At 35.2% G+C, this 121,896-nt stretch overlaps 1 protein-coding gene across 1 annotated transcript; it reads left to right on the top strand.

The window, feature by feature from the left end:
• Positions 1 to 41,733: 41,733 nt before the first annotated feature.
• On the top strand, positions 41,734 to 121,440 carry pde5 (sperm phosphodiesterase 5; the record flags this gene model as incomplete). The annotated part of the gene is given in 17 exon segments (NM_001033949.1): positions 41,734 to 41,825; positions 52,078 to 52,218; positions 61,446 to 61,535; positions 74,050 to 74,114; positions 75,118 to 75,181; positions 77,060 to 77,251; positions 83,675 to 83,818; positions 90,280 to 90,426; positions 92,132 to 92,239; positions 93,540 to 93,649; positions 94,229 to 94,316; positions 99,908 to 100,008; positions 102,387 to 102,464; positions 104,232 to 104,370; positions 104,700 to 104,783; positions 108,762 to 108,861; positions 120,831 to 121,440. Coding segments are annotated over 17 exon segments (1,988 nt in total), but the record flags the coding sequence as incomplete, so codon positions are not given.
• Positions 121,441 to 121,896: the final 456 nt, after the last annotated feature.

Here is a 121,896-nt window from a genome sequence, read left to right on the forward strand (position 1 = left end):
TCATCTGTTTGGAGTCAGAAAGGCATTAACTCATATACCATGTACTTTAACACAGAGTTAACACATTTCTGGCTCTGAACAGACTGTTATTTTTTTTATTATTTTATTTTTTACTATTATTGATTACTATTTACTAATCAATGAAGATAACAGATCATCTTAAAAACTTCTAAAATACAAGAAATAGTTTTCTACTTACGTATTTCCAAGTGCATCTAATTATGGAATGTCTAGAATGAAAAGTGAGCAGTTCATTGTTGTTTAACGTTGAATGCTTACACTTTTATACCTAGAAGAAGGAGTTATATTATAACACACTGGTGCACCTTTTACATTGGCTTCCCAAATACACAGGTTTTGACGGGATGATATTGACTGGTATTGAAAAAATAAAACAAAATGTTTCTGTTAATTGCTTGCGGGTCTTATTTCTGAATTAGAATACACGTAAAGCACTTGACATATCATCCCATCCACAAGGGACCTTTGACTAAATTCAATTTGTTACCAAAGTGCAGGATGCATTGAAGTGAAAATTGAAGTTGATTAAGGCAGATATACTCATCAATCAGTGTGACAGATCTGAATCATGTGAACTAAACCAACTCTATGCATGCTAGATATGTATATATATTTCAGGGGGGAAAGTGGGAGGGAGATGGGGGAATAACTTGAGAATGGGAGCAAGAGAAAGTTAGATGAAGGAGAGGGAAGGTTGGGGGGGGGGGGAGGGAGATGAAAGATTGAGGAGGGTTTAAATGTTGCACTAACTTCTTTTTTCAGACATGGAAAACTGTATATTTGTGTGATAGCTGTATCATGCACATACATGTATGACAATTAATGACATATGAACTCTCATATAGTGATGTATTATAGTAAAACATGCAGCTAAGGGATCAGGGTTGACTTGGCAGGTAGAAGTCATGTAGAAAGAGCATTGCACACCATTGAGATTTTCTTCGCAAATAAGTTGCTTTAAAAAAAAGAAAAATAAACCCTGCATTGATTTTAAGGGACTTTATACATGCTCCGTAAATCTCCGTGTATAAGACGCACTTTTTTTTAAAGTTTCGATTTTATGGCCCTCCACCTGGCGCTATGCCTGGCAATGTCTCCCAGCTCAGTTATCGGTGTGTTGACTCACCACTGGGAAACAACACTCAAATTTGTCTGTCATCTTAGTTTGAAAGTAATCTTTCTGTTTATAATAGTTTATAATAATATTTCCTCAAATTTTTTTTCTATACACACGGTGTACCACAAGGTTCGATCTATCCTAGGTACTCTACTGATTTTTAATTTACATTAATGATCTTACACATTCAACTGCACCTTGCAGTTAAATGAAAGTCCTTCCCGGGTTTTTTAACAAGGACCTGGCTTGCTGGCAAAAAGTCGGCAAAAAAACAACTATTTTTTTTTTTTTTTTTTTTTTCTTGGCCCAAAAATAGGGGTGCGTCTTATACACAGAGATTTACGGTATATGTTTGAGAAACTGTGAGAACTTACATGTATATGAGGATTGTGGTAGAAAGAAAGAGGGAGGGAGTGAGGGAGGGAGAGAGAGAGAGAAATGCATCAGTTAACTTAAACTTAAAGAGAAGTTCAATTGAAATTCGAATAATAGGTAAATTATACCTCTACAGATTACTGAGAACCTTAAGAAAATGAGTAAAGTACTTTTGAAGCCCTCACTATAATGTGAGGAATAAATTAAATGCAGTTTCGATACTCTTTTCAGAACCCTTTCCAGAACCCACTCGCAAATTGAAATGATAGCGATAAAACACATGCGATAGTGTGATATCATTCAATGTACTACCCTACAATCACACATTCGGGACAATGTTGGATGCCCATTGCAATTTTTAGATACTTGGGTTTATATAGTCGTTTGTATAGTCACCCCCAGTGGTGATATTTCCTTTATTTTGTCACTTTAAAGGTACTATGTCCCATTTGCAGGCCAAAAAAATGAAAAGGTTAGATTCCAACGGCATGTGAAAGACAATACTAATGTAGAGCTTCTCTCAAAACAAAAGGGCTTGAAAATGATTTCTAGTGGGGAAATAATGACGATTAGTTGTCGAATCGACTGAAGCGATTGCAATCGCTGTATAGTTGTACGTTTTGTGCTTCGCAAAGATTTAATCATTTTAATTTTGGCCATTTCAAGTAGTTGGTTGTTGATGTAGACAAATGCTCATGTACCTGTTACAGCTCTTTTAATGTATGTTATTACCAAAGAAAGAAAGATGTCAGTCAGTTACTCACTATTGTCTGACAGTGAAGTCTAGAAGGTAAACGAGTTTCCTTGCGTAATTTGAATATTAGGACAATGCTAATGTTTAAATTTCACAGATAGGACATACTACATGTCATGATGTACATACATGAAACATATTCATAATTCCTGCAAAGTTCTACAGAATGTGATGTTGGCTGCAAAAGGGACATATTATCTTTAAATGAGATACACCAAATAAGCAATACTTTCTACAAATGTTTGTTTGATCTGATCTTATTTTATTTTTTTGACATTTGAGCATAAAAATCAGAAAAATAATCACATATTTTTAGGGTATGTTAGCACGTACTTGTCTGATCTAGGAGTGCGAAGGACATTTTGCAAGCTGACCTAACAACTCCTCTGGAGCAAAATAAGTGGCAAATTTACATAAAAGGTACTCAGAGGTACTTCTTTCTTCTATCTTCTCAAAACTCAAATAAAGTATGTTTTTTGTCCGTATTGATATTTCCAGGGGATTTTGATGAAGGTACACTACATGTACAGTACGTAGGCTATGAATGGGTACGTCACCCAATGCAATTCAAGCGATTTACACACACACGTACACGGCATGCATATTGCGCACCATTGTCAATCAGTTCAGCTGAGTGGCCCATTGTACGTTATATGAAGTCACTAAAAATTCACCTGTATTACGATCGTTGATTTTTCGTCAACTTTAATCAACTTTTATAATTTTTTTAGCTCCAATTTACAAGTTAAACAAATGTGATATTCTTACTCAGTGTATAGTTTTCAATTGCAATGATACCAAATTCAGTCAAATTCAAACTCAACCTTCCCTTTTTAAGACTCTGATGATTTAATGGCCCAGATTCTTGAATTGAAGGAGTTTTAAAATCTTATTCCATCTTAAGCCATGGTTTAAACCTACACTGTCGACTTGAAAGTGAAGATAAGCGTGTGTTCATTAGACATGATGGCGAATTAAGCTATGCTCATGCAACTGTCATGAACAAATTATGATTGAATTTATACATCTTTATATTAGTTGTTTTAATTGAGTAACACAAATGAACTAATGACTTTAAGCAACATAGCATCCAACGAAAGCATCCATTTTTGCAACAAGTACTGTATGAAAAATTGCATGCTGCAAAGTTACACAGTGTGTACGCTGTGTGAGGTCATATGGACATTTACCGTATATACAACTGTATTCCTCATCAGCATACCCTGGGGTGAAATAGAATTACCTCTCCAGACACACACCAATTTGTCGAGTTTCGATAATGGACTGACGGATGGAGCTAGAGCAGAGCACACTCTCTATCTCTCTACACAGATAGATGACTAGTACATGTGGCAAAAGTACAATCACTGATAATGCCGGATTTGGTTTAACGGCCTGTATCTCATGCCTATACGTTATCTTACGCCTATACGTTATCTTACATTTTTTTAAAACACCATTCCTGTACAGTAACTGCATATGAATATTAGCTTTTTTTATGAATTTTGCTTTCCCCAGTCTACATGTACAGGTTCAGAAAATATATATGAAGCTATTGATATTGTGTTCAATTTATGTACATTGTAGATACAGAATCTAAAGTTTTACTGCTGTAATTTTTTTTTGCTGATTCAATGTATGGAGATATAAATTTACATGAAAACAAAATTGCTTTTTTTTCTAATTTGACTAACGATGATTATAGAGTTTTTTGAACGTCTGATCATTATTGTTACAATGTTTGTACGTTAATTAACAGGGGTGTTGATCATGGGTTAAAAGGCAGAACAGTGCACTCCCCTAATGATTACTGGTATGGGGTTAATGTACACGGTATGCATATATGTGCTGCCACAAACGTGAACATACAGTAGATCATGTCCTTGTGATGTATCCTTGAATTGAAGTTGGATGAAGAGTACTTTATAACGTGTGTATGGGAGAACTAGTTCATGTGTGACAGCTAGTGCAAGCAGATTCAAAGTGGATGCATCGACCTGCAAACGTATATGAGGATATTCTGTGGTTTTTTACTGTTCTATAACATTTGCTCAGTATTGCGAACAATGCTGAAAAGGCATTCACATTATATTGTATAAAACCATAATTGGAACCTTATGCTATCCTATCATTTGGAATTTGTATAGTTTAAAGATCTGTTTAACATATCTTTCTCATTTATTTATTTCTCTGGCCTGTTTTTCCCTTGTCACACCTTACGTTCAACTCCATTTATATTACTTTACACACTCATTAGTGTGCACAGGAATCACCAGGGCACACTTGTGGAGTGGAGGGGCAATAGAGTGGTTCACGTTTGCATTTATATTACCCTAGCTGTTTCACCATTTGTTGCCCTCTCACTTCTCTTGAACTAACGAGATGATTGGAAATATAAATTCAAAGAATAGCAACCAAAACAGATATACTGAACCTTTTTGTCTTACACTAATCATAAGAATGAACAGGGAGCTGAAATGGAACAATATTTTCAGAACCTAGAGAATAATGGCTACCATTTATATTGTCCAATTTCAGCTGTTTGTTCATTCTTGCGATTTACTAAATGAGTGCAAGACAAAAAGCTTCAGTTTATCTGTATCGTTGATATTCTTCACTTGAATTGTCAAATGCTTCGTCGTTCTATCCGTTATATCTGAGACAATTTTGCAAAATAACTTTTAACATACATGTATAGTATGCCAGAGGAAGGCTACTCATTGAATTCAAGTCAGTTTTTCCTGTAATAAATGACTTGCCTCCTTGTAACAGAAACATTCATCTGGAAGCAGTTTGCACGAAACATCATTTATTTTGTATAAATTCTCAGAAATTTGAAATAAAATATACAGTTAGCAGTACAATATTAGGTAGAATGAGAACAAAAAATGTTATGGCAATATGAAATCTCTTTTCATTCCAGTGTGAATACTATCATTTCTCTACCTAGTTGAGTAATCATTACATTTTTGTAAACAATTTTAAGCATTTATAATACATGTAATTTGTATGTTGCTTCACTTTCATTCCACAAGTTATTATCCCCTCGCCGACGAATTTGCAGACAAAGTCGGAGGGGATATAGTAACACTGCCATCCGTCCTTCCTTCATTCCGTGCTTCCATCCATCCGTCCGTCCGTAACAAATTTGGTTTCCGATCAATGTATGACAGATTTTAATGAAATTTGATATGAAGGTAAATGATATCAAAATACAGGCTAAGTTCGATTTTGGAGTACGTAGGTCAAAGGTCGTAGCTCATTAAATATGCGAAAAAATACACATCTGGTTTCCGATCGATAACTTCAGTAATGCTTGACGGATTTTAATGAAATTTGATATGAAGGTACATGATATCAAAATACAGGCTAAGTTCGATTTTGGAGTACGTAGGTCAAAGGTCATTAAATATGCGAAAAAATACACATCTGGTTCCGATCGATAACTTTAGTAATGTTTGACGGATTTTAATGAAATTTGATATGAAGGTACATGTACATGATATCAAAATACAGCCTAAGTTCAATCTCCGAGTATGTAGGTCAAAGTTCATAGCTCATTAAATATGTGAATCTGGTTTCCATTTGATAACTTGAACAATGTTTGACAAATTTTAATGAAATTTAATATGAAGGTACATGGTATCAAAATACATGTACAGCCTAAGTTTGATTTCTGAGTATGTAGGTCAAAGGTGAAAGGTCTTAGCTCATTAAATATGCAAAAACACCTAATTATATATGTGAAAATGTGGTTAACTTCCTTGCCTAGTAATATAATAGTATAGTCCAATGGAGGTACAGTAACTTGTTCTGACGTATAGGCCATTTGTACCCTGCGAGGGGATGCTACGCTTTGCGTTGACTTGTTTTTATTGTATTTTACATTAAAAAATGATTGTAATGCTGGCTCTTTAAGTTTTCATACATGAGAAATAATGATTCTTACTTAATACACTAATGAACAAATTTCTAAAAATATAGACTCAAGTACATCTAAATAATGAAGTACTTATAAATATAAAGAATGGCCAACATAGATGGCCATCAGATATTTAGGTAAGAGAAAGAGAGAGAGATAGAGAGAGAGAGAGAGAGAGAGAGAGAGAGAGAGAGACAAAAAAGATGTGGGTACAGGTTGTAAAGGCTAGAGCATTATGTTGTGTTCCAGTTGAATATCTCAAGTGCGATCTATGTACACACATGTGTGCATGATACAATCCAATTACATACACCCCTAATGCATTTGACACATTTCATTTATGGATAATGTCATCCCTGCATATTAAATCAAGTACACCATCAAAGTGTTCCATCATGCATGTGGCAGCTTCTCGATTCTCAGCCTATTTTTAATTTTAGTTTAAAGTATTCCTATACTTCCATTAGCGTACCTATCAGATTAATTAAATTTAATACGTAGAATGGGAATTATTTGCTGATTAGACATGTTTATTGTCACTGAATTTTACGTCAAAACATGATTTTTGTAATGTACAATTTTAATCAGGATTGCATCAGTTCATTTAAAACGTCCATAAAGAAACAGGGTATGTAAAGCCTACCGGTATATTGAAAGCATAGTGAATAATCTAGCCTACAAAGATCTATCAAATGTAGTAGAGATATATTGGACATAAGACCATGTTTTAAAAATATTCATGCATGTACCAGATGCGAAAAACTAGGAATACCTCACAAATAAGGTGTGAATTGTTATTGATAAGGACGTGCATGGCATTACTAGCCTGATCCATTAAGTGGAGTGTCAAACAAGTGACTTACCAGTTAATGTACATTGTGATTGACCCATCTTCATTCATTATCTGATTTGTTATGTGTTACCTCTATGTAGAAGAGATAAGCTTGCTAGGCTACAGCCTTTACAGGGTGATTATTATAGTCATCATATTGACACTCCTTACTCCCTAGCAATTTGTAAAAGAGATTAATTGAAGAAGATTACAAGAATAATCCAGTGAAATGTATTGATAAGGGAATTGTTTGATGGGGATGTTATGAGATAGCTGGTCATTTACTCTGCAGTTTTATTAGTTGTGTGCTAGTTTAACATAAAAAGAACGGCATGGCCGATTTGTTTACACATTTTATTGGGTTACATGCATGTAACTTTACAGGCTTCAGTTATAAGACTACAATTCATGCTCTTCCCCTCCTGATGCACTATTGAATTGAGATTTGACTTCTTCAGACTTGTATCTATAGGAATAGACCTGTTTTTAATCAGGATATTACATCATGAATAAAGAGTTGAGCTACTGGTAAAGATAGGCTTATTGAGAAAAACGTTATTCAGTCCATGACAAAATTTCTACCTAACAAACACATCACAACAAAACAGGGAAAATGTACTATTTCTTATTAATATTTTACATAAAGAAAAGTGTCCCATAGGGTTTTGCACTTGTTACCCATGAACCAGAGATTTGTAGACAATTATATAGGAACCAGTCCATTTTACAATGATTTCATTTGAATAGTGAGACTGCATTATATTGTATTATGTGGAATGTAGAGATGTATTATGCATCTTCTTTCAAGAAATCATATTAAGGAAAGACAAGTTGAAGATATTGTACATTGTTTACATACAGTAGATTTGATTTATCAAACATGATATTGTGTAATATGACATGTGAGTGTCATATACATTCTACAACTCAAATATTTACCATGGAGTGTTTACATTCTGCAAATTGCATTCTTTCCCAATCCAGTGTAGTGACCAATATATTCCTGAGCAGAGTATACTGTCTGTGCATGCATGAAGGAATCTTTCTACAGAGATTCATACACTTGTCATTCTCCTGTTCATAATCATTGAGACATGCCATGCCAGGGATGAAATCAAATTTGTGCATGGCGGTGATTTTTGACTACCACATGTCACATAAGCATTCGGTAATGATAATGCATACAGTGTCTAGGCTTCCCTCAATATTGCCATCTTCAGGAGACCATGGGAAACTGCATGGAGTTGACATTTTAGGCTCAAGAATATTGTCACCTTTAGAATATCATGATAAAATACAGTTTACATTTTAAAGCTTATCAGAATGTTCAATGTTGTTATCTTCTAAATTATATTGGAAAAGGTAGTTGACATTTTTTTTTTTAGCTCATCAGAATATTCATTGTTGTCATCTCCAGAGTCCTCACTGTATTGCAAAACAGAGTTTACATGTAAAATTGTCTTGGCTTCTCAGAATTTAAGTACAATATTGTTCTTGAGAATGCATGTATAAAGCAGAGTTTGCATTTTGATTGACTTTCAGAATTGTCAGTGTTTCCTAATTTAGAATATCTGGAAAGAGCAAATCTTACAGTTTCTTGGTTTCTTTGAATTGTTCAGTATCTAGAATGTCCTACTACAGTGGAGGTTACATGCACATTCTTTGGTTTCCCAGAAGGTTGTCATCTCCAGAAGATCGTGATAGAGCAGAGTCAAATTGTAATCTTCAGAATGTCTCCATACAACATATCTTAAATGCCATGTTTTCATCTGTGTGTAGAATGCTATCGTACAGTACTACATTTATTGGCTTACTTACTTCTCTCAATTTATTCATCTTCAGTATGACTTGATAAAGCACATCGTATGTACAAGCTCCTCAGAATGTCATAATATTCTGAACATTATGATAAAATGAAAATGACAATTTCTAGGCTTTTGTGAATACTTTCACCTTCAAAATGTCGTATTGAATCAGAGGATACTGGTTTGGCTACTCTTGAATGTTGTCATATTCAGATAAAGCAGATACATGTAGAGTAGCGTTTACAGATTTCTATAACAAGTTTTCAAAAAGCAATGCATATTGTTAAGCTTTTCACTCGGAATTTGTCATTGTCAGAATGTCTTGAACTCTTTATATAAATAAAAGCATGTTTTAATTTCATGGTTTCTCAGAATGTTGACATCTTCAGAAGATCTTGATAACACCAGCATAAATGGGCTACGTGTGAATGTTGTAAACTCCTTTAAACTAAAAGTAATTGTTTACATTATTAGGCTTCTGAACTTTATTTTTACCAGGAGCTACTCACAAAGTAGATCTACACTGTATCTAGTGTTCTACAGTACATGTTTGGATATCCAGATGTCTTGATCAAGTGTATTACATTTTTTGGCCAAATTTTGTCATCTTCAGAAGCTTTCGATCAGGCAGAGTTTACATTTTTAGGCTGTCCAAGATGGTTAATGTTGTCATCTTGGGAATGTTCAGCATTGCACACCTCCATGAAATTATTCAATATTCCTGTGTTTAACTTTGATCTGTTTATTACATTTTAAACTTGGCAATTGGGTGTAGCTGAAGGCCGTCCTGGATAGCTTGATATAAGAATGTAACAGCAGATACAATCCTTCTCTGCTCTGAGCTTATATTGATGTTTGGTAATTACTGTCTTCATACATGTACATGTTCTTGTGGATACTTGATCATAATACACTATGCAGATCAATTTTTGTTTGCATAGTATGAAGTTGTTTTGATCAACAAAATGTGAATAGTGCAATTTGCTGCACTTATTTTTGGAACCATGAGGTTTTGTACAGGTTTTATCTTGATGACATTCCTAAGATTTAGAAGGTTGACACAAATTCCCCATTTCATTTACCTACCAATCATTTAGAAATTGTACCTTTTAATTTGCAGACCATGTAATAGTAAGTTTTCATGGTATTTGTTGAAGCATTCAGTGTGAATGTTGTCATGAGAAGAACTCAAGAGGATTGAATTATGAATTAAAATATAAATCGATCTAGGTGTTGATTACCGGTATCATTAAGTGCAAATTCTTCTGTAGCATGCCTCAAACCATTATTAGCTGCTGGAGATGCTCGTGACCAAATTGTTCAATCTCTATTCACTGGGTTCCCCTTCATTACGTTTTGATGACACGTTCTCATATGAAGCCAATCACATAATGGTGATAAGTTATTAGATCCAGAATTGATATCAGATGAATAAATTGGATGACAGGTACTATTTCAAGCTAGAATAGACACAGACCTCACTTAAATGGCAAGTGCAATATAGATGTAGATTGATACAGTAGACCGTTCATTGTTCATTCACATTGAAATCCTGCTTGTAGCAATTTCTCTATTAAAATAAGAAAAATCCTACAAGTATGGTAGCTCAATACCTTTGGATTTGAGAGTCCTTTTGCTATGAAACCCACTGTCATAAACTAAAAAGACAACAGGAAAGTGCAAAGGACAATGGCATAGGGTAATAATCGGGAGCGCCAGGAGGGTCAAATCTGACTGACATGAGCGCTATACAAGAACCCACTATTATTATTATTATTATAGAAGGAAACGCTCTCATGCAAATATGCTTGTGGGTTATAAAAAGTCATCAGAAGAAAAAAGAAGGAAATTGAAGGACACCGTCCTTGTTGAGTGGTTTGCTTTCTGTTGTAGTTTGGCTTGTTTTATGCTTTGGATTGATTTCAATTGATTTCAGTAGGACCAGCAACTTCATGTGGAGGAGATCTCAGATAGGAGACTCAAGTGGTTAGAGCTTTTCATGAGTCAAGCAACAAAAAGATGAATGAGTGTCACTTGTATCAGAACATATGAACCATATACATGTATGCCTTTAATCATTATCTCAGAGCCATTCATGTAGGTGTAAGGAAAAAAATAAAATATTAATGTGTACCAGTTCAGGGATGATTCTTGCAAGAAATCAAAAGGCATTTCAGTATCAATCAAGCTTTTAGCATATTCTAGGTATTTGTAGATTCAGGGACTTCTTTAAGATTTCTATTGAATAGGAAAGTTTTATGATAACTTAGAAAAGATGGTATGTTCTTAAAATGTCTGGGCCTAGATGACATGAGATAGATACAAATACACACACTCCTAAGAATGATAGTCCTGAAATGTATGTGAAGATTTCAGGACCATCAGTCTTTAATATGAGACATGTAATGTATAACCAAGTTGTACTTGAAGATCATACTACGGTATTAGAATAAAAGCTCAAATTGACAAAGAAGTAGGTAAGGAGCAGTTTGGTTTTAGACCTCGAAGCAGTATAAGGGTAGCCATATGAGAATGATAACAGAAAGATACATCACATTTAACAAAGAGCTGTATGTACATGTACTGTATAAGCGTTATTTTTATTTTTATGAATTTTGCGTGCATATTAACGCATGCGAAAATATTGCCAACTCGTCATTCAGGAGCGCAAAAATATCAGCATAAAATTATGTGCTTATGTCCTCTCAATCGCCAGCGCCATTTGCCTGGCCACTGCCACTACTACGTACATGTACATTCCAACACTCACTTTAAGCAAGCGATACACAGCTTATTATGTAAACTTTGATAACTGGCGCTCTGCTGATGATATTGCAGAAAGTGAAGAACATCTGCAACAATTACTGGATGTTGTAAAAGTCAGAGTGAAGAGTTTGGCTCACATATGAATGTTAAGAAAAAGCAGGAAAAGACAGGAAAAGCCCTGACTCTGTTTGGAACTAGATGGCCATATCGTTAAAGCTGGTCAATAATTACACATATTGTACCGGGGACAAAACATCACTGATGATGCCAGATGAGAGGCAGTCTTCCAATGAGGATTGGTAGTGTGGAATAATGTTGCAATCAACCTCCAAACTGGGAGAAGATACCTTGATAGATGAATACACTATGTATGATACATGTTGTAAAAGGATCTCGCCATTTATTGTAATTACCAGTAAGATTAGTGTAATATATTAGAATTTTAAGTAGACTTCATGCTGTGAATGTTGATGATCAGTGAATATTGGATTTATTTGGGTCAAGATAAGTACTATGGCACACAATATGTAAAAGATATACTTTGTTATGACTCGTCCAATATTTCTACAAAGCTGCACAATATTTTCTTGTATTAACGTCAAGGCCATCCAATATTATATCAATATGCGTATCAATATCAAATATGTGCAGAAAGTTCCATTAAATCAAAACCTCAAACAAATAAACACACATATACATGTATATCATGTTTTATTCCATGAAAGTATCAAATGTTCTCAAAATCAATAAAGAATCCTGACTAATGCGGGAGTCTGTATCAATATTGATTAATATCCTCAATGTTAAGTGCTGATAGAAATGGGAAATTTCCAAAAGGAGAAGAGCTTAATCCCTCTTTTGCACATGCAGGTATGTTCCATTCCATGGAGGCAGTCAGTTGTAACATATGTCTGTGCAAATACTGGAATGGGAAGAAAGGAGCAATGTCGCTTGCTTTGTTTTTGATAAGAAGTGTTGAATAGAATAAAGATTTAGAAGTTTCAGCCTATTAAAACAGCCGGAGAACATGTTGATAATATAGAAAGTTGCAAAGTGACTCACTTTGTGGATGTTCTGCTTGACCAAGTATTCATGCATATAGTTTTACTCTATCATCTTTTTACCCTTCTCCATCATGACTGTTCAAGCATTGTTTGGTCTCATATAAATTGCATCAGATTATTTTGCAGGCCAGGTAGCGTGCAGCGCGATGGGCTAGTTATATGCGGTGAAGGAAATAAGGAATCGTCTTGCCTAGCTGTCTCCCCAAATGTAGTGGAAACTGATGGGGCTACTGGCTGTGACGCCAGGCTGAAATCATGTGCACGGTGGATTGAAATGATAAATCGCATGGCTACACTCTGAGGCACAGGCAATCGATTTTGATAAATGTGATTATGTACCAGGCTCCAAACCTTGGCTCGGCTTGGCTTCAGAGATGAGTAGATACATATTGCACTCTGCATGGCTTCTTCTTTTGTTGTTGTATTTTCTTAGGAGCATCTTGCTTTGTAAACATCTGAAAAGTGATTCTTGAATAATATATTGTTTTCTTGGTAGTGGAGATTGTTTGCTTCTGCCTTAATACCCAGACTTGTTTATGTACCGGTACATTTTTTCCTAGTGGATATTGATTGATTTTGTTTTACCAACAGCAACAATACTAGTAACAAATGCAAATATGAAAATGATTTTACAGCATATCATGTATACATGTATAAGATTCATACAGAAATCAAAGTCTTTTTTTTGTGTGGTCAGAAATGAAGCAAAAGGTACATTTTAATTGTTAGGAAATGAGATCAGAAAATGATGAATATGTATCACATGTACTTTATACAGTCGAGCTAAGTAGTCATTATATCCTACGGTAGAAGGCAATGCTCAACCACATTCATACAAAATACAAAATCATTAACAAAGTAAAAATGTTTTTCATAAAAATACAACACAAAAAGTAGGTTGGGATACATTTACACTTTTTTTGAATAGGTACAGTTACATTATGTCTATTATAAGCCCTTTAGAAGATTTTTGAAGATTTATTGGACCGTGCACTGCATCATCAGTTATGTGCATATTATCATGATGTCTTTAACATTTATGAGAAATTAATTGCTTCAGCTTGGAAAAATAATATAGGCCTGTAAGAAGAAAGTTGGATGTATTTATTTATGAGCTGAGTTAAAAAATAAATCTCAGTCCTGTTCTGTTTTCTTCCTGCTTTTTTTCTCTCGCATGAATGTCTAAATGCAATTGCATTGGTGGCCTTGACATTAAATGTCACATTGCTGCAGTGGCAAGTGTGATTTTTACTTATTAGGTACCTAATGTCTTGGAAAGATTTGGTGCTAAGGTTACATTACACACGCATGTAGCGGAATGGTGCAAGTTATCTGTATAATTGGGGGAAGATCGAGGGGGACTGTACAGTGGAGGCATTATAAAGTAGGAAAGGACTGATATGTATGCATGTGTATGGTTCCATATTATTAAATTGATGCAATGAAGGAAATTATTTTTGAAAAAAAGTGGAAAATATTTTGTTAAGATTGATTTTCTTTTGATTTGATTGAACACAAAAAACACACCTGAAAAAACATAACATTAGGGTGCGGTGGGTAGAGTATGAATTGCAAATGTATACTCTAAAAAACTTTATTTCAAAGCAAGTGCTTGAACCATAAAATTTGATAAACTACATGAATTTCATGCAACCCAATTTTGTGAATATTGTTGAGGCATTGTTGGTATTGGACTCGGGCAATAATGATTGCTTGTGCCCATGGGAGAGGTTATTATGAAAGACTCATTTTACCAACCATTGGCGAGTGTAAGTAGCCTTTGTGTCTATAGGTAGACAAAAGCGAAGCGAGAGTAATTGATGTCTATTGATAGTAGTTTTTATGAAGGACGTTTATCAGCAAGGTTGATGAAAAATGACTGTGTACCCTGTTATAATTGCCATGTTTGTAGGGACAATGCAGGCTTTTGATGATGTGATGCATGTCAAGCACAGAGCTCCCTGGATGGACTAGTTAATAATGCTATTCCTTGTCTATACACCGCTGTGTCTTGTGGGAATGCAATGGAAGACCCTGCGATTACTAATTCACTTAAAATTCACTTAAAATTCACGAAGTTCCATCATTCTTTGGTAGTCTAACTTTACATTTGTGTTGAAAGTGGGCATCGTGCAAGGTCCTTGATATAACCATGCTCTATACAAAGCATACATTAAATTGCTACATTTAAATTATCAGCCATGATCGCATTTGCATAATTTGTAATGTATACATGTATTTAGATGCAGACTGACTTTTAATATCAGGTGTACAGTAATAAAAAACAAAACAAACACAAAAGGAATGATAAGAAGAAGGAAAAAAAAGGAAGAAAAGTTTTCCTCATTTTAAGCCCTAGCTAATCAATTTGGATATCTTTAAATGTATTCATGCATATAGGTATAGATGTCTCTCTCTGAATCCCTCAGACTTTAGGTTAATACACTGGATTTATAATGTACCATCCATCCTTGTCAACTAGTCCGCGATGGAAAGGAAGGAATAACTCACTTCCATGAATGAGCGAGAACTAGAAAATACATCAATGATACAAAAATCCAGTTACATTCACCTCTATGTACCGTATATTATGAATGATAACTTCTTTATGGTAGAATCCACCTTGCAAACATTACATTTGATTTCCAGCAATTCTTGACAAGCATGAAGAGTAAGTTCGATTGAGAAACGTTTGAAGAATATGATAGTAAACTAGTCTTTTTAAGGGAATTTATTTGAAAACAAAAAATAATAATTAGTGTTTCCTACCTGTACATAACTTTATGATACTTTAGATACTAAAATGATCAGCAATACCTTTTTTTTTTATTAGTTATCCGATACAGGTACATACAGGTAGGAACATTGTCATATGTTCATGTTTGAATTAACACATCAGCAGTGAGCTCACTTTGCATGTATCTTGTAAAATGTAAGGAAGTTACAAATGAAACTTTCTTGTTTAAACTTGATTAGACCCTATTAAATTTGATGAAAAAAAAATTATCTTCACAACTTAGTAGATTTGAAATGGTGTTCTCTTTGGAGAAAATACATGTACATCTTTGCTTGAACAGGAGTTCCAGAGATTCACAATTACATTATGAAAAAAAATGAACTAGTATTCTTTCATCACTATCTTACTCTCTACCCCTCAGATCCTCCCCCACTTGACCTAATTCAATCAATTGTAGATAGCGAAGAAAAATATCACTTATTTATAAACCTGTTGTGATTGCTGTCTTCTAGGCCCGACAGTGGAGTAGTGGACGTTGCTATGGTTATGAAACGGCCTTTCTGTCTCATAGACTGATGTAGAAAGCTAATTAGGTGTAGAACAGTGCTAATGAACTTTGCACATCTGTTCAATTCATACAAATCCTTGTTGAGGACTTTCTTACAGCCTTTATCCTCATTGAGGACAGAAGGTTTTTCTTTCAAGGAGCTAGGTGACATCAATTTATATGACAGTTTGGGTGCATACATGTATGCAAACAAAAGACAATTTCAAACATTTTATAGGGAAATACTGTTACTACCTTCATAGCAAACCACTTGAAAAGAAAGCAGAAAAATCAGAGAAACAAACTAGTAAAAGTTATCACATGATGTACATGACTAATGGGAACTTCAAATTAGCTGAATTGGTAATGTCACTGTGATGTAGTGTCGGACAACTTTCCCATTTGGTTCGCCACAAAAAATGACTAAAATGTCATTTGTTCAGTTTGTATGACTCAGGGATGGTCTTTTCTTCTTAGAGGACCTGTAATAATATACTCTCCATAATATATTTTGAGTAGTACTCCAAAGGGTGAAGGCACTTGGGAGAAAAACAGAAACCAGTGATATTTCTGTACACAGTAAATGGGAGAGTTATTTGTCACTATGTTACAATCCACTGACAAATTTGCAAATGTGAAATTCGTATAAAACATGTAGCTGTAGAGATCTCATAATTTAAACATTGATAACTTTCTTATTATTAGTCCGATTTATTTCAAACTTTCACCTTTCTGCTTCAGTGATTGTTCTGCTTTCATTTAAATAAACTTATTTCAAGGGTTGAATTGCCCTTTAAATGAACATGTAGATTTTTGTATGTATATAGATTGGATGTATATATAGAAGTAAAGTTTTCCAGGTAAAAAAGTCCATGTAGGGTGGTTTCAACATCACTCTTTCTTGTCACAGAATAATAAAGTATCATATTCCAGAACACTGTCAGTACAAACGTATAAGGTACACATGTAGTGCAGTGCAGTGCAATATTTAATTAATTCCTGTGCCTTGACCCATTATGTATTTGCATGCATGAGTACTAGTAGAAAATAGAAATTCTATTTTCATATACACTGTACTAGAAAAAGGAGTGTGAAATGCACTCAAGCTAAAAGTAAGGCTACATACCTTTAAATGGGAAGAGGAATGAGGAATATTAATGATAATAATCCATTCTTGTATAGTGCACGTACAGCACCTGATACAATATCTCTATTTGCTTCCAAAAGATTTTGGAAATGATTAGCCCAGCATTATAAGGAATGACCCTACCTACTACACTGCATGACTGTAGGTACCCTTTTTACCTCACCTTCATAGAGTGTGGCATACGTAGATTATTGCCTTGTCAAAGGACATTTAGTGTCATGCCAAGGCTTGAACCCTAATGACATTTGGCTTCCCAGTCAAATGTTTAAACCATTAGACTGTGACCATTCTTACATCAATAAAATTTCATTTACTTAAAAGTTTTCTTGGCAATGCAAAATAGAGAGAGAGAGAGAGAGAGAGAGAGAGGAGAGGAGGAGGAGTCAGTATTGGAACTCCTTTTTTTTCTTAGTTTTTTTCCCCAAGGAGAGTGAAGATAACCACTGATATGCTTCTAATACTGCATTCATATTGGATTTCAAATGTCAAAATCAGATGAAACCACGTCGAGAGTTGGTTTAGTTTTGTGTGGGCAAGGCCAGACGGGACTGACCCACCTAAGTTTTGAGCAGGGATGGAGCATCAGTTTGGTCTTGATCTGGTCTCAGACCCACATCTGATGCCTGACGTGTCCTCAGTATAATTGTGGTATTTATATAGCAAACTCTAACCATTGATTAATGGTCCATTACATCCTGTTTACACATGCCTGTAAAATATTCAAAGGACTTAATTCTTTCAAGTGAGATCCTGCAAGCAAAGTGCTTTTACGATGGAGCTAAAGTCCATGGACAAATAAGATGCACTCCTCTTGAGTGAAGACTGCTAGGAAGTGGTTAATGATAATGGTGAGAGATGCATGGTGCCTTGTAAACTGGTAAATTACAGTTTGGAGTGAATTTAGGATGGATGATAAATTATAAAGACCATATCTAGATTGTGATGAGTTTTGTTCATATTTGTTTGAACTTCTCTAATCTTGATACATTATCACAACAAAATGATACTTGTATGCTTCATGGTTGATTTGAAGTTCACACTGCATGCTTTTTACATTTACATGTCAAAGTTCCTTATAACAACAATTATTCTTCGATATTTGTTTTTGATTCAGTACAATGTTTGGTCAAATCATTATTTTGGTATTGAAAGGACTATGACAGATACAATATCAAAATTGTTGCAGAAGCAAAATCATTTTGATTATATTCTTTGTTTATATATGTCAGTTAAACAGATGCCCACCAATCTAAATTTCTTATGCGCATTAGAATTGACCATTTTTTTCCAATTATACACTAGCACTCTCCTTCACTCTGCATCTTGAAAGACAAATTGCTGCTGACACATCTCTTTGGCACATTTTAATACCCCTCTCTTGCTCTCACTTGCCAAGTCCAGTTTTCCCTTGCATTAATTTCTTTTTCACTTGGAGCTACTGCATTTCAGCGATCTGTGATGGATGTGCGGACTCGGGGCACAATTAGGAGTCTGCTGATGTTTATTTCTGCTCTCATTTCTTTGTCTATGTCGAACGGTCTCCTTACTCATACCATGCCTAGCTATAGCTGTCTTGTATTTTATCATGATGCCTCCGTTCTAGAAATCCCACTTTTACCAGTCATTCAGTTTGCTGCAGACATTATGTAAGCAGGGGGCTTAAAATTGTCTTTTGCCAGTAATCTAGTATGTTCCAATGCCCAGAATTGGCAGTGTGCATTGCATGTTTATGAAATGTCATCTAATTCACTAACATGTCTGTCAAAAAAAGAGCTGAACAGTTGTCAGAAATATTACGCTGAAGGATCGACCATCTGTTTTGCTACCAGCAGGGAAATTTGAGCTACTTCAAGATTTCAAAAAAAAAAATAGAAAGAGAGAGAGAGAGAAAGAGAGAGGGAGAGAGAGAGAGAAGTGTCTCATTGAAAGGAGCATATGGAGAAGGAATGTGTGGAAATGAATAGTAAGATTTGGGGTTTTGAAGTCATGGGTCAAATATCATATTTTTCTTTGATTGGAACAAATTGCTGTTGGCAGGATTTAGGAATTTCGAATGAACTTGAATAATTTATGTGACATTGAAACCAGATGAAAGGTTTACAAGAAGGCGAAGCTGACTAGTACTTCATGTACGCAAGATCAAATTACCTTGTTTTCCTTGAAATTTTGATATACACAATCGTTGACTTCGGATGTATATTTGCATCATACATGTAGGTACCGGTAAACAGTATTCAAATCAGTAATAAGTTCTTCATATTCCTTGATGTTATAAAAGCTATGTTTTTTAATTTTTTGTGTGAACTCTTTGGTCTCCTTCTTAAGCAGTTCTGAACTGAACAAACCTCATGACATTTTTTATTTCAAAAAAAATTCTGCCATTTTGCATACTGACTTCCATCCAACTATAATAAAAGTTTAATGTTCGTGTTAAAACTGGTTAGAATCAAGCCAAATTCCGTAGAGCAAGGAGAATGTTATCTGCCGTATATGACATGTGAAAAGGAGGATGTGAGATATATTCTGGCTCTGCATACATGAGCATGAAGATCAGTCTAATGGTTAATTCAAGGACTTCTCTGTGCATGATAAATCACATTAATACTCAAAGTGCTCTACTTCATTATATTAGGATTTTGGGAATGCCTTGTGGTGGAAAAAAAAAATCAATATTATCCAATATTCTGAGGCGTTATTGAATAAATCTCCAGATGGTCCAATTTTCTTGACTTGTCTCGTTCAATTTTTGATCAGCATGCATCCCTGCCCCTGTGTGTGTCTCGACTGGCTACTGCCTCGTACAGCAAAGTTGAAGAATATTCATATAGTGTTTAAGATTACATGTACATGAATAGACTTATCTAGCTTTTCAACATACACATACATGACTGATGAAGCACCTACTAGTACTACATTTCTGCCTGGGACTGAAGATGAGCCCTCCTTGCATTATGGAGATAACGTTCAAGTGCTCCCTATTTCTTTAATAAACATACTATGAATGGGATGAAAGGGATACCTCTGTTGACCTACTTTCTGCCCTCCTTGCAGGCAGACTATTGGAAAAAATAGTGAGCCTTGGGGCGAATCTTGAGCGATGTATGTAGATGCTAATGCTAGGTGCACCACAGTCCATTTTTAAAGATTCACCATCTAACTTGCGCTGTACAGGTAGCTTGGTCTGTAGGTATAATATACAATGTATGCAAACCTTCTTTTGCCTGTTGGCAAGGCAGTATATCCTTTTAGTGAATTCTCTTTTCTATATTGATCCTGAAATTGAGAAGTTAACGCATCTTTACAGACATTTCTAGACTTGAAAACATTTGTCTTTTAGGTACATGCTACTTGAGTTTATGATTTTGCGGTTAAATATGCCACGCACCATTTGAAAAGGGGATTTCGGTCTTCCATTTTCTTCTTTTTTTGACAATATTCATACCTTTGAATGGGGTATGAAGAACTACAGTGTGCCTCAAAAATTAATTATTCATATTTGAATTGAAAATTAAATATTTGATTGATTTGTCCCTTTGTGACACACTACATGAGCATGTGAATAGAAGATGATTGAATTATTCACATAAAAGACGACTTATAGTTTTGCTATTCAAAGGGCAAGTCTGACCCATTTGCAAGTTGAATTGAATAAATAGAGAAAAAAATTACCCCCCCCCCCAAAAAAAAAAGGGTGAAAGTTTCATCAAAGATGGCCGCCGATTTTTTTTTTTTTTTTTTTTTTTTAAATCAGAAATAGATCCGTTTTTCATGTTTTTTTTCTTTAAAAAAAAAAAAAAAAAAAATTAAAAATTTCAACAAAAAAAAAAATTAAAAATTTCAAAAAAAAGAAAAAAAAAAAAAAAGGAGGCAGGCGGGGACGCTAAACATGTATATTTTTCTTAATGGCCTATCACATAGGCTGTATGCAAATTAGCGAGTTGATGATGCCATCCCCTCGCTATTCCCTTTATATTTTGTTTATGATTTTTTTATTTTCTTTCCTGACATACGGACATCCTGAGAAAAATTCCTCTGGCACCTCTTTCGGTGGGTGGAGGCATACAAATATTTCAACTACATATACTTCAAAATGGATTATAGTAATGATCGCTTCAAAGAGCCCTATTATCCAAAGTTTTCTGTTCTGAACATTGAGAACTAGGGTCTGCTATATCCAAGGATTGGGTTTTTCAGCTTTCAAGACTAATGCTCCCAACAGTGACTCGCCAAGTTCTGCACTTTAACTGTGGACTATAAACTCTTTACCTAACCCTTTCCTACAAACGATAACTCTAATCTCAGCCTAAATCCAAACCCTAATCCTAATCTTAAATCTATCATAAAACACAATGGCAACTAAAGCTCTATTAACCCTATATTATTGCTGATATATAGCCTGGAGCAATTTGACTCTGTCATCCCAAGAGGAAGCATTAACCACAGGAGTACATTCCCATCCCATATAATACTGATGCTGCTTGATGCAATTGTTGCCAAAGCAGATGTGGATCACCATTCTAATATGCTTATACTAGCTGTGGATGAGCTAGGACACAAACCAGATGCCCTGAGCTAGCTAGCTGAGCAGACATATTACAACCCAGTAAGCATGAAAAGTATGCCTTACCCAACCACAACAATGCCTGGAACGCTGGCTGGCTGGCTTGTGTTATGTTGGAAAGTCAGTAGGAGAGGGTTTATCAATATATCTGTCAATGCCTGAACCATGCTGTGACAGTGATAAAGATATCTAGCAGTCACTCCTCCTGTCTAATTGCAGGCAGTGATTTACTATGGCTGTTATTGTGCGATATGATAGTCACTGACATGTCCTTTTCTAGCGATGGTACAATGGATGTTTATCTAATGGCATCATTATGACATATTTTATAGATGACATTCATTGCAGACACCTACACACATCCCATGAGATCATGATAACACAAATGACATTTAATGGGGTTGAAGGACACATCTACCAAGTCGTCCATCTGGGAAAGATTTGTTACATGTTTGTGTATATAAGTATAGTCAGGATAATTGAAATGAAATGATTGATGTCAAATGGATCATACTTAAAAGAGATTGAAGACATAATGTACGTATTGACATGGCCAAGGGATTATTAATCTTATACCATCAATGCATGCTTCAGTAGTAGATGTAAAATATCTTAACCTTAGAGTTGACTTAGGGATATCAGAGCTTTTCATCTCCAGTGGAAAAGGTGCTGCATACATTTTCCTTTCTGCAATTTTACATCACATTTCTCAACTTGGAGAAAGGCATGCTCTTTTAAATACATACATACTGTACAAATAAAGGGATATGAATATAAAAATTGAGGAGAAACTGAAAAAGAGCAAAGAACAATGAAAACATTGTGAAAAGGGGAAATTCACAAGGAGGATCAGATAATTCTAAGAACCAAACTTTACCATTGCAAGAACAGAATTGAATAGTGACTGATAATGGAACATATACATGAAGGGTGACAGTGAGAGAGAGAGAGAGAGAGAGAGAGAGAGAGAGAGAGGGGGGGTGAGAGAGGGTGGAGAGCGGAAGAAAAATAGGAAGGAAAGAGATTTGACAGATTTGAGAGAGAGAGAGAGAGAGAGAGAGAGAGAGAGAGAGGGGGGGGGGTGAGAGAGGGTGGAGAGCGGAAGAAAAATAGGAAGGAAAGAGATTTGACAGATTTGAGAGAGAGAGAGAGAGAGAGAGAGAAGGGGGGGGGGGGTAGAACAGAGTAGGTCAGATAATTGGCTCAAGCTGTTATATATTCATTTAATGCAGCAGCAGAGAGACTCTAAAGTCTCTAAAGCATTAATAGCTTGAACATATAAGATTTGATCAAATTAATATCCAAGCAGTACTGCCTATATATATAGATCCTAATTATACCTTGTTATCATCCCAAATATCAGAGTATCACTTCCTTTAAGGCCCGGTCACACAGCCTTTCGCGTCTGTATCGCGGGTAAAATTTCGCGATTTTATTTTGCCCGCGGTTGCCCGTGGTGGAAAAATGTGCAAAATTGGCTTACCCGCGGTTTACCCGTGGTATGCCCGCGGAACAGACGCCGGCGACTGTTCCGCGTCCTTATCGCGGGTGAAGCGCGGCGGTACCGCGGCCTACCACGCTTACACGCGGTACACACGCTAATGCACGTGATAACAACGCGGTACAGACGCGGAACAAACGTGATATGACCGTGCTCCACCCGCGATTACCCGCTAAAATTTCGCGTCCAATTCCGCGTGTAACCACGTCTTAACCGCGGCCGTAGCACGTCCTAGCACGTTCGTTCCGCGTCTGTACCGCGTCTGTACCGCGTCTTTACCGCGTGTGCACCACGTGTACCGCCCGCGATTACCCGCGGTCTAAATTTTTGGGCAGCCCAAAACTTTTTCGCGCGGCCAACCGCGTGTGAATTTCTTACCGCGTGTAACGACGGGTAAAGTACGGCTGTATCGCGTCTTTATCGCGACCTCAAAGCGTCCAACAGCGTCTGCTTCACGGGCAGAAATTTTTGGCCGTGATTCGGCCGCGATACGCCCGTAAAGGGCTGTGTGACCGGGCCTTTAATCATAGGTAAAGAGTTACTTATGTGAGTTCTTCGTTTTTAGAAAGAACGGATGAAGAATAACAGAATGCATGGTAAGGAAATGCACATCATTTACATTGGATTGCTGTTTGTTCTTTTTATTCATACAAGTATTTTTCTTTCCATACAAATCAGACCACCATCATCATGATTTACAGTTTGTAGGCTTTGCAAATACCAGATTTTGCATTTCACTCGTCAAAGCTGTATAAGAATCCAGGTTCAAAACCTGAATCATTCACGCACTAGTGCCCATGAGTAAGGCATTAATCTTTGATTTCATGGTGCGCCAGACTTGAGGACTTACAGCTGTAGGTCCTTTGGGTGCTTTATGACTAGCACCTTCTTTCTTACTTTTTCCGGGTGAGGATAAATTGAGCACTCCAATGCAGAAGGATTTGTACATTGATTTGTAATCTCATGTTGCATGGAGATCGCCCTCAACTTACTGACATTCACAGATTACCCCCCCCCCCCCCATAAAAGAAATGAATTGTCTGTTCGGAGCCAGAAGGGTATTAACTTTGTGTATATGAGTTAACACCCTTCTAACTCTAAACAAAGCAAATTACAACTACATTAAAAATCATTATGAGAAAATCAAATAGTTTTCATTGCTATTGTCTCTTATGCAGCCTTCCATCTGTTCTTTGGTAAAAGTGTTTAACTAATACATTCATTATTTGATTACAACATACTATTCAGCATAATGTAGGTGTTTGAACCACACTCTTCGATCGTTCATCACTGATGATCAGATTTAAGATATTTAGCCTTGCCTAGGTATGCACCAGTAATGATACTTTAATGAACTTTTGTATGCAATGATAGTGTGTGGCAGAGATGATCAATTGCTAGAAGATGTGTTGTCTGAAGTTATAAATCAGCTATGAGATTTAAGCCAGCCTTTCCTTGTGCTATAGGAGCCAGTGTTTACTCTTGTACAAAGAGTTAGATTTAAATGGACGTCCGAATATCCATAGGAGGTGCTAAAATGTGATTCTGATCAAAATCAAGTGTTTATTTACAAATTTGTATGGAAGATACCTACTTATATGGTTGTCGAATGAATGCATATGGGCATACATGGATTTGTTCTTCTCATCTGCTCATATAACAATGATTATTATTATATTATTTTTACAGGTATATTACGCAGTGGATTATTTAAACATGAAGATTTCAGATATATTATTACCGCCGGTTGTAAATCCAAACACTTTTGCCTTATCTATTTCATTGATCAGGACAAGCGTTTCAACCCCGAGGTAGACAAGATCACTGGATACAAGACTCACAGCATCATGTGTATGCCAATCTGTAACCATGATGGTGAGGTGGTGGGCGTGGCTCAGGTCATCAACAAGATCACTGGTTCTCATGAGTTTGCCGCCAAGGATGAAGAGGTTTGTCTCCATTACACTTTCTTTATTAACCTGTTGAATGCTAAGCCTGGTATACTTTAACTCTGGGGTCCATGGAACATGCGTGCTATGCCAAAATCCAAGCATCAAATGGGTTAAATTAGACATTTTTCTGATATTTTAAAAATGGCTGTAGATTTATTAGAATCTATTCATTGCAGTAGGGTGCATGGAATTTAAATTACATGTATGCATGTCAATTTGCAGATCCTTAATGGTAGAATGCATGAGCCATGTTTGCTGTGCTTTTTGTTTTAAATGAAAATATTTACTCTCACAAGAAAGCTTTATTAATGCATTCATAAGCATGTTATCCAACTTGTCTTTGCGATGTCTGGCAATTATTTCTTATTTCATAAAAATGTAGATGGTCGTCCTTGCTATTCCAATGTATTAGCATTGTTTTTTTTAAATGCATTTGTTTAGTTTCAAGATTAATCCAACAGAATCCTAGGTGATTAAAATAACTAAGTAAATAATCTTCACTGAGAATATTTGGATTTGAACATGCAGCTTTAAAATGATTCCACAATTTAACCAATGGTAATCCCCAATAATCAGCACAAGAATAACGTGATCAAGCTAATCCTTTCGCATGATTGAACTGGAGGAATATGCTTCCCTAATATCCCATTCTTTCTAATAATCATTCCTAAAATATAACTCTTCTATTTTTCACAAACATTTGGTAGGAGTTATTTTTGACAAATTAGAATTCAATATATTACATGGATTTTTTAAACTGCTATTAATTGAACCCCTAGATTTACTCCTCAAACATTGGAGGTTTATAAACTCTCTGTAGGTGTAGATTTTAACTCACTATACCTGGGCCAAAACATGTCACTATTTTGTAAAATGTGCATGTCCATCCTTTCATTTTTCATCTCACTGGCCAAACAGTGTGGATATTTCAAAGAATAAATGGCAGATAATTTGATTTTCCTGACCAAAGGCTTACTAGTATGCAATTTCAGACAAATCCTGTCATTTTGCTTTGCTAGTCTTTATCTTCTCTGGCCATATATCTATGAATCATATCTCATCCCTGATATTTTAGACATTAATGCCCTTTACAATACGTACATTTGCATGTTGAATGAAATTACATTGGCATGGGCTTTGCTGTTGTATGTTTTAAAGGCACAGGTTGAACTGAGAAGAATAGTGTCACATGAGTTCAACCCTGCAGATGAAGAGGTTTGTATCGCACCTGTTCTTTCATATCTACCATAGATAGATAGATTATTAGCATTTTTTATCAAATTGAATTTTGAGCCTTTTGCAGACAAGGTCTTACCAGGGATTCAAAGTAAGCATGGTATTTAATTGAAAGATCATTTATTATAATACAAAAAGGGCATCTCTTCTCCTATAAAATTAATCATTGATAATCAGTGATATGAGCAGAATGGCGGAAATGATAAATGGCACAAAAGATTGGAAAGATTGGACTAAATTCACATCCTTTGACTAAAATGTGCAATTGGGGAATCTATCATGCAGAATGAAGTTGTAAATGGATATGCACAGGGAATAAATAGAAATTGGCATTTTGTCTTCACTATTCTATTCCTGTGCACTGTAGCATGCATGGTCACAGCACATCTTCCCTGTTGTACATCCACGTTGAATGCAAATTGTGCATTATGTACTTCACATTATTTGCATAGGCTAGGCTAGGTGAGTGCTACTGCACTGTTCAGCACATATCCCTCCGTCACATGCTCGCTCTATGCTTTCGGGATTCCAGGGGGATTCTTCATGCAAACGCTGGGTACAGTTAAAAAGCTCCTTAAACATTTCAATTCGAGCACAACTAGAATGCTCCTTACATATTTCAATCTGGGCTCAGCTAAAATGCTTTATTAGATTTGTGAACATGAATGTTGTTTTGCCATGCAAACATCAACTGATCTTGTCTGCATAGGTTCACTTCAATATTTTACCATTTTTTTGCACAAGTTTTTATAACACTACATCTTCAGTTTCATGGCTTGCTTTAAAAATGCATTTTTATATCATTTCATATAAGAACCATTCTAACACCAATTCAAATTTGCATTTTTGTTCAAATCAACTAATTACTAACCTGTTATAATCTCAGAATGTTGCTTTATATTGGCTAGTACAAGAAATACATCATATGAGTTTTTGAAATATTATGCAAAAAAGAAATCATAATGTGAAAGGAGAGAGAGAGAGCGAAAGAGAGAGAGAGAGAGAGAGATAGAGAGAGAGAGAGGGAGAGAGAGAGAGAGAGAGAGAGAGAGAGAGGGGGGGGGGGAGGGGAGGTCCTGTCTTTCTAATTCTATGAGGGGGAAAAAGAGAAGAAATTAGTACATGCAGTTTCCCCGGTTTCGCTTTGTTGTTCATTATTTTAATCTTTTCAAACCCCAAAATAATGGGGAAAAAGGCAGAGCTGGTATGTAGGGAAAGTCGACATGGATGAGAAAAATAGCAACTTATGTTGTCTTTAAGAACTTAGTTACAATAACTTTTGAAATATGAAACTTTTCCTATAAAATATTCTAGTTTTAAAAGTGAATAAGTATATTTTAAGGTTAACAAAGGTACACAATACTCTCTGTCAGTAAATAAATGATAATTTTGCTTTTAATACACGTAACAACATACTGTTCCCAACAGCTTACACTATATTTATGTAGAATTAAAACACAGAATAAGACTTCATACATTCTGAACAGTACCTTTAAATTATTTCTATAGTGAAAAGAGTGGGTTTTGATTTTTTTTTAAAAACCACAGTGACCATTGCATAGTGTACTTTAAAAAAAAAACATGAATACATTTTCTGAAGGATAGAGCCAAAGAAAAGGGAATAACTAGTAGAGCATCATGTCTGTTTAAAAGGATATGAGTTAATTCCCTCCTGGCTTTGACCAGACGATTTGGTAATTCTACTAGATTATAGATCAGTTGTGTCCCATTAGAAACCTTTTTTTTGACAGTTCTTAAAGTTAAAAAGTGTTGATTTCGAACAGCACTCTTTTAATCTCCAGCAAATACCCTATCTTAAATTAAAAAATGTTGTTCTAGTACTTTAATATATCACTACATGCTCTTTCATAAATACATGGCATATTGAACTCATAAGAATGTATTATATCTTTGTGGTGTAATGCTATTATATTGATCAGACATGAGAAAACAGAGTCTCAGTTGCAAGCACCAATGGCTTTTAATCAAATTGAGTAAATAGGTGTGTGCACATCTAACATTTACCACTATACAGTCATACTTGTCATGCATTACATTTAGGTATCCATCTCTTATACTGCAGCCTTAATCCATTGATTCTTTGCAGTTGTACCATGAAATATATTTACAAGTCAGTTATTTTAATTTATTTTATTTTATTTGATATTTGTTAATATAAACATATGGTATGGTTTGGATGGGTGTTACATTTCTCTTTGGTGATCTGACATTCACTCCAACCTATATAAACGCCTGAATATTTTGAATGTGAAATCTCTATATTATATGCAACTTGCTCAATTTATGTTTCTTTTCAAGAAAAATCAGCTACCATGTATTTTTAATGAGATGTTCATTGTTAATGCTGAAATTCACTCTTATGAAACAAGAAGTTCAAATAAATTTCATATGCCCTCTGTTAAACCAACTTTTCTTCAAAGGAACATTTATTTTAGTGGACCATCACTATGGAATTTACTTCCCAATGATATTGTCAGCTGCTCATCACTTTATTCTTTTAAGTCAAAGTTGAAACAATATTTGATCTCGTATCCAACTCTTAAGATATAGTTTGTATGGTGTTTCTTTCTATTGTTCTCAATATTTCTTTCCTGTATATCATTCATTTCCTCTTTATATTGTATTTCTTGGTACCACCAACCCACTACTACTCACCCCACGCATAGATTTGCATGTAATATCTATATATGTTTTCGTACATGTATGTGTTATTGTTTAATTAAAAAAAACATTGTATTTTTATATTGTAATTTTAAGCAGGGGATGATCCCCGATAAACCTCTGGTTTTTGATCACCCCCTTTGCAGGTTGTACTGCTTTCATATTTGATTGTAATTTACACTGTCTTTTATGAATCTGTGGAAATAAATGAAATTGAAATTGAAATATATCATTACACTTTGAGGGAAAGGATTAAGCCTTGTTTAGATATGAGATGGTAAACCATGGCTTTAAACAAATTGATGATGTAAAGTGTGATACGATTCACATTTCTGCATGTTAGCACACAGAGCCAAGTTTATATGCGTACAACGGTTGCTGCGCATTTACACAGAAAACAAACATGGCGTTTTTTGCAGTGGTTTAGCACATCCTATCTGAATGAGCCCTTAGGTTTGCAATTGGATATTAGGTTAGGTTTAGGGTTAGGGTTAAGGTTAGGGTTAGGTTTAGGGTTAGGGTCAGGCCTTCATGGAGGTAAGTATAGTTCTTCATCCATGCTTTGATGTTGAAGTAAACAACTCAGTTAGTGTAGAAAATTGACCTCAGAGCATCAGTCACTGGAGCATGTGTTGTGGAATCTTCTCTTTGTCAGCACCACTCATGCATCATATTTTTGCTTTCCAAAGGATAAATTCAAATTATATCCAGTCATTGTAATGGACCCATTGGATAGAAATATGTATTCATCAGCCATTTCAAATTGATAGGAATATACACTCTCCCGCTTTTGGGACATTTTTCCTGTACTAAATGCGATATGCATTTATCAATAATAATTACAATATGTCACATTTGTCATGGTTTTTGTGCATACATCAACGATTACTACTGGCATTGGAGTAATACATGATGAATGTGGCACCATGAATGCCCTTTGATGCTTCATTTTGGGTTTGCTTGATTGTGATGACTATGTTTATGTTATGCTGCATATACATACTGGATAATATACAAATATACACTGTCTTGAGAGGTTCTGGTTAAAACTATGCGCAAGAGGTGACTCCAATAGTACTATTTGCTGAGGGGCGCAGCCTTGAAGCAAATGGTACTTTTGGAGTCACTGAGGTCCATAGTTTTAACCAGTACCTCGATTAGAAGGCATGGTATATTTGCTTTATATCCTGCATCAAAAATTGATTTTATTGAAGGGAAAAAAAAAAAAAAAAAAAAGATTTTGGGAAGAAAAAAAAAAGTATGACAAAAAGAAGTCAATTTTTATCTAAAAAGATTTAAAATATTTTGTTTTCATTAAATTAAGATTCGAAGAAGAAAAAAAAATTCACATTTTTTTTTCTTCAACTCCCAGATAGTACTCTCATAAAGTACTTTCTAAAAATAGTTCAAATATTTCTTGTCATGTGACAAGCTCTCAACCAATCAAAAGCCAACAAATTTTTGATGCATGATATAATATAAAATAGCTTGAGGGAGCATCCTATGAAGTACACAAGTGATATTCAACTGCATGAAGTCTGTAAATAAGCCATGATGAATGAATGTAAATAAATGTTAAATGCAGTGGTTAAAGTCTAAACTCTATTATCAAAGAAATGAGGTAGATGTAGAATTGTTTTTCATATCAAATTATTATTTTAATCAGCGATATTCAAAATGTGGTTGTTTTATTGTCCCCCAATGGAGAATTTATGGGAAATTGCTTGCAGTGTTCTAAATGTAGACATTACTCCCCAATGCCTTGTATGTCATGTATTATCATTGCATGCAATCAAACAGGGAAGAAAGAAAGAGAAATAGTGGCTAAATGGCCATTATAACATTTTCTAAACAGCAATTTATTGAAGCAGCAGTGATATTTTAATTACTCTTTATGCATAGAAACACAAATACTTAGATATCTATTGTGAATGAAACCTCACTACAGAAATAAAACTACACAAAACAGAAGCAAAAAATGACCCCCCCCCCAAAAAAAAAAAAAATAAAGAAAGAAAATAAAAATAAAATAAAAAATAACTATATGTTAAAGATATAGACCGGTAGTGGTAAAATTGTGGTTCAAGGGTTTTGGGTGCAAATATCCATTCAAATATTGCCTTCAGAGGTTTAGATTGCAATACTTTAACTTAAATTTGCAAAAAAGCAGAAATATATGCCCAAATGTTCAATGTTGAAGTGCATTCGCAATATCTATTCAGGCCGGATCGATATGATAATTTACCAAATATATTGGCGGTGTCCTGGCAAAATTTGTATCATCACGCATTAGTCAAAACATATCCTTTCATATGATTGGTAATAAGAGCTTCCATTTCATTTTTTGAGAGGGGGGCATTTCCAAAACTGGTCTATACCTTTAACCATGGTTGACATGCTAGGATATGACCTTTATAAAGAGAATAGCTATATTGAAATGAATCAATGTATGATCCCAGACTTCCCTGTTTACTACTCTAGACAATTTAAAGATAGGGGTTTTCAAGTTGTGAGGAGTTTTAAAGTCACATTTGAAGAAAAAGAAATGGAAGGAAAAAAAATGGAAGTAAGACAAGGAAAATACATACTCCCACATAGTAGAACTGTAATAACATCATTCAGTATCAACTTGCCATCATAGGGTGCAGAGATTTTGCATATCAAGTGCTTAACTTCTTATATTGTTATATTTTTCTTCTCCTTTGCAACATTATTTGTCTTGATAATTTGAATGCTACTGAATGATTTTTAAACCCAAAGGAATGCTGGGGAAATAACACAATTTCAGAAGGCAAAGCATACCAAATGTACTTGTAAATCTGTGCAGTTTATGCGTGTATGGACCAGTAAATTAGCTCTTTCTTCTGTGCCTGTAACACTGGATATTTGCATAGAGGAGTTGAGTGGAGACGAGGCATATGAGTGGAAGCTAGAAGCTGAATTGCAATTTTAGTTGAAACTCCTTGGAGACTGGGGTTGCACCGGGCCTAAATGAAAACATCCCGGGATTCATTTCAATCAAGAGGTGGAGCTAGTGAAGTGATACATGCCAATTATCAATCATCCATGAAACTTCGGGCATGGAAGTCAAATTCTCAATTCAGTTTGCCTGGTGAAATGTGAGAGCAAGATAGTAAGATGGTTAAGATGGGAGAGAAGAAGTTGACAGGAAGGGAGGAAGGGGGTAGTGAGAGGAGAGGAAACATTGGAGCGAGTTGCGAGGAAGAAACCTTTGAGAGAGGGGTGAGAGGGGGGGGGGGGCAGGACAGGAGGGGAGGAAGGAGGGAGGGAGGGATGAAATGTTGGAGAGAGAGAGAGAGAGAGAGAGAGGGTCTCTAGATATTTAAATAATGATGATTCCCTCCAGAATTAAAAAAGACTGTGGTAATTCAAATGGTAATTTTTGTGGTTTCTCTTTAAAGTAGAAACGCACATTGTATTTTGGCCGGGAACAACAGCAGAGAAACCACGGCATGGCAAAGAGGGCAAATTAGAAAAAGTAGAATATAGAAGGGGAGATAGAGAGAGAGAGAGAGAGAGAGAGAGAGAGAGAGAGAGAGAGAGAGAGAGACAGAGACAGAGAGAGAGGATGAGAAAGAGAAAAAGAGAGAAAAGAGAAAGAGAGAGAGAGACAGAGAGAGAGAGACAGAGACAGAGAGACAGACAGATAGATTAAAAAGAGAGGGAAAAAAGCAAGCAGATCCATTCTAACCAATAAATGATGTCCTGTTGATGTGCAATACCTGTCAGTCCACATCAGCTTCTTAAGCTTGCTTTCAATTTGTGGTGTGATAAATGTAGAGGTAATAGTACTTTCTCTGCCACAAAGATGTGGGTCACCTCATCATGAAGCTTTGGCTCACAAGGGTAAAAAAGGCATGAATAAATGCACATTTTAACAACAGCTCATTAAAAGTTGCAATGAAAATTCGACTAGAAATTTGTGCGACTGCATTTTTCTGCGTATCAGCATAACAACTTCCTCTCCATTTTAATCAACTATTTACCTCTCTGTGATCATCTTTTTATATCAATATAAGAAAAGCACTTATGGATTATTCATGTTATCTACATTCTGCTACATTCCGCATCTTCATCTACATTACTTCCCTTTCAGCCTGAAGTCCTAAGTCTAAAACTGTAGCAATCAGCTAGTCATTTCTACAGAGGCCATTTAATTGCCAGCCCATTACTTATCAAATTTAATTTGATTAGACTAACGTATTCTTCAATTACCATATTTCCTCCTCTCCCAACTCACTCAACTTTTCAATCATTGGAAATTCAATAAGCATATATCATAGAGACGGCCTTATGACATTAAAGGTCCCAGCAAAATGTAATACCCAATTTAACTATGTGATTACAACATCACTGGAGTCACACAGGGACAGAAAATATATATTTATCTTTTGGGAGTGGAAATAGTTTAGTTTGATCCTAAATTATAATCATAACAAAATAAAAAATAGCCAGTGGTTTGAACTAATATTTTATTGATAGATTTTTTTTTTAAAGGGATGCTATGCATTATCTTTCTTTTTGTTACAAATTACATTGTGTTTATATTCAAATCAGCAAAAAGCCAGAGATGTTATTGCTTATATTTCAGTGACTTAAATCTTTTCATCAGAAAATGAAAATGTTATCACAAGAGTAATGAGAAAAATCTGTGAAAGAAAGTCATCCCTTCTCACATCCTGTGCCCACATATAAACCACATTCCCTTTAAGTTCCCCACTCATTAAAGCCCAGTACCAATTAAGATTGATTGTATTTCCCCTAATTTAATCTCTTTTGATCATATGTATCTTTATAATCAATGGTACCATTGGTAATTTAGACTCAATTTTATGTTGTACAAAGCTATAATCAGTTGTAGCAATAATTGAGACACAATAGTTTTTACAAGTGATTTTTATGTTACATGTCCAAAGAAAGTAAAGAATACATGATAACAAATATTTCCTTATCTTATATTCATGATAAATGTAATGATGGGATTCTCTTAAGCCTGACAAGCATGTGTTATAATGTATTTTGAAATCTATTCAAAATTATCACTGAAAAATGTTGACAAGGTCCTCAAGATTGGTTTTCTTCAAATGTACAATTATTATGTCTGTAACATTGCACTGTTTGCCCTCCACGCCATGTGTCCTTTTCCAAGCAAGAAGTGACTAGACTGAGTAAAATGAAGGCAAAATCAATCTGTTTTCTTACTCCTTTGCCTAGACCTGTATGCAATATATGATGAAAATTGATTTTATGTGTTGTCTCCATGGCAACAGAATCAATAAGAGTCAACAATAGAAAGTCAAATGGAATATGAAATTAGGTGGTCTCTGGAGGGATATTGAAGAAGCTAGGGCATGCAATCATGAACAAGGCAGGATTATATGACGATGTATGCAAGCAAGCAATTACAACAATCCAAGGGCTTACTGAGAATCTCACATATCATCTGTTGAGAGTTTGAAGGTTGTTAGCTCTTTGTTCAATTATATGAGTTATGCCCCCCTGGCTCTCACCATACAACATTATCTGCATGTGCATATATGTTGAGACACATACAATCCTGGGGAAGACTGGATTGTTTTTCTATTGATTTGGCTAGTCAGAGAAAAATCATTATATTCCATATTGCATATTGCTAGTCAATATCATTTGCATATTCTATTTCTAATGCATTTATTGAATCGTTTCCAAGATTTATGTAATGTATCAATTGCTGTCACAGGGCTTCATGTCTTAATCTATCATGAACCCTTTCTTATGAGTTTGTCAAATTAAAATATAAATTTTATGATGAAAGAAGGTGTAAATGATTTTGTAGAAAAATATTGCTATTATTAATTTTGGAGCATTGGCATTTAAAAAAAAGATTCTAGACATTTGGAAAGTTTACTTTTAACCTTGATTTTTTTTCTTTTGGGAGGGGGGGGGGGCGTATAGTTTTGAGATAATTAATCATTGATTTGTTTCTTGATTTCTTCTTGATTGGTAAATTTGTGATCAAATTGCAGTAACATCCTATTATGCATTGAGTAGTAACAATATAACAACTATGCTAGGATCAAGTGTGACAAAAACCTTGAAACGGATGATAGGCAGGCTTACCTTCTTGTCATGAAATGGAGCAAACACAAACTGTGAATGCGCTGAAAAGAAATAGATTATAGCACAATAGAGGAAATTATTCACAAGTCATCAAAGGCATTGCTACAATATTCCAATATTCCAATTTCCCTCTTGGATTCAGACCCACTCTGTCCATCAAAGGTGGTGCCGGAGACATTGTGTTTTCGTGTTGCCCAACAGTCTCGCTTTCTGGTTATCGCGATGTCACATGAACTGGAGGTATAAACTTCCAACTTGGTGACAGTGTGTTTCATCATAGGAAAAAGATCTGATTAGGTTTTTCAGGACGTATGTCAAAGGTCAAAGATCATGGTCGTTAGTTGTCATGTAATTAAAGGATTTTATTTTTCTTCACAATAATATTTCAAGAACAATGACATCCATTTCCTTTACTGAATTTAGGGCAGAGGCATATAGGAGATTAGTTGCAAATGTCTTGTGAAACTATTGAGTGATCAGTGTTTTTCTTGTTCCTAAAGAGGAAGTCATTCTGAATATTAAACTATTTGGTAAGTTACGTAGACTCAAAATCAACCACTTAAAAAATACCCAGTCTACATGATTAAGGATATTCTACAGGTGTGTTAAAGTTTATAAAATCAAGCAAATCAACATTTTTCAAAATGGGAAATATGGAATTTTATCTCAAAATAGGGGACTAAATAGTTGTTCTGTGTAAGAAGGATTACTACTGCCATTATTCAAGACATGAACAGGCATTTACAACTAATCATAACAATTTATCAAGCAATTTTATGAAATAGACTTGCACGCTACAAGACACACGCATTGGTTGCATACTATTATTGATGAACACAAGGGCTTCTAGTATGGGCATGTATTTATAAATTATTAGTCGGTTTCCCATTAGGTAAACTTGCAAAACATATTCATATGGCTGTAAATCTGCCAATTTTCATAATGACTAGAAATGGGATTACCAATCTGTGAAAGCAATACGCATTGATGGGATAGTCGGATAGTGCACGTACACGTAATCTCTGCGGTTGGCTGGGTCTTTCCACCAACTTTGTGTTAAGATCTGTGAAGATTTTTTTCTCCTGATAAATATACACCAGCTGGTGTCATTCTTAACACCTAGAGTCTAACACCCAATTAATGTTACAGAATTAACACCTAACCTGGTGTTAGAATGCTCATACTAACACTGGGTTTTACACCTGCAGCTAAACACACACCAAGTGTTACCGATGTAACACCAGGGTTTTTGCAGTATACAATTCATTTTTGCCAAAACTTTCTCCAGTAGTACAAAACTACGCAAAGAAATATTTGTTTACCTTTGCAGTGATAATTGAACACTTTACAGCTGAAAAGAATGTGATGGGGAAAACAAATCAGGATTAGTGAAATATACTGTAATAATAAAGCTGGCCTATATTTGTGACGTCACAGTATAATAGGTTATCACAATTTTTGATTTGCATTATTGTATTTAAGCATTCTGCAAAGTGTAGGCTGGAGGATTGGCACTACAGTTGACAGCATGAAAACACTCTATTCCTTGATGTATTTGTCATTTGTTTATGCCTTCACCTTGCATTACACTGTCAAGATCACCAGCAGTGGTGATATAGATTTAATAGCCTTACTGCCTGTATGATAAATCTCCCTAAGCTATTGCAGAGCTCATCTTCAATTTGTCAAGAACAGTGAGGATTATCAAAGAACTGTGTTTTATGGGAATGTTTTCATGTAAGAAGACTCGTTTGAACTTGAATCCGCTTTGATGTTTAGTGGTTGGATCTACAGTAGATGGTAATGTAGTCTGTCATGTTCCGGCTGAAGCTTTCTCCTGTGTCCAGGTTCTGATTGAGATCTCTGATCCTTGATGGATATTCCGTGAGAGGTTTAATTGCATGCCTTGGGCTAGCAAGCCTCTGTCTGTCTCTAACAGCCCACCCCTCTTCTCTTGTCTCTCCTTGGCATTCGCATTGGCAGCATGCATGTGGACATGCTTCGTAAATATACTGGCCGGGAAACAAGGCCTAACATTGGACACACAGGCTGGACAAATGTGTTTGAAAGCCTTGCAAATATTAGCAAATAGTCCCCAGTATTGACTCTTGCAACCAGTAAGACTGGAGGGGTTATAATGGGAGAAAAGTCAGTGGGACACCTTTTGATAGAAGAAATAAGCTGAATTCATGTCTATCCTACATGTACCATACTTTTTTCCAATTAATAAATTAGTGTCATGGAATAGTCTCAAAGGAGATGAAAATTGTTTTTATGTTAATAGTCTCAGGACTGAAAGCTTTTGACAGAAATTTACTCACTAGAATGACACTTTACAGAATGACAAAATTACTTGCTAATGATTTAAGTGATGTTGTTTGTACCCATTAAAATACCTCATTTTAGTTATTACTGGTATCTTTATTGTATTGTATAGCTTGTTATTATAGGATTTCATGTGTCCTACATTTATCTTGAAGGGTACATTTTTCTCTAAATTGTTTTCTATTACACTTTAAATGATTACATCTCCACGTTTTCTTCATCCAACATTGAATATTTTTGCATAGGCCTTTCATGTGTTTTTTTCATGATTGTAAGCCTTATTATAATTTATTTTGTTAATTAGTATAATCTCTGCATTGAATACATGATGCATTAATGTAATTGACTTTGTTATCTAACATGAATTTACTAATGTCACTTCTTTTGTCCATGTCCACCACTCTCTTTTACCTGGCCTTTGTAGACGGGAGTATAATTTGTCCAAATAGATCCAGAAGGACGTTTAAAGGTAAAGACCAGTTATGGTCATGCGATTGCATTGTGAAAGAAACGTTGTGGAATCGATCAGAAAAGGTTGATCATCTAGCATCTAGCATCTGCAAGGTTCTGGAATCATCAAAATGATAAGAAATTTGGCCCATTCTTCGTAAAGTTACAAGCACTATACACAGAAAGATGTATATGGGACTACCCTATATCTCTCACAGACCATGAGAGAAACAAATTTACCAAATATATGAATTAGTAGGCGGTTTCCCGGCAAATTTTGTATCATGTATTAGTCAAAACATATTCTTTCACATGATTGGTAATGAGAGCTCCATCTCATTTTTTGAAATTGGGGCGTTTCCAATACTGGTCTTTACCTTTAACTCCATGTTTAAGTACATGAGCCCTTGTTGCTCTCAGCAGTCCATATTGTAAGGTAATAACCACAAGGTCTTGAGTTCTGTGTTGAATGCTTATGCCTTCCAAACCTCCCAGCACTCGGCAGCTGATGAACAGTGCTCCCATGCAGACAGAGGGAGAGAGATTATTAGGAAAGAGAGTTAGTTACAGAGATATAGAGATGGGCAAGAGAGATATGTAGGGGAGAGGAGTGATAGTGGGGAAAGATTAAGGAGAAGGATAGGGAGGGAGAAAATGGGTAGGTAATAAAGGAAGCATGGTCAGAAAGATAGGAATGTAGGCTTGGAACTGGTACATGTACATGCACTATGTTTCACATCACTATTGAATTCATTCGAAGTTATCTGTTCTACTAAGATTATTTTGTGGTAACCTGTATGCAGCAGAAGACATGTTCCTTGTTTATCCCCTCACACTTGTCCTAAGATACTTTAATAATGAAGTGATAACTTTTTCAGATAGCTTAACCTTAAAAGCAATTTGATATGATTATCCCCTGATTCTGTATTTTGCTTTCCTCCTTCCAAATCATTGTAGAGTCTATGATCATATAGTCCAGCTTTGAATATGCTACAGTTGTGTGATTTTTTCTATTGATATTTGCCATTTCAGGTATAAATTCAATCTTAATAATCCAAAAATTGTCTTTGATAATTTACCCCTCAATATAAAGCATGTTTAAATATCAGCTGTATGTGCTGTATAAATCACAAATGTGATTATCATTAATTATTTATAATCTTATGGCACTCAATCATTACACCGGTGTTGCTTCGTGGTCTAATAATTCACTTCAGACATTCATTTGAAGGATGGCCTAAAATTCATCATTTATCTTTTCTATGTGGCATCTTTGTGAAGGATAGCATTGGAAATAGTTTTGCCTCATTTATTTTTCATATTAAAGACATCTTTTAGTATATGAAGAATATCCAATTATCTTTGCCTCATCTATAATTTCTGCTGAGAGCTGAGAGGGCATTGATTCTAGGTAAGTGCTATTGCTTTAGTTAATAATGCCTTGTAATTTAATGCCCTTCTAGCTCTCAGCATGCAAATTTGAACTATCCTACTTTCTTTTGTGCAATATATATTTTTTGTATCAATATATGTTCATATAGCCATTGTGAATATATCAGTACTTTAAAGTTATCAGTCAATATTCTCAGATTTTATTTTCACTTTTTAAATGTAATTTATTTTACTATCAGGTGTGCAATATCAGCAATATCTTATCAACTTTAAAAAATAGATTTGTTATCAAACATTATTTAAAAGATTTTTTCATTCATAATACCACATTTGTGATCATTAAACTTGCAAGGATTGTCTTGGGTTGTAAAAATTGATTTGCTCACATGGGTATGATTTGTTTATCAAAATATGGATCTTTAAATGACAGTTTAATGAACCTCTCTCTGCTTTCATTAAATATCTGTCTTTTAATCCCTGTGTCCTATTTCATTAACTAATGTTACATAAATGAACATGGGGAGATGCTCAGTGTCAGTGCCTGACAACACACCCAACTACATGTTCTTCTCTTATTGAGTGGAATTGGTCTGGGAGTCTCGAGCAAGTTGCTGTGGCTTTTCTATGTACATGTACATGTACATTACTTCTCGGTGCATGCAAACTACTTTTGACATCAATACACATTTTGAAATATTCAGACTGCTACTGTGTAACAATATTGTAACATAATTGTTATCATATTGAAGAGGATTGCTCTTTCACATGAATAATACAAAGTTATCAGGACATTTTTATCTTTTTACTATTTCATAGGAAAAGTCAGGTTTCCCTTTGATACCCATGAAGTAACGATAGAATGTGATGTCCATGTATAGCCATTATAAAACATTTCTCTACGTCTTAGCAAGTTAATCACACTGAGGGATGAGCTCTATGCAAACACTGTTGAGTAGCTAAGGTAGACCCCAAGATTTCGCTTTCCAGAAAAACACTTAGAGGAAGAGTGAAGCACTGTTCTAGGGCAGGATGCTTGCATGTTTATTGTCACGGCCAATTGATGTCGAGATAAACCTATACAACAATGGGAGGACATCTTGGGAAAGGTCACAAGGTTATTGGATAGTAGTTGAAATGAATTTGCCCTGCAATGGTTTGTGCAACTTGTTCTTGTTAGATGGCTGCATAAGCTTCTTATGCAGTTTAATTATAGGATGGGGGCTTGCTCATTATTAGCTCACCTGAGTAAACTTTTTACCCCTTTTTGACTTCTTCTCCCAACCCATTGCTGGATTCTATCTAACCAAGCTTTGTAGGAATTACCTTCAGGGAAGGGAGATCAAATTTTGATAATAATACCTCAAATGGGGGTATATGGCCCCCGGCCAAGAGGGCATGGGGGCAGCCTTCAATATGCACCATCGAAACAGCAATGCGAGTATGGCAAACTTAAAATGCGCATATGCACCAATCTTGAAAACTGTCAAATAAATGGTTTTGAAAACTGTTCCATTTGAATCAAGGATATCTCTTCAAAATGCATGGTTACCTTAATTTTGTTATTTTATATTCTGATATATATTCATTTTATATCATGAAGTGTAGATATGATTTCATACCAAAATGTTGGTATGGATTCTGGCTAAACATTGTAGGAATAATTTTTATGTAAAGTAGACCTAAACTTGTTTGAATAGGATACCTGCACCTGCAGGGACTTGGGAGCAGCACCCCTAAATTGCCCTACTGTTCAATAAATTCTATGTTCCTGATGCAAAGGGGATTGGAGCTATGTCCCTTATTGTGAGGCCCTAATTTCATTGGCTCATGTGAGCATATAAGCTCCTTGGACCTCTTGTTACATTTTACGTGTGACTTGCATCATATTCTGCCAGTTATACATTTATTTATTCTTCTATATACAGTTATTTCATTTAATTGCATTATGTTATAAATTATTTATTTTATCACTATTGGTTTGATTATTGATTTGTTCTATCAAAATTGATTGTTATATGCATTGAATTTATCATGATGCATGAAACTCACATACTTTATATGGGCATCTTTCCATTTATGCTCGTTACTAACAAATGAATAACTTGTTTATGATGCACATAACCAATTATTGGTGCATAAGACATTTCTGTTCAATAATGAAAATTAATTTGATATATTCTTTTAGATGCAGAAAGTAGAAAATTGTACTTTTCACCATACAACAAAATATATGTATTTATTGTTATTCAATTTCCCAATTCCAGAATTCTGAAAGTTCATTATTCATTTAATTCTTTATAAAAACACAAACAATAGAATTGATTTGAAAGAGAAAATAATCAACCCTTTATTGATTTTGAGCTGTCAAAAGTGGTTGTAATGCTCTGATATCTCCTTTCAATTTATTTCCTGTTTTACCTACTGTGCAGGTGTTCAAAAACTACTTGACCTTTTGCGGCATCGGGATAATGAATGCTCAGCTTTTCGAGATGTCCGTCAACGAGTACAAGAGGAATCAGGTGAGAAGTGGGATGAGACAGGAAGGGTTTTTACCAAAATCCATGGTCAAAAAGTTAAAACCATGTTTCAAGGGTAAAAACACATGAACAGCAAATCTAATTTCACAACGGAAATGTCCAATTTTTGAAAACCCTGGCTAAGTGAGAAGAGGGCGATTCAGGGTGAAAACGTCTGAAAGTGATGCAAGTTGATATGGCCACGAGTAGCTTAACATGCCTGCGTGCAGAAAAGCTCTACGCTAGCATTTAAGGCTTGAGAGACTTTCTTGTGTGGTTTTATTGTGTGAGTCACTGAGCATCTAACAAGTAATTGGAAATTTGCTTTTAGTGGAGTAACAAAAGAGAAAACTAAAAATCAATACATGATTTTATCTGGTAACCTAGAATGCAATAAGGCGCTCTGGTATTCCTGGAAATAGATCGCTGTAAGAAGTGAAGTAGTTCAAGTCAAGGTGAATAATTGAACCTGTTTGCAATCAATGAAATATCTCTAGGCTTTCCTTGTAAATACATATATCAATCACATGTTTTCATTTGTAGTTCTGGCATGAATCTTTGTCTTCCCTTGTTTTCAAAGAAAAGATCTGTTATATTATTGTTTGTATTTTTTCATACAGACTTTGTGAAAACATGCAATGTGTGCACTGTAGCACACTCATGTAAGAATATTCTTTTGAGAGAATACATCCCACAGTGCCATTTGAGTGTCGGCTACAAGATGTTCTAAAATCTTCTGAAGCTGCATAATTGCTAATTATTAGTTTTTCTACATTTATTGTGTTTATTCATTGAATATTTTCTCTTCAAGATTTAAATTTATAGTTCTAATGGTTTTGGAGTTTGATATATCAAGCTGAAAGTTAGAAAGTCTGAAATTCTTAAAGCAGTAAAAAAAAAAAAAGACTAAAAGTATTATTTGTTTAAACTCAGATTGCATTGTTAAGCATTCAGACAACATATGTGACAAACTTCATTTATCAAACAGGGCACATTGATGTGTTCTTTGGGGGTTCAAAGCCAAAGCTTAGAGAAAGAAAATTATTCATTAACAAATCTGTATTTCAAGCAGATACATGTACAACAATTTATGATATTGTGTGCCAGTAGAAACAAATTTTGAATGGTAACTCAGGTGCAAGGTTGTTATACATGTGAGCTTTCTGCTCAAGAGACCCATAGCTCCTGAGGCTAGAACAATATCTCCCTTCCCCTTCAAATGATGTGTCATAATAATGGTGATTGCATTCCAGTCTGTGGGGATTTAGTGCTTTTCTGATGAATTTGGTGTGAGATTTATTCCTTGCACACACGGACAGACCTTGTGTGCTATATGACCAATGTTCAACTTTTTATACAATATCGAGAATGTTCACTATTTATCTAGCGCATGGAGACGGAGTAACAAAAACATCTCAAAATGATATTTTGATATTTTAACTGCCACCATGAATATTTTGTTTTCGCCCTAAGAAAACTGAATGAAACAATATAATTTTGGCCTATCCTAAAATGTGTCAAATCTTTGATATTCCTGTAAGCATTTTATTGTATATGGCTAAAAAAAACATACCATTAATGTTGCATTGTAATAAGGAATTCATCATTATTATTTCCTGTCAGCCATTCAAATTTACATTCTTAAACATTTATAAATTCACCAATGCATTCCCAATTTGTAACCAAAGATCTGAGTGCATGAAACCAATCCTATTGAAAATACTTTTCAACAAAAAAATCTTCTGAAAGAAATAGTCAGAATCCTTGAAAATGTTCTGTTCTTATATCAGAGTGGCATAAGAGTCTGCATGCAAGGTTGGTGCCACCTTTAAAGTGTGGATTGAATCATCCCCAATTCCTAGGCACAAAGCTTCTCATACACTTTAATTGCCAGGGACCACTTAGGCATTTAGTACCCAAATGCTTTTACGCCTTGATGCAATTTAAACCTTGCTTATACTGCTGAGGCGCTAGCTGTTGGACTGTTCTTTAGAGTGTTCTGCTCATTTTGAGGGAAGATTGATGTGAAGCTTTTCTCCTGTTGAGAATACTTAGTCGCTGGTTTGTTACTGGCTGCACTCTTCATGGTTATATTAACATACATATTATGAAGCACAAAATATGTGCAAAATATACATCAATGCTTTAATCAGTGATATATCTGGCACATTGCAACGCATGTATCATCTTTGTTAGCACTGTTTTAGTGTCTCATCCTTTCTTTCACTCTTCTTTTCTCTGTTGATGCTTCGCTCTTCCTATTTTACTTGATTTCCCTGTCCTGTATTCGTCTACCTTCACCCTTTCTCATTACTCTGTCTTTCTACTCTCCCTCTTTTTTCTCTCTGATATCTTTCTGTATTTGTTTTCATCCCTTCTCTCTCCTTTCCCTTCATCTTCCTTTATACTGTCTTTCCTCCTCCCCAACCTCCATTTCTCCTCTTTCTAAATGTACTTCTATCTTCTCCATTGATAGAGATTTGCCCATAAATCACCTAGATGTCTGTACTAATATCCTACAGAGATAAATTTCTTGTAGTGAAAGTAGGCATTTCAGATAACTCATTCTGGATAAAATGTGAATACATGAATTGTTTAAAGGATAGTGGTAGCTTTAAAGAGGAAATATTGAACCGGCCATTGTGTCGGGTGTTTTACCTTGCCTCTTTCTACAGTACAGTTTGCTAGGTAAGTTTAGAAATGGGATAATAATATCAAAATAAAGCATAACCTAATAAACAAGCACCATTTCTACTTTACAAAGATATACTAGGAAAGCCAAGACAATACACAACATTTATCTGTTCAGGAGTAGAAGATATTTTGCATATTTTCATAAGCAAATTAAGTCATAAGACTCAATTTGGGTTTCAAGAAGCAATTTAATTGTGAAAAAAAGTCCCAATTTAATTTTTCGGAATATTCTTTGAAGTTGAGTTCTCCAAATCCAATTATCCATTGTCTCAGTGTTATTACAATGTTATTGCACTACTCAACAGTAGATCTCCATTTCACGTTCCCTCTTTCCCTCTCTCCTTCTCTTGATGTCTTATGCTTTACTCCTCAAATTTAGTAGTACATGGACCTGTAATTCTACTACCCTCTCTCTCTCCTTATTGTATTGCAGAAGTTAATCAAACTAGGCCAGTGTTCTAGTTAACTGAAGCGAGTTTCCCTCGGTTGGCATGGCCATACATATTGTAATAGGCCATGTGCAGGAAGATGCTCTTCCTTTAAAAGCTTTCCCGCACAAGAATCTAAAATGCATGCACATGAATCAATGGAAAGCGCTATGGGAATGTTATGGGCTGAGATCAAATACCCAGACAAGGTTCGTGAAGAAGGACTTACCTAAAAGGGGAACAAGAATTGGCCAACATCCTTCCTGTGTAACTGGATTTGACTTGTGGAAACTTATTATAAACCCCCTTAAGAAAGTGTCTCATCACCCTAATTATAATCACTAAAGAAAAGTCACGAATTTGAAATAAACTAGCCAGTCATCAATATAGTGTACACTTTTTTTAATAGCATTAATCAATTCCTTACATTTTTACTGAGAGTTAAACTACATGTACCTCCAGGCTAAAAGAAACAGTTTGCCTTTCAGTTGTTGCCTTTTCATAGGGGAAAATAATTCAGTAGCTAATTTCAAATGTAAACATACTGTGAAATATACGTTCTATGTGAAGGTAAGGTGAGATCACTACATTGTAAGCCCTGAAGCAATTTTTACGCCGAGGTAAATGCAATGTACTGGAGTTCATTACGGAGCATACACATACACTTCTGTAAAGGCATGTGAATGAGTTCCCTTAAAGCAGTTCACATTCGGAAATTGTTTAATGCCACATTAGCCACACAGCAGGTGCACATTTCAGGGAATTTTAACCATCAAGTACACAGCCAAGGTGCAAGGTGCATTACGTGAGCTGTGCTACCATGTTATGCGAGTGGGCCATTTTTGTAAGATTGAAGATGGTAGAGAGTGTCTGAGACTAAGTCCTTTAGAATCCTATTGAGACTTCATGACAGTTGGCATTTGCATCAAAAGCTGTCAAGATTTAAAAGATTTATATTACCATCTGTAAAATAGGAGGGGGTACATATAATTTCCAGTTTCCTACTGTGTCTCGTGAGACTAGTGAAGAGAGAGCTCAACATGAGTTTTTTTTTTTACATTTTGAAGATGCAGCGCTCTGTCTCTTTGCTCAGTTGGAGTTGCCAGGTGTTCATCTACTTAAAGTCAGAAGCAGAGGATGATTTGCGACAATCGACCATCCCACTTTTGATGGATGTACACCACTGTGTGAGGGGCTCATCAAACAATTTGTCAAAAAGCTAGGTCAAGTAAAACAGTGTTGCCCCTCTGTTAAACTACCCCCAAAACCAAACACTGCTTCAAATAAAGCAGCAGATGAAAATCTTTGCAAGACTTGATCTGTGCTGTCTTAGAGAGGGAGAAGGAAATGCAAAGATAGGGAGAGCGAAGACCTAAGTCTGTAGAGCCCTCTACTCATCCTAAACCTCCCCTACTCTGGATAATTGATGGGAAGAGCTTTCCTGCATAATTGTTTGTCTAGATAGTTCAAGTTTCAATCAGCCGCTGATGGGCACAAACAGATATTCCACTCACCACAAAGCCTGGTCTGCCAGTTCAGAATAAATTTGGACAATGATTACCGAGGCCACTGCAATCTAGTGTACTTACTTATTCAAGCCATTTCCTGCGGTGTACCAACAGGAGTTGTTTTCTCAAGAATGTGAATTATTTGTATGAATTGGTTTCAAACTGATTAAAAGTTATCTACTTTGCCAGTTATAGAAATTTGGAAATTTAGATTTTTGTTTATGTCTTTGTGTATATAAACACTTTTTGAAATATATCAAAATATTATTCCCTATTTTTCATTATGTTAACTTTTAAAAAGGCACAAGGTTTTCAACTGTAATGGTATAGATAATGCTTATTTATTCTATGAAATAAGAGGCAAGTAAGTGTAAAAGTTACGAAATTATTACACAAATTTTAAGTGAGCTGTTGGAAGATATTGACCACAAGGTACTTAAGCTTTTATTCTAGTCTACATTAACAACTACAAAATGAAATGCTCAACCAAAAGGCACTGGCAATTTCACTTGGTTTTAATGGTATCATTTACATGTACGTTATAATAGACCACAGGACCTGTGTATCTCAAAAAGATATTAGCATTTACATACAATTTGTTTCCTGCAAGAAGGATGAATACCTCTCTCCAGGAAATTGTGATTTTAACACACTGGAGCTTTTTTTTAAATTTGAAGCAAACATATTTCCGTCTTTGTGCAAACATGTAGTACAGTATGTCCACATCTACTATAGATCGATATACTATATATTATTTTGGTTTAAGAAGAAATTGATTTCCAAATCGATGAAGATATGATAATAAATGATAACAAACCTTAGGTGTAATATGTTTCTTAACAAAAACTTCTTCTTCTTCTTCTTCTTCTTCTTCTTCTTCTTCTTCTCCTTCTTCTTCTTCTTCTCCTTCTCCTTCGTCTCCTCCTTCTCCTCCTCCTCCTCCTCCTCCTCCTTCCTCTTCCTCTTTCTCTTCCTCTTTCTCTTCCTCTTCCTCTTTCTCTTCCTCTTTCTCTTTCTCTTTCTCTTTCTCTTTCTCTTTCTCTTTCTCTTTCTCTTTCTCTTCCTCTTTCTCTTTCTCTTCCTCTTTCTCTTCCTCTATTACTATTTACTCACTACACAAATAGTGATTTGCATGTATAGACAAATATTGAGAAGGTACCTTTAAAACTCAACCATCAAATTTAATGCAAAGCTAATCTACCTGAAAGAGTATCTCACTCATTTGTCATTAGGCAATGTCACACTTGAGTAGGCTAAATGAAACCAATTTACCAGGACTTCCTTCCCTTCGCTTTGAATCCTTAACTAATGACAATTTTTCTTTAGTTGTATAGTAGCTGAATGCCTTAAGGACAAGAATGATTAGTTTTCATGTCAGCTCCTGTCAAATTTCTTTAAATGTTTTATTGGATGGTGATGTGAAAGATAAAGTAGTAATAACAATAGCTATATTGTTTTTCCTATGTATTCACACAAAAGTACATATTGTTTTAAAAAAATGGTCACAATTAGGACCCAGTCTTAAAAAGTGGAATAACTTGTTAATCACAAATAGCAATCAAAATTAAGGTTATCATAGACTTAGGTTAACTGTTAATGCCATATAAATGTACACTCTTCTTTTACATGGGTGGTAGTTGAGTATAGTTATGAAGAATGGTTTTGTTGTAGAACAGATACATGTATGTACTAATGCAGTCATTTGTCTACCATTTTCTATGACATTTTGTGGTTGATGGGGTCATAACCAGTAATAGTGCTGTCCAGAAATATAAATACTTTTGGTGTGAACTACATGTAAGGAGTAATCCCCTGATGACTTTCTTGAAGAAAAAAGTAAAGGAAAGAAGTGCTGTGTACATGTCCATTGGAATACCCCTTCTGCAAATACCTCTAACTTATTCATCATGTATTCACTCCTGGCATTTTGTGACCTTTTCCCAAACTCATAATAATCTTAATGTGCTCCAAAGTGCCACTCTTCATAACACTTTTGGAGTGTGACCCCATTTTTAATACTTTTTGCAATCACTTGCTGATTTGTCATATATTTACTATGGTAAAGGTAATTTTCTTGATATCTTACATGAGTTTATGTCACAGTAGGTAAGTTTTGACACCCTGGAACACCGGAGATGGTGTTTGATTTCACAGAGGACATTAAATCTTCAATCATCTGTTTGGACACGTCTGCTGTTTGACGACACCTTCCGCCATGGCCACGTCCATTTATATTTATACTCGATTGCACCCGCAATTATTATTCTGATGGAATTTGAGAAACAATTTATGTGCTACCCCCTTTTCCTCCCGACCGACCGCAGCCTGCGTAGATGGAAAGCCGTCATCTCTGAAGCCCATCCTAGTTTGCGGCGGTAATCAAGCGTTGCTTGATCACCCATGCGGTGTCAGAATTCCAGGTCCCTTATTCCCCTGCTGAATGATTTATGAAATAACAGCTGACTTTGTCGCATATAGAATTCATGACCTGTAAATGGGTGGCACAAACAGTGCATGCAGAGAATTCTGTCGCATTGACAATAACCTATCCTGCCTGCCCAGGACACCAACAATATTATAAATACAATATGAGGAGGGCGTCTATCCCAACGTCACACTAGCTATCAAGTCATACTTCATTTTCGTAAGGGCAAATCCATAGTAACCTGTGTTACAAGCGGTCATCGTTGGCTAAACATTTATCAATTTTATATAGCTGAGTTGATAGTGCTGGCAAAATTCACAGCTTTAAAGACAGTGTGACTTGCAAGGAAAGCACATTGTAATTTTAAGTGTTTATGCTTTAGCAGTTGTTAAAAGTATGTCGGCAACTGACACTATACAAATATGACATGACATGCAATAACAGGTAAAAGTACTGATAGTTTGCCTGATATCCATGTCACTGGGATATTGCTTTAATCCTCATTCTTGTAATTTTAGAGTTTAACATTTTCATAGACATTGATGAATTGTAATAGCATTTTGCAAAATTGTGTGTTTATTTTTGATGATGTGAAGAGCTCTCACCCAATCAAAAACCAATAAACTTTGGATGCACAATATAATAAATGATATACTTTTAAGTAGAAATGCAATCGATATGCACATTTGGATTTATTACAGGTGTAACACAGTGGGATGCATGATATCATGCTGGTATGAATGGATAATTGGACAGATGAAAGACACTAATGAGCCCCCGTTTTCATCTCTGCTTATCTCTGATACACATCTTGATCTATATTTGCAAAATATGCAACCATCTTCTTTAGTATAATACATGTAGTTAATTCTCGGGTTACTGTTAAACATAAACCATTATGCAGTGTATATGCAGTTTTTGTTCTACCTTCAGATTTGAAGCCTTACAAGTCTTTTGGCAGTGATATTATCAAGTCATATTAAGTATGATTTAATGATTTAAGAATGTTCTTACCACTATTCCATTAAATATCTGGGATTGTTTGTATTGGCCAGCTTCCATATTTGCCTTATATGGATGGGCAGTTAATTGCATTATAATCTCAATTTATATAGCGCTTAATACAGAATACAGTCTCTAAGCGCTTTACAGATATGTTTACCCGGTCATTGGATTTATTCCACACAATGTGCCCCATCTCCACTCCCTGGGGAGTATTCCTACCATATGGTTACCATGAGGGCAATGTAATATGGATTAAAGCAAGTGGTTATAACTGGTTTTACTACTAAAAACTACAACTGTAGGATAAAGCATGATATGTGAACCATGTCATAGAAAGCACAAATCTAGCTTGTTTGCTGAGTTGTGCTGATTTAAGAAAGATGAATTTCAAACATGGTATCTGCAGAGCCCCTACAAATGCTTTTGCCATAGAAGAATTCTAAATTTGAATGCATTTCTGAACTCCCCCTTCAGGTGTGTTGAGCATCCCATAGGCTTTAGCGGCTTTACTGATCAGACCCATTTGATTACTGTGATTGCTGGCCTATCAAAGGGTATAAGATTACCATGAAGGTGTGATCACATTAGATTGGCTGCTAGGCATGATGGCTGGCTGGCTGGCTGGCTGAAGCTCGACAGTTCATTGACACGCACCATATGCTTTCATGTTGTTGCAGCTTGGGTGCGCTAGCTGTTCATCACTTATGTCATCAAAATTTCATGTTGTAACAAAGTTATGACAAAATACCAGATGTAAAAGAAATTTAAGCAAGCAAAATCCTAATCTGTAATCAAAGAACAATTTAGTTCATGTGCCAAGCACCAGTGTACATTAACCGTTAATGATGTGTTGATCGAGAGTCATAATGTAATGAGGCGATATGGCTCAGCAATGGTCTTGACATAAAGACACTCTTATTTTAGACCTAGTCAGTGCAATGTGTCTTTTTTTGGGGTCTCCTTAGTTATTTTCATGTGTGTACTTTATCATGCACCTTGTTTTTTGGTAGGGCACCTGCCACCTTAAATAGGTCAATCATCATAAAACATAATAAATATCTTGTTCCCAAGAGTAGGAGACACTGAAGTGGTTAATGTAATAGATCATACTGGGAAATGATTATTATGTTAAGGTCTGCACAGCAGTTGATTTCAGTTCCCACAACAATTTATGTGAGTGCATAGACTAGTGTACTCTACTTAGTTGTCTTTACATGTGTTTTAAGTGCAATTTCAGTATTTACACTTACATTTATATCTTATACAGAAATTTTACAAAAATTATGTATTAACAGCTTTATATCTTCACGATTCATAAGCTGTTATTTTTAATGTAGGAATAGAATATCAACCCCAATATGGAGCAAAATATGGAGCAAAAAAGGGGGAAAATCAAGTTGATTGGACTATTTTTAATGTTGTTTTTGCATTCATGAATAGCCAGCCCATCACTGATCCCACCAAAGTGTCTTAATGCAAGCAAGTAATCACCAAATATGACTCTGAGAAAACAGACGTCTCAATCTGTAATCAAAGAACAATCTGTTTCATGTGGTGAAAATGGGTAATGAAGTATTGAAAGTAATATCATTAGTGAATTGTAATGGTTCAGTGCATGATGGTCCTGAAGGTCTAAGACAAGGCCAGTGAAGTGTTTCATTTTGTAAGGATGACTGATGGCTTCAGTCTTCAGTTTAATCCGATTCAATTCATTTATGCTAACATTTGATAATTAAATGTTATATAAATATATATATATATATACATATATATATTTAAATGCATAAACATATAAAACAATTGAAATAAAAAAACACTATAGTGAAGAAGTGAGCTCTCCAAGGATTTTTATTTCAATTTTTTAAAATCATTATTTGTATATTACCATGACGGAGGATTATAATCCAAATTTAATTATTTGTTCTATATGTATAATATAATATAATGCCATATACAGAAAAATCAAACAATGTGTCAACAGTGTGTATAATGCAAAGCCAGTTGGCACAAACAAACCAGTAATTTACTCTCCATTTATTTTATTTTTAGAACTTTCTTCCTTTCACAATACAAAAATAAGATCATTATTTCTTGAATCCATTACTTTTGCTAGATGCATTTTATTAGATACAGCGTTCAAAAGCCATTTTCTTGTCATTTGACTTCCATTCTTTTGTATTTTTGTGTGTATTTAGATGCTACTTCAACTGGCTCGAGGTATCTTTGAAGAGCAGACTTCCTTGGACAATGTGGTTCACAAGATAATGAGGCAAGCAGTTAGTCTGCTGAAGTGCCAGCGATGCATGGTTTTCATCTTAGAGACAACAGAAGAATCGGTAGGTATCCCTTTACCATTCAAATATATGTGTCTTTGATTGTTCCACGCATCAAATGGACAAATGGATGCGCACTTACTTATTTTCACAACACATCTTTCCAATTTATGGCAACTATGATCAAAAAAAGTTTAGTGTGCAAGAAGTAGTATTAATATTGCTCCCTATCACTGTAATTTTTTTTTGTAGCCAGCTTCCTTTCTCTGCTGCTAGAGTTGATGATTGTTATTTCATACATGTCACTGCTGTTTTTCTCTTCACCAACATCCTCATTGTACCATGTAATAAAAACACTGTCTTGTATTGCACTCTGCACTCAAGTTGACACATCTTTCTTTCTTTTGCATCTGTCCAATCATGCAATATCAACAGTACATTCCTCTAAGAAGACACTGCAGTTGATCTCTTCCACTTTGACATGATGACAGCTTACTGATAGTTCTCTAGAGTATTTTCACCTCTGTAGAAATTCACAATTTAACATTCACACAAAATTTGGTAACTGAGAAGACTATCAAACACTGTAATACCACAATAATATCTGTAGTTTCATTGAAGAAAGAAATAACATAAAGCATATTACATCACCCTTACTCCCTAAAATAAAATCATCTTTACAGATATCAGCTTTTAAATGCTCCATTAGTTGCACACAGTTTCTACGATGATAATATTAGTAATAAATTTGGAAAGCTTTTGATACAAGTATATATATCTCTATGCAATTTAGCAATCAGCTTGAATTAAACATCAAATGATGAGCAGTTAGAGGACAAGACAAGTGTCAGTCAGCTGGGGATGAGGATGGGTAGCTTATAAACATGCTAATTATCAGATGGAACCTATAGGATCTTCTTTGATTGACCTGTGTCTCATCTCTTCTCAATCTCATAAATACTCATAAAAATTATTCTGCTCTGCTCTAGCTTCCCTCTCTACTTGCTTGCCTTGCTCCTAAAGAGCTGGATGAGAGCATGTCGAGAGCATGACCTTTACCTCACACACGTATGTTATCATCGGAAACCTGGGATGGCAGGAAGGCAAGATCCTCTCCCAAATGGTTAAACTAGCTTCCCACGTCCCCGTTCATGCTAGCAGCCGGATTTCGTATTGCATCTGATCGCGTTTCCATGCCCTTGAGATTTTGTCCCAGAAAGTTGTCTCCTGATCTGAGTCTTGTTGAACTCTAATCATTCCATCTTGTGAAATATTAGCATCCATGAGCATGCAGTGTGGAGGTGTTATGACTTCTAGTCATACCCACAGGCATAATTCATCTTCATTGACATGTGCCTGTTTATGTGCATTACTGATTTGTTGTTAAAAATCAAAATCAAAATTTCACATACTCAGTTCATTTTTAAATCTCTTGCCATTTTATAAATGAAGCTGAAGTGTATATCTCTTTTTGGGAGGGGTAAGAAATTATTTTCACTTCACTTCTAGTAAGCAAACTCTCCAGTCTTTTTTCAATAATTTTTAATCAGCTTTTTTTCAGCACATCATTTTTTGTTCATGATTAAGCAGGAAACCATACTTAAAAATGATGTATAGAGAAAATAATATGAAAAAACATCCCCAGATTTATGCAGAGAATTGCTTAATTGTCATTTACAGCCTGGTTATCTTTCCTTTATGCTACGTTTGCACTATGTTCCCGGCGGCCACGGCAGCCCCGTTGCCCGAAACGTAGTGCGCCGTGGGATTTAGACCAATTTTATCTCTGGATTCAAGTTTTGTTACGTATTGCCAAGTTTTCTCACGGTCTACCACGGTATCCGTGATGGGCCGTGGGGGGAAGGGGATGCTGAGTCCCGGAGGCTCCAAGGCGCACTACGGTTCGGCCCGCGTTTTACCACGGATGCCAGAACGGGCCCTCCCGGCCCGTCAAGTTCTAATGGGGTCCCTCACGTTTCCCACGTTCTGATCAAGGTCTGACACGTTTTTCACGTTCTGTCAAGGCTTTGTACGGATGAAACGTGGACGGCGGTATAAAAAGAAGGTCTCCCAAGCAATAGCAATCATGGTATCCTGAGACCTCGCGTTGTGTCAGACCGTAGTAGAACGCAACGCGCCGTAGCGTGCCGGGCGCTTAAACCGTTCCACTACGGACCACCCCCAAGTTTTGTTACGGCCTATCACGGACTGTCACGTTTTGTTACGTTCACCCCGATTTATTACTAGGTTTCTCATCCGCACCGTGACTGCCGTGGCAAATTTTTTGACAGTTTAAAAATCTGACACGGTATCCACGGCAATCACGGCCTGTCACGTTTGCTCATACGGTCCCCCGCGTTGTGTCACGTCAATCCCGTTTCGTTCACGGTGGCCTGAAACGTGGTTGCCGTGGCCGCCGGGAACATGGTGTAAACGTAGCATTATTTGTCTGCAATATCGATTATTTGCAATTAATTGACAGGAAATACTTTCTGTGCATTATTGTACTATGAGAGTGCAGCCTTAGTTGGCTGTCTTTAAAGATCCCGTATGTATTTAATGCTAGGAGTCCACTGGGCCAGCGCCAGTTGGTGCCAGTTCGCGCCAAAGATTATGTGATTGGCGCGTAGTGGCTCGCTGTGGCGCCAAATTAATGTCCGCTCGGCAGGTGTCGCCAAGTGGAATAAACTGGGTGCCATATGGCGTGCGCCAAATGCCACCCGTCTTGCTCCAAAATGTTGCGCCAGTTTGCGCCAGTTTCGGCCATTACACGGCCATTTGATTCCAAAATTCACCCTGTTGGCGCCATTCGCGCCAGTAGACGGCTACTTTGCGCCACTTGGTGATTAGTTTTGTGCCAAAGGTCGCCAAATTGGTTTGAACTTGCCGCCGCTTGGCGCTACTTGCCGACTATATAAATACCGGCCTATCGGCTTGAGGACGGTAAACCCCAAACAAGAGACTCTGGAGATCTACCCCAGAATCCCCTCACCGGCACCAGAGTTGCCTAGGCCAATGATGGCTGAGAAGATTGCGCAATGTACCGCGCCGGTCTGGCAGGAAGGTGCCAATTGCGATGAGGGGTTTTCATGGACCAGTAGATCTGAGATTATATTATCCAAAAAAAAAAAAGAAGAGTATGAATTTACAAATAGTACCAAAAAATAGAAGAAAAAAAGAAATAAAGTGAAAGGCGTAAATATTCTAAAAAAGAATGAAACGCCGATAATACCAAACAACAACAACAACAACCTGGTTCAGACCCTCCTCAGCTGTTAACATCTCTACTAATGCCACCCGGCTTGCTCCAAAATGTTGCGCCAGTTTGCGCCAGTTCGCGCCATTACATTCCAGTGGATTCCAATAGGTGGATTGTTTGCGCCAAAGGGCGATATGTTCGCGCCATTTGGTGCCACTTGGCTGACACTTGGCGCTGATTGCTCGATGCAAGTGGCGCGACGAAAATTTTAAACATTTTGAAATTTTCTTGCCGCCACATTCAAATTTGGTGCCGTTACGGGCCACCACGAGCCAGTTGGGAGGCAGTTTGAGCCACTACACGCCACTAGGCACCTTATTGGCGACACTAGGCGCCACAGTAAATTGCATTGGTGCAAACTGGCACCAACTGGCGCCGGCCCAGTGGACTCCTAGCATAACACACTCAATAAAAAGGCAAGGGAAATCATATTGTGCATGTATATCTTTCATAAAACACTTGAGGAACAGATGGATCAGGCAAAGGCTTGTATGTTGGTCTGTCTTATATGTACATCTGAGTGATGGTCGATATACATCAGGCGGAAAAAATCCAATTACACACTCACCCACCCACATCACTGCTATACATGCATAAAGACAACAATGACTGCAAGTTTCTTTCTGACTGATCCTGCCATTCAAAACACTATAGAACACCAAATGTGTTCAGGCCTAACATAAGATGAAAAAGTAACTTTCACATCATTGCTATCTAGATGTCTTTCGCATGTGCAAGCTTGAATATCAGTTTTGATGAATGTTCTCATATAAAATACATATAAAATGAATAGCAATAATTTTTGTACAAGTTACAAGTAATGCAGAGTTAGTTTCATGAAGTAAAGCTGACCTGCAAGTATTCCTATAAAGCACATGATGTGATGCTAGGCACAGGAATCCATATGGAAGAAACCACAACATCATTCATATACTTTGCTTCATTAAGTGCATGCCACCAAGGCAACATGGAACATAAATTTCAGTCTCCACCATCATGGCATGAAACACAAGTCATCTATCACATTGTTTAGGAGGTAGATATAAGCTGACAAAATGTGCTTCATTTGCTACCTGATTTAGGAGAAGCCAATATGAAATGTTGCACATGTGTACTGACATCCATGCCCGAATTCTCTCCTTTACGCAGATGTAGATCCTTCTGAAGATTGTTATACCCTCTTGGCACACACTGCATGCATGTATGGCAAGAGGGACTACCATCTAACGAAGGCCAGCCAGAAGGCCATTAACTCATATACTTTACAGAGAGTGAAAACCTCTCTGGCTCTCACCAGACCATATATTGAAAGTGCTTTATCTTGATTAATGTTTGCCTGGAGAGATGTTTGAGATTTCAATTGATCCAACTCTGTGGCTTACCTACCTCAAGATGTGCTACTATACGAGACAAGGAAAGATATTGCCAGGGTCTGCAAACCTTGTGATAACCTTCTGGTCGAATACGTGCAGGTTCCATTCTATTTGTTTGAATTTTTCTAGAAGAATGGAGAGGAGAAAGCGAGATGATTGCACAAGAGGATGGCAAAGTATGCCCTAAAAGAATTTAAATTTGTTTCAAATTAACAGTTGCTCAAGGTAGGGGAAATCCCAAACTGAGAATGAACTAAAATTTACTTTAAAAATTCATTTAAATTGACCTGGGTGTATCAGAAATTGAATTGTCCCTGTTGCAAAGCTACAGAGAATAAGATAGTTGTTTGTTAGTATTGTTGTAAGGAAAAAAGAAGGATAGACAAAAGGAGTTAAAAAGCTTATAGTCTTGTGTTTATTAATGAGGAATGATTAGTTCATTTATTGATCTGTACAAAATCATTTGTAGTTTGTAATTATCTAAATTCCATTATATTTGATCAAGCAAATCATCAAATTCAGATGTTTAAGGTAGAGGTAATCCCAAACTGCGGATGCACTGAAATTGACATGTAAAATATATTTCACTTAGCCTGGCTGTATCAGAAACTGAATAGACCTTGTTGCAGAACTACATGTACAGAGAATAAAACAGTTGTTCATTAGTATTGTTGTGAAAAATTTATTTTATTGATCTGTACAAAACCATTATTAGTTTGCATATCTAGAATATGTTTTGTTTAATCAAACAATTCATCATATTTTTAGCCAGTAAGATTTCTCTTTCCTGTTTTAAGGGAATTGGATGTAGGTGTTTGATATAAAACAATGGGATCAACTTTAAAAAAAAAAAAAAATGTGTTTTTCATTTCTCAGACTTAATGAGATACAAGGAAGTGATTATTATTTCTGCCAAAGCTCCCTTAAAATTGAGACAAATTTGAAAAGGGAGATTCCAAAATGTGTGCTGTATGACTCGAGTCTAAATATTAATCCGAAATTGCAAAAAAAATCCTGGAAATGTCCTTTGACTATTAAATGTCAGCGATAACAGAAAGAACAATTAGTCAATTGTTATTCCAAAGAATGTATAAAAGACTTATGGCATATGAATCGTCCTCAACTACATTGAGAGACATGAAGCAAGTGAAAGAAAATACAGATTGAAATACAGCAACTGATTGATAGAAAATGTTTAGAGAAACTCAAACTGAATACATGTGATCCCTCAGGAATTTAGATTGTCTTAGAATTGCCATAAGATATTGAGATCCCTCAAGAGAAGCTTATCCTAGAAAGATTGAGGTATTATCCATTTGTCAATGATTTGGATAGTCGTTTTAGGATGTATGCTTTCAATTTGATCAGTCAGGGATTTCCTCCTCTTCTTTCTCATGTTTCCATGACTACCGAATCATCCTTATCTTGACATCAATGGAAGGAAGAAATGTACATCTTGTGAGGGTGCACTTGTATCAAAAGAGGTCAAATGCATTTACATTATCACTTATAATGCTCCAACCATGGAAATTTATGCACAATAACAGTGGTTGTGGCTTGTGGCTTGAAAAAGAATTAATTACTTTCAAAGCCTGTGTCAAGCTCCTGTAAGCTCCTCCCCCACCAAGACAAATACGGTAATCTTAGATTTCTGTGATTGATATAGAGATAATGCAACTATACATGATAAAGTGTTTTTTTCTCCACAAGTTGAGTGCCAAAAGTAAAGAACGGTTGAAATTCTATTGTAATTTTGTTTCCTTTGTTATTTGTAACTTTTACCATTGGAAAGTTTGAACATTGGATTTCAAAGTACTAGTCTCATAAAAAATGCTTCCTATAATAAATCAAAATATTAAAGGAAAATCCAACCTTCATAGCAAACTTCTCTAGAGGAAAGTAGCAAAATCAGAGAAGTAAACAGTTTGAATGAGATCGTACAAAAAATTAGAATGTTGTGGGGTAGGAGCTCACTTGAGCAGGGCCAGATTTTAACTAAACTTGGTAGGAATCATCCTTAGGCAAGGGAGATCTAAATTTGTTCAGATGGGGTATGTGCCAACAAGGGGGGGGGGGGCCTGGGGCACCGCCCTTAAAGTTCATTAGGGCGCAGTAATTGCACATTTTCTTCTTCTTGAAAATGCATGGCTGGATTCTAACCAAAATTTGTAGTAATCACCCGCAGGAAAGGAAGATCTAAAGTTGTTCAAACATAGTATATGCCCCAAAGGGACTTGGGGCAGCACACACCCCCCCCCCCCCAAGTGCTCCTATGGCAGTAATAACATTTTTTTTTAAATCTTTAAATTTCAAGTATAGATTTTGACTTAACTTGATAGGAAGCATTCCACAGGCAGGGGTATATGAAATTGTTCTGAAGGGCTACTGACTCCTCCAGGGGCAGGGACAGGGGCTTGGAAGTAGCCCCCCCCCCATAAAAAATGCCCTCTGGTTTACATTTTCGACTTCTTATCCCAAATGCAAGGCTTGGTTAGCGCCCCCAAAATTTGTAGGAATCGCCTGTAGGAAAGGGAGATCCAAAGTTGTTTAAGTGGATACATGCCTTTAAAGGAGGCTTGGGAGCAGCCTTTAATATCCACTATCCAAACAGCAATATGAGCACGGCAAACTTAAAAATGCCTACATGTGCAAATCTTGAAAACTGTCAAAAAATGGTTTCAAAAGTGGTTCTGTTTGAATCAAGGATATCTCTTTAAAATGCTTTGTTACCCTCATTTTTTCCCATTTTTATGGGATATGGGGTCTTCAAATGGGCTGAATCGGTGATGTCTGTGATGTAGTGGCGGACAACTTTCCACTTTGTTCCAATACACAAATTGACTAAAATGTCAATTTTTTAAAAATGTATGACTCAGGAGGGTCCCGTTATGATATGCTGTTCATAATATATTTGAGTAGTGTCCCAATATTAAAAACATTCATATCTTTCTTATTATTGGTCTGATTTATCTCAAACCTTTGCCGTTGTATCTTTCTTATGTCTATCTTATTTTTCTGGTTTCATACAAATAAACTTAGTACAAGGGTTGGATTGCCTTCTAACAGAATCTCACTGTATTTGAGTTGTTAGTGTCTTCTCTAGGTAATTAAAGCCTTTATAAGTAAAAGTTTAAAAAAAATTGTCATCCTGATTTATATCGGCAAGATATATATGAAATATATTATACTCAGTGGTAAAACACTATATTTTATATCAAAAATATGCACTGCAACATAACAATGAACAGACTTACCATTCAGTCGGAAAAAGATTGTCACAGTTGTTTGTGCTGAGATAAAAAATGTAATCATAGTATGATGTTCACACACATCCTTCAAATAAATGGGATATGTCATAAAAAAAGGGCTGGATGATATATCCAGAGCGTGGGGTGATAAATATGAAATCTCTGATCTTCCAATTTAAAAGCAAATTTAAAGGATTTAGTAAAAAAGGATGAACAAATATTCAAGGCATGTCCAAACTGTGGAGTTTTCTCATCGTAAATGTGGGTTTTAAGGGTTTTTTCATGTTAAGGGTGGAATAAAGACAAAGATGATTTTAAGCTGGAGCTCAACTGAAGGCAGATTTAAGGAGGGAGTTAAAACGATGACAAATGGGCAATTGAGTGTAGATGACCCCAACATCCCGCTTCTATTGACGTCATGTGGCTTGTCTGGAGAGAACAGAGCGCCACTGCCATTCCTCTTGACACGTAATCACATACCCATCTCCTCCCCGCCTGATAAATTTGTCAAGAGAAGAGACACTCTGCAAGCATGTTCCAGTGTACTCAAGTTTAACGAGAGGATTTTTGAGAAAACCTCCCTATATGGCAAGGATAATGAAGTCGACGGGGAAAAAACCCTAAGCAACTGTGGAGGCCTTAGCCTTTGACGATGTAGTGTCGTTCATCCCCCTAAGCCATTTGATACAGAATGAAATTGCGGGATACGCATTATTAATGAAGCCATGGCACATTAATTTTTCATGATTGATTCACATCGGTTCATGACATTTTCAGAGTGATAGCATTGTGTTGTAGACCTGTAAGTTTGAGAGAGATATATTGACTTGCTTCACACATTAAGATTTCATAACATATACATGTAAAATAATTGAAGTGGGTAATTCAGCTATCTCAGCAGTGATATTGATGATAAAACATGTATCGGATGCCATTTCATATGACTTAATTAGACTTACTTTAGTAAAAGTAAGTCTAATTCGTTCAATAAAATGAATTAGAGTTACAATTTCCCCATTTTATATGCTTGTACTTCATATACTACGGCATCTTGTCTCTAACTAAGTAGTGTCACATTTCATGTTCTAAGTTACACAAGAGCATTGAGTTAATACATGAGTACTTGTCATTTATCCATTGTATTGTAAAAATTAAACTACTCATGTAATTGCAGCAAATGCACACATTCAGTTCCACCTTTTTATGTATTTTTATTTAATTCATATACATTTAGGACATGCTAACTTTTTGAAATAATTGGTCCTTCCTTTGCTTCATTGTGTTTCCCTTTATTCGTGCCACTTCACTTTACCTGTGCCATCGCATTTTACATGTACATCTCTTTTTTTCCCTCCTTCCTTCCTTCGTGCATCGCTTTTTGTTTTTTTCTTCTTCATTGCGCTAGTACAGTACTTGCCCGCTCAGCTGAGAATGGCAGAAGGGAAACGACATTCAATAGCTTACCAGTCCAGTTTTGATGCTCCATTGAATGACGTCAAGGTAACACAACAAGCCATCGCTCAGAATGAAATCTGTTCAATGTGTGTAACCAAACAGATACGATTTCACCTACTCCTGGCGCCTTTCTATATATATCAGAGGCTCCCCATCAGATTTTGTCTTGTCACCTCTTATATTCACCATCATTAATCACTGCATGCATTGAATTCTATACTAACGACTTGGATTTTTTTCCTTTTCCCCCATTAATAAGCATGGTGTGATGAGTTGATATGCAATGACTTACACTTTTTACAATTTGTTTTTGTATATGGACCTCAAGTTCTTGTTTACTTTTCTTTATTCTGATAGGTAAAAGTTGTACAAATATTTTCCTTTATCAGATTGTTATAATAAAGTTTGTACCAATTTTTTTAAATTATTTTTTTTCAGGATAGGGAAAATTATTCTTAAATAAAGTGCCATACCTCAATCAGAGAAAGTGGAAAAAAGCAATCAATCCAATAAATTCAAAGTGATAGAAACATGGAACACCTGTTTTCAGATTATCAGGAACAGATATGAATTTATTTGAGTATCTTAAAACAACCACTAAGGTAAATATATATTTTTAAATCGAACTAGAAAATAATTAAGAAATCAATTCTAGAACTTGAAATGTTTGGTAAGACCGCAGTGGTAAATTTGAAGTATCACCCATTCAAACTAAACTTAATATCAAAGGTAAAAGCTTCAGGCCAATACATGTAATGATGTGTAGAAGCAGTTAAAGTCAAGTAAATAATATGTCAATGTCTTTAGGTTCTAAGCAATGAATAGATTTCAATTAGGATATTGTTCTTCCACTCATTAAACTTATATTTGAAGTGTAAAGTTCATGTATTGAGAAAGATGAAAGCTTTTAACCATTTTTTAAAGAAGAAAAATAAAACATGTTCTAAAATAGATTTAGAATGTATTGTCCATCAGGAGGCTACTGATGGTAGCAAAATTTCTAATTGATTAAATTTATTTAAAAAAAGAAAAAAAGTAGGGCCTACTGAGACCCAGAGCCAAATATTGTTTGCTGTATGTCAGCTTTTAATGTCTTAATTTCAGGTCTTACATGATCATATCCTTTTTGTATGGAATGTGTGCTTCATATTTCTTGCTATGAAGTTTCACACTATTTTCCATATGTCACAGATAATCACACATGAAGACATTATAAGGTATACAGATTTGATTTCTTTGTTACCCCTCTTTGTGACATGCCACTTCAAAATACCTTCCCTGTATGTCCATTTATGCCTTCATCAATTGTAATGTGAGTTCAACAACCATGTTAGTTGTACCTTGAAATTTGCTGTGGTATCTTTATTTTTAAACTTTTGAAATGATACCCAAATTTGTGTTGCATTTCTTGATTTAGATAACCTTGATGTATGTTGTTGTTCATTTGAATTTCTTCCATGAATTTTCTTTTCCAGTTTTCAGTAATGTTTGCAGTTACTATTTACTACTTTCTTTCTATTTTCCTTCTATTTCAGGTTGATATTTTACTTTGGATTTGTTGATGTATATTATACATATTATTTTTATGATGTGTGTAACATTCCTTTTCCATATATGTGATGTATGTAGGTTTTATGATATATAAGACCCTACATTATTATTAAGCATGAAATATGGTCAGGACAAATGCATGTGTCGATCTTGATCAGTCAAAAACCTGGACATTTTTGTTCATGCTTGTCTGAATAATGAAATATATTTTTCCCCCTTATGTATATTTTACTGAAATATTTGATGTAAGTAAAGTAAGTATGAAGGGAGAACGAGGCTTCTGTTTGGTCAAAAATATGAACACCACAAGATAATTAGATGGAACTTTTTCTGCAATATTGTGATTGATTTCATTAAGTGGAGACATCACTGCATGGTAGATTAAGTTCACGGTGTTCGTTGATGCAGAAATACAGGAAGACACGATTTGCAGATATTTAATTGGTGTTTTTGGTTCTTTTTCTGTCGCTACGTTGGCTTTCTTTCTCTCTTGCTGTAAATGCTTACCTACAGTTGAGGAAATTAACTCATAGCTTGCAGGAACCAGTCAAGGTAAAGCATTCTTCCATTTCCAAGAGGCCTTGCAATTTCATTTTCAAAGTTCCCTTTCTCCCCAAGTTATTCTAGCCTTCTTCGTTTCACATTATTTTTTAGTTACCCCCATTAATTTGTACAAGATAGGAACAGGCTGTAGACTTGTATTGATTAAATAAATTGTTAGAGTTTTAAATGTATTTATGGAAAGAAATGAACATCCAACAGGGTCAGTATCATGGTCAGTGCTTGTTTGTAGATTTTATAAACTAGTGTGATGAAATAAATAATAATTATGTTATAGGGTACCGGGTAAGAGAAAAACTTTTGTATGTCAAATTAAAAGCGTAGGTGTAGGTTCAGATCTACTCTTGATTTTTCTTTTGTCATAGGTGACCTTGGTTGTTTTCTTAATGCCACCACCCACTGAAAGTGGTGCCGGAGGCATTATGTTTTGGGGTTGTCCATTCTGCTTTCTCATTATCATGATATCTCAAGAACCACTTGAGGTATGAACTTCCTACTTGGTGACAGTGTATCACCATAGGAAGAAGATCTGATTAGATTGTGGGATATGTAGGTCAAAGGTAAAATGTCACAGGGGTCAATCTCTGAAATTTCAGGTATTAACATAGTTATCGTGATATTTCAAGTACTACTTGAGGTAAGAACTTCAAATTTGGTGATAGTATTAACATAGGAAGACGTTCCTGATTAGATTTTAGGGGTAAGAAGGGTCAAATGCCAAAAGTCATAGAGGTCAATTTTTGAAAATAAATGTTTTAGCCTTGTTATCACAATATGCCAAGAACTCTGTGAGGTGTGAGCTTCAAACATGGTGATATACTACCATAGGAAGATGATCTAATTAGATTTTTCAATGATAAGGTCAAAGGCTAAAGATCATAGTGGTTTAAGTTGACATGTAGTTATAGGCTTTTTCTCCATCATGATATTTCAAGAATAACTCCATTTCCTTATTAAACTGCATTTGTCTTTTTGTTTGTTAATGAAGTGTTTAACCAATTACACATACAGAAACTGGTAGATCCCTGTCTTAAACCTATGGGGTTAAGGGGATTCAGTATTCAGTAGATATTGTGATTCTCGTCAGTAAATGGGAAAATATGAAATATTATTTCTTCATAGCAGAATAATTAAATTAAGACTTTAAGTGCTAGCAGTTGTATCAACCCATAGTATATTAAAAAAGTCAATGAATCAGCTGGAAACTAGTACATCCAAATTCCTAATTGTAATAAATTATAATCAGATCCTCTTTCCAATACCCTTGACTGCCATTGATACCACTTTAGATCAATATTGATTAGAGAGAGGTATGAGGTAGAGAAATTTGTTTAAGGGAAGCGTGTTTTGGGTGAAATGTCATTGTCTATAGATTAATTTCATTAAGAAAAATAGTTAATTTCATTTTTTTATAGACAATTATTAGGTACAATTAAATAGATTATTTATTGGTTAGTCTAGCAGTAAGTGTTTTGGAAATCATTAAAATTGAAAAATTGTGCTAATTTTGTCTTTTTTTAAAGATCCAAAACATTTCCCCATGCTCTCACCTCAGGAAAGCCTTTGCATTATTCTTGTTAAAGGTGAGGTGGAGAGATGCCAACCAGTACAAATGTTATCGTATTTAGTACCATAAAAAAGCGAAATACAAAAATACGATTTTGCCTCTTGAAAATATGACTTTTCATCTTAAAAAAAAACGCGGAATAGCATAGAAACATGACATAAAACTTTGCTTTACAATTTTCTCATTAAATGTTAATGAAAGAGAAAACAATTTATTTGCCTGTTCTGACCAGTAAAACATTTTCTGACATTTTACTGGCCCTGGGCCGACTGGCCAGTGGTAATGTTGAGTTTTCAGGAAAATCTTTTTTTCTCTCAAAAATCTGATTTTTAAAGGATATTCAGTCTGTTTTTTTTTTTGTACCGGGGGAGTTGGTGTCTCTGCGGGTGACATCCAAATATAAGTTGATACCTGTTGATGTGCAGGGCTGCATACAACTCATATTTTGTCATTCAAACATCTAAATATATTTCATAGATTTATAAATATTTTTTTAGACCTGCTAAGCTCCACCCTAAAAAATGCTCTTTCATACAAAACCTCCATGTTACCTTTATTTTCCTGGTGATGCTACAGCACGTCTGACATAGCAACTCCTTTGTTGGTATTGTATGGTCTATTGTAAACCGGGGGTCAGCTCTGGTGAAGCTACATACCATCGTCTCTTGTTAGTTCACTAATGATTGACAGATGATGTCGTTCGGTCCAAACAGGTTATACCCAAATTTAAAAATAGACAAAAATACAGGGGAAAACAATAACCTCCCTTCTCTGTCTTTAAAGAAAAGAATGAATTAACCAAATTTTTTGTTGTTGAAACAGAATGCTCTTATTAGTACTATACTGATAAAGAATTATGCTTTTGAAGAAAAAAAATATACTGGGATAAAGTCACATCCTTTGTGACAAATTACTGTGTATACTGTAAATGCAATTAAATTGAGTATGAGTATCTACTTTATGCCAGCATTGTAGAACATGTCAATGATGCATCCTTTTTTTCACTTCATTTTGTAAATTCTTAGCACCAATAACAATTATATATGGAAGGCTATGTTCATGTAAAATGAAAATGACAAATTACATAAATGATGGACTGTAGTGTGTATGGGTACCCGGTAGGATGCGAAAGCTAATGTGGTTTGATTAGCAATGGCGCTTGTAAAATGGCGACTGGCTGGAATGCTCCCCAGGGAGTGGAGAATGTGCATACCTTGTGTGCGGGTAAGCATGAATCCGATGACCGGGTAATAATATATATCTGTAAAGCGCATTGAGAGGGCCTGCGGTCCTGAAATGCGCTATATAAGGACAAAATATTATTGTTATTTACTATTATGTGATTAGCAATTCACATTATAAATTCTCTTAAATCCAGGCAGTTAAAATGGGAGTTGGGAGCTCTAGAGAACATGGTGTTATGAGTTATGCAAATACATTGGCAACAATCTAGAGGAGTGCATCATGAATTTTTGTAGAAAAATATTCAAAAGTATATAGAACTTTAGTCTTAGACCTAGAGCGAAGGTTTGACATTAAATATAATGATATTATCAAGGGAAAAGAGAACCCTTTTTTTGTCTTTTTTTGTTTGTTTGTGCTTAAATAAATCTTTTGGTTATCTTCTTATAACATCTTTCCTCCCAAATCACCAATTTGAATAAGTGTTTAGAACCATGGTTATTTCCTTGTATTACAGTTTGCATTTCAATTTTATAACAAGGACTGAATTATGAAGTAAACTTCACTTTGCTCAGTCCAGCAGAGTTATTTTTTGTAGCGCTCCTCGAGTTATTGCCCCCTCCCCCCCCCAAAAAAAACCCTCCCCCTTTCCCAACCCATCAATGTTTATATTAGAATGATATTCTGTTTCTGAGTTTAGTAGTTATACCCCAAAGCACAAAAAGAAAATGAAAGTGTGCATCAGTATGCATCATGTAGTGTTATGGTACCCCGAGTAGTATGCACATGCCATACCTTAGTGATATAGCCTGGTAAAGCTTTGCATCTTTCCATATGTACTTCCCAGAGGTAAATGAACCCATCTCCTTGGAGAGGTCAGCTAGAGCAAGCTCTTTGCTCACTAGAGATAGAGAAATACCTTTCTTTATATTTATAGGAATTATATAAGCCTGTAGTGTAGTTCTCATTTCAATCGTCCCTTTGTTGTTATTCTTAATCCAATTTCTATTGCCTGCTAGGAGCCAAAAGGGAGTAAACTCCTCTTTATGTTCAAAGAAAGTGAGTCATACCCTCCTAGCTTATAGTATAGTATTAATGACTGCTTTGAGAGAAATAGTTGTTTTTATACGCTCAAGGGAAGGTTAGAATTGTGCTATTGCCCCGAGGCGTGCCGAGGGCAATAGCCCAATTGTAACCTTCCAGAGAGCGTATAAAAACAACTATTTCTCGAATATTAAAGCAGTCATTAATACTTTTATATGCCGAAAACAAAAGAGGCAACTAATGACACCACCTTGGCCTTTCTCTAGTTTATCTGCACAGTTGTTTTTTATGAGTGTATCTTTGAGAGTAGACTAGATCTTGATTCTAGTCTAAGCAAGATATTTTTACAATTTTGGGGGTGGACCGGCCCTGTGGGGAATAGAGAGAAGAACCTGCTCTTTCATAAGACACCTCACTTATTGAGTATCACCTTCAGGATCACAACAGATAAAGGTTTGAATCTCGAATTGAAAGAAAAAACTTGACTTTTTTTGCATGGTCGCGCAATGCACGTAGACTGCATAGAGACTGCATTGCGTGTAATCTCTATGGGAAGAATATAGCACACAACATCGGGTGCGCGATCAGACACCCTGACAACTAGATCTATTTTCGTCTACGTCTATGTTGGTACTCCATTTTCAGCAACTAAACTAACATGTTTATGGATAATTTCACTTACCCTTTTTGTTGTTCTTGCTGTCAGCGAGTCTTGCATTTGATAAGTTGAAATCTTGGGACACTTTCTTTAGCCATTTTTGTCTTGTTTGGAATTGTCTTGTCTTGTATGAAAATACCGACCAATTCTTCGCCCACGTACGGTATCCTCGATCGCTCAAACCATTTTTTAACATGTAAACCTATGGGGTAACCATGGAGACTGAACTATTTTCCCGGTAACCATGGTTACTGGGATTTTAGAACTGTTTTGACCATGGTTACTGGGAATTTTACAGAAATAGTTAAAGTTTATGAATGCAATTTCGACCAATCAGATGGCTGGATTTCTTAAGTGAGGTATATAATAGGTGATGTAACAACTTCATTTATATAGCACCTATTAACAAAAATCTGATTGACTGTTTAATAATATGCTTATAAATCTCTTTGAGGGGGGTGGATGGGCTTACTTTTTATATTAGTCAATTTACAGATGAAAAGGAAACTCAAGAATTAGAAGTAAATGATGATTTACAGATTAATACAACTCCATACCAATTGATTTCTTTATTTCTCCTTTTTTGCATTTATTTCTTCGAATGATCTATTGTAGTAAGAGGGAGTCTGATATTTGGATCTGTTGAATGATAGTTGTTGTAGAAGAGCTACTAAAGTAATTCAATTGGTAAAGATATTACAGTTTTAGGAGATTAAAAAAGTATTGAAATACATGTCTTCTTCCTGTGTACATGACATTGAAGGACAACTTGTTTATTGCTACAATTCTATTCAAATAGAATATTCATTGTAGTCTCTTTTAAATGTGGGGAGATCTATATTAGTAAGGCAAACAATTGTATCATAGCAACCCACTAATTGCAGAGTTTGTTGATTCCTTATCTATGGGCAAGAACAAGGTCAATTAATATTGCAAAAGGCTGCTAAGCATTGTTAATTTATTTGTAATGTATATAGAATGAAAGGAGAAGTACAATTTTATTATTGAGGATGTGAATTTTGTTTTGTCATACTAATTTGAGATTCATGAATACATTGTATGTACCATTAATTTGACTGATTTAAAGTCTACTGATGAAGCCACTGATTGTGACTCCATGACAATTGTTCTTCTTTCAGTAGTTTATGATTGTACATTGGGGGAAAGGGGAGAGAAATGAGGACAATTATGCTGTTGAAAATGATATATCAGCAATGACACATTGGCAGTGATGGAATTTCATAACCTTTTCCCCTAAACTTTTTGGATAACATAATTTTTTGTTACCGTTGATAAAACCATTTGTAGGAACGTTAGGAAATGCCATTCTTTGTGCTTGGTGCATTTACAGGTAAAAAATGGAAATAATGCTGGTTTTACTTAGAAGATAAGGTATTTTAATATTTGAACTAGCAAATATCAAAGTTTTGAATTACTAAGATTTAAGGCAATCATGTGTCTTCTTCTCACTGTAATGAAATTTTATTGCCCCAATTATCGATATTCATATTCAAGATAAAATTGCACATATTTTCCCATGTAATATGAGAACTAGAAGAATATGTTTCAGCAGCAGTAGCATCAATAGTTCTTTAAAAGTATTTCTACAAGTAGTAATAGTAGTAGTAGTAGAAATAGTTGTAGTAGTAGTAACAGTAGGATTAGTAGTAGTAGTAGTAGTAGTAGTAGTAGTAGTAGTATCAGTATCAGTAAAAGTAGCAGTAACAGCAGCAGAAGTATCATTACCACTAGCAGTAACAGTATTCTCAAAAGCTAAAGAAGAAATAGAATATAAACTAGATTTGTAATACTTGTTTGGTACAAGTATAGGTGGGCTGGTCCAGCTAACATTTTAGACAAAATGAAGGGCACATTTGAGATAGCTAATTGTCTCAGCTACATCATACTCGAAGTTCAGCGTAAATGAAGCTAAAATGACGTAGATGTTGCCCGCGAAAGACGGGAATGTAGAATCGAGTTTTGAGAAAAGGTCATGTCCCATAGAGAATACACGCAAAATGTGAAAAATTGACATGCCTCCTTTAATCGCAAAAATACGCCATGATACCTTTGTCAAAATGAAGAATAGTACTGACTGCATTTGTAGAAATTTGTCTCAGCTAGAACATATTAAAATTTGGAAGAAAATTGATCAATATTTACAGAGATACAATCAATTTTCCATAAATATGCTGACGTCATAATATGCAAATTGGAATTTTGAGTTCGGAGGCCATTATGATGACGTCATGAGTTAATTGAGGGTCAAATGAGACATGAAACAATATTTCCGAATCATACTCTTTTAAAATATGAAAACAAATTGGGGTCACCTTGCATCCTAAAGAGCTACAATGGATTTTGTATAGGCGTGTTTTTGCCCATATATGCTATGTATTACAAGAGCTCGCGCGCACGGACATTTTTGTTAAACGGTCGATCATTCCGTTATTAATAGTCATAAAGAGACAAACATGGTATCAATTTGTTTGTAAAAATATGTGAAATATTATGAAAGAAAAAAAAATGGCGATTCTATGTTGTGTAATAGTTTTACGCGCGAAAACGCGCGCGCATGCACTTGTGCGCGATTTTTTATAAAATGCTTAGAATGGCCTTAAACGTATGCAAAATGATTTTGAGACGATTTTGAGCATTTTTAAATTTTGCGCGCGCATTGACGCGCGGACGTACGCGCACGCGCGCGTTATTTGACCTGAAATTGACCAAACGGATATTGACCTTGATCATGATAAATATGAATGAGAAATAGCTTTTGGTTATGAAGATATGATCATGAGTTGATTTTCGTAAAATTTTACAAAATGGCGCCTAGATGACGTCATCAGTGAAGGTCAATGTTGAAAACGTTATTGTGCTTCGTACATATGCCTATACATATGTGTGCCAAATTTCAAGGCATTTGATTGAGCCATTTTCGTGTTATTTTGTTCACAAAAAAGTGGTTAGAAATAAGAAAAATATTTAATAATAAATAAAGGCAATTCTAACGAAATTATAAGGTGGTCTGTACTATATACAGCCCACCTGATAAACACATAACAGATATTTGACCCTTGAGAAAAGAATGCATTGATTTTTTTTTCAAGATAAAAATAGTAGAGAGTACAGAATAGGAAACTAACAATCAGATACGACCCTATTGATGCACAGGATTATATCAATGAAATCAGAGTAAGATATTAAAACAGTGGCTGTACTCCGAGTTCAATGATGGTGTAGTTTCTACACAAATAAATCCCTGCCGTACGAAAACAGGTTGCCAGTGAAATGATTTTGCACAAACAGTAACCCAAGATGGGAAGAGGAGATTAAAAGGATTGAGGGCATTTTCTTTTCGTTCGCTTACCTTCTTAAATCCAATTGAGCCCTTGCCACAAGTCCTGCACCTGTGTCTCCCAAATGTGCTGAGGATGAGGAACTGTGATGCCTCTACATGCTTATTGGATTTGCCTAATGGCTGTCATTGTTGAATTTCCCCAGCTTTATTTTCATTAGACAGATGAGATGTGTGACTACATTTACCAAGTGAATGAAAGCTAGTGCCCATAGGCCTTTGGATGGTGGAAAAAATGGATTGAATTTTAATAGCATGTTCAGGACAGTGAAGTTTACAGTCTGTGGTTGTAAATGTGTTATTTTTTCCCTTTTATAACAATAATAGAGCTATGAGGAAGCTTTTACTTGTATATAAATTGTATAGACTATTATTAGCAAGAACCCTTTGATTTGGTTAGAAAACAACCTGAAGTTTAATACTTGGTACTTGGATTTCATCTGCCAATTCAATTGGCTCATCTGAGAATATGATTTTCATTTTATTTGATTGCTATACTTCTCTAAAAAAAATTGTGGATGTTTAACATGACCTAGCCATTTGCATTTAGTCTGTTCATACATATTTCCTTTTAATAAGTGATTCAATTTGATGGACATTAAACATTTCACAATTCTTGAAAAATTGATATTTACAAGTGACAATATTTCTGTCCTTGCAAAACATATATTTATTTACACAGTTATACCTGATGAGTAATCATTGTGTTCCCTGTTTCTTGCTTCCTAAGTTGATCATCATCTTGGTGTACATATATATCTCTGCACTGCCAACACTAAATATGTTTTATCATATTTATCAATGTTTGCAAATTTTGTGGAAGAAGTGGATCAAATTATTTGAACTCAACACATGGCCACAAGCCTTTAAGTGAGATGTGGGTTCTTCACCTCTTTATATGTCATTTAGTGACATCATCATTGTAAATTATCAAGCTACAATCAATGTGAAGAGTCATTGTTTCTATGTGTGTGTATATATGGAGGAGTTGTACATGTTTTTTTTTCTTCAATTTTTTAATAGTCTTGCAAATATCAGGGGAACTACCTAATGTAATACAAAATATATTTCTTGACTGATTGAATAAATTAAAATGATGATCAATTTTAGTTCAACCAACTGGATAGATTGCACCCAAGCATGTTAGAAACTGAAAATAATATAGGTGATTTTTCTTCTTCCTCATTTAGCAAGCAAAAAAAAGCTTCGACTAGAGTTCTGATATGAAGTATGAATCGTGCCTTTTATAGCACTTCTTTGTGGCTACCTTTTATATTTCTGCTTGCCAAAGGTGGTGATGGAGTCATTATTTATTTCTCAATTTTTACACTTTGCCATACGGAGAAACAATTTCAAGCAAGCAAACCAAAAGATCCGCACATCCTCTGCGGAAGCCAGGAAATGTAAACCGAAAAAGGCGAAAAGCATAACACAGTGCTGGTTTGGTCCAAGAAGGAAGGCATCCTGGAAGGCAAGGCTTATTTTCTCATTGACATGCGAGGGAGAGAGAGATGCAGATTGATTTGTAGCCCTCAGAGATAGAAGGCTTAATCTTGATATATTTCCTTCACTACCGGTCAAGTATAATACATTAATCACATGGCTCCGGAGTGAGTCTGCCAAGCTAGCTAGGAAACAAGAGCTTTTGTTTCTGGCTTCCTTTGTTGATTTGCTCAAAGGAATCAATGTTTCTTTTGCTTCTATTATGCCAAGAGCAGAACAAAAAATGCTGATTTTCTTGGCGACAGTTTGTAGTTTATTATTCAGTGTTCCAAGCAAAATCACAAAAAGAAATCTATTCTCAGCAAGATTATTACATTGCATCTACTTGCTGTAATGATCGTGGTACGATCAGCGATGGAGGAAACTTTGATTGTCATGTATCGATTCTTTCCTAGTGGCATTACATAGTTTGAATACGATACCTGAAGGTGTGTGGGAGGTATATAGAATGAGCTATAGAGCTGTCAGTTTCCTTGGATGTTGTCATTTGGTTGTAATATTGATCCTGAGGAGAAAAGAATCTTGTTCACCCATTTCCTATGTGACTACGCCCTCCGTTCTCACTCTTCTTTGCTGCAAATTCTATAGAAATGTTACAGTGTCTAAAATGGCAGCTGCCTGCCTGAATATTAAGAGCCAGAGTAAAAGAGCACGCAAGTCTGTCTTGAAATTATCTGACAATCTTTCATTATAAACCAGGGCCCATGATCTACTTATGGAGGGAAATATGTTAATGTTAGTATTAATAAAGAAATGCACTTGTTATTGCATATTATTGTACTTCAGTGGCATGGACCTCTCATCATTTTTGTGGGGGAAAAATGAATTGCCAAATGTATTATAGAAGGCTATTGTCTTAAAAGGTTTGATGTATTTTGTCAATGATCCATATCATTATACCAAGAAAGGTAGCAGAATAATTCATACTTATTGTATTTTTAAATATTGTTTTCATTCATATTAACTAACATTGCCTCCTTTTGATTCTTGGCTCTAAGAAAAATTAATTTTCTCAGTTTCCTCTCCAAGTAGCTTTAAGTTGTTTGTCTCAGAAGAAATATTTGGATTGTTATCAAGTTTGATTTCAACTAACATGGCTCGCTTCTCTATCACTGAATCTTTTTCTATCAATCAGAACATCAGCTTCCTGAAGGGTTTCGAACTTACAGATGAGGATACAGAGAAACTCAAGACAATCCCGTAAGTTTGACTTTATTTTAATCGGTTTTATTATACCTGTTAAGGTGAATAGCCACAATATATGGTGGAAGGTTTGCACTTAGTTACTACTGGGATGGTTGGAACCTAAAATACCATATATCTGGGCCCTGTCATACAATTCGTATTGATTATGTTATGCGGTGTGAAAGTTCCATGTGATGGATCCTTCATTTTGTCTTTTATTAAATTCCTCTTTTTCATGCTATTTTGAAAATGGGCCTCAAGGCATTCAGATGATTGTAGAAGTACAACTAGAACATTGTATATTATTAATAATTTGCTCTCTTTTAATATGAATGATAATTTCTATAATTGAGATAAAAAGATAAAAACACAAAATTAATTATGAAATTGGAGCACCATTGTTTGGACAATTAAATATATTTATTTAAGAAAATGAAATAATTTATACTTGTTGCTACGCAATTGCATAGTTTGTTATCTTTTTAATAACAATTCGTTTAATAGTTGAAAAATCAGACTGTCATTGCTCAAAAGTCATTTAAATTTTAATGCCTCTTATGCCTTCGCCACATGTAGTGAATACCAGAGGCATTATGTTTTCGGGTTGTACTTCCATGCGTCTGTCCATCTGTGCGTCCGTCCGTAATTATTCATGTGAACTTGATAACTTAAGGACAAATCAAGGTATCATAGTAAAACTTGATGAGAGTATGTATGACCAGGTAAAACTTACCATATTAAACTTTGGGGTCAAGAAGTTGATTTTTTCTATTTTTTCCCTTTTATTTTGATATAGGGCTGTCATATTTAGTTTTTTCAAAGGTCACAGGTCAATCTTGTGAACACAATAATTTGAAAACAAATTGTGCTATCATAGTTAAACTTGGTGAGAGTATGTATGACCATGTGAAGATTACCTAATTACATTTTTGGGTCAAGAAGTTGATTATTTCTATTTTTTAAATTTTTATTTTGATATAGGGCTGTCATATTTAGTTTTTTTCTTCTTTTTCCATAGTCATGAGATGCTGAAAAACTCAATCAATGCTACTATAGCCCGTCATGTTGCTGATTCAGGAGAGGTAGGTCTGCACATTTTCTCCAGCTTTCCTTGTTTTCTGTTTTAATGTTTAAATGTGTGCCCTGTTTTCCCCAAGTAGTTAGATAATCAATATTTTTATAATTAGGTCATTTTCTGAGATGACCTCATTTCTGTTTTAGGTGCTATTTTGTCCAACACTTCTGTAGACTTTTCCATGTTGCCCATTACAAAAATGTCACCTTATTCACTTTAGTTTAAATATCTATCTGTCCAATTCCCCCCCCCCCATTTTCTCACTCTCTCGCTTTCTTGTTTATTCTCTCTCTCTCTCTCTCTCTCTCTATTTCCCACTCTTTCTCCCCCTCCATTTGCTCACTCTCTCTCTCTCTTTCTCTCTCTCCCTCTTCGTCCCTCCATTTCTCTCCGTCTTGTATCCCTCTCTATATCTGTCTTTATTTACTTCTTTATTTCCTCTTCTTTTTGTTCCTATCCCTTCCTTTCCTATTCTTTCCCACGTTCTTCACTAAGTCCATCCATGTGATGCTGTCACACCATAGACATCCAATCATGGAAGGTTAACAGGAATGATTAGCTAGTATAGCTTTGAAGACAGATTAAACTGTAAAATAATGGCAAGTCATTACCAGTAAAACTCCCCAGGGCAATTGGAAGGCATTCTGTATTATTTCATCGGACAGGGGAACCAGGGCAAATTACTGGCTGTAAGCAAGTTATAGTCCTTGATTAATATCAAAAGGATGCACAAGTAGGAAATGCTGGTTTGATTTGCCAGCTCAATTCGATTAAGCTAATGGAGTGAGCTTCCATATTGATGAATGCATGTAGATGGAGTTACGGTTAATGCATCTTGATAGTATCATCAGTACTTGCCTATGAAAGCAATTGCCATTATGGCTTCTAATAAGGTTACGGTGATAATTGAAATCTTTGGATAATACATTTTTGCTCATGAAGGACTCCCGACATGCTATCATTGGGCCTACTGATATCTGGAACACTTAGTACCTCATAACATTCTGTTAAAGGTGACATCAGCCATTTTGTATTTTAATAAAATTCTTGGCCAATTTTGCTTGTGTAGGCATGATAGTTTTCATTTTATTTTAATTGTTTTCATTTTCTGTTGATTTCTAAATGCAAAAGAGGACCTTTGACAAATAGTGATTATGAACTAGGAATGGATGGTGTCCTTTCAAGTACATTATAGTCAAATAGAATGTTCAATTAAAAGATAATGTTGCCTTTTTGAACCTGAAAATGTCTCTGCACCTCTGTACCCTCATGCCTGGTATATAGAGGCATTGTGGTCCAGTGGACAAGTCTTTGGGCTGTGAAATGCAAGGTGCGGGGTTTGAATCCCTGCTACATCATTAATCTCCTTGGCAAGAGATTAATTTACATTGGCTACACTCTACCCAGGTGTAATTAATAGGTACCTGGTAGGATTTATTCCTTGAATCCACTGAGCTAAAGCCATGTAATAATATTCAAAGTCCTTCGGAGGTGCAAAGAGACATACATCATAATTTGATATGCGCTATTATTGTTGTTGTTATTATGTTATTATGTTATTATAAGTTGTTGATTACTGCAAACAGATCTTAATTGTTACCCTTTGCATGTTCGGTACGCCTGGCAGTCATACATTTAATAAATTTCAATATCTCTATCTTTCATAATTTGATGTGATATAAATGTTGAGATAATGGTTCAAGTTTTTTCTTGAATCACTGTCTTTGGAGTCTATAATTGGTTGACCCTATCCCTTCAATCATACTCATTGACAGTTTTTTAATGAAAGATGTCTGTTACGTGGAAACTGTTTTGTACAATATGGACCAGATTGTGGAGCCCTAGATTAATCATAATTTGTCTATACCCATCCCATTGGATGCAGACAACCAATATCGCTGACTTCACTGTGCAGAAACAGTTCAAGGAAATAAGTGACGTGGACCCAGAATTCAGGATTCGATCCGTCCTCTGCCAACCCATCTACAACAGTGAGCAGAAGATTATTGGTGTAGCTCAGATGATCAACAAGGCTTGCAAACAGACCTTCACAGACCAGGATGAACATCTCTTTGAGGTAGGAATGTTGTCTTTAAACGCTCTTATGCGTAATCATTGATGTACTGTGCGCAGTGATTCTGTTTTTCCCAGCAGAATGATCGATGCACACATTGTCAGACTTATGGACTCCTGATGCATGTCCACCACCTTGTCAGAAATATTTTCATGTAAAAGACAATTAATGATTTATCTATAATGTAATGTTAAGTGTTCCTGATTCTTTATTCCTTATCTCTTTCAATGGCAGTTCAATCATTTCAGGGTCAAGAATAAATAGTGATGAACATTCAAGTCCTCATATTATATGACATATCTTTTTTTATTGTATACAATCCAGCAATCCAAGTAGAGATGATAGTTATTAATAGGCATAGCAAACATGAAAGTTAAACAGATTGCAATAAATCCTAATTGATATTTAAGTTATAAATGTCACTTGTATGAATATGACAGGCAAGGCTGAGTCTGATATGTGTGTGCATGCCCTTGTGCACCCATCCATCTATCAATTAATTATTTGTCTGTAGTCTGATTGATATATGTGGGTGTGTGGTTTTCCTGATGGTTTGACGTCATTTATCAACATGGGGAAGAAAAGTTATGGGCATTACAGCTCCTCCTATATACAGTTTGTCCTACACAAACAGTATCATGTTTTGAGCATGCATCCATATGCTTCACAAATCTTCAGATATCAAGCTGTGTGGAATTGAAATATTTGAAAAAGATTAGATTATTATTGCTATTCTGTCAGGATGGGTAGCAATGACCGCAGACGATTTCACATCTGTGCTTTATATAAAGAGTCATACCCGAAAGCAATATCCTGAGCGCTGCAATAGAATCTCCCTACAAAAGTTGAGATAGGAAAACAATTTGACTCTTTTAAAGGCAAATCAATTTCCTGTGTGCATGGCATTTGATAGATATTCCCTGATGCAATCACTTTCGGAGAGGCCATTTAAACCATTTATCTCACTCGTCTGTTCTGAGGGAAACCATCTCCCATCAAGCAATTGTCTTCAACCAATTGCTCAACATGCAGACAAATCTTGCCTTGCAACCATAAATCAACACTATGTAAGACTTGAAGTCATAACAGACATGTATTCTGATCCTCTTGGATATGGAACATATTTCATGTCTCATTCCTAGATCTAGGTCAATTACTCCATATATGTCCCATGTCTCTCCGTTCAAGGATGCTTTGCCACCAGCTTCAATATGAGTAGTTTAATAGACATTTGCTTTAGATTGCCCTGGCAAATACAGAAAATACATAATCATAGGTCTTTGGAATTGAGATGTAATGAGGGATATTTTTCTCTTTTTGAAGTTTTTCATGGAAAAATGTACACGACTTACATCATCCTTAACATTATTTCATGTGTTTTAAATTTAAATTTCATTTCATGTTTTGAGATTCATCATTTTGGGACTAATTCCCCAGGTGTAATATGTATCCTTGATTTGTTTGATAGCAATACTCCATGCATACATTTCTCTTTTCAATCATCCATGTAATCATTATCAAATTTAAGCCTCCGTCCGACTGCTCTATTTTTGTGAATTATTGTTATTAATCCATAATTTTGGTCATGGCTGTTGCAAATGAGATGCTCGGTAGCACTCATTGATGTCTGATTACAAAGGCCTCGTTGTCATGGTAACATTGGCTAGTGGCGTCAATTGTTTAACCTGTTGATATTGGAGGCATTGCTATTGTGCAGGAACCACAGTAGATGTAGGAAACAGACATGGAAATCTTGTTCAGTCAGTTGTTTGAGTGTTTTCAACTTTTGTTTGCTCATTTAAAAACAAAAGTATATCAAGTTTTTTTGTAGCCTATTTGATAGTGTTCATGTATATTTAAATAAATGATATAAAATGTCTATTGTATACAGGAAGAGATTTATACTTGACCCTGAACAAAGGCAAGGAAGAAAAACAATCATACAGTGTATCAGAACCAGCTTATGGGGATGTTTAAACAGAATCTAGTGTGTTTCTCTAAAAAGAAAACTGGCAATCACACATACATGCATTATTTTAATTGTAATGAGATGAAACTGATACATACAACATGTTTATGTAAGGAAAATGTTCTTTTATTGTTTTGAAAATTATTATTATTATTTTCTATATTTGGACCTTTTAGAACAAATTTAACATAATTTGCTTGCTTGTACATGCATGTCAGGGTTACCCTTAATTGAAACTTGTTTGGTTGATGTATATCATGTAGAGCATATGGTGGAGACAGGTAATGTCATTCTTCATGCTGGGCCATGCTGTGCAGGAGTCTATCATCAAGGCATATGTACACTGAAATGTGATTATCAATATGTCCATGCTTCATCGCATACATGTGATGCAAGATTGAGCTATGTTCTCTTTTTTTGTAATCATGCAGGCCAACTGACCGAGGCAAATTAAAGTGTGGAAATTTAAAGTGATATTTATATCGTCAGTCAACACAATGACATTTTCAGATTCATTCCATCACTTTAATTGAATTGCATAATTTGCAAATTAACATTGGCCATGAGTAGAACAAATTTGCCTTAATTTTTCACCTAAGTACCGGACTGAAATGATTTATATGTTCTTAATGTTGCGTGGTGGATACAATTTGGTGTCCAAACTGTGAACCAAATGTGCATAGTATATGTCATAAAGAAATTGAAATTCATACTTTCCCTGTAAATTTGCATCTATGTATCCATTTAAAATCAATCAAGTATTCAATCTGATGTTTTCAAAGGCAGTAAAAAAGATGGACATATTACAAAAATCATGTAATAAATATAATTTGCAAAATGTGCAAATAGTCTTCAACAATAAAGAAAGAAAAAAAAAAAAAAAAAAAAACTTTTTTTTTTGGTTAACATCATTGTAAATAACCAATTTGAACAAATCAAGTATTCATTCTAATTTTTTCAAGTGAACAAAGTGGACACATCTTAAATTCAATATTATGGTTAATGCTTACAAAATATGCAAATAAGCTTCCATCAAAACTATAATTAAAATCATATTGTTATCATATTTTGCCATCTGAGATCCCTGGTGAATCAATTCAAATGATGTAATTGATGTTGGTATTGCCACTGAACATGTTGAAACCATTTAAAGATTGGTTAAGATGTTATTTGATGCATAATATGCAAGTAAGTTTTCACTTTCGGGTCCTTATATGGAAAATTATGATTTGGATATTTTCATGTAATTATGATAGCAAAATATTTGCAATGTAAATCAGACAACTATTCCACCATGTTCGCCAGCCCAGAAAACACATCTTTCAACAGTTGAATTTTTGTAAGTGGGGACTTAAATGCAATTTAGGATGTTAAGATGAAATATGTATTGTGATATTCTTATGGTGGAAGCTAATTTGCATATCATTTAAATTTGACTGATTATAACAATCTTAAAATGTATTCATCATGTTCAGTGACATGGACTTTAGAAGAATGTAGAAGACTATACTGTCCTTTAATATGTACATATTATGTATTTTGCCATGAAGTCATGTAAAATGCTTGAATTAACTTAGGAAATGCAAATGGATTCAAATAGCATGATTGCAGTTTGTAAAGCCGGTATTATTTGCAATGACGGTAAAAAAAAAAAAAACAGTCAAAAATGAATATGAGTGAGGTGAAAGATTGAATGAGGGAGAAGAGAAGTGGAAAAGACATTGAATGCAAAGTAGTAAAATTAGGAATATCAACTTTATGTGGCTTTTACAGGTTGTAAAGCTTTGTAGATAAATGTACATGCATTCATTGTGCAGGACTGGATTTACCTTTATCTAAGAAAACAAAGAGGAAAGGAAGTACTATCAATTAGGGAAGTAGTCGCAGATGAGGAACACTTTCTCCTTCTGTGTGTTTCTTTCAGATTACAATAGTTAAATGGAAGACTTGGAATTAAGTATCAAAAGTGAATACCAGATTCACTGATCAAAAAGACAAATCCGATATTTGACGTATGTATATGCAATGCAGAAGAAGCCTTTTTTATCGTGCTTTAATTCTGAAATGATTTTACAGACCACAAACAATTTCTCTCTGAGGTGAAGAATAAGGATAAAAATCCTCAATTTCACTGATAAATGTTATTTTCTCTAGATTATATTGTTTGCATTATCCAAACCTAGCTGTCACAGACAATTGATGTATTTTCAGTTTGTTCCAAGTACACATGTACTCTGGGTAGATCGGTATTCAACATGTTAACTTCGGCTTAGGTGTTATATTAATATTTTAAAAGTATGAAAGAAATAGAAGTATATAAAGGATGGGTCAGGAAAAATGGGGGGAAAAGAAAGACAAAATAAGAAGTATGAGGACAGATTAGAGTGAATGTAGGGAAGGAAAATGTATGAATAAGATGATACTGTGAATTTAAAAGATTCATTCAGTTAAAATAAAGAAGTAGATAAAGGGAAAATCCCTGGCCTGAAGAATATAGTTGGGCATTTCAATTAAATATGTCAGATCAAAATCAGAGGGATGGCAGGTTAATGTAAGAGCAGGAAACTTAGTGTGATATGGAGGAAAGGCTTTGGGATTAAAGTCTCTTGCTTCCTTGTTGTCAATCTTCTGATCGGTCTAAGTGCAGTAAGATGGATCAAATATATTGGTGCCTGCTTTCAGATAAAGGCTGATTACCACCATTCTAAGCTATCCATTAAGGATGGGATGCTGTAAGAGATGTGCATCTGTATAGCACTGAGGCTACTCCCATGCTCAATAATGTATGCTAGAGAGCTTTTCCCTTTTCAGTTATTGGGGAAAGATTGATTAAGTGAGTGAGTGGGTGAGTGAGGGAGAGGGTGAGGATGGGTGGGTGAGAGGGAGGGAGGGAGGGAGGGAGGGAGGGAGGGAGGGAGGGAGGGAGGGAGGGAGGGAGGGAGGGAGGGAGGGAGGGAGGGAGGGAGGGAGGGAGGGAGGGAGGGAGGGAGGGAGGGAGGGAGGGAGGGAGGGAGGGGGGAGGGAGGGGGGGGGAGAGAGAGAGAGAGAGAGAGAGAGAGAGAGAGAGAGGAGAAAAACAAATATAGGAATAGAGGTATGATTTGGTAATATCAAAAGAAATATTTCATATTCAATGAATATTGCCCATGTGTGTTAGCCTATAAATGAAACTCATAAGAATTTATATTATCTTTTTCACACATTAAATTAAATCACACTAAGTTATTTACTGCAGAGCCCTTAAAGGTGAAATTCAAAGAAGATCACAAATATGTCAACTAGTGTATCACTAGAAACTGGTAAGCTAACAGATGGCCATTGGACAAGTTTTAGGTCAACTACATATCGGGTGTTTTATACAAATACAAATACAAATACAACCACCTCCATAGCAGCTGGGATATACGAGAGATTTGTCGGAAAAATAACGATGTTTTAATGACGTCACTATATGGACCAACACTGCCCAAGCAGACGACATCCCATAGAGAATGAACATAATTGCAAAGCTATTACAGTACTTCTCAAATTATAATACGTTTTGTGTATATAAATGTAATGGCATGTCAAACCCTTCAAAAGGGGATATGACCAGATTCTGATAACTAAAATCTTTTGCTTGTAAATACACAGGATAGGGGTTAATTAACAATCAAAGAAACCAGACTTTCAAATTAAAAAGCCCCGGAATGATATTAAGGACGGCATTTGTTCCCTCTTGAAACGCCGAACATACCCTGGTGTGTGCAGCTGACTATACAATGGCGCCTTATTTTGTTTACAAGCGACAGATTCCTTTATTTTTGTATCGCTGCATTTGTCATCAAAATAAAACAATGCACGGGGTTTAGAGTGAGGCAATAGATTTTACATTTAGCCCGACGGTAGTGAAGTAAGAGAAAGAACTCAAGAGAAGATGAAAACGCAGGCACTGAAAATGTGTGAGATGTCATGGGACATCGTCTGCTTGTGCAAGTTATGTCCATACTATGATCTCACACATCTCAGCAGCGCTCGGAGAGCTCTTCAGGTGCTATGCCGGGGCTGTATTTAAGCGTTTTTTAATTTATAATAATCATTACTTTGAATGTTTCCAAGCATTGAATTTTGATAATCTTGTCGAATCAAAGTTTCAACTTTGCAATAATGAAAATAAAGTTAGTTTTTAAAATCAATGAATATCTACTTGAATGGTTGATCTTTGACTGATTATGTGTAGTAGATCTAAAAAATAAAAATAAATTCTTCTATGGTTTGTAAACTTAGCATTAATTCAGTTAGCACATTAATACCAGTTCTTTATATTATATTTAAGTAAAAATACAGAAATAAGGTCTCTGTAATCCAAGTTAAGAAATCTTTCATATGACATGTACATGTACACTTAGATATTAGCCAGACCTTTATTCTATCTCTCCTTTTCTCTTACTCCATCTTTTTTGCCATCTTATGTGCAGGCTTTTGCTATCTTCTGTGGACTGGGTATCCACAACACTCAGATGTTTGAGAATGCTATGAGGCTGATGGCCAAGCAACAGGTTGCCCTTGATGTGCTCTCGTACCACGCAACTGCACAACCAGACGAGGTTTCAAAACTCAAGGTAGGCCCTTTTGATCAAAACTTTTCCAAAATTCTGTTGTATGCAACCTTATCCTTTGGATGGATCTTTTGTATGTTGGACTTTTTCATTCAGTGTTTTGTTGTTGCTGTACCACTTGTTTGTACTATTGTCATGTATTCATTAGACAAGATACGATATCCCCAATGTCTCATCCATGTTTGTTTTTAATGTCAGGTTTGAAAGGTATTCCTCAATTAGCTGCTGGTTTCGTGAACTGCACATCTTCTGTACTTGAGCCTATGCATGTACGTCAGTTTGTGGAACCAGTGACAAATTAATATTTAGCTTGAGCAAAGCACAGTATTGAGTGATCACGCTTCTGCATCACTGTGAGGCTCTTTTGCACCATCCATGGTCACTCCGCGAACTCACAAGCGGTCGCTATAACACATAACCCTGTGAAGAAATTAATGGTGTGCAAACATGATATGTAAAATGTTTCAAACTTATTTATAAACAGTGCGGTCAAATAAAAATGCTCTGGTCAATTGTTTACAAAAACACAATTGTTTGTATTTATCCTTTACACCGACTTCACCACTCAAATACAAAGTTCACTTAAATGGCATCGAATGCAGAGGTGAGAAAGTTGACATGGAGAAATCTTCCAGGGCCATTCCTCACATGCATTTGCTGTTCTTTTGGACCTTATCAATTGTTATATTCCATACTGTATTTTGTATCAATGTTTGTATGTTTTGTGGTTATAAAATAAAATATCTTGAATCTTGACGGTGTGAAAGATCCTTATAGAGATGCAGCAGTGTGATCACTCAATACCGTGCTTTACTCAAGCTGATAATATCCCCCCCCCCCAACATTGTCACTCCATTAAGATGATGTAATCCCTTTTTGGAATAACAGCATTGCCGTATTTCTGTACAGTTTCTTGCCTTTTTAGCTCACCCGAGCCAAAGGCTTAAGTGAGTTTTTGCTGTCGATTATTGTCCGTCGTCCGTAAACTTTTTACACTTTGGACTCTTTCTCAAAACCTCATTGCCAGATTTTAACCAAACTTAGTATAAATTATCCTCAGGCAAGGGAGATCTTAAGTTATTCAAATGGGGGTACACAACCCCAAGGGGTTAATTGCACCTTTTTTTTTCTTCTTGAAAACCCATGGCAGGATTCTAACCAAAATTGGAAGGAATCACCTGCAGGAAAGGGAGATCTAAAGTTGTTCAGATCTAAAATATGCCCCCGAGGGGGCTTGGGGCAGCCTTCCATATCCACCGTCGGAATATCCATACAAGCACAGCAAACTTTAAAATGCGCATACGTGAATCTTGAAAGCTGTAGAAAAATGTTTTTTAAAATGGTTTAATTTGAATTGAGGATATCTCTTCAAAATGCCTGCATGTTTACCCTAATTTTTTCGCTTTGTATTTTTAAAATGAAAAGGTGCTTCATGAATGTAATATTATTATTTCATTTCATATTCTGATAGATTATGAGTGTAGATGTGACTTCATACCAAAATGTTGGTGTGGATTCTAGTTAAATGTAGCAATAATTTGTATGTGAAGAAAACCTAAGTTTGTTTGAATGGGATACCTGTCCTTGCAGGGGACTAGGGAGCAGCACCCAGAAATTGCCCCACTGTTCCAATAAATCTTATGTCCCTGATGCAAAGGCAATGGGAACTACAATGTAGGTACCTTATTGTGAGGCCCCTACTTTCCTTGGCTCAGGTGAGCCTAGAAGGTCCTCACACCTCTTGAAGATGAAGATGAAGATGTGTCCAAGCAAAATGAGATATGTCTGGAACACAAATGGCACAACTGTAATAGTGGTGATGCATTTTAAAAGTGTCATGTGGCTTAATACCAGAATGACAATTTTAGTATTTTTTTCATTGTCATCGAGGTAGTTAGTGTATAAACTATTAATAGATCCTGTTTTAACGGTCCTGCCTTTTAGCAAGGGAGATGATGATTTTCAACAATAATGGGTTTTGTTTTCCATTCCTCTATATTTATAGCTTAGCATCCTAGAAGAAAATAAATCAATGGTAAGAAAAGGATACAGATATAAGAGGAAAAAGGTTGCAATGAGCTTGTGAGAGTAAGGGGGAGGGCAAGAGCCCAAACTGAGTTGGAAATGTAGAGACAATAAAAAAGAAAAGGTAGTGGGGGGAGTGGGGGGGGGGGAGAGAGAGAGAGAGAGAGAGAGAGAGAGAGTTACAGAGGGGGGGGGGGGGTGAGATTGTGCAAAAAGCAGAGCTGCCAAGTAGTAGGGATTTGCCGTATTCCGTACGGAAATCAACTTAAAATACGGACGTACGTTTTTTTCATGTTAAAATACGGATGAAATTTTTTTTTTTTTTTTTTGTCGGCAGCGAGCCAGGTCCGTGTTAAAAAACCCACGCGGGAAGGACTTTCATTTAACTGCGATGTGCAGTTGAATGTGTAAGATCATTAATGTAAAATTAAAAAACAGTAAAGGACCTAGGATAGAACCTTGTGGTACACCATGTGTAATAGAAGAAAAATTGGAGGAATTATTATTTTAAACTTCATATTGAGATCTATCAGAAAGATTACTTTCAAACTAAGATGACAGACAAATTTGAGTGTTGTTCTAGTTTCCGAGTGGTGAGTCAACACACCGATTACTGAGCTGGGAGACATTGCCAGGCATAGCGCCAAGTGGAGGGGCATAAATCAACAAAAAAATTTGTACCTGTGTATAAGACGCACCCTCGACTTTGAATTTTTTCGGCAGCAAAAAAGTGCGTCTTATACACAGAGATTAATGGTAGTGTAGATCTAGTACAACACAATTGTTTACATGTGTGACGGAAATTTAATAAGTGATTGAACATTGCCGATATGCATGCATATTTTTTTCATGTGGAAAAAACACTGATTTTTTAATCAAAATACTGATTTTGGAGGATAAGAATACTGAAAATGCAAAATGCAACTTGGCAGCTCTGATAAAGGGGACACTTCAAATGTCAGCAATAATTTGAAAATTATTGTGCAAATGGATAGATGTCGTACATGTAAATGTTGTCTTTTTGTCTGTAACAAGACATTTAACATGTCATTAATTTGTAACGTGAGAATTACTCTTATGACTTGGGGGAGAAATGATATTCTTCCCTGTAATTACTGCCAGAGGGAAGAAGTTGGTGCGGACATAGCTTGAATACAAACAAGTTCAATAATACAGAGTGAGTCAAAAAAAAGTTTACACCTAGAAAATTGCCTATTATTTTAAAAATCATCTATGGACAGTAAATAATTATACATCTTATGAAAGAGTATTTTATCCCAAATCATTTGGTATCTTTTTTGTGCGGTATGTGTTCACGCTTGAATGAACAGGAGGCATTGTTTGCGAGAGTGCAAAAAACGATTTGCGCCAAAGTTGCTTGTGTGATGTTTGAATAAAAACAATTAGGATTTGGTTATTAATTCGGTCTTTGCAGATCCAAATAACATCGATCCCTACCAAAATTAATCATGCAACACATATCAAATATCAAATATCAAATATCAATGAACATTTTGAGCGCGTGTGTGTGTGACTTTGCTTCTGCAAAAGCATATGCAATGCATTTCATTTGATACATTCAATTCATTCTCTCACTGCGCTAATCCCAACATAATACATGCTATAGGCATCACTTTGGCGCAAAGCGATTTTTGCACTCTCGCAAACAATGCATCATGTTCATCCAAGCATGAACAAAAACAACACAAAAATGATACCAAATGATTTGGGATTAAACACTCTTTCATAAGATGTATAATAATTTACTGTTCATAGATGATTTTTAAAATAATAGGCAATTTTCTAGGTGTAAACTTTTTTTTGATTCACACGGTAGATACACAGGAATTAGAACATACATTTATTATTTAAGTGTTTGTCTCACCATCTGTGAATGGGGGGGGGGGGGTGGAGAAATGAAAGAGATTCCTTAATGATGAAACAGAACTAGAACCAGTACATGTACCCTCATCATCAATTGATACCGGCATTTACATGTAGATTGCTCAAAGACTTGGATTAGTAGGTAAAATGATTTTATGTAGCATCAGCAGCATGATTGCAGCTAGCTCATGCACATTCCTGTGTCTTAGCTTGAAGCAGTTTTGTCATGCCAGCTAGAGTTTGCACCTTTCTTCTCTCTTGTCAGTTGACTTGACAGGAGTCCTGTAGATGTGTGGCCGCCCGCCCGCCCGTGGGCAAAGTCCATGAAGGTAACAAAAAAATGCTTCAATCCTTCAGTCTGCGTTTCAGTGCCCCGCTCAAAATCGGCAGGAATCTGGAAAAACATGGTCAATTGCTATTGCATAGGACTTTCCCTGGGTAAAAACTCAGCTGGGAATATTCAACCACACATTTTTTTTCCTTCCTTCACTGACCAGCATTGGGTTTCATTGTATCCTTAAGTGGGAAAACAAGTTCTTCGTCACTGCTAATAGTTCAAATATCCTGAGGTTGAATTCTGATGTCCCGTATGCTTCTCTTCATGGATATTATAACCAGTATTGCCATATGGACATGTATGGATTACTTATGAAAAGAGTACAAGAGATTGATGAACAATAGAATGTGTGTTGAGATTGTTTGTTTTAGGCATTGCTTTTTAGAAGCATATATCATACTACAAGCTCTTCTTGCACCTTTTCTATCACTTTGAAAATGCTGTGAATTTAAATTTATCTTTCCAATCCATTATGGAAAATGCTGTGAATTTAAAGTTATCTTTTCAATCCATTATGTCCAGATGATAAAAGCAATTAATCTATACTGTCCAGTGTCAATGCATTATAAAAAAGTGTTTCCATTATATGTAATATACTGTGTTTATCTATCTATTGTTGACTTTGATACCTTTTAATAAACTGATGATATGAAAATATTAGAGAGACAGCCATCATTTTCCCTTCCCTATATCTTTCTTTTCTCTGATTGCTATCCAGTCACTCCTAGCTTTTGCCTCTTGTGGTAATCCCCAACAATGGGATTTAATCAATAAGAGGAAATTTGATCAATGGTAGAATCAATCATCCAAAGCATTTTCGATTCCCCCTTCCATTGAAACGTATGCTTGTGATGAGATTCATGTTATATCTTCTTTACTTTAGGCATTTCTAAATAAGTCCACTTCATCCATATTGACCTTTCGCAAGCAATATTGGAAAAACAATATTCCCTATCAAAACGAGCTTGGATTGTAAAGAGCCTGACAATAAAGCAGTGGATAGGCCAATAAATATGATGAGCAGTACAAAAAGAGTTAGAGCAAAGAAGCGGGAAAGAAAGACAAGGGAAGATAGAGGAGAAAATTGTGCAAGTAATGAGAGACAGAGAGAATGAGTGTGAGAGAGTGAGAGAGTGAGACAAAGATGAATAGAAGAGAGAGAGAGAGAGAGAGAGAGAGAGAGAGAGAGAGAGAGGGGGGGAGGGGGGAGGGGGAGGGGGGAGGGGGAGAGGGGAGGGGGAGGGGGGGAGGGGGGGGGGGGGGGGGGGGGAGGGGGGAGGGGGGGGGGGGGGGGAAAGGAGAAATAGAGAGAGATTATACCTGAAGGTGCTGTAGCAATTGCAGAGATATACTTACTCACATAGACAATATCAGCATTCATCTAGGTGGCAATGTTTTGCATATATATTTTTTTACAGGCAGCTGATATAAATTGCTCTATGAATATTTGTCAATTTGAGATGTCACAACAGACAGACAGACAGGGAGCAGGGAAATCTATTTTCTCTTTCCCAGTACACCAATGCATAGAGGCCATGCTAAAGATATCCAAAATACATGTAGATAAATTAAATCTCCTAAATGTGTTGCTTTCTGGTTGTGTCATGTTACTATTCCATCCTTTCTTTGTGCGTGTGCATGTGAGTGTTTTGGTGTGGTATGGTGTGGGTGTATGTGAAGTGTGTGTTGGTATGTGGGTGTGGGTGAGTTTTTTTGTGTGTGTGCGTTATGTTAGTGGGCAGGTGAATTGGTTAGCAATGAAATTCACACTTTTGGTATATTTTGGCTTGAATTTCTTATTAAATTTCAAAGTGATGTCCTCCTATTGTCATTTTTAAAAGCAAAGAGTTGATAAACACAGTGATATTTTGTGTTATTAAATTGTTTTTGGTAGTGTGTTAATTATTTTTTTGAGAGGTACAATATGTGAATAAAAGAAACCTGAGTTTGGTTCTTCATGTATATGCTATTTAGCCGGTATTCATGGAATACCATTATTATTTCTACTACTATTCATTAACAATGACATTTAAAGTATTGTGATTTATTTGGAAAAATGTATCAGTTCAAAAATTGTTCATAGTATACTCACGATGTTCACACCATGAAACTCTGCCCACTAGGTAGCTAGTCACAAGTTGTCAACAACAAATAGACGATACTTGAAATTGTAAAAAAACAAATTTTTGTTCTTGATTCTTTATCTACAATAATACAGAAAAGTTGTGTGCCTTCAGCGCGGGAGTTGAAGCTGTATGAGTTCAGCTTCAGTGACTTTGACTTGACAGAAGATCAGACACTTCAAGGCACACTGAGGATGTTCATCGAGTGTAACCTCATCGAGAAGTACCACATCCCATATGACGTAAGAACAAATTTGATAAATCTCTTTCCATGCAGTAGGTTTTTAATCATGATAGTCAGTTGCATTTAAGTTTCATAGTCTAGTGGACAAGTCATCGCACTATGGACCACATGGTATGGGGTTCCAATCCCTGTGGTGGCTAGCATCCTTTGGCAAGACATTCAATTTCAATTGCCACTCTTCGCCCAGGTGCATTACAAAATTACTTAAATACTTTTATAGCGCCTTATTGTAATCTTATGACAACAATTTTCATTATTGAGCGCTTTGTGTCCTCTGGAAAAAGTGTTTTGTAAATACAACTGTTGTTATTATAATTATAATTGTAAATGCTGTGGGATCTCCAGCAGATTTTTATGTGCATTTGTTTTTGCATGCAGAGTACCTAGCTCACATAGTTGCTTTCCATATGATAACAGACACTGGCAAATGGGCTATGAAATACTATGTGATGCCATACATCATAGGGAGAGGAAAACATGATGAAATGATTGCAAATCTGCTGCAGTGGGCGCAGTATACATCATCAAAATAGATGTGTTTTGACACACTCGATCATCTTTCTCTTAACATTTCTAGCCTGTTTGAGGTGTAAAGAACATTCATGAAAATATTGCAACGACAGACGTGAATGCCTTTCATTATCAGTGGGAGTCTGTGCCAAATCCAGTACCATGAATTCATTGTGCAGTATCTCCAAGAATTTGAAGCCTAGCTGTGTGAGCTAGATGTAGAAACATCCACGCATAATATCAATAACATCAGTATGTGACTAGACTTCAGACAATATTTGTATATAGAGCCTTGTTCACACGTGATGGGCTAAACTGCTCACCAAACTGCCTAGAAAAAAGCGACACAAGTATTTCCCCTTATAAAAAAGAACCATGGTAACCATGGTTTTTTGTGCTTCACATTCTGTATCTTATATCATATATTTGCATTTCATGTAACTGAGGAGTAAAGAGATCTCAAAGCTTTTTAAGCGTTTAATCAACCTTAACAATAATGTAAAGAATTTAGCTAATTTTCTATCCCTTGATTTTTACTCGCACACCTCTTTTGCAAACAATTTTTTGTTATTTTTACCATGCCAAAATTGAAAGCATAACATTTTTATTTAATTAGAAGTACATGTGAGGAGAGACATAAAGCATTAGAGTGTGAATTTAGTTCAGTCATTTTCTGAAATTTCAGAATACCAATTTTGAGGTTTATCAGTGCTTATTTAATAGCTTGAGGACTTGGGTGCAAAGTTGATAGGATTCTTATTAGTGCAAAATTATATCCTGAAGTATGTTAAACTTATGGGTATTTTGCTTCTTTCTTGAATTGATATGTATGCTCACAGTCTTACCATTTTCTCACAACTTTTGACAGACATGGGGCATTACAAATGTTCACTAAATTATTATTTTATTATTGAGTGAGATATAGGAATACCTCAATACCCCTTCAAAATCATGTACCGTATGCTTCTTTCATTAGAAATTGTTTCATTAATGTAGTTGTATTTGTTGATTGAGACCAGTTACAATATTTGAATAACAATTAAGAGGGATTCTATTCCCATTAGAAATAGAAATGCTACAAAAACACTCTAAAGTGAGTTTGAATCTTGTTTTGAAATACTGTCCCAAATTATTAAAAATAGTAATTCTTTATACATGTATCAGCTATTCATATCACTTGAACGCCTATACAGGTACTCTGTAGATGGACGCTGAGTGTACGTAAGAACTACAGACCAGTGATCTACCACAATTGGCGGCATGCTTTCAATGTGGCCCAAACAATGTTCTCCATTGTAATGGTAAGTTGATTATTTCTGCTCAATATGTTTTCTGTCTCTGACTAGGGGTGTTGTAACAATTAAGCTGTTATAAAAACAAGATTAATGTAATTCTAATATACAGAAGTAACATCATTTATTTGTCTAATGTCAATATAAGGTGAATGTTGCTGATGCAAATAAGATATCAGAATTTATCTGAGATGATGATAATAATATTCCACTTTTATATAGCGCTTTACAAATGGGAAGAGGGAGAGTTAAAGAGTGAGTTTGATACTTATTAACTAAGGTAACTCTACAAATGAGAAGCAATGTGATCAAATTTAAAATCTTGTGTGACTTAATACATGTGCATTGTATGGTAAGTGCTCATCAGTGTGCAAATTGACTTGAATTAAGGAGCTAAAGTGGGTGGCAGAATAACCATGTTGCTAAAATACAGCCGGCCATCACTGCTCTAATGCCCCCCTGTAGCAAGAACATTAGCAGATTCATGCATGAAAACTGCGTGCCATAATAGCCCACGGAGCTAGGCTAATATCCAGTGACACCACCATCATGCATACCAATGAGCTGCATTTGTGCATCCATTCTTATGCTTGTCAATGGGCACGTGAAATTTAGAGTGTCATGTATTGCCTGCGGAGCGGTAAACACTGATTTCGTATTCTTCGCCTTTTCTTTTCCGTTCATGTGTTGCCCAGAGCATATATTACCATGAAACAACTGAAACACGTTCCTCTCGAATTGCCACTTATAATCCTGAGGCACTAGTTTTCTTTATTGGTTTCTTTTCAGTACCTGAACACTTATAGCTATCTTTTCAATGTGTGATACATGTACAAGTACATTGGGATAGCCAATAGCATGATTTAGCTCACATACATACCTTGAATAAGAAGAACAAATTGTAATACTAGGAAATAAAAGTAAATGCTTTCTTACTATTGTAAGAGATGTTTTCATCTCCTGCACATTTGCTCTCTCTTGTTCAATATCAAAGCTGATTCAATCTCAGACCGAATCCTTGTGTACTTTTAACGCAAACTTGTGTATTTAGCTGTACAAAGAAATGGAAATTCCCAATTTTTGAGGAGTCTTTTTTTGAGAGAGAGATGAAATTGAATAAGTCTTAAATACATTGACAGGTTGAAGAAGCAAACATGTTTAACACATGTACTTTAAACTGATTAGATTTTTAAAATTTAACATGCCTTTTCAATGTGTTTAATCCTGATCTATGTCATTGTGAGATTTGTATTCAATGGGTTGAATATTATTCATGTTTTTTTGTGTGGACCCTTTCACATATGGTCAGACTGGAAAGCTGAGGAAGCTTCTGACAGACCTGGAAATTTTTGCTCTCATCGTTGCCTGTCTCTGCCATGACCTGGATCATAGGGGGACCAACAACACTTTCCAAGTCAAGTGAGTCCTCAACTATGACTTCTTATATCCACCAAAAATTCCCTTTAAAATGTAATGATTAGTATATAAATAATGAATGTTTATGAATTCAATGACGCCTTGTTCAATAGAACATTAATCTTTCAAGTCATGAAAATATTTCGCACTATTGAACGAAGGAAAAGCATTATTATTTGTTTTATAATATGGGTCGCATATAATCAAAAATGCACGCTGAATTGAACATCAATAGATGATTTATTGAATATCATGTGACCAACAATCCTCCAATCAAATGACAAGGATCAACTTAAATGTTATATGAAGTAATATATTTGTATTGAGAGTTGCTTAAAATAATTGTTTCTTTTAATCATGCAGGATGGGTAGTTTGGACTTAGGAATAGTATATTTACAAAAACTTGCTCAAAATTAAATTCATTGTAAAGCACAGCTTACATTTTCATATTTGTGACTGTGTATTTTCCAACCTTTGTTTGATTCTGTGAGGAAGTTTGTTCCATCATTATCTGGACTTACAACCCTTGAGAAGTGAAGGAAATTTAAAGTCTTCTAACATATTTGTTCTTCAATATGTAGGACTTCTTCCCCACTGTCTCTGCTGTATGGTACCTCTACCATGGAACATCATCACTTTGATCACTGCATTATGATACTCAACAGTGAGGTGAGTTTCACACCATATTCAATATTGTCGCGCTTGAATAAAATATGAAACATGGCTTACAAATGAGACAGCTTTCTTGAATGAAAAAGTTGGTGAACTCCTCTCTAATTTTCACCTACTTTTGACAAATTTATTGTAACAAATTATAAAATTGTCATATTGATCCTTTAAAAAATAAAAATTCTTTTGAAATCTTAAATGTATCAAGTCTTCCTTTAAATATGCATCATTTCATAATTGTGTCAGTAACATACTACATCCAATGTAAGGGATACATTGTAAACATGTCATTGGGGCTAAACAAGTGAAGTTATATACATTCGTATATTGACTATATGAAAATTGTATTGTGTACTTTGTTTACATCTTTTATTCTATTTGCCAACACCGCTCTAGTTTTAATTATCCTCCATTAATTCATTTTGCAACTATTCGGTTACCGGTTTTAAACTCTATTTGTGAAATTTGATTTGAAATAGTCATTTGTAAAGAAACACCTTGTAGAGAAGGAAGTAGGCATTTGATGTACTAGAAAGACTTGCAGGGTCAGTATGTGCTTCTAGCAGAAGAGAGCTTTTGTATATCTGGATAAAAGAGAGGTAGAAAAGAGAAAGATAGATAGAGAGAGAGGGGGAGAGAGAGAGAAAGAGAGAGAGGAGGTGTGGAGGGAAAAAACAAGATAGTGGGAACAGGGATCGAAGGGAGGGGAGAGAGGGCATGAGGGGATGGAGAAGCAAGTTCAAGAATAAGAGGAGGAGAAAAAGAGAGAGAGAGAGAGAGAGAGAGAGAGAGAGAGAGGAAGAGGGGAGGGCAGAGATATAGAAAGAAACGAGAGAAAGGAATATAAAGAGGACAGGGAGGATAAAGAAGGAATAGATGAGCAAGATATTAAAAGAGATATAAAAAGGAAGTAAAATAGAGTGAGGGGAGAGAGAGAGAGAGAGAGAGAGAGAGGGGGGGGTGGGGCAAGAGATTGAATATGTAGGCAGAAAAAGACGTGTTAAGAATAATTTTTTTATAGATTTGACTTAAAGTTAGAGCATTTCAGATGAATTTGAACTTGAATATCCAGTTAAGTCCTTTATAATAATTTTCGTGTTTGTGTCAATGAACATGCTTAACATATTTATAAACCAAACTGTGCTTACAGTAAGATTTGGCTCCTACAATACATAAAACTTGGTCAGTTATTTGTCATACATGTACACGTAGCCCCTTTCATCATGTTCATAAAATGGGATTCAGTCGAAGTCACCATACGTGTTCATATCAGCATAGGAAATCAACAAACATCTCACTTGCATTGCCTGCATATTGGCATGCTTTAGCACCTCATCTCCATTAGCAGTGTCTGATGTGGAAGAGATTCTGCTGCTTATTCCAGTGCAATGATGCCTTTATCACAAGCTCTGTGGCCAGCCAGGGGAAGGCAAAAAGCCTGCCTTCCTCTAGATCAATACAGTCCATGCACTCACCATCGATTTTGTATATCAGCAGTATCTTTTGACAAAAAATGTACCTGTGTTGTTTTTGGCCAGACTTGTGAAAGTGTGCTTGAGAAAATGTCAGTGAAATTAGAGATTCATTGGCGTTATTATGCACGCTGTTTGCATGATGAGGGAATAAAGCTTAAGCTTGAGGCATGAAGAATAATGACTGAAGTTTCCCTTCAGAAATATCAGGAATTATACTCTATGCCGTGGTGAGTATAAAGTAATATTAGAATGTCCCATTTCTCAATTTGTATGAAGATTACTTCTGGAGGGGGGAAAAAACAAAGGGGGGGGGGGATTAAATAGGGGAATGAAGAATTAAAATTGCCAATCTCGAGGACTGATATCAATATGAAGATAAAAGAAGAGATGTCTGATCCATATTTTGTGCAGATGGATAAAGGAATACCAATTTGCAAACCAAAGTAGAACGGGAGGAGAATTTGTTTGCTCTGTCCAATCATGCAATCAAAACCCATGAATTTTTTTAAAGGCAAGGTGATCTTAGATCACGAAGGAAAAAAGTTCTTGAATTCCCTAAATAATTTATCAATAATCTTTGTAAATTGGTTTGGCTTATAAAAACAGTTGCACTAAAAAAAAAAGATTTAATGTGTGTTTTGTTTTCTCATCTCATTATCATCTGGGTTTTTATGGGGGGGGGGGGGGGGTGGGGGTGGTGCATTTCCAAATCCATCCCCTTCCTAATAAAATTGATTTGGTTTCTTATTTTCTGATAGTTTTTCAGATGTAGGAAAAGATACATGACTCTTTTCACCGGCCAGAGTGCAAATTTCCATTTTTAGCAAAAGGCATTTCCTTTTGTAAATAAATTGTAATCAATAAATTTCCCCAACCAAAATACTAACTGGCAACACCCCTGCACGTTAATGGAAGGGATATAGGAGGGCATGGTCTGCATCTATCTGATGGATCAGACAGGACACTACTTAGCATTAGTAGGGGCCCCGCCCGACATTGCACTCGCCCCCAAGCACTTGTGTTAGTAATGTCATGCCGTATTACATCGGATTTGGAGAGTTTGTGGACTTAGCGGTCACCGCTGTGAAGCGCTTTTGTATGTGCGTGATTGGGAATTAGGAGTGTCTCATGTGCTTTGCATTGATTGATAGGTCCCCCTTCAAGGATGAGGGAAGCTACTTAAGAAAGAATAACATTGGGCTTTGGAAATGACAGAAAGATGATAGCTTTTACCTCTTAGATTTCTAATACTTTGATAATAATAATAGAGGAGGAAAAGGAAATATAAGCTCTCGAACTTGAAGGGAGAAAAATTATTGCTTCTTAAAACTGGATTTGGAGCCTGTAGGCTATGATTGGTAGGTAACTAAATTGGAAAGTGATCTGTCAAGTTCAATAATTCCTTCGTTCGAAATATTATTTTTGTAAGATAAGCTGTTTGTGGAATTTATCATAACATATGTTGTAGAAATTTCTTGAAGTAGACTCTGTGTATACCACTTTACTGTACATATATGTTTAGTAGACATGTATGATTGGTGATATGAATTTGTGTTTTATGAATTATATCGTTTGATATTGATTGCATTAATTAATGCACCTCAATATAGTGGGAAGTATTTCTAGCCATGCATGAGTTCTGCTCCACATAAGAGTCTCTTGATGAATGAGATGCGTCCTTATGATGAAAGCTCTCATGCATTTATTTCAGCTTAACATCAAGAACCACTAATTGAATTAAATGATCGGCAGGAAATACGGGCTATGCAGCTCCCCACCGCAAAATTGCATTGCTCGCACAATTGTGGTCGTGTATCTTTGCTCCCATTTGCATCAACATAACACCAAGGCAATTGGGTAATGCAAGCATATCGCCTCATCCAGCCCGTCCCGTGCATCCCTGATTGCCAATGGATTCCATTTACCCATGGGCTTCAAAGTGTAAATTTGCACAAATTCAATTTAGCCCTTAAAGTGTCATGCAATAATTCAATTAGGCTGGCCCTGAGAGTTGGCTGTGCATGGTCTTCTCTGCCATTCTTTTCTCCTACATGTATAGGTGTGTTCTCATCTTCCCACATTTGTCCCATCTTCAGTTTTCTTTTTCGACCCAGTTATCCGTTTGTTGTTATAGCGACTGCTGTTTAGTATTGGAGTATGCACTGTTTTGGTGATGCACAACAAGTGTAAATAGTAGCTTTCATTTTAACTTCATGCAGGTATTGGTGGACCATTATTTCCATGTCAAAATAAAAGCAGTTTTATAAAATATTTTAAATACAAACATATAATGAGATATCTAAAGTAGGAGGATTATGAAAAGCACATAAATATCTAGTTAAAAGGGATCCTTGCAAAATATACAAAAAAACAATTATCTATTTATAGTGGTCACCGTAAGTTAAACTTTTATTTTTTTTAATTGTTTTAATGTTTATCTTTGACCTAATCTTATTCTCATTTTAGTTATACTATCTTTCATTTTATTAACACCCTGCCCTGTCTCATGATGGTTAAATTCTTGTATACTCTTGGAAAGATATTTGATGTTTAAATTGCTACAATTTAAAATCAGGTCAAATGATATGGACAACATGAGGACCAAAAAAAGTACATCCTTGCATGTATACTATAGGTCTTAGTAATAAAATGTCTATTGAACATAATTTTTTTTTACATAAATAGCAGGTTCAACATTTCAAAAATATTAATTTATATTTTTTATATTGACACACCTAAACAGACGAGATAAATAAACATCTATCTAGTGTAATTTTGTTTATGAGTATTTTTTGTTTGTCTGTTCTTAATATCATCACATGGAGTTACTTTCAAAATGTTACATTGTACCTTTAAAACCACATGCTTTTACATTACACAGTTTTGTAATTATGCAAGTACCTATCTGCAGTAGCTGGTTGTGCTCATCCTAGCTACCATCTCTGTGTAAACACATCTCTTGATCCTTGCCAGGCCTTTTACTTTATGGCCTTCACCTTTATTAAATAGGAGCACTGTGATATGATGATAAAGGCTCTTTACTCTCATATGAAAGGTCCTAGGTTCAATTAATGCTCAATGCTTATTTTTGACAAGGGATTTTGCCCAAATTTGCCTATCTTTACCCGGGTGTATTGAATGCATGTCACATGGCAATGCTAAATAACAATTAAAGGTGCTTTAGAAAGATTGGGCTTAATTCCCTCTGTAAATAAGAACCCTTTTATTTTGTAAACACTTTCCTTTCTCTTTCGGCCCATTCGTTCTATATAACTCTGTGGTATTAAACTGCCATTGCATCTCTTAATTGTTACTTGATTTTGTGTTTGATGGGGATGTGTGGGTGTATGTGTGCATGTGATTAAAGGGCAATCCAACCCATGTAATAAGTTGATTTGAATGAGAGCAGGAAAATAACAGAAACAGAATGGCAAAAGTTTGAAATGAATCGGACCAATAGTAAGGAAGTTAGGAATGTTTGAAATAAGAGATCACTAAGTCTATGCAAATCTCAAATTGGTAGTTTGGTCAGTGGACTGTGACGTAGGACGTGGGTAACTCTCCCATTTGCTGTGTACAAAAATATTATTAATTCTGTTTTTCTTTGTAAGTTCCTTTTCTCTTGGGGCACTGCTCAAAATATATTATAGATAGCATTTTATTATAGGTCCTCTAAAAAGAATAGACCTTCCTAAGCCATAAATTTTTGAAAAATTAAATTTTAGTCATTTTTTATGTTGGAACAGATGGGAAAGTAGTCCGGCACTACATAACATTCACATTACCGCTTCAGCCAATTTGAAGTGCCCGTAGGTATAATGATTACAACTCTAAAAAAATCATCTTATATTTAGCCAGATTTAATTGGAACTTTCATCAGTTTGCTTCTCTGATTTTTCTGCTTTCTTTTAGAGTAGTTGTCAATTTGGGTTGGATTTCCCTTTAAGATGAGACTATCTGCTTCTCATTCCCAAGCCTCCCTTTACACATGCATGAACCCTAATGACATGTACATGTACATATATCATTCAAGGTACAGACCCTTCTTCATTGCCTATTTAATTTCTGAATTGATAATTCATCAAATGAAGTAACATTACATTCTTGCCCTTGCAGGGAAACAACATCTTTGAGTTCATGTCTCCTGACGATTACCGTGAGGCTATAAGGATGTTGGAAAGTGCCATTCTGTCAACCGATTTGGCTATCTACTTCAAGTAAGTACATCCATTATGCAGTGATTGCTTGTTCTCTTCATGTATATCAACCCTAGCTTGTAACCTGTAAATGCTTCCCCTCTCTCGCATTCTTAAGATATTGACAGTTGTGGCCGGGGTACTAAAAAGCAGCCCTATACAGCTGATGAACACTATACTAGTAGCACCCAATAGATCTTGTGCGTCAAACTTTGTCTAGAACTTGTGTTGCTTGAAATCTTTGTATCTCAGTTGTCCTCACAACTTGGGAGGGGTGGGGATATAAATAAAACATGTGGTGAAAGTCATTTGAGGGAGAGAATGGCAAGATTCATTACAAGCATGTTTTCAAGAGAATAGTGGGCTAGCAGTGGATGGTACTTTAATACTAACATAGACCAGTGTATTTCAACCAGGGTGCTGCTTCAGTTATCTTATTATCTTGAGTTTAATCTTATCTACCGTAGTGTGTTTTTATATTTAAATACAATTTTACTGCAGTAAAACTTTAAAGGATGATTCTTGGCAACAGGAAATACTGAATATCCTCATATTCAAGTGTCAAAGTACTGAATATGGTTTTATATCTTGTCCTACACATGACAAAATATTATATATGCCATAATAAAAGTGTCATTTTTTCCGCGCTCTCTTCACTTGCTGGCAAAATTTAGAAATGGTATACTATGTATTTGGGCAAGAGGCATTAGGTCATGCCCACCTATGTGTGTATATGTAAGAATGATGGGAAACAGATCTTCTGATGAATTTGGGATTGGGGTACGTGAAGCGAACATGTTTACTTCTTAAAAGGGTGCTGTAACTAACACAAAAAAGGTTGAAAAATGCTGAAATAGACAACCCATTGAAAACTGAAGAAGTAGGAATTGGCAATGATTATTTCAAGAAAAATATAGCTTCACAGTTCTTACAAAAATAGTGCACATAGACTCATAAAGGTCTGGGGGCATCTTATGTCTGTTTTGATTTCATGTATTGTTGTCGTAGCAAACAGGATCATAAAAAGTAATTGTACTGTGTAACACATACATGCCATTTTCACACATCTTTGATATGTAGGAGTAACAAACACGCTGAGGAATTTGAAGTCATAAATGGGGATTGCATGTTGGGAGGACCCCACACAACTTGCTTCATATTAAATAAGACATAATATATTGACAAAAATTGTCATCATGATAAATTGAATTAGGTCATGTAAACATTTTTTTAGTAGTTTATTCATAAATGTATACTTTCTATCATATATTGGCTGAATATGCAGAACATGATGTAAATTACTGCCTATGCGTCAATCCAGACACAGAATTTGAGTACTTGGGGATAGATTGTCTGGGAATTTTAAATGTGTATGTACATGTACCCAGAGAAGGGCAGAGATCTGATGCATAATGAATGCTGTTGATCCAGCACATTTACCAAGCTATGTTAGTTATTCATTGATATCCAGTATTCAGGCTAGGGATTTTAGCAAGTGTGTGTGTATATTTTTGGAGTGGAATTGCTGCGTAGTCAAGTCATTGAAGAGCCTATTGAGATTAAACTGATAGTGGACTAGCTTATATAGATTTGCTGATCTACTTCTTATAATCCGCAGACGCTATTCAAGCTTGTTCAGGTGCTTTATGGTAATGGTGTTACTTTCTGAACACCATATTGTTTTTTTTGTGTCAACATTCTGGGATTTATATAAGGCTGTCTCATTTTTATGATCCCAACTGTGCGATATTTTAATTGATTGAATTCAGTGTCATTGTTTAACTCCCAAAATAAATAGTTTTTTTTTATGAAACCTGATAAATTGCTCTACAGCAGATGAGAACTTCACTTTGGACTGAATTAACTGAATTGAATTCAAAGTGAGCCCCAGTGATTGGACAATTACTGATATTACTTTGTTCTTCTTATTATGCTTCTTGTTTTTTTTCTTACCTCCCCCCCCCCCCCCCCTTGGGCTGATATTTTATTATCACATTCTCTTAAAAAAATATTAATCCAGTTTATGTATATGCATACTGTGTTGAAATAACTTTTTTTCTGTGGTTTTCTTATGAATGTCCTTATTACATGTTCCCCTTTATTTCCCATGCGTATTAAAGGAAGGTCTTCATTCTTGTATTTGTTTTACATTGGGAAAAGAAAATTCTGTGTAAAAAAGAAGCAAAAAAGGGGATAAAATAAATCTTGAAACTTGAAATACATTACCACCACAATATGTTATTTTAGATTCATTTATGTTTGTTTTTTTCTTCAAAAGAACATATCTTATTAGGTACTGCTCTAAACTTTACAATATATATATATATATATATGAATATGTACATATAATTTATATATTACAATTTATATATTACTTTTTTTAATTCCTAATCGCATAGGAAGAGGGCTGATTTCTTCAAGCTGGTAGAAAAAGGAGAGCACACATGGGACAATGAGGAAAAGAAGGGGCTGCTCAGGTATGTTTATATTTAAACAAATGAATGTTCATTATTAAGCATTCGCTGATTTGTATTTTGTTCCCCCCCCCCCTGTTTTTTTGTTTTTTTTGGAGGGGGCAGTAATATACAGGTGTATGTTCAGTACTTTTTAGTTAAAGTTATAGTTTTAGTTTTTAGTTTTAGTTAAAGTTAAACAAATTAATGTTCATTATTAAGCATTCGCTGATTGGTATTTTGTTCCTCCCCCTGTTGTTGTTTTGTTTTTTTGTTGGGGGGGGGGGGGGGGGGGACAGTTATACAGGTGTATGTTAAGTACTTTTTAGTGAAAGCTATTTCTTTAATAAATACACAGCATCGGCTGTTTGACATCCACTCAAATAGATGGAAAAAAATTAAAGAAAAACCTGGTATATTCTTGTATGACTAACTATACATGTAGGATCTCTACAGGTACCTCATATTTTCTAACTTTGAGGCAAATCTTACGTTTGGATAAGAATGAATAGTGCAATTTTCACCCACCCTTTCAGAAGTCTATGTCTACCCTTTCGGTTTATATGGTTGTGTGAAGAGTATTTCCTGAACTAGTTTATGGTTGAGCTGATAATTGGCTTGAGTAAAGGGAATTATTACGGTAAGAGGGCTTAATTAGATGATATGAGCAAGCTGGTATTGATTAGAGTCTGTATGGCATTGCAAAATTGATTCCAGTCTAATGATCCATCAAATCATTTTGAAGCAGAAGCTTATGGAGCATAAAGAGAAAAGATTGAAATAAGATTTTGGAAAGAAAAATGGATATATTCATCCATTCATGTTTTCATGACACAATATTGACTTTTCTATATATCGGCACAGGTTTATGATTTTTGTTTATGATTATCACAATATCAAATATTAATGAGGCAAATTTTTGCTTTAATTAATGCAAAAAAAATTGTGTAGCTTTGAACTTGCATAAATTGTTGAGTACTCGTCCATGTCTTTGTATCAATTAAAACTGAAGATATTCTTGAAATTTTGTTAAATTTTGCAGACATTTAAAAAAGAAGGTTGCAATTATATATATATATATACACTGTATATTGTATTTATAGTAAATTGATTAATTAGAGTGAATTCGGACTAGATGCCAGTAATTTGAATTTTCTGTTTTTAAAACCTTAAATCATTATTAAAGGTCATGCAAAGTTTCGGGAAATTTTGAAAATTGGATTGATAGTAGTTCTTTAAAATATAGATATATTTGGACGCCCCTGTGGATGTATTATAAGCAGTAGCAAATTTAGCCCCTAAAACACTTCTGCTTTAGAGAAATTGAATAATAAAAAATTTAACGGTGCTTCCGGTAAATATAAAATATTTTGAATAGCGCCTCAGGCCATTCCATGGTAGTTGCGATCATGAAAATCTAAGAATGTGCAGTTCTAATATATAATTTCCAAACGGGAATAGCAAATCGGTTGATTGTAGTGAAGAAACATTGTTTTAGAGCTAAAGTAATATCAGTCTTGAGAGGGCGCTATATAACATAAAGAGTTTATTATTCACAATTTCATTAATATAGACTCGATTTCAACCGCGACAACGATCATTGAATATTGTAAAATTGCATAGACTTCTAATATGTTCATTTGAACCAAATTCATGACCCCTTACCAAAACTTTGTAATTCCTTTAAATAGAATATATGTTTACCCGTATGAGAGGCAAATCAGTCAATCGTTTCACCTTTTCTACTGCAGGCCTCATAAAGTCTTATTTTTGTTCCTCTCTTCCATGAAGGGGTATGCTGATGACAGCCTGTGATGTGTCAGCTATTGCCAAGCCATGGCTAGTCCAGCAGAAAGTGGCTGAGTTGGTCTTCAGTGAGTTCTTTCAGCAAGGCGATTTGGAGAGAGAAAAGCTCAAAGAAGAACCAATGGTAATTAACAAAGATGACGCCTAAATGTATTAATTGGACATTGTCATATGAACTTTTTTAGTATTTATATGATTAAAAGGTGTTTGAAACTGTCATTAATATCCCATCTACTCATCAAAAATTAATCAAATGAGTTAAAGTCAATTGTATTGTAAAATAAGTTATGTTTATTTAGCATTTACTAATCTTAATTACATATGCATTCTTTGAGATCTATCTATACATCTACCCCTTAAATGTGAATAGTTCTTTTGAAGAATGATGTAGTATTTCTTTACCCAATTACTACACTCATTCTTTAAATTTCTGATCTTTTATCTCTCCAAAAGGCGATGATGGACCGCAAGAAGAAGGATGAACTCCCTAAGATGCAAGTGGGTTTCATCGATGGCATCTGTATGCCTGTCTACAAGGTGAGATGGATGGTCCATTAATGTCAAAGAGATAGGACTAAGATATTATCATCTACAATATAATTTAATGAGACAAAATGCATCTGGGTGTAATCTGCATTGTACAGACAGATGGTAATAGGGGAGCTAACCAAATTATTTCACAAAATAATAGACTTTTAAAATCCATGAAAAGAATCAAAAGAAATTCACAAGATCATTGAAAATAGAAACTAAAGCTGATTTTAAGAATTTGGAAAGGATATAACAAGAAATTTGTATCATCAAAATATCATTATTTTTTTCTCTCTGGAACATAATTCTAGAAGAACAAAAAAAAGCTCACTTAATATTTGTCTTGTTTTTATCTTCATTTAAATTATCCACTTTGATGTTGTACTCAATTGCTCCCAGAAAGGATGATTACATCACTCCTTGCCTTTCTTTATAGATGGTGACAATCTGGCCTCAAAATAGAAACAATTTTTGTTTTCCTCTTCATCAAAGTCTTAATCATCCCTAATTCATTTCATAGTACTCCTCACTGCAATTATTAAAAATAGTTATATAACAGGGTTTAGGTCTCACATGCATATACTTAACCTAGTTTCCATAACTGCTGAATTATCACAAAATACACAAATAAAGAAAATATAAGCTTACCCTTCAGATCTTGTTTATTCAATAGCAGAGAAGAATTATCACCATTTCTTGATATAAAGAAAATATAAGCTTACCCTTCAGATCTTGTTCATTCAATAGCAGAGAAGAATTATCACCATTTCTTGATATATTTGTCATTTCAAAAGATCAAAGCAAAATTGTATTCTAAATTACATTAATATTATTTAACCTTTTCTTCCAATTGTGATTGTAGATTTATTTACATGCATTTTCCTCAAGTACATTTATTAGCCAAAATATGAATTCATATGAGGTTTATTCATGGTATTTATCAAGTTTTTAAAATCTTCTTTCTTTTTGATGGCATATTCTTAAAGGAAAATAGAGATTGGTGGGTCATTTATGTATTTTGTTTATTTGACTTTTGAAAATCTGGCCTTGTTAAGTCAGGACTATGAGCCCCCAAAATAGTATTCTTAACATTAAAAAGTGATGAAAGAAATGTTAACTGTGTTTATCTACATGCAATAAAGGAAAACTAATGGGAAATTATTATGGAACCATTCACTATATTTTTACAAAATTTAATACTAGTATACAATTACCAATACCATAAGTTTTCAAACCCATCATTTGAGGAGTTGTAATTTGCTTTTTATTATCTTTATACATCTTTACCTAGTAAATTTTTTTAGCATTCAATCCCCAATCCTAAGTATTAGAAATTAGGGGTAATACTACTCATGATTAATTCTTGATTAGGTCACTAACCTATTTTTATCCATTTACCATGTTTTTATCATGTCTTGAATTTTTTAATCAATACCTTTTCTTTTGCAGGACATTTAATTTATTTAAAAAAAGCATTTTATCATCTTTCATTCATGTATTAAAACTGATAAATTATAGCTAGAAACTTTCAGATGGGGATAGAAGAAGCCACATAGATTGCCAGATTCAAAAGCAAACAAAATGGATAACCATAAAAGGAGACTTTTGCATCAATTAACTACTTTTTATTATGTTCTACTTATTTCTGTTGATGATTTAACAAAATTCAAATCGAAATAAAATTTGTGGAATCATATATTTTTTTTTAGCATTGCATCTTTGAATAAATGTTGGGGAAATGAAAAGTGTGCTTTACATACATCTCATTACCTTTTTAAGATGGTTTGACAAAACCCTTGACAAAAACTTTAATGACAACCGTGGGATAATATTTTTAGATAAAATTTTGCCATTTTGTCCTTCTGATCACTTTCAGATAAACCCTCTCAGAATTTTCCATACATACGATACTTTAAATTAAATAATCCCCTATCCCAATAGAAAGGAGAAGGGGGAAAATAAAAGAGAAGAAACATAGAGGGGGTAAACAATATGGTGATGCTTTACAATTTTATCAGCAAATTGATGTCGGTGCCCATCAGAGCCAGCATTTGTGCTTCTCATTATCATTGAATATTGACATCAGATGCATGAGAGTATGAAATATGTACATGCTGAAAACCAAATGATCACAAGTTGCACATGCATGCACTACATTTGCTAGCTGTATTAGCAGTATTAAACCGAAGCAGATATGCCAGCATGCTTCAGAGTGACTGTAGGAGCTGTAGATATGAGAAATTCCTTTTCTCACATGTCTAGTCAATGAAATTAATCGCAAAAGGAAATCTGAACTTGAAAGGAGATTTCTTAGAATTTGAACCTTTCCAATTTAACAACCTATTAAAAAACACTGGAATAAGAGTTATTTTAAAAACTGCAAGAGTGATATTAATCCTTTTTAGGTCAAAAGCTGATAGATTACAACCCTGTTCTACAAATTGATACTTATAATAGTATATTTTCCTGTTCTCTTTTATTGACTTTAAGTTCCAGTATACAATAATAAAAATGAAAAAATGGAGCATATTTGAAGATGATAATGACTTATAATATTCTTGATAAAGACTCACATACTCATGTAAGTTATAATAACTCTTTCAAATACATTTTATTTTTTAATAATAGGAAGCCTTGACTCTAATATCATAATTTATACATTCCACTTCAACTTTTGCTTGATATGATTTTCATGCAGTCCATATTATTTACTCAATAGAATAATGATAGTATCAAATTGAATGGATTTAATTTGAACATAATTTTGACATTGCATATCTTGTTATGTTTTAATTACACTCATTTAACAATTTCATTTTTCATTTTTTTGTTTGAGGACCATTTCTTCATGTTTAATAGCATTTATTAGAGATACAGAGAGATTGAAGTTTTTAAAACATATTGTGCTGTTTTATAATAATATATATGTAAAGCACTTAGAAACATTGTTGATGTATTGGGTGCTATATAACAGCAGAATATTATTATTATGAAACAAATATTGTTTAATCAAAGGAAGCTCTAAATCAAATATATACCTACTGATATTAATGATCATCAGAGTATTATGTTATAAGAAGATTGCACTTTGTCATTTGACCTGGTAGTTGTACATGTCTCCGGTAGTAACATGATTGTTTCCAGCTTTCACCAACCCCAACCATCGTCTAGCTCTCCCAAGTCTACGTGTGATGTCTTGGGCCCGTATATATCCTCTGCATGTAGCTAATATGTGTTAATTGCTGGCTTTCATATATCTGTGAAAACAGATGATGTAAACAAAATATATATTAACTATGACATATGCTTCTATGCACAACAATGTATCACATTCCAAAACACATTTCTAGTTAGACTAAATTTCGAAATTTCCATATTTATTAATTGAATTGTAGAACTATGTGTATCATGTTTGGTAATTGTTTTTTAAGTATTACAATTAGAAGTTCAACTTAAGTAGGAAAAGATGATACATTTGTATTTACTTTATTGAGGAGCTGTATGATTAAAACATCTATGATGCATCTTTAAAGACAAGAAGGTACCACAACTGGCTTTAATACAGAGAAACCAAGTAAATGTTCATTGCCACATCTGATCCATAAGTGCAGTGACCTGAAATGTCATATGAGTTTAGCTTCATGGTATAGTGGCAATTGAATGTTCTCATATTCCAGAGATCGGTCAAACACAGTGCATGGAAACTTCCTTAGACCTCCCTTGGCCTTCCACCCCTCCCTTCCTCCCTCCCCCTTCCCCACTGTGTTCTTACCATGATCCCCTTATATTCCAACAATGTACAGTACTGTACCTGCATTAATCATGGTTATTCTTATTTGCCCTTTGTTTTCCCTTGTGGCCCGCTTTGTTCAATTCCTACCCCAATCCACTTCTATATCTACCTATACATTCCTTTTTCTTCTATTCTCTTTTTATTTGTTTCCAATTCACTGTCTCCCTCTACTTAAACCCTAAAAATCCCAGATGTTCGCTGAGCTGTGGCCAGACCTAAAACCGCTCGAATCGGGAACCCAGCTCAACCGTGATAACTGGCAAGCATTGTCTGAAGGGAAAGAGCCAAATGGTTAGCACAAGAGAAGCTCACTTTATATTTGTCTTGTTTTTATCTTCATTTAAATTATCCACTTTATTTGTTGACATCCACTTTATTTGTTCATTTTCTTTTGTTTGTATGTTGACCTATATTGGAAAATATGACTGTAACTGTGCTTCATGTTAGACAAATTATTTATAACAACTTAATTTGATATTCTGAAAATTAAATGATATCTGGACAAGTAACAAAGAAAATAAACTCTGTTGCACATTTGACAGCAGTTATCCTTACTGAAAATGATCATTATAATTATACAGCCATGGAAAACATAATCAACAAAATTTGAAGTCACATGTTCAAGTCATTTACATATCTATCCATGTTCTGAAGTTTTAGTTTTGTTGCATTTTTATCCTTCCCATTTTTGTCTATTGTTTTATGTTTTTGTTGTTTCTAACTCATACAAAGTGTGTATAGTGTCTGAATAATAAGTTTGCTGTGCAGGGTTCTGTTGCTGTTTCCATTTGAGTTCATTATCTGCCCTGTTTTAAAAATCATCTAATAGAGGATTTCCAATGGTTTTGGCTTTGTTGTTTTTAATTTTTTTTGCAAACAGATTGAGTTTCATTCAGTGCATGCCTTGCTAATTTATCCTATTGCTTTTGCTTATCTCATGACCTCTTCATTTGGCTCTGATGCTGGCAAATTATTTCTTTGAAAATTCCTCACAGAAATTAATTAAATGAGGACTAAAGTGGTAGGTATTTATGAATCTTTCCTCAAGAGTTTTATGCAGAATAGAAATTAAGGATTTCTTCAGCCTCTTGTTACTCAAAAATCTAAAAAAATCATATACCACCATCTTGTGTTATCTAGATTACCAACTTTGATGAGGTGCATGTTTTACAATAGAAATATAAACCTGACATTGCCTGATAGAAAGGACTATATAGTCAATATTCAGGTCTATCCACAGATGCATCCGTCTTGTAGTATTCTACATAACACATGTTGTTTTTTCTCTTTTAGGGGTATTTATATTTAGGTGCATTATTTTATGTTTATTTGTGATTTCAATGATTACAAAATCTATTGAAATGGTGAGTGGTGTGTTGTGAGATAGAGGACATTGGGTGACCTTTCCTGTCTCTAGATCAAACTCTCTGTTGTTACTCTCTGTTGCTACCGTCTGTTTGCTGCCCTCTCTCAAACCAACCAACCTCATCTTGTAGAACTTTGCTGAATTTGAGCCGGCCCTGAGGCCGCTGCAGGATGGGGTTGAGCAGAATCGCCAGCAATGGAAGAACCTGGCAGACCGCTACGAGCAAGCTAAGTCCACAGACCCGGGGTCTGAGAAAGGTTAGAGGTGGAGTATGAACAAAAATCAAATCTACCTTCACATGCAAAACATAGCTTGTTAACAACAACAACAAAAAAAAAAAAAAATGAGCTCTCTAGTTTTTATGAGTGTGTGCTTGATTCTAATAACATCCAAATAGACATCAATCACTTGTTTAAGATGCAGTCTTGTAAAGAGCTTCACTTTGCTTTTAAACACATACTTCAGGGAAATTAACATGCCTTGAGCTTCACAAGTCTTCACTAACACAAGTGCAAAAACTGCTGCAACAGTCAATGTGCCTCTATTATGCGTTCAGTATCACCTAACACAAGGTTCATTGTCTCTGTGTGAACTTGAATTTACATTTATTGACCTGGGTATTTCAAATGAAAGCTTACGGTAAACTAAATTGGATTACTGTTCTATACTCTGGGAAACTTCTAGTTTGTTGTAGCTAATTTAATGGAAATATAATTGCAGATCTTAGACCTTTTCTCTCATTCTATTAAGCTACCCACACTTTGAAAATAGATGAAAGAAAATGGAGTAGTGTGTGCTATTGAATGAAGTAGTGTTGTTCTATAAACAGAATATCCCCCACCGCTCAGTTCTTATCATTTTCTTCCATCTGTAAACAAGATATATACCACATAGCATACCTGTTCTGTAAAGAAAATATTAATTAAAACTACAACAAAACTAGAAATTTAGAACAACAAAATCTCTTGTTATTTCTTTCATTATGTATTTCTATTGCATTGATAGGTAATTAAAGATGGCACTGAAAAAGTGTAAACTTTTCCACGTAGTATTGCACCTTGAATTAGATTTCCAAGTGTGTCTCACACGATACAATTTGTTTCACACAATGTATTCCTTGTGTCTTAAATGTCGACACCCGTCTGTTCTAATTCAATTTTTCTCAGTTTTCAAATGGGTTATCTGTGAATTTTGTTCATATAGAACTTTTTTAATCAACTGTATCTGTGTGGAATTGTGTTGACATTACTCTTTCTGTTTAAATGTTGCATGTTGTACAGATTGCCTTTACATTATAGGTGAATGGTAAATTTGCTGCAAATGAGTTATCCTGAAATTCAAGTGATGAGATGTACTTTGGGGGGGCTAGCATTTATTTGTATTAAAAGAAAAAAAATATGATATTAATAACTTCTAGTATAAATTATATCTAAAGAAGGCCTACTAGCATTATGAAATTGATTTAAGTTTTGGTGACATTGTCCCAATTGTTTCAGGAATCTGGATACCGTAACTGTTATGAACAAATAGTTCTCAAGAAATGACATTTTTTGGTAATTCTAAACCCCTCAAAAATAGTTTAGAATCTCAAGTTGGGTCAAATATAGCTCTCTTATATTTGCATAAACAAGGCTTTGATTATTATTATTAGAAAGTGTGTATATTTTTCTTTAAAACGATACCATACCGGTAGTTATGATTTTGCAGCCATGGAATGAGCAGTGCATCAGACTAAGGGCAGGGTCAAATAATATAAAAGTTGCCATGAATTTTCTTTGACTTGAAATGAATCCTTGTAAGCAAACATACCATTCATGTTAAGGGCAGTTTGTCAAACCTATTGCGTATATCATTAATATTTCAATCAGTAATCAGTAACGTACACTGGATATAATGATTGAAATGTGTAGATATATAATATGTAAAAGTTGGAAAGATTTATGCAACAGGAGGTTCATGTTTGTGCCTATTGTAAACTTTCAATGTATTCAGTGTAATTGGTGCCTGTCTTTCTCTGTCATTATTATCAATTACAAGGTGTGCTGTTGTGCAGTTGTGATTTATTTATTTATTCATTTATATAAATCTGTTCCTTGTCATTATTTGAGTTAATATGTAGCATGTTATATCAAGTATATTGCAAATAATTGATGTTCGTTATTGCTCTTTATATTCATCTTACATAAATAAATCTATTGAAGAAATATATAGAAAATATGTTGGTAGCAAATTTTGAAAAGGAATTTTACACACAATATCAAGTAATGTAGAAAGATAATAATAGAGACCTTATTCTGCTGAAATATTTGTCTGCATGCAAGTGATAGCTTCCAATCATTCTTGTAATGCAGTTAGAAAAAGAAAAAAAATAGTATGACATCAGTCTTACTTGCAATTTTCATCTTATCACATTCAGTTCATCACCAGTATTACTTTTTGAAAATCTTCTTGCTGATACTATATATATTTTCTTTTTCCCTATTTAAAGAGAATGTATTATTTTTAAAGATTATTAATTTGGGGGGTATGGAGTGAACAAGACTCAAGGAGATAAAACATGACTGTATTTTTTTTAATGAAAACCGTTACTTTGGTAAGAAGCCTAAAATTCACATGCCATGGGTCTGAAAGTGTTTTCTTATTCAATCTAATAGAATAGATTAAAATTTATCTTGTTGAATCCTTTGAGATAAGATAGGCTAGAGCCTATAGAATATGCTTTATTTCAGAATCAAATTGTATCAAACAGGTTAATTTCATGCCCCATTCCCAAAAGGACCTGCTACTATACCTGCAACAGGTTCATTCATGCAATATAAGGGCCGTCAAGAGAAGTAATTTTTTGCAATGGCTTTTGCAGACACATTGTAATCCTTTGGTCAATCCTTTGGCCAACGCAGGACTATAATCATTGTGATTCATGAATGATTGTGCCCAATATAAAGGTACCTATTCTTTGCCACATGGATGCTTTAGCCTCGCTGCCCGGAATGTGCTTACATATTCCAGGAATTTTGTATTACTTGTAACCATATATGTCACATGGATAAGTCTGGTAAATCAGGGATGTGAATCCCGTACCTTGGGATTCCAAGCCCTGGTGCTTACAATGTGTCATAATAATAATAATAATAATAATAATAATAGCCAAATAGTCCACTCCAAATTTTATTAACCCAAAATGGAAATTCTTCTAGACCACTTAACCCTATTCTGACTGGTCTTTCTGAGAGCATCCCCCCCCCCCCGGGCCTCCCGCCACAAAAAAAAAAAAAAAAATCTCAGCAATGGAAGCAATGAATCAATTAGAAATTTTTGCACAGATATTGACACGCATATAAAGAATACTACTGCACAATTTTTTTTCTCAAGATAAATCACTCATTTATTACTTTATTATAATATGTGCCAATTTGATGCCTATTTTTACATATTTTTTTATATTCTGTTTACATAACTAGTTATGGAGGTCAATCTCTTGAAAAAAATTCTGATTAGCATAGTCGATATTATTTTTCAAATTTCAAATCAATTCTTTTGTATTTTATTGTTTCATTAATTGTGTATGTATTCTATTGTTTTTATTTCTTATGTATTTTTTGTTTTAATGATTTTTTGTGTTTCAAAAAAGTATCTAGTAATGTATCACCCCCAGTCAGAATAGGGTTAAAGCTCTACAACTCATGAATGCTTGTGTTATCAGGTCCAGTCACATTGTATAGTCATGTACGTGGATTTGGTCAAACAACAAAGCTGCAACATGCAAGCTGCAACTACTTCAACCATTGCCAGGTACTACCTGGCAATGGCTTAAGTAGTTGCAACTTAATCTCCTGAATAAGATCAAAACATTTCTTTGAGTGAGTTTGGTTGTGCAGCTAGCTACCTGTGATCACCTGTTGCACTATAGTGTTCTGAGACTGTTGCAATTACAAGTTTCAGACTGGTCCTAGGCTGGTCCTAGACTGGTCCTAGACTAGTTGCAGGACTGTCCATGCAGTGGGGCTGGGGCTTTCATGCGGCATCCAGGCTTAGATGAAATTAACTCTGTCTGTGTAGGAGGTTCTTTTGAAACCATATACCTGTACCAACTTGACCATTATCCAAATTTCATTGGAGTTTAAGGCTCTTAAATTGTTGAAGGCAAACGTTCTATTTTCATATTTATCCTTTTTGTTACCCCATAACAGTATGGAAGTGAAAAGTAAGTGGCAAAGTGAGGTTATTATGACATCATTAATACACCCATGGCATGTAGACTAATTCACCTAGGTTTCATTTCTTCATTCTAGACGGATCGACAGACCATTGTAGTATGGCTTCTTAATTAATCCCTATTGTATCATGTATGGTTTCTTTACTTGCTAACTAATCAGATTACACCAAGTGCCGGTTTGTAAGGTTTCTATAATAACACTTATTTCGTTTGATTCAATCAGTAAATGAAATTAGCTGTAAATTATGATGATTATTATTTTCAACTTGAGCAGGGATTTCATAATGGAAAAAAATGAGTCTATTCCTTGTAGAAAGCATTAATTAAAAAAAATTAGATTATCTTTTTCTCATGCTCGTTTCGGAAAGTGTTGAATTCTAAATAAATTTATTTCTATTAATTTTGGTATTAAAAAACTCACCAGCTTTTGCTTTTTAAAAGAAGCTGATTGGACTGCTCTTTGTATCATATTGTAAGGTGCGATATTTGTAAAATGGGAAAAATATATTTTTATGCTTATCATTTTGCTATTTAAGATGTCACATTAACAATGCAAGATCATCTTTAAATTGTCAGGATATTAACAACTCACCTCTTTGAGGGCTTCCATACCATCTGTCATTCTGTGTTTCTTTCTCTTCTTTGTTTCTAAATTTCTATATATACATCCTTCTTTTATTCTTCTTTTCTCTCCCCCATACCTTCCTTCACTATACATTTATGACCTCTCTGTAATTGCTCCATATTTATCACTCAAAGTATGAGAATATCACTGCAATTCTCTTTTCTTTTTCCCCTTATTTGTTTTCAAACTTCACACATATCCCACTTGGTCTCCCCCTCCCCCTTCACTTGGAGCAGACTAACTCCCCTATGTGCTGGAATCTGCTTACACCTGCACACACAGATGCAGACCTTCTTGTAAGTTCCAGGCAGATGCTGGCAGTTTGATTTGTGTCTTTTAGTTTGTTTTCATGTCTTTATAAAGGTTTGTTTTGTCTTGTATATTTCCAGCAAAAGGAGAAAGGGGGCTAATGTATCAAGCCAACCAGAATATGCACTCACTTGCACCTGTTTTCCTAGAGAGAAGATTTTTATTAAACTGTCTTCTTTATCTGATTAGATGTCCACCCTATCAATACACTTTTTATTTCAGTTCCTGATTCACATGCTTATAGTTTAATGAAATTGCTTGTCTTGCAAGATGTCAATGTTTACATGTATGTTCAGATTGATTCCCCATGCCCAAGATATACCTCCTCCCTTAAAGTTGGTTTATTTTTGGACCAGGTTGTCAAACTTAGAAGACAGTATTTTTCTCTTCAGCGTATTTACTATATCTTTCATGATATTTGGCTTACCAGAACTTTGGTTGTAGAAATTATTCCCAGTGTTGCTTGTCTTGTCTTTGTGTGTGTAGGGATTGCCCAGTGTCTTGCCTCTTTCCCTGTTATAACATGATTTAGTCCAGGCCTTGCTTGCTTTCATGTATACCTTTCCTTTTCCTTTGCCTTTTGCTGTTTGTGAACTGCATCTATTATTTTTTCCCCTTTGTATATTACATTGAACTATACATAACTGATACATGTACATGTATGTATACTATCTAAAGCTTATATATTATGCTCATTTCTAACTGAGGGGCTATTGAATTAACTTTAGCTATAAGATGACGTATTTCAAATGTAATATTTTTCTTTTCAGACTATTTCAATACTTTTACTATATGTCTTGTTGGGTAAGACAATTATTACAGTTTTCCTTTTGATAGCAATATTTCTGGTATTTTTCAACACAAAGCCTCTGCTCTCTGTTTTGCACTGTTAAAAGCTGAATTATATACCGGTATGTTGATAAGCTAAAAGACTTCATTTTGAAAATATTTTGACAGTATTACCAAAGGCATCACATTTGTTATTGTCCATATTTAGCCATATACATCAGAGAGGCTACATACATATATTTTGTATGGTTCTAGGACACCTACCCCCTGGACATCCACCCCCCCCCCCATGGATAACCACCCCCAGTCATCGACCACATAGGACAATTACCCCTTAGGACAACCACCCTGTAGGACAACTACCCCCCGGACAACTACCCCCAGACAACTACCCCCTACGACAACCATCCTCTAGAACAACTACCCACCGGAAAACTATCTTAGGGGGTAGTTGTCTGGGGGATAGTTGTCCGAGGTAGTTTTCCTAGGGGGTAGTTGTCCTAGGGGGTGGTTGTTCCGGGGGTATTTGTCCTAAGGGATAGTTGACTGGGGGGGGGGTGAGGATTGATGTCCAGGGGGTAGGTGTCCGGATTCGATTTTGTATATGGTTTGTTGAATCAAGTGTTACATACAATTATTGTTTTGCCCCATGTAGGAATTAGTTTACTTATAGAATAATTTTGTTCTTTCATTAAGTTTCAAAACAAGACTTAATTTCTTGGAATGGAATGCAAGCATTGATTCTGAGTAGGGAAGATGGTTTCCTAGTATTATATGGATTTTTTAAAATAAAATAGACTCGACCAACTACCACCAATATATTAACTTTGTAATCAACTCTGAATCTAGATAGCCTGTTGGGAACATATATCATAATGAGTTGATTGAATCTCAACAACCACTGAATAACACACACATATATTAAAATAGTCAAATCTTAGAATGAAGAAAAGTAGAAATAAGTTTCCTTCTTTAAAAATGTATACCTACAATGTATATTATTATGTTATTATACATGACTATTATCATATTATAGCATTTGATTGTGGGATAGGTTTGTATGTTGAGAAATATGCATGAAATGGTGTTCAAATAGCATGGAGTTATCTTTCCTTAAAAAAAAGTCATATTCATGAACCAAAATTGATATATTCAAAGTGCATTTAATCATATTTGTAGAAATAATATATGAAGTGTGTTGCAGAAATTACATTTCAGTGCAAATGTCTACGTACTTAATTACATTTTATCAATATTATTGTTGAACAGCAGGCGTATTTATCTCTAGTATTAAAGGCACTGTAATAATTGAATTGTTTACAATTAGGTGTGAACAGTCTCCTGGGTACCGTTGATAGTTGCTATTAGGATTAGAAAATATAATTTGTGCAATAAAAATCAGGTGTTGGACCATGCACATAGAAAATGTGTTAAGAAACTTTATGTCAAGAGTAAATGTAGAACTTCACACTAAAACAATACTTGCATTCAGAAAGACCAAATACATTTTAAAATTTTGGAAAATCGGACCCATGTTTAGTGATATTTTTGTAAAAGAGTGACCCATTAGAGCGGCACACCCTTGTATGTCTTAATATGTGAGTACCCCCCCCCCCCCCCCCCCCCCCCCCGGTTTTATCTCCCCTTTCATCAAATTAATCTAACGTTTATGTGGTCATCCTTCTCGGAAGAATAATTTTATTGAGTTTTATACAGTCTTGTGGTTAGTGTAGCATTGTCATAATGATATTTTAATGCATGAAAATAATAATTTGGGAATGTCACTAATGTGGCCGGCATGACATCGGATTGCCTTTGCTGGGACTGAGGTATGATGGGGAGCTCTATGTCTGTGCACGGACAATTAAGACTTGGAATTGAACCAGAAGTCCACTTAGATTCCTCTAATGCTTAATCTTATATTATTCCTGATATTCTACAGTGTAAGTCTGTCAAGGATTTTTTGATTTTATTCGCAAAAGAACATCATCATTTTCAGAAGAAAAGACGGCCGTGTCATTTTGATACTGCAAAAACAAAAGTCCCCAAGTCTGCGCACTCATTTTTCTTACAGCAGTTTGAGATTTTGGGCATAAAAGACAGCTTTTTGAGGCTTGTAAATAGAATTGCTGAAATATTTGTCAATATTTTGTCTCGTTTTTTGCATTGATATCATTGCTGTAATAACAACAAAAAACATATTTGTTGCGTGTTTTGTTCTATCAGAAAACAGATCAAAGGCAAAACGTACGTCCATAGACATAGTACATGCACTATAAATTAGCGGCGAATCTTCTCTCTTATGTCACACAAGTCCTGGATGTAACAACCAAGATGCACAGCGGGCAAAATTTAGAGTTGCAAATTGGTAACTTCAAACAAAGATTTCTTGGCTGGATGACAATGTGTGGCTTTAATATTTACTTTATTTCATTTATAAGACTCTTCTTTATATACATGCAAAATATATCAAAATTTGACAACATTTCCAACCTTTTCCATCCTCCTTTAAGTACTTGCTAGTTGCTACAATAACTATTATTGATATTAACAATTAAAATTGATATAGTATATGACAACACTAAGTTATTTGTCCATGAGTTCTCTCCCTGAAGATACAGAGAGTCATAAACAATGTTAACCTCCATGTCTGTCTGTTAAACTGGGAAGTGGGATACAGTACACAGTTGTACTCAGCTGCATTCCATTCCGAGATGATTAGTTCGCTCGTTTTCTGCCTTTTCTTTTCTTTTCTTTTCGTTGTCAGAAGAGATTTGTAAAATTTGAGGCTCCACCAAAAAATAGGCTAAGGATGGGGGGAAAGGTATCCCAAGTGTGTTTTTACAAATTCAACAAAAACACCCTTTTTCTTGATTTTGTGTCCACTTGACACCCTTAATATACATGCCTTAGCATAAAAACTACCCTTTTATGCATTCTTTTGGTTGCTCATATGTACAGCAGTATATTTGACTGACAAGCTATTTATTTGAAGAATGCTGGGAGTGTTTCTGCTTTCTGACCTTCAGAAATGGCCCTGTAGCTAATTAATAATAATAATCTTGATTTATATAGCGCTTAATATGAAATACCATCTATAAGTGCCAGGTCATCGGATTCATTCACGCACAATATGCACCATCTCCACTCCCTGGGTAGTATTCCTTCCATATGGTCACCTTTGAGGGCATATACAATTACTTACACAAATGCTTTCATCATCCTGCCGGGTCCCCATTTCTCTCTGGAGTATAGAGTGGCAAATGTAGATTAATGCCTTCCCAAGGGACATTAGTGTCGTGTGGGGAATCAAACCACGACCTACAAATTTCAAGTCGGTGCTTAAACAACTCGACTATGACACTTCTAGCCCAACTGAATTAAGCCAACTTCAAAGTAGCCTGTTTATATTTCTTCATCATGACACATATGTTTGTTGATATTGTTTGATAAAAGAAGCCTTGGAGGATTATAAGATGTCTGTCAATTTTGTTAATTTTGCATACCGGAAGGCCATCTGAAAATAAATTGCCTGATATTCCAACGATGATCTCTGTTTCATAAAACTTGTTTTCAATGAAAACTACCATAGATCAATGACAAATTTTCTACTTTGTTACTTGTTATTGATGACAGCTAGTTTTGTAAAACAACGTTCTAATTAAGAGCCAGAGAATTGATACTTGTTGAAATCTTTGCATGAATGTTGCTGCTACCCCCCTTTAATGCGGAGTGGACTAAATCACTTTGGGCATGAAAGATACACTCTGCAATATATTTTGTATATCAGCTGCATGTTGTGGATAATCATTTCTTTTTAATTTTAAAATTTTGCACTTTTTATTTTACCCTTTGAAATGTCTTATTGCAGTGAGTTTGATTTTGGGAGTGTCGCAGTTCCTTCTTCTTCCACCCTCAAAGTCTCTCTTGTAGATTCATTTTGTAGCTTTAGAATTTTTATTGCGGTTGTAACAAGCTGATAAAATTTATGCTCTTAAGTGTCCCAAAGTTAATAATATAATGCTTTTATATAGCAAAATTCAACCTAAAATTGGTTTATTAATATTAGTATTATTATTGTTATTATCATCATTATGTCATTATTATCATTACTGTTATTAGCGTATTATTTCTTTTCTTCCTGCCAATACAGAAATAACCATCATGTCCATGTAATATAAACAATGCATTCAAATATTCTTGTGCCTCATATTATCAATACCGGTGTGTTTTTTTTATTAATCGTGTTGTACGCCTTACTTCTTTAGTTTGAAGATCTATGTGTCTTGTACTCTCTCTCTCTCTCTCTTCCTTCCTCTTTAAAAAAAACCTTTTCTGTCTTTATGTCCCTCCTATTCATTCCTTATTTCTTGTCCCCCCCCCCTTCCCTTCTCTCGCTCATTGTATAATCAATGTGGATTACCTATAGATTGTATACCATAACATGTAAATAATCAGAGAATAATGCCCCCAACCACTTCTACCATATCCTCTCAGTTATTGTAAACTGTACATTGTAACCGTCTTGACATGAAGTGTGATAAATTCTGTTTCAGACTCGTTTGAGATCATTGACATATCTTGGAAGAATTTGAGAGATTTTGAAAATATTTAAATTACTCCCCTGGAAAATGTGGACATTTATGAGGAATGTATCAGAAAGAAGTCATTGTGACTGTCCATATTCATATTAGAAGAAAAAAAGAATTGATGATATTCTGCAGAGAGAAAAATGATCATGATGCATTTTATATCAGTCAAGGAGTTAGTAAATCCTAAATGTAAGCAATATTTGCCATTTCTTGGCAAGTATTCTAATTTTTTTATTTGATTCTTTTAAATTTGTTGAAAAATATACCGTAAAGAACCTCGAAAAGTGTTAATCTGTTTTTACTGAATTGAATTTGGTCGTTGTCAGCAATTATTATATTTTTAATTTGTTTTCTTCTGAATAGATTGGGGATCTTCCCCTCCCTCCCTCCAAACAAGCAAACAAATGGAGAGCACGATCCTCCAGAACGACAGGACCCAACTGGATACCCTTGATGAGAAACCTTCGTTGGAATGCATACAGAAGCAGGAAGGTAGTAGGAGTACTGGGGGCGGTGAACCCAAGAAACGGGGCTCACAGATGAGCCAACAATGCAAGGAAGCCCTGGCAGCAAAGAAAAACAAGAGCTCCCTTTGTTCAGTAATTTGATCTTTGTTTTGATACTAACCATCCAAATGATGTCAATTGAGGGATCTTTCTTTGTCCTAAATTGAATATTGAAAGTATTATCCAGATTTTTGTTAAAAAGACAACTTCAAATTATTCAGGTTTTTCTTCTCTTTAATATCTTGAATGATAAGCATTCCATTTGCTATATTATTCATTTTACACCACTTCAAGAAAATTATATTTGATACATAAATATTTTTCATTACTTTACAACATTGCTGCCAATTAAAGCATAGTCATGTGCCAGTACAATTTTATGCAATCAATTAGTTTGCTCTTTTTGATAATAGATTCAACTTGCAAGAACAGATTTTGATTGTCATGAGTTTGTCTTGACAATAGAACGAAAGAAAAAAAACAGTCACTTTGTGGAAATGTTACACAGAAGAAATAATACTGTATATAGCCCTGAAAGTCAATCCGTGCCATATTTGCTTGTTTGAGGGGAGATTATTTAATAATAGAGTTAGAAACCAAAGTTGATTAATATAATTTATATACATATATGTATTTTAATTGAATGTTTGGTCATACAAACTTCATATTGTTCAAGTCTTCTTCTTTTCCCCCCTGAAACATAAATACCTTTTGTTAATGCATATCTTCTTTGTAGTTTGGTTGTGCAAACAATAGTGTGTGACTGTGTGTACTAACAATATTTAGTCAGGTGACTTACTGAATGTTGCCTGAAAAAAACTATTTACAACTCTAGTGTGCTCCTTTTGAATCAATTTATATTTTGAGCAATTCTTGCCGAAAAAAACTTGCCATTGGGCACGTGTCTTTTTCTCATTGTGTGC

This window comes from Strongylocentrotus purpuratus, unplaced genomic scaffold, assembly GCF_000002235.5.
Source record: "Strongylocentrotus purpuratus isolate Spur 01 unplaced genomic scaffold, Spur_5.0 spur5_scaffold_15, whole genome shotgun sequence".
Taxonomy (NCBI): domain Eukaryota; kingdom Metazoa; phylum Echinodermata; class Echinoidea; order Camarodonta; family Strongylocentrotidae; genus Strongylocentrotus; species Strongylocentrotus purpuratus.